The sequence below is a fragment of the Talpa europaea genome, assembly GCF_964194135.1.
Source record: "Talpa europaea genome assembly, chromosome: 4".
Lineage (NCBI taxonomy): Eukaryota > Metazoa > Chordata > Mammalia > Eulipotyphla > Talpidae > Talpa > Talpa europaea.
Window position 1 is genome coordinate 84,943,377 of NC_140070.1, and position 135,212 is coordinate 85,078,588.

General features: G+C 36.4%; 8 protein-coding genes across 8 annotated transcripts; all 8 read left to right on the plus strand.

The window, feature by feature from the left end:
• Positions 1-6,088: 6,088 nt before the first annotated feature.
• On the plus strand, positions 6,089-7,009 carry LOC311169252 (olfactory receptor 5AC1-like; the record flags this gene model as incomplete). The annotated part of the gene is made up of 1 exon (XM_084231059.1): positions 6,089-7,009. One exon carries the CDS (start codon positions 6,089-6,091, stop codon positions 7,007-7,009), a length of 921 nt encoding a protein of 306 aa, XP_084087185.1.
• Positions 7,010-16,849: 9,840 nt separating this feature from the next.
• Positions 16,850-59,793, plus strand: LOC311169849 (olfactory receptor 5H2-like). Its single transcript, XM_084232098.1, has 2 exons — positions 16,850-18,095; positions 58,797-59,793. Exons 1-2 carry the CDS (start codon positions 17,186-17,188, stop codon positions 59,726-59,728), a joined length of 1,842 nt encoding a protein of 613 aa, XP_084088224.1. The 5' UTR covers positions 16,850-17,185; the 3' UTR covers positions 59,729-59,793.
• Positions 25,177-26,100, plus strand: LOC311169989 (olfactory receptor 5AC1; the record flags this gene model as incomplete). Its single annotated transcript, XM_084232297.1, has 1 exon — positions 25,177-26,100. One exon carries the CDS (start codon positions 25,177-25,179, stop codon positions 26,098-26,100), a length of 924 nt encoding a protein of 307 aa, XP_084088423.1.
• LOC311169990 (olfactory receptor 5AC1-like) lies at positions 44,319-45,241 on the plus strand (the record flags this gene model as incomplete). Its single annotated transcript, XM_084232298.1, is given in 2 exon segments — positions 44,319-44,547; positions 44,550-45,241. Coding segments are annotated over 2 exon segments (921 nt in total).
• A 10,338-nt stretch (positions 59,794-70,131) lies between the features above and the next one.
• Positions 70,132-71,061, plus strand: LOC311169729 (olfactory receptor 5H2-like; the record flags this gene model as incomplete). The annotated part of the gene is made up of 1 exon (XM_084231901.1): positions 70,132-71,061. One exon carries the CDS (start codon positions 70,132-70,134, stop codon positions 71,059-71,061), a length of 930 nt encoding a protein of 309 aa, XP_084088027.1.
• Positions 71,062-81,427: 10,366 nt separating this feature from the next.
• On the plus strand, positions 81,428-82,357 carry LOC311169610 (olfactory receptor 5H2-like; the record flags this gene model as incomplete). The annotated part of the gene is made up of 1 exon (XM_084231704.1): positions 81,428-82,357. One exon carries the CDS (start codon positions 81,428-81,430, stop codon positions 82,355-82,357), a length of 930 nt encoding a protein of 309 aa, XP_084087830.1.
• A 29,593-nt stretch (positions 82,358-111,950) lies between these two features.
• Positions 111,951-112,880, plus strand: LOC311170015 (olfactory receptor 5H2-like; the record flags this gene model as incomplete). The annotated part of the gene is made up of 1 exon (XM_084232330.1): positions 111,951-112,880. One exon carries the CDS (start codon positions 111,951-111,953, stop codon positions 112,878-112,880), a length of 930 nt encoding a protein of 309 aa, XP_084088456.1.
• Positions 112,881-124,020: 11,140 nt separating this feature from the next.
• On the plus strand, positions 124,021-124,950 carry LOC311169253 (olfactory receptor 5H2-like; the record flags this gene model as incomplete). The annotated part of the gene is made up of 1 exon (XM_084231060.1): positions 124,021-124,950. The coding sequence occupies one exon, from the start codon at positions 124,021-124,023 to the stop codon at positions 124,948-124,950; it is 930 nt and encodes a 309-aa protein (XP_084087186.1).
• Positions 124,951-135,212: the final 10,262 nt, after the last annotated feature.

Here is a 135,212-nt window from a genome sequence, read left to right on the forward strand (position 1 = left end):
AATGACTGAGTTATTCCAAATAGACCTTTCATGAATCATTAAGTTTGTTTCCCAGAAGAAAGTTGAGTTTGAGAGGAAACGTGGAGAAGCAACTGTGACTTGTGCAGTGCCACATAAATCTAAACAATGTTTAGACATTTGCTTAAAATTTCTTTCTTTTTATATGATACATTCAAAAAGTTTTTGTCCTATTTTCCCTTTTTTAAAAATTTGTGTTAAAGCATACCAGCTTAAAAATATAGACAAAAATAGAATTTTTTAAATATCATTTTAAAAGCCATAATATCATTTTTAAAGCCATAATTGGTTCTGGGAAAGATCATCAAAATAGCAAAAATCTTAATTAAAAAAATGGGTAAGGACCTAGATATCTGCAAGGTTTTAAGAATCATTTCATTAATTACTTGCTAGATATAAGGAAAAACAGAGAACTTTATACTGGAGAAATGTGGCTGCTGGCCCTTAACCCCAAGATCACATGGGGCCTCAGAAGCAGTGAGAGAAACAGACTTTGTGATTGCTGGTGTGACACAATATGAAGTCCATAGCATCATCTGTGAAGTGTTCTTGCCAAAAATGCTTCATTAAGTCTTCAGATGTAATTTCCATTAAGAATAGAAAAATAGAGGGAACAAAAAAACAAGTCAAGCAAAGCCAATTAGACAAATTCAGAATGAGGAACATTCCACAAGACAATTGAAAAATTGGCCCCGTTCATCCAACTAGTTATACCCATTAGAAAAAAGAAAAAAGCAAGAAACTGTTGAGATTAACAAAAGTAAGTGAAGGGGGGAAAAATGAAGCCATTTTGCACTAAAAGAGTCTTGATGAATATAGAAACAAATGCAATACAATGCATTTGGGAATATCTGGAAAATCTGGGAGTAGTTGGAGAAATTTAAATCAGGATTAGTTATTTGATGGCACTGAGAATAAATATTCATTTTATCTAATGTCAAAATGGTATTATGATTGGAATGAAAATGTCCTACTTGTGAAAGATGTAATCTAAAGGGGGTAGCTGTGAAATATGTTGTTTATAATATTCATTAAAATATTTAAAAGTTTCTCTTTAAAACAGGTACACCTAGGCCTCCCCTGGTGGTGCAGGTGGTTGGGAGCAGCGCTGTGAAGCTGTCCACAGCCTCTGCAGTGCCAGTTCAATGCCGGCCGGCCGGTGAGGGTACCACATGGCGCGGCAAACCTCTCCTGTCTGCCCACTGCTCCCCTCAGCAGTGTACTTTGTCAGTCTGCCTGTTCTGTTCCCTGCTCTGTTTCTGGTGAATCCTCTCACACATCTGGTCTGTACCCCAGTTCTTGTATAAATAAATAAATAAATCTTAAAAAAAAAAAAAAAACAACAGGTACACCTATTTTTTTTTTCCTTATAGAAGTTATATCACATTTAGACACATACATCACTATTTTCTCATCTCTGTTCCTACTTGCAAATGGCTTGAGCTAATTGTAAAAGTTGTTTTATCTATAAAGTTAGACTGGCATTGTCACAAACCCAGCAACATGATGATACAGATTTAAATTTTGTGTATACAAACACATTCCCTAACAGAAGAACTTAGTCGATTTAGTTCATCAGAACTAAAAATAACTTACACAAATAGTTAAAAGTTACTATTTAATGATGCCTCCTATCTAGTACAGTGTCAAGGGCTTGACACTCATCCTCTCATTTGATTTTGTAACAACCTTGTAAGTGCAGAATATTAATGTTATTTCAAAAGAAGGGAATCAAGTTTCAGAGAATTTATTGACCAGTATTAGAGGTAAAGTCAGATTTAAACCAAAGTCTGCCTTTCAAAAGTCTATGCTCTTAATCAACTTTGTATTCATTCTCACCCATGTAGATTTTCAAATTCTAGTGATTTTGTGCCCATAGTGAACCTTGATGACATCAAGCATATCTTTCATTGCTACAGATAACTTTATGACATTGCGAAACTTGATATGGAATATCTCCATTATTTATTTCAAAAAAGTTCTTTTTTTAAAGATTTATTTATTTATGCATACAAGAACTGGAGTACAGGCCAGAGGTGCAGGGGGTGAGAGGATGCACTAGAGATAGAGTGGGGCGCAGAACAGGAGAATTGAATGAAACACACTGCTGAGGGGAGCAGCAGGCGAGGCAGGAGAGGACTACTGCGCCATGTGGGTAGCTCCCTGGCTGGGGATTGAACTTGGGCTTCAGTGACTGTGGATAGCTTCATAGGTTGCGTCTTAACCCCTTGCGCCACCAGGGAGGCCCCCCAAAAATTCTTTTGACTTTCAAAGAAAATCTATTTGTTTTTCCAGGTGAACTGGAATTACTAGTGAACTACTATCTACAAATTATTGTTTGAAATTGCATAAAATTTATACATTGATTTGGGAAAATTAACACCTTTCTACAACAAGTCTTCCTACTTTGATAAAATGATGATTTTCATACATGAAACTTTGTAACTCCTAGTTTTATATTTTTGCAAAACACATACAAATCAGGCATGATAGTCATCAAATTACTCACATAAATTAATATGACTGCAAATATATACATATATTTAATTTCTTTTGGGTAGTGTGAAGTTTGGCAAATGAGTTGTGTCAAATTTTGTGGTGTAAACTGGTATATGATTTTTCCAGGGGGCTTATGGCAAATTCATAAAAAAATACTTAAGAGAAGACATACATGGAAAAATTAGCTTCAATTCTAGGACCTTATAATTACAGGAATTTATGAAAAATTACGCAAGCAAGTGAAAAAAAACATGTTTTTCAAACTAGAAAAACACTAGCATTCAATTAAAATTATTTATGAAAAATTGTGAAGCAGTACCATAATTGTATTTTATTTTATTATTTTTTTTTTTTTTTAATGGGAAGGAACTTTAATAAAACTAGGAAACAATACAGGTAAGGCAAAGAGTCTATTTTTTAAATGAAGCACCCAAAGTTACCCGTCCCCTCGTGGGTAAAACTCCATCCATATGGGATCGGCCCAGAACAAGGCCCCAAAGCCTGCTACAAGTCTAAAGCATCTTCCAGTGGTATATATATGTATTTGTATATACATGATTTATATAAATATTTTATATATACATATAAAATACAATTATGATTATTAGTCATAATTGTATTTTATATGTATATATAAAATATTTATATAAATCATGTATATACAAATACATATAAACTATGTATATAAATACACATACATATATCTGCATACATGGGTAAATATGTGAGAAAACTAAATACAAATGTTAAATTAAGTACTATCAGCAATAAGTAAAATACACAAATTTGGCTTCCTTGTGTTTTTCTACATTTTCATTTTTTTCCCTAATCACCCTGTAATTTTTTTGTTTTGGAAAGAAGACACGATAATAGTAATATTACGAAAAGGCATTTTAGAAATGACTTGTTGATTAGTCTTTAATGCCCAGTAGATTGATACCACTCTACAGGGAACCTTTTGTGGCATTGAGGGAGTTTCAATGTGATCTTCGTGAAAAGATTGGAAGATGGGAAGATATAAATATCTTTTCCTCCAAACCACATTTCTCAAAGAAAATTAATATGAGATGAATAATTGTCTTTGACAATTTTGCTCTTATGACTTAAGAGTTCTTCACGGAAATTTATATTTTAAAGCTTCTCAACATCTTCTTATATGAATTGGGTGAGAATGTAGTGCTTTATTTTGTCATTATTCTATCCAAGAAAAGCTACAGAACATGTCATTTTAGAACCAAGAGTTTCTCATGAGTTGTCAAAATATCTGAAAATTTTTTTCAGGTGCTTTTCCTACCTGAAATGGAACAGAAAGCAATCTGGAACCGAATAATTAAAGATGCATTGTGTTCAACTCCTTAGAACGCTGGATACAAAGCTGTATATTTGTAGAACAAAGATTTGAACTTATACTATTATAGAGTCTGATTGTTTGAACATGATGCTCCTCATACTTACTAAGTTGCAGAATGGAATCATATAGACTATGGGCAGAAATGTACCTAATAAAATTCAGTTCTTTACAGATGAGAATTCTTTAAAACAAGAGTCATAACATGGATTTGACATATCACTTAGTAATTGAGAGCTGGAATTGAGATTCAAAGCTTCTGAAGTTTTGTTACATTTTTATTAGTGTTATTTTGTATTGCTATGAGTTATAGAAATAATCGATTTAAAATTTTGTATTTTTAAAACTAAACATTCATTCTGGCCTTTATGTTGGAAAATCAACAGAATCAGGGAAAATTTTCTGACATTTAAGAAGCATAAAGTTATTAGGATTTTAAGGGCAGTCTATATTTTTTCCTAATACCTGGTTCTTTTTAAAGATGACACTTCTTCGGAAATATGTAGAAAAATGAAGTATGTCATATCTGCTGACAGCCATACCTCATTGTCCTGTTCTCTGAGGTTGTAAATAAGGACAATCTGATTCTGGTAGTCTTTCAACAGTATTATGTTTACACAATTATCACTGGGAATGTTACCAGTGTGTCAGTTCATGCATTTTTTAAAGTTTAATATGAATGACACACGAAAATTTCTCTTTGCCTATTACAATAAAAATGGAGAACAACTTTTTCCTTACAATAGTCTCTCTTTTTAAAGGTGAAAAAACTGTAGTTACCTTTATATATAAAATAGCCCATTTTTAAAAAAATATACTTTTACTGTTTAGATTATTCTCATTAGAACTGAATATTTCACAAACCCTATCTTTCTTATTTTATCCACAGGCTTCCTTTTTGAATTACCAAGTGGCCACTTTGAGAAAATGTTTCAGATCAGTAGAGACTCAGAAGAAAAGCCTTCAGCTGTGTCTGTACAGAACTGGTGACTAGGATATAGAGTAAAAACATGTGTTGGTGAGACACACACTTGGGTGGCCTTGTCTTGAAAACTGGGAGCTGTGAATCCAAGTCTGGTAAGTATTTCCTTAAATGGTTATATACTTAGTCATTTCTGAATGGGTAGGATGTGCTTTTGCTCATTAAGGCAAGGATTCAAAAATGCAAAACACATTTTATACTCAGAATTAGGCATAACTTGCCATTTAAGGCATTGAGATCATGTGGACTTAGGTTTTATCTCCTAGGTTTTCACAGGATCTCACTTTTTCACTTACTTCTCAGTGTTATAAAACTCAAAATGATTCATTTTTAGTCTGGTACTCTGACTTGCCTTATTTAGGTTAATCATTGCCTATTCATGTATTCCCTCTTTTCTCTTTATTTGATTTGCATTTGAAAAAAATTTATTATTTTTACTATTTACATTAAATCTAGATTTTCAACAAACTGGCTATTCATTCTACTGTGGTGTCTATTATAAAGTTTCATTCCACCTTAATTTTGGCAGCCTTACTTGCAGTCTCAAAAAGAGCAGAAAAAATCTTTTGATTATTTTAAAATTTGTGCCTCTGAAATATGAAAAGATATTCTCAGTTAACTAGAAAATGATTGCTTACTTTGAAATATCTAACATAGCTCTTAGATCTCTCCAAATAGGCAAATAAGCTGACTAGTTTCTTTAATTTCCCTCTGTCATCTGGAATCTTAAAAAAAGGGTTATTTTAGCATCACATGTGTAACAATAGAGTTAGGATTCTATGTGTGACTGAGCTAAGATGATAGTGCTCCAACTTATAAGGCACTAAATATGTGTTAACTGAATTATTCTGATGCCATATTAGAATTTATAGAGAAAATTTATGAGTCTCCTGGAAATCTTGAGTGGTTTTAAGGTGGTACAATAAAAAATTCCCAAAAGAATTTTGGGATGATTTTGATGAAAATATAAAAGAGAATGGTAATGTATAAAAAGCAGCAGAAATGGGATTTTCACTTTATGTCTTTTTACTTTACCCATTAATGTCTTAAATGAAGGGAATATAAAAATATACTTAAAATATACTTAATATTTCTAAGTGTCTTTAAATCAAAAGGGAAAATCTTTTCCCTTATATTTCTTGAGGAAGCATATGATGCTACCATCCACACTAGTTCCACCATCCTTCATTCAGTTTCCTTTACCTCTTTTCTCGTGGCAGCGATCACCCAAAGTGAATACAATGGAAGCAAACAAGACACAGGTGACTCAGTTTGTTCTCACAGGACTCACAGATCGTCCTGGGCTGCAGGTCCCTCTGTTCCTGGTGTTCTTGGCCATCTACCTCATCACCATGGTGGGCAACCTTGGACTGATTCTTCTCATCTGGAAGGACCCCCAACTTCACACCCCCATGTACTTCTTCCTTGGAGGTTTAGCCTTTGCAGATGCTTGGTCTTCATCCTCTGTGACTCCCAAAATGCTTGTGATTCTTTTATCTAAGAATCACATAATATCGTTGGTTGAATGCTTTACCCAATTTTATGTTTTTGCTTCCAGTGCCAGCACAGAATGCTTTCTCTTGGTAGTCATGGCCTATGATCGCTATGTAGCCATATGTAACCCCTTGCTTTATCCAATCGTGATGTCCAACAGAGTCTGCACTCATTTGATAAGTATATCATATGTAATTGGGTTTCTGCATCCCATAATTCATGTCGGATTACTATTAAGATTAACTTTTTGCAGGTCCAACATAATACATCATTTTTACTGTGAAATTTTGCCACTATATACAATTTCTTGTACTGACCCATCTATTAACTCATCAGTGCTTTTCATTTTCTCAGCTTTAATACAAGCTTTCACTTTTATGACCATCATAGTTTCCTATACTCGTGTCCTCTTTGCCATCCTGAAAAAGAAGTCTGAAAAGGGCAGGAGCAAAGCCTTCTCCACATGCAGTGCCCATCTGCTCTCTGTTTCCTTATTCTATGGCACCCTCTTCTTCATGTATGTGCGCCCTGGCTCTGGACCAGATCAATATCAAGATAAAATGTATTCACTGTTCTACACGATAATAATTCCCCTGTTAAACCCCTTCATTTACAGCCTAAGAAACAAGGAAGTTTTAGGGGCACTGAGAAAAGTGATAAAGAAATAAATATTTTAGGATACCTTTTATAATTCTATTCATCCTACTTCTGTTTAAATAAAACTTAATATCTGACCTGAGTTTTGTACATAGTAGAAACTTAATAAATAGTTGTTACATGAATGAGTAATAAGGCTTAGACTATATAAGTTTATCTCTGTCATATGTGATTGTGATCCTCAATCACTCCACTTACCTTGTTATTTTTTTTTTGCTGTAGATGTTTACATGTGTCCTCGAGGATGAAAGTGATCTGAAATCCCCAAATTACTAAATGTCTATAACAAAGAACCTCTTTTGTTTACCAATGAAAATTTTTTAGAAACTCTTTTGAACTGATTTTCTTGTCAAGGAAGACTCAGCTATGTAAAAAAAAAAAGTACTTATGCACTTCTAAACAAATCTAGAGGAAATAATTTTTTTTAAACCTTCCCTCAAGTAGATTTTTATAATGACACAATCAACATGTACCCCAAAGTAATATTGTTAGACTAAAAATAGAACATATGTTCCTCTTCAGGCTTAAAAAATGAACATACTCTGAGGATTTAAAATGAATTTTGAAAATTAAACTTGTAATGTATTCATTAAAATGTATAAAAATCATCATTAAATACCTAAAATATTTTCTTACAATATAATTATAAAAGTTTGTGTTTTTAGAAACATCCACTTTTTAATTTACTCAGTAATTAAATTGAGTGAACAATTTGTTGTGGACACACATATACCAATTTAATACATTTTTTCTGGAGTTGACAATGTGAAATAGAAGATTAGTTAAGCAACATATTAATAGCTTAAGTTTATTTTTTCCTTAAAAATTTATAGCTGGGCCTTTTGTGTCTTTGGCCTCTTGAGTATTAATTACAGGTTGTGAATATTCTAGTGGAAAGTAAAGGACAGGAATATCTCCATATACAAGTCACATTCCCTTTACCCCTAATTTACTACTTTTATTTGAGGATATTAACACTTTTTTGAGCCATACGACCCAAAAACCCATGGTGGGCAGACGTTCAGCACAATGGATTGGGGCTTAATTTCCTTTTACCTTGGATCCTCTCTTTGCATTTGAGCTCTGCCTTCTGCTTTGTGGGCTCATTTTAAGCAGGTAGATCTCTATGGTACAGAATCTCTGTAAAAGTTCTTGTCTCCATCTTTCTACAGCCATGGTCATTGGCAAAGTTTTCTCATTTTTCTTTTTTTTTTATTTCTTTTTTTATTTTTTTCTCTATTTTTAATTTTTTTTATTTTTTACATCATTGTTCTTTTGTAAACAATATTTGTTTCCCCCACCCCCTCAGGTGTAGTCCCCATAGAGTTTCCTTCACCAATGCACCCGGGCACCATCACCTCAGTCCCCGGTGCTCCTCCCTCCCTCCCTCCCTCCCTCTCCCTCCTCCTCCCCTGCAGTATGTCTCTGATTTATAATGGTCCGTGTTTGCTTTGTTGTATTTCGTACTGTTATTATTTTTTTACACTGATGTCATATTGGGTTCCCCCATATTCCTGCTATAAGTGAAACCATCCGATATTTTTCTTTTTCCTTCTGGCTTATTTCACTGAGCATAATTCCTTCTAGTTCTATCCACATTGCTGCAAATGGCATGAGTTTATCATTTTTGATTAATGAATAACATTCCATCCTGTATATATGCCACATCTTCTTGATGCAGTCATCTATTTTTGGGTATTTGGGTTGTTTTCAGGTTTTACCCATGGTAAATAGTGCTGCAATAAGCATAGGTGTACAGGTGTTCTTTTGACAATGTTTTTATGTCCTTTGGGTAGATCCCTAGGAGTGGAATTGCTGGGTCGTAAGGTAGCTCCATTTTTAGTAGACTGAGGAACCTCCAGACAGCTTTCCATAGTGGTTGGACCAGTTTGCACTCCCACCAGCAATGCAGGAGAGTTCCTTTTTCACCACATCCTCACCAACATTTGTTGTTGCTTGTTTTTTTGATATGTGCCATTCTTACTGGTGTAAGGTGGTATCTCAATGTGGTTTTAATTTGCATTTCCCTGATGATAAGGGATGTTGAATATTTTTCATATGCCTGTTGGCCATTTGCATTTCCTCTTTGGAGAAATGTCTTTTAAGTTCTTCTGCCCATTTCTTGACTGGATTGTTTATTTTGTTTTTGTTGAGCCGTGTGAGTTCTTTGTATATCTTTGTGATCAGTCCCTTATAAGTTGACTGGAGTGCAAAGATTTTTTCCCAATCAGTGGGGTGTCTCTCTGTTTTGGTTAATGTCTCTTTCGCTGTGCAGAAGCTTTTCAATTTGATGTAATCCCAGCTGTTTATGTTTTCCTTGACTTTCTTTGCTTTGGGTAATGAGTCGTTAAAGATGTTATTGCGATGTATGTCTTGTAGTTTTTTAGTCATTTTCATTTCTTCAGTGACATACAAAGAAAACATACAAAGAAAAAAACCCTAATACTTTGGGGTGTAACCCACAGAGCAAACTATTACATCTCTATGCCTCTCTGCTATAATTCACACAGATTAGGACTGCCATCCTCATTGACACCCCAAGAAAAACAATCACAGAAGGTTCTATAGCCAATGGGGATGAGACTTTTGCAAGAATTAAGATTTTAATTACTTATTTAAAGCTTTTCTAAATTTCCTTGTGACTATCCCTTATAAATTTTGCTTTTAATCATTCTCAGTCTATAATAACGTACATCCACATAAACTTTCTTTCCCTCTCCTTTATTCTTCCTTCTCCAACTCTTCCTTTTAATTTTTAAATAAAGTATTAACTTTCTGTATTTTAGGATAATTAGCCATTCACAGAGACATTACTCTATTCTTAGGTTAGTCAAGTTGGTCCCCCCCCCCCACAATATGGTTAGTGTCCTCAAAGCACAGTGGTATTTGTGGAGGCAGTGACTGTGGATACACCTATGGCCACAGTTGACAATGGGGGATGTGACCTGCTCTGGCATCTGGCTCTGCCTTCCAGAGTCAGCTGAGTCCCAGACCTTGAGCCCTGTGAACAGGCCTAGCCCTCCTTGCCAGGAGACACAAGTTTGGTAGATCAGGACCCATAAGCAGCAGGGAAGCAGGGTGGGAAGTGAAGAGAACTGAAGCACTTAACATAGCTTGCTGTGGAGAGAGAGGAAAGGAGGCATAGAAGACCAATCTTAACTCTACAACAAAACTGAAATCAAATATTTAACTTCCACATGCCTCAAAACCACCTACCTTAAATCAAAGGTAAAAAAGATGAGAAACAAAACTAAACCTTCAATGCTCCAATCACACACATAGAAAAAAATAAATAAGGCAACACACACACCTAGGAAGCAAGGAACATCTGAACCCAAGATGGATAAGTGAAAATAGAGAAGTTCTGGCACATATATAAAGGATACTGAAAAAACAAACCTATTAGACAAAGATTTTAAAACAATATTGAAAATGCTATATGGTAAAATCTTTCAACCAAAGACAAATAGGCAAGGGCATGACACTAGAAAGCAGATCCACGAACAAAAAGTCTTTGATACTGAAAATATTAAAGGATGATGAAAAACAGACTCTGAATGAAATGAAGCACTTTAAATTAGAATTTATAAAGAATTAAAACTTGCAGAAGAGAGGATTTCAGAAATAGAAGCCTCATGTACAAGTTATGCAATTAGAAAAAGAGAGAGAAACAATACACAAAAATGAGAAAATCTGGGCCTCCCTGGTGGTGCAGCGGTTGAGCGCTGGGTTGCGAAGCTGCCCGCAGCCTCTGCAGCGCCAATTCGATCCCCTGCCACAGGCGAGGGTCCCACATGGCACGCAGACCTCTCCTGGCGCCCGCTGGTCCCCTCAGCAGTGTATTTTGTCAGTCTGCCTGCTCTGCTCTCCCCTCTGGCTCTGGTGAATTCTCTCACCCTCCCATGCTTCTGACTGTACCCAGTGCTTGTATAAATAAATCTTTAAAAAAAATTGAGGAAATCTATAAGAAACATCAATTAGAAGAGAGACATAAGGATAATGGGTATTCAGAAGGTGAAGAGAGAAAGTAGGGAGCAGAGACCATAGCCAAAGAAAGTACAGCAGAAAATTTCCCAAACCTAAGGAATAAAATAAAGACATATCCAGGAAAAAGAACATCCAAATTTTTATTTATTTTATTTTATTTTTTTGTATGTAAACTTTTTATTTTAACATCCAAATTTTTAAATGCAAAATGACCTAAACCAAGATACACCATTATTAAATGTTCAAAAAGCAAAGATAAAGAAACATTTTTGTAGGAATCCAGGAAAAAGGTAATTTACAATGCCATCCAAATTATCCTTTCTTCAGAGTTCATCCCAGCCATCCTCCAGACAAGAAAAGAATAGAGTGAGATGTTCACAATCCTAAAAAAACAAGGCTTGGCAGCCAAATCCTGCAAAATTATCATTCCAATATGAAGGCAAAATAAAGGCTTTCCCAGACTAACAGGAGCTAATGAATTTTATCACCACTATGAGACCTGCCCTCCAAGAAAAACTGAAATTTCTTCAGTAAAAAAATGAAACACAAAACCCTGAGCAAAGCAACAACAGGAATACAAAATCAGAAGCATGAACAAGAATATTATGAACAATACACTAAAGAAGAGGAAGAAAAGGTCAGAACCTGTATAAGTGTTGAAGAATTGACACTAGTTCATAAAGGACTTTTTTAAACTTAGAAATTTAGGTATAATTCTATATTTCATAACTTTGTATTCCACATGTATCAATAAATTACAACATCAGTATTTGTCTTTCTCCTTCTGATATTTAGCTTAGTGTAATCTCTTCCAATTCCATCCATGTTGTTGCAAATGACAATAGTTTATCTTTTTTGATAGCTGAGTAATACAGTATTCCATTATGTATACACACCACATCTTCCTGATCCACTCATCCATATTTTGCACATAGTTATTTCCAAAGTTTGGTTAGTGTAAATAGTGCTGCAGTGAACACAGGAGGGCATGTTTCCCTTCAGAATTGTGTTTTTGCATTCTTTGAATAGATATCCAGACACTATTTGTAATATTATTTGTTTTCTTTTTATTGAATTGTATGAGTTCTCTCTAGAACTAGGACTGATCTTGAACATCAGTCTCTTGAAGGTTAATCAAAGACAGTTAGGCAAGTACATATTCGAAAGGAGATCCTGGAACAAAAAGAGTTCTTCACCAAAGAGACTGAAAATATTAAAGAAACATGGAAAAGAAGGTTTATAATTTAAACATATTTTATACCTCTCAGTGGTTTTACATTATTGCCAAATATGAAAGGTCAGCTATATTTCTTGACAAGTTTCATCACACATGTAGATATAGCTAAATGATGGCATGTATGTGTACATTTATATATATTTAATTTATTTTTGGTAGTTTAAAGTTTGAAAAAAATTGTTTTAAAATTTGTATTGTAAAATATAAATTGAAATAATTTTCCAAGAGGACTATTGAATAGTTGTGGGCAAAAAAAAAATCCTTAGCAGTGTATTCCTACTAGGGAATATTAGCTTCAAATTTAGGACTTTGTAACTACAGATATTCATGAAAAGATATGTAACCAAGGGAAAGAAACCCACATGTTCTTCAAACAAATGATACCAAAATGCACAATATTAAATTTAAAAGTTCATGAATAATTCTGTATACCAGTGACATAATTTTATCTTAAAATATATGTGTTAACAACAAGACAATAGATCCTAATGTCTCAGCATAGTCAGTTAAACTATGTGCACATCACCAGAAACATAATTATAGATTTGACTGTCCCAGCACAGGAAAATCTTAAACCAGAGACTCAGGAATTGCCTACTCAGCACCACATGGGCAAAAATAACCCTTACAGAGTAACCTTGAAATAACCAATCAAATTTTTGCTTAGTAGAACTTCCTTATTCCCTTCTTTCTGTCTATAAAAGTGTTTCATTTGCACAAGTCCTCCAATCTCAATTTCCTTTCTGTCTGCTGTATTGGTTGCTACCTTATTTAAACCTCTTTTTGGTCAAAAAATCTTTTAGAGTATTTAATATGCCTCAGTTTATCTTGTAACAATATACATTATATATGTATATATAGCTACATGTATGTGTAAAAAGTTAACTATATCAGTGTTTACTAAGATTACAATTCATTTTTCCTTATGCTCTCTACATTTTAATATTTTTCTATAATTAGTCCCTTATTCTCAGAAATTAAAAAAAAAACAAAGCTTTAAGAGTAATAGTTACCATACGTATGTTAGAAAAGATTTGCTGATTAGTCAATAATGCCCAGTAGACATATCACCTACAGGGAATCTTTGGGTGGCATTGAGGGAGTTTCAATATTATCTTCACAAACAGGTTGGAGGATGGGAGGATATAAGTATCTTTCCCTCCAAACTGCTTTTGCAAATAAAAATAGTATGAGACAAATAATTGTCTTTGACATTTTTATCCTTCTATCTTAAGACATCTTCATGAAAATTTATATTTTATGACACCTCTGCATCTTGTATGAATTGGGTGAGAATTCAGTGCTCTATTTTAATTATTCTTTGCATGAAAAGAGACAGAACATATCCTTTGAGTTTCGTATAGGTTGTCAAATACTTAAAAAAATTTTCAGGTTATTTATCTACCAGATGAACAGAAGCAATCTCAAAGTGAATAGCTAAATAAGTTCAATACCTCTGAACCCTTATGGATACAAAGTTAAAATCTGTAGAATGAAATGAACTGATGCTATTATAGAACTCTGTGTTTGAGGACTATGCTATGCTACCTAATGGAAAGCAAAGGGGAGTCACAGTCTATTCATAGCCTGTAGGCTGGAATATTGCTTGTAAAACACAATGTGTTACACTGGAAACCTTAAAATATGAATTCTAAGTGACTTTGGCTGTCACTTAGTAATTTAGAGGTAGACCTACGACTCAAATCTTCTGAAATTTTGTTATATTTTTGTTAGCATTTTCTTTGCCAGAATAAAAGGTTACTGATTTAATCTGTTTAATATTTTGTGTCATTAAAACTAAGAATCTTTCTGGCTTTACTTAACTCTGAAAACTCAGAATCAGGAAGATTTTTCAACAGTTAAGAAATCTACAGCTATGTTGATTTTAAGGGCATTGTATGACTTCTGCTTCAACCTAGTTCTTATTTAGATAGTGCTTGAATGAACTTGCAGGAAAAAAAGAGTCAACCCATCTGCAGAGAGCCACACCTCATTATTGAATTTTAGGGAGAGGGTAAAATGTTAGTGATTTGACAGCTGTGTGCTTACTCAGGCATTACTGCCAATGTCACCAGCCTCTTTGCTCATGCTTTTTAATGCCTAATATAAATCTCAAACAAATTTTCTTTTCACATTTCTATGAAAAAAGAGTACTGTTTTCCTCAAACTAGCCTGCATTTAAGGGGAAAAACTCTAGGTGCCTTTCTATATTCAATACTCCAATTCTTCAATATATTTTTAGAGTTCAAAGATTATTCTCATAAGGACCGGTTTCTCACAAACCCTATTGTCCATGAATTTTCCATCATCTGCCTTTTTTATTACCAAGTGGGTAATTATGAACTTGGAGAGTGTGGTCTTCAGCTAGGTCTGTACAAAATCAGTAGCTAGGTTGTAGGAGTAAAGAAAAATCCTTACAATCATTTTGGAATTTTGCCTCTGAAATATTAAAAGACATTCCCAGTTAACTGTATGATAATTACCTACATTTGGCATGCCTAACATGGCTCTTAGATTTATCCCCAATATGCAGTAAACTGGATAGTTTGTTTCTTCTGTAATTTTAAAAAAAGGGGATTATTTTAGTATCATGGTGTCATGGCAGAATTTGGATTCTATGTGTGACTGACATAAGAATGACATTGCTTCAATTTAGGAAGTACTAAATAAATATTTGTGATTGAATGAATGTATTTCCATATGAGAGTTTATTGAGAAAATAAAAAAGAAATTATAAGAACTTTGCAGTAGATTGCAGAAAATTTTTTTTTGAAAAAAATATTGTTATTTATTAAACCCTTTAATTAGTGATAACAATAACTTTAAGTTGCACAATAAAAATGTTTTAACAGGGATTCACATTCACTATTTGATTAGATATTTATATTATTAATATTGATAATAGCTATCTTTGTTCAAATATTTACTGCTGTGGCCAGATCTGAACCCATAATTATGGCATAACCTCTTCCTTAGAAGGCAGTGTACCACTTTCTTCAGGGTCATGATGCTGGGTACCTACTGCTTCACAAAATGTTTCTGTTCCTCCTGAGGAAGTTAATGATATCAATGCCTGAAGAGCATCCGTGTCCAATTTTGATTAATAACACCAGAGAGAGTAACTGCACCAGAAATATCATAGTTTTGAGATTGACTGTCTGTAGACTCCCTTGCACCCAACCCAACATGAGAATGAAGAAATTCTCCCCACAAAAGCACCAGGGATAGAAAAGAATAGTAACATCAAAAGACAAATAAGTCTACTTTCAGATGTGAAAGTCCCATGGAAAAGCCTCTCTTTATTCAACTATTAATTTATTAATAGAGAAATTTGGGTAAACAGGAACATGTTGATTAATTGCACTCATATTTTTCTTCCTAATTGATATTTCTTTTCTCAAACTTTTAAGGCATGTCACCTAAGAAACATAAGTTTTGTTTCTTAAACTTCTTTAAACATTTCCTTTCCAGTATAAACCTCAACTAATTTTACAGCTGCTTTAAAAGAACTTGGGGCAAGCAAACAAAATCCACTAACTTTCCACTTGCTCCTAATGGCTTATAATATAGTGTAATGGTATTGTATCCATGTTCTTTCGTTTTCTCTTTTTTTTTTTTATAAATTTTATTGTTATATTCCCCATACAATTGCAGCCCCCCCCATTCTGACCCCAATCCCTCCCCTCCCGCCCCCGCCCCCCTAAAAGTGTCTCTGGTTCATAGTTTTTTGTTGATTTTGATTTTCACTTTCTTATAGTTATTCATTTTCCTGGTCCCTTATTTAAGTTTTCTAGATTCCTGCTATGAGTGAGACCATCCGGTATTTTTCTTTTTCTTTTTGGCTTATTTCGCTGAGCATGATCCCTTCCAGCACCATCCATGTTGCTGCAAATTGCATGTGTTTATCTTTTTTGAATGCTGAGTAATATTCCATGGTATATATGTACCACATCTTCTTGATCCAGTCATCTATTTTTGGGCATTTGGGTTGTTTCCAAAGCTTAGCTATTGTAAACAGTGCTGCTATAAACATAGGTGTGCAGGTGTTCTTTGGAATTGATGTTTCAGATTGCAGAAAATTTAATGAAGTCACTATTATGAATTTTGGGTGGCTTGGCAACAATGTAGTCAAGTAACAATGGTAATGGAGAGAACTGCAGTAATAGGATCTCACTTAATGTCTTATTATTCAACTGATTAATGTCTAAGAGTAAGGAATATACATATATTTAATACCAACGAGGGAGGTAATTTTTGTTCAATAGAATATTACAGTATTCCTGAGAAAGTGTCTAGCTTTAAAAAGTTTTAAAATAAAATGTATTATGTATTTCTAGTCTTAAATCTGTAACATTTTATATTAATTCATTCAATTTTAATGTATTTATGAAAGACAAGTAATTGGACCAAGTCAATTGATGTCTGCAACCCTCTCATTAATCCTTCAAGTAATTACTTATTTTTAGATTAAATCCTTTTTTTAAGAGTTATTTATTTATGCATACAAGAACTGGGGTATAGGCCAGAGTTGTGGGGGGTGAGAGAACTCACCAGAGACAGAGCGGAGAACAGAACAGGCAGATCGACCAAAACACACTGCTGAGGGGAGCAGCAGGCGAGGCAGGAAAGATCTACTGTGCCATGTGGGTAGCTCCCTGGCTGGAAATCGAACTCGTGCTGCAGTGGCTGCAGACAGCTTCATAGGCTGTGTCTTAACCCTGTGCACCACCAGGGAGGCCCCAGATTAAATCCTTTTAAAAGAAGCTTTAATTTTTAAAATTATTTATAATATACTCATTTTTTGGTGTATTTTTTTTAAAGGAACACTGTACTACCATATTTCTTGAGGAAAGGTCTCTGTAATAGAGAAATATTTCATTGCAACCCTATACCAGCTCTATGATCCTTATTTCATTTTTCTTTACCTCTTCTCTCATGGCAGTGATCACCCCAAGTGAATACAATGGAAGCAAACAAGACACAGGTGACTCAGTTTGTTCTCACAGGACTCACAGATCGTCCTGGGCTGCAGGTCCCTCTGTTCCTGGTGTTCTTGGCCATCTACCTCATCACCATGGTGGGCAACCTTGGACTGATTCTTCTCATCTGGAAGGACCCCCAACTTCACACCCCCATGTACTTCTTCCTTGGAGGTTTAGCCTTTGCAGATGCTTGTACTTCATCCTCTGTGACCCCCAGAATGCTTGTCAACCTCTTAGACAAGAGTCGAATGATATCCCTCTTTGAGTGCATGGCCCAATATTACTTTTTTGGTTCCACTGCCACCACAGAATGTTTTCTCTTGGTAGTCATGGCCTATGACCGTTATGTAGCCATATGTAACCCCTTGCTTTATCCAGTGGTGATGTCCAACAGACTCTGCATCTGGTTGATAAGTATATCATATGTAATAGGTTTTCTGCATCTCACAATTCACATAGGATTACTATTTAGATTAACCTTCTGCAGGTCTAACATAATACATCATTTCTACTGTGAAATCTTGCCACTATATACAATTTCTTGCACCGATCCATCTATTAATGCATTGGTGGTTTTTATTTTCTCAACATTTATACAAGCTTTTACTTTTATGACCATCATAGTTTCCTATACTCGTGTCCTCTTTGCCATCCTGAAAAAGAAGTCTGAAAAGGGCAGGAGCAAAGCCTTCTCCACATGCAGTGCCCATCTGCTATCTGTTCTCTTATTCTATGGTACTCTTTTCTTCATGTATGTGCTTCCTGGGTCTGGACCAGATCAATATCAAGATAAAATGTATTCACTGTTCTATACAATTATAATTCCCCTGTTAAATCCTTTTATTTACAGTCTGCGAAACAAGGAAGTTTTAGGGGCACTGAGAAAAGTGATAAAGAAATAAATATTTTTTTGGAAAACTCCCATTTTCTTTTCTATTTAAATAAAACACAATATCTGATTTGGGTTTTTTTCACATAGTGGGGTCATAAATTGCTATTTAAATGAATGAATAAAAAAACTCAGACTAGATATTGTCTTAAGTTATTGAAATCATCAAAATAATTAATTAAGAAAAGACTACACTTAGTATTTTTCTGTTGTGGTTGTTATTTTAAATTCATCCTCAAGGGTGAACGTGAAGTGAAATTCTCAAATTTCTAAATTTTTGAAAAATGAATAAATTGTATTTTTACTTATATACACCTCAAATATTTTTACGGTTAAATTTTAGATCACTTATTAATTTCAAATTTTTATTTCTTGAAATAATATTTCATTATAACTTTACACAAGTTTCAGGTGTGCATCTTTGAGAATCTATGTGTATATCCTACACTAATTTCACCACTAAAAGTCCAATTCTCTTCTTTATCATAGCTTTGTTCCTTCTTCCCAATTTATCCACCCTATCCCGTTCATTCTGGTAATCATGAATAGGTCTTATAATCCAACAGTTTTTGTTTTATTTAGTGCATCTGTTTATTTTCTCTATATAACAGATGAGTGAAGTCATATGGTGTTTGTCTTTCTCTGTGTGGCTTATTTCAATCCTGTCATTTGCAGCAACACAGATGGACCTAGGGAATTATGCTTAATTATACTCTTTTCAAGAGAAGAGAGACTCAAACCAAGCAAATCCTCTGTATAAAGGTTTATATTTGTTTTATTTTAGTTCTTTCATTTTGTTTAGTTTCTTTATATACCACAGATGAGTGAAATCATATGATGTTTGTCTTTTTCCATCAGATTGATTTCATTAAGTGTAATAACCTCTGGGGTTATCCATGTTGTTACAAGTAGTAGGATTTTATTTTATTTACTCTAGAGTTGAGAAGTATTCCATTTCTTTTATTTTATATATTTTTACATCATTTTTCATTTTTGTATAATGTATGCATTTTCATCTTAATTATAGTCCCTGTAAAATTCCCACCACCCTAATTTTGATCCTACTCCCTTCTACCCCTCTGTAGAGTGTCTCTGGTTTATAGTTGCCTGTTGAGTTTAATTTTCACTTTATTATAATTAGTCTTTTTCCTGATCCCTTATTTGGATCTTGTAAATTCCTGCTATGAGTGAGACCATCCGGTATTTTTCTTTTTCTTCTGGCTTATTTTGCTGAGCATAATCCCTTCCAGCTCCATCCATGTTGCTGCAAATGGCATGAGTTTCTCTTTTTTAAGTTCAAGTTTTATTGATTTTTATGATATATTTTCTTTTATTGAGGTAACAAATAGCAACTGGTGTCACTTATATAATGGAATGTAGGGAAACAAAACAGTCAGATAAAAATCAAACCAAAAACAAACCCTAGAGATCTGACTACAGATTTGAAGTAACCAGAGTGGGGAGGAGGGAGAGAGAGCAAAGTGGAGAGGGGGTCCAATTGTCTATGGTCAAGGATTTTGGTGTGTTGGTGTTGGATGTGCTGTATTATATACATCACCATATGCAGTGTTGTATTACATTCTTAAGAGTTGACTTTCTAATTTATCTCCTCTCTTTGGTATGTCTTTCACCAAAGATATTCCAGGTTTGGTGAATATAACTCTGCTTGTGTTTTATGCCAATGACTAGAGTGTCTTAAACTTGCTACTCTGTTAGGAGGAGGAGAAAAGATGGCAGATAAAATGGTAGGGAAAGAATTATACATATAAGTTTTAGTTTACCCTCATAAAAGAATGGGGTTTATAATTGCGAGGTAGATAAAATAGATATAAGGTGATATATCTTCAATTGCTGTTGTAACAAATTACCACAAATTTAGTGGCTCAAAACATAAATATATCACATTACAGATCTGTAGTTCAGAAATGAGACATAAATTGTACAGAACTAGTGTCAATGTGTCAGCAGGGCTGAATTCCCTAAATTCTTTTCCATCAAATCTGGAAAGAAATTGCTTCCTTTTCTTTTCCATCTTTTATAGGCTACCCACATTCTTTAGTTCATGGGCCCCTTCTTCCATCTTCAAAGCCAGCACTGTGGCATCTCTCTGTGCCTATCTTTTATAGTCACCTCTTTCTTTGCCTTTGACTCTTCTTTCTCCCTCTTCCATTTTCAGAACCCTCATGGTTACATTGGTATCACCCTGACCTAATTGAGGATAATCTCCTTATTTTAAGATCAGATAAAGACTAGCAACTATAATTCAATCTGCAGTATTAATTCCCCATTTCCATGTAACCTAACATATACACAGGTTCACACTCAGGGGGTGAGGGGGGCATTATGTTGCCTATAACAGGTAGTTTTACAAAATAGGGACTTTTGCCTGGATTTCAATTTAGTGCACTAGAAAGGATTCATTTCTAGCTCTGTTCCCTTTTTATGGCTACATCAATATACACTTCATCTTGCATAGTGTGTGGACCAGAGTCTTGAAGTTTAGTTTTAGAAGTTACTTCTCTCACTATATTTTCATGGCATGGGTCCAGAAATTCCTGGAGTCTGAGCATATACAGGAGACCTACTCTGCTAAGAATGAGGTAAACGCAGAGGATGGGCAAGAGCACGACGATGGAAAGTATAATAATGATTCAAAAGCAGTACTAGATCATCTCTGCTGAAAGAGGCCGAGAGGACACCCAGACTCTGTTACATTCAAGAAAGACCAGAACATGACTTCCAATAAGAATATACTTTGACCTCAAAATCTGGTAAAACGACCCATTCAAGCATATTAACAGGATATTGGAATAGAATAGTTTTTCAATTAGGAGCATGTGCTTTATATTTGTTGATGAAGGAGAACTACACTTCCATTATATCGATCCACTAAGATATGGAGAATTATTTGCAAGTTCAGTTAGTGTTACTGTAAACAATATTCATATAAATTGTAAAAAAAATACCCCCTCAACTTGCACAGTTAATTAGTGGGTCTATTTCTCAATATAGAGATTTGGACAACTAGGTTTAAGGATTTTTGCAGGTTTTTTTTTTTTTTTTTTTTTACAAAAAGAAATCATTTATAAATTGTAAGTGCAGAGTGTTTGTGTTTGGGATGGTGGTGAAATGGTATACAATTTATAAAAATCAGTGTAGTGGCAGTGTGGAAAATATATTGGATCACTGTATTAGGTTATTAAATAAACTTAGGCAAAGATGAATATATATTGGACTTCAGGGCTAAGTGTAGAACTAGAGATTTGGATTTAAGGTATCTTTAGCAGATAAAAACCATGAAATTAAGGGAGGAGTTTAGAGTCCTTGATGTGTCTCTGGATTATGGTTTGCATAAAAGCTTGTTATTAACTAAGCCAGGGTCCACTAGAAAAATAGCAGATTTATAGGAGCAATGGGTCCAATTGGACATGTTGGTTCTAAGGTAAATTTTGGTGTTTCCAAATGTGTAAGTTAAGTAGGTAGTTGGGTAGTGCATCATTAAGAGAAATAAGAGGGGCCTACTCTGGTGGCGCAGCGGTTGAGCGCTGGGCTGCGAAGCTGCCCTCAGGCTCTGCAGCGCTGGTTAGATCCCTGGCCACGGGCCAGGGTCCCACATGGCACGCAGACCTCTCCTGCTGCCCGCTGCTCCCCCCAGCAGTGTACTTCGTCAGTCTGGCTGTTCTGTTCCCCACTGTGGCTCTGGTGAATTCTCTCACCCTCCCCCGCTTCTGACTGTACCCAGTGCTTGTATAAATAAATAAATAAAACTTAAAAAAAAAAAAAGAGAAATAAGAGGAAAGAAAATAAGTTTATTCTAAACTCCATCCAGTGATAATTTGTAAACTCACACCTGCAATGAACGCTGAGGACACAATATGTCATTTTAATTATTATAACTAGCTGTGTAGGGATGATTAGATAATTAGCTCACAATGCCCAGTAGAAAAACTGTGACTTTATCCTACTGGGGAACCTTTGAAAGCATTAAGGGAATTTCAAATTTTTTTAAAGAATGGGGCTACAAATAAGAAGGAAAAAAAGCCATCTCCCTCTGTTTGGCATTCCCAAAGAAAACCAATGTACAAGTAATACTACTTCATTTCTGTACTTTTTACTTTATTTCAAGAAAACGAGCACATTTCCAGTTACCCAGAGTATTACAGAAACCGGATGAGAATCCAGAGGTTTTATAATTTTTATTATGGTACTTTGTAATTTATTTGCATGGTAAAATATCTAAGTAAGAAATTGAAATCCTAGATAGGATTTTTTTCTTTCTAAACTCAGCAACCAAAATCTGGACAGACAGAAGGAAATGTCTGTCTTAACATGTATTTTTCAAAGTTTTAAAATAATTAACTGAGTAAGAGAATGAAATCTAGAAAAATTGAATAGTGATAAGAATTATTAAACATTCATAGTTTATATTATGATGTGAAGTTTTTATAATTAAAACAGAATTTCTGAAGTTCAAATCTAACTTATTTCTAATTGTTTAGAATGCGAGATTTTTAATTTAAATTTATGGCCGAGTACATTCTTTAATAGTGGCAAAAACATAAGAGTAATGGCTAAAGTTACTCAAGATAACTTTAAAAGACTCCTAATATTATCTACCATATAACCCTTGAGAAAATTTCAGAAAGCTTACTTATTATTGGCTAAATATATACTATAGGAAATAAAACTATGAAGGGATAGTAATAACTGGTTATTTGAGGTTATAAAGAAAGTTGGAACAGGGCAAAAAATCTCTTAAGATTCTCAGTTTTCAGTTAATGTTTTCGCCTGTTTCCATGTACTAGAGCTCCCTATGGGTATAAATTTCAAAATAAAAATTCTAAAACTCTTCTACAATTATTTTTAGTGAAGCTAGAATATTTAGGTCATGGACCTCCTTTAAGTTAAACATTGATTCTTAGAAAACAAGCCTTTATTCATATTTTTAAAGTAGACAAACCCAAATTTTCTAATATGTTCTCATAATACATTTTTTTGTTCTATAAGTATGAAGAACTCCTTTTTGGAGTTCATTCAGAGACTATAAATGATGAAAAAAATCAATGTCTTCATGCAAACACTGAATGTTTTATTTACAACAGTGATAAAGCAAAATATGAAGATAAATGTAATAAGGAAATATTGCACTTATATAAAACTTCTAAAAAATTATTACTCTATTTGAATTCACACCTTAAACAATTATAGGTATTTCTGGGATTTAAGAAAAGATCACATGTACTCTATATAATAAAATGTTTGCTCCCAATGATGACATCCAATATAATACATTAATTTCCCTGAAGGCTATTTCTGCACTGAACTGACAATTATGCACAAAACTTTAGAGATGATTATATCCTAATTTTATGTTGGAATTTACAGTGTCAAAACATCTAAAAAGGGCGATAGGATTTCATTGTTCTCTGTGTTTTCTCATTATTTACATGATGGAATGATTCTTTTATTTCTATCTTTAAATCAACTGCATAATTTTAAGTGAAAGGGACCATAACATATGTGCTGATATTCTTTTCAACTCTGATTTTGACTTATCCCTCTTCCCCGCTCCACTACTTATTTCATTTCTACCATTATTCCCATTCCATAAAATAGTGTTATAAACTTAGTCTCTATCATCCACATTTTTCTGTTAAAGAAAGATTTAAAACTTCATTGCTTGTTTTACAATAATGAGATATTATTTATACTTCTCTATCTTACTCTTCTCTGATAAATATAAGTTGTGAAGATTCCCAATTCAAGTGAAAGAGCTTGTTTTTTGTGACTGAATTATATTTATAATACAAATATACTGTGATTTATTTAACTATCTCAGTGTTTATGCATCTGGTCTTGGTCACCTTGACAATAATGTATTGGACATTCTTGCGATATTTATCTTTTTGTAGCATGCTTTTATTTCTATGGTAGATAGGAAAGAGAATAGCAGATAAAAGGGTATGTGTATATTTATTAATTAAACGAGATCATACAAATTGCTATTCAAAGGGTTGCTGCAATTCATATTTCCACAAGTGACATGAGAGTGTGTCACACCTCAGTCACAGAGTATTTTTATTCATTTTCATTTCCGCCAGTCTAATATATGAGAAAGAAGCATTCTCCTCTCTCTCTCTCTCTCTCTCTCTCTCTCTCTCTCTCTCTCTCTCCCTCTCTCTCGTATCTGTAACTGAAGTAATTTGGGTATCATTTTTTTTATTGCTCAGTTTTACTTGTTCATCAGTAAACATGCTTGTTTATATTCTTTATTAATTCTTCTTACAGACTGTTTTACTTACTGTTTCTTATTTTTTGTGACATAACAAAATTTATTTTGTCTTACCTATTTTCATTATTTAAAAACTATATAGACATGGTAATCTGTATTTCCGAACTATTATACACTCTTAACTCTGTTACACACTCTTTTGCTATGCATTAAAATTATACAGCTTATACTTTCTTCCCTTGGATAAATATTTCTCTAACCCTAATGTTACATTTTCTCCTAAATTTTTTAGAGGCTGTCCATGGTATGAGGCAGCAGACTAACCTTATTTAATTCCAGATAGCCACATTTCAGCACAATTCATGAAATTAATCAGCCTTTTCCTATTGAATTACCATATTTGTCTTATACCACATTCCCATATATATTGAAATCTATTTCTAAGCTCTCTCATCTTTTGTCCTTTTGTCAATTTTTATGCCACTATCTTTATGTTTGATTTGAGAAAGGAGCATTCTTTACCTTTCAATATCTGCTAAGGTACTCAACTTTTTGTTATTTAGACTTTTATTGGATAAATTAGGAAATTATTTTATATATAAGAAGATGAAGATGAGCATATACAGTTCAAAAAAATCCTATTAGATTGAAAAGGTTTTGCATTAAATTTGTTATTTTAAAACTCCATTTACGAAAAATTTTGAATGTTTATAAGAGTAGACAAAGGCAATGTTAAGAGCCGCTAACTGAAAAGCATCCTTCAGAAATATGCTAGTCATACAAAAAAAAATCCAGTGTTTTGATTTTCTGGTGACTGTTTCCCTTCTTATTCTTTCATTGACCAGGCTGGTATGGCAGAAGAAAATAAGACACAAGTAACTGAATTTGTTCTCACAGGACTTACAGATAGTCCAGAGCTCCATGTGCCCCTGTTCCTGGTGTTCCTGGTCATTTACCTCATCACCATGGTGGGCAACCTTGTACTGATTTATCTCATCTGGAAGGACCCCCATCTTCACACCCCCATGTACTTATTCCTTGGCAGTTTAGCCCTTGCAGATGCTTGTTCGTCCTCCTCTGTGACTCCCAAGATGCTTATGAATTTTCTATCTAAGAATCATATGATATCTCTCTATGACTGTATGGCCCAGTTTTATTTTTTTGGATCCAGTGCAACCACAGAATGTTTCCTCTTGGTGGTGATGGCCTATGATCGCTACGTAGCCATATGTAATCCTTTGCTTTATCCAGTGGTAATGTCCCATAAACTTTGTACTCAGTTTATAGGTGTCTCATATTTCATTGGTTTTTTACATTCAGCGATTCATGTGGGTATGTTATTTAGATTAACTTTCTGCAAGTCCAATGTAATACATTACTTCTATTGTGAAATTTTACAACTGTTCAAAATTTCTTGCACAGATCCTACACTTAATACACTTTTGGTTTTTATCTTTTCGGCTTTTATTCAAGTCTTAACATTTATGACCATCATGATCTCTTACACCTGTGTTCTCTTTGCCATCCTGAAAAAGAAGTCTGAAAAGGGCAGAAGCAAAGCCTTCTCCACTTGCAGTGCCCATCTGCTCTCTGTTTCCTTATTCTACGGCACTCTCTTCTTCATGTATGTGCGTCCTGGTTCAGGTCCTGCTAAAGATCACGACAAAATGTATTCTTTATTTTACACAATAATAATACCTTTGCTAAATCCTTTTATTTACAGCCTGAGGAACAAAGAGGTTATAGGTGCCTTGAGAAGAATAATGAAGAAATAAATAGTTGCCATATAGTTCCCAAACTGTTTCTTCTTTACTTTCTGCTGATAAAGAAAACCCCAAATCCCATGGATTAGTCATAGCTTTGACATTTTTCCCAGAAGGCTCATGGTCAGAGTGGTCCCTGAGATCTTGGCAAAGAATCCAGCTTCCTGTTAGGGTTATCTGGATATGGGTCTGGTGTAAATTTGGTAACATCATCCAAATTTGGTAACATCATCTAAGTCATTTGGAAACACTGTGCAGAGCATTTTGCTTTTGCAAATTCATTATTTTTCCAGGAACTTCCAAAATTCTAGGTAGTAATTGATAATTTTACTGAGAAATAGCTATAACTGAGGCTAGACATTCATTTAGGACTAGACATTCATTTTATGAATGAGTACAACCTACCACTGTGGAGTTACAAGTCAATAAGGCATTGTAGAGCTCTGTGATACCAGTAACTTTGGCAGATTGATGAAAATAAAATTCTGCTTCTTGTCAGAATATATTCCTGAGAAGAAATGTATTCTTTAATGACAAAAAATAGTCATAAAAAGTGAAATGTCCTAAAAAATGGTCAGTCTTTAGAAAAAAAATGGAAGCTGGCATGAATTAAAGAAGGAACATCAAAATTAGCAGCTCATATTTCTAACTGCGCATACTATTTTTATCAAGGATAGTGCATGTAGATTGAAATTCAATAATTTATACATTTAGGAATATTTGAGTGTAATAAAAAGCAATTTCAGAGTTCATCCTTTTGCTTGCTTTACTATGCCTATCAATGTTAGTAGGAGCTGTGTGGGCAGAGGCAGAGAGCCTGGATCAGAGACAAAAACCTGTTTTAGTATATAAAGATATGGGTGAAATTTTGTGGCAATGAATTCACTACCACTAATTAATTTCCCATTCATGGATGTGATCATTTAACATATATTCAAATATTTTAATATTTTATTTTATGTAATTCTTACATCATTTTTCATTTTTGCACAATGTATGCATTTTCATTTAGGTTATATTCCTCATACAATTGCACCTCCCTTTATTTTAACCCTAATTCCTCCTCTCCCCACCCCCCATAGTGTGTCTCTGGTTTATAGTTGCTTGTTGATTTTGATTTTTACTTTGTATTAATTAGTCTTTTTCCTGGTCCCTTATTTAGGTTTTCTAAATTCCTGCTATGAGTGAGACCATGGATGGAGCTAGAAGGGATCATGCTCAGCGAAATAAGTCAGAAAGAAAAAGAAAAATACCAGATGGTCTCACTCTTATTCAAATTTATTTTAGAATTATTGTATATAGATGGATGACTAAATTCCTTTCTTAAAAACAATGTGTAGAGCTCTCTCCTCCCACCCCCAGCATATTCACATACGAAAACTATTATACAGAATGAGAACTAAAGTTAAGTTGTTGAAGAATGAAAACATACCTGTTTTCCAGTATTTTAAAAAATACTTTGGTCAAGTGAATAGGTCCAACAGATATGCTAAAAGTATTATCTGCAAATTTAGGCATATAATAAATCTATTTTATAATAAATTTACTTATCATGTAAAGATATTAGAAAAAGTCAACGTGTTTGTTTGAAAGATTAATTCCAATTGGCCAACAATAATAAATTTTCTTTAAAAATATCCTACATGACCAAATTTATTTGTATCTTATTTATTTGCTTTTGAAAACTATCCTATACATGTAAGTGATTTTCAATCATTTCAGAGTCTTTGCAAATCATTTTGCAAATACTGTGAACTAAATCTGTTTTGTTAATATTTTAATTTTTTTTGAGTTAAACCCTTTATCGATAATTCACAACTGGTCTTTTTAAAGTAATCCCTTAGGTAGTTCTTGTTATTTATGTAAATGCAAATTCATTTATTTTTTTTTAATTTTATATATTTTTTACATCATTTTTCATTTTTTGCACAATGTATGCATGTTCATCTTGGTTATAGTCCCCATAAAATTCCCACCCCCCCTTGTTTTGTTCCTACTCCCTCTCTGCCCCCCATAGTGTCTCTGGTTTATAGTTGCTTGTTGATTTTGATTTTTACTTTATTATAATTAGTCTTAATACATGTGGTACAACATAGTTTATTTGGAGTATATTCAAAGATGTGTTATGATTTTTACTACCTTTATAGTTGCACAGGGATTATAAAATTATATAGGATTATTTTCAGTAAATCCAGGCTATTATCTATCACATTGAAAAAAAAGTCTTAAGAATTGAACTCTAGGGCCTCCCTGGTGGCGCAGGCGGTGGAGTGCAGCGCTGTGAAGCTGTCCACAGCCTCGGCAGTGCCGGTTCGATCCGTGCTGGCCGCGGAGCAATCCACATGGCCAGCAGACCTCTCCTGTCCCAGCCGCTGCTCCCCTCAGCAGTGTATTACCTCAGCGTGCCTGTGCTGTTCCCCACTCTGTCTCTGGTGAATCCTCTCAACCTCCCGCGCAATCTGGCCTGAAACCGGGTTCTTGTATAAATAAAATAAATCTTTTAAAAAAAAAGTAAATTAAAATAAAAAAAAAAGAATTGAACTGTAGTCTTTTTCTGAAGTTTGAGGGTGTCTGGAGGAATTAACATTTAGACAATCTTGCGAAGTCAACACAAGATATATAATAACTTAGGATAAATTAGATTCTTGTTGGAATTAGTATAAACTGACTGTCAATCCAAAATGTTATAAAGCATGTTGTATGTCAAGGGTTTTTATTGTATAGACTATATTTTATGGGAAACAGCTGCACTTAAAAAAAGGTCTTGAAGTGAACTTCTGTCTGGGTGCTATGTGATAAGCAAGTTACTTAACCTGTGATATCCTAGACCCTATAACTTCTCTGTGCTCAGTGATCAGTACTTACTTCAGTCTGAATTCAGTAACTGAGACTCTGGAGGCTGCACCTGGGTATCCAAGGCCTCTGTAATGCTGCTGCTATGCCAGCTGCTGCTTTACCTGTTTAGTATTCTTGCTTAAAATTTACCGAACTCAGATAATTAACTTGGGTAAATAGACACAGGATAAGCCTACTGCACTTTCTGATTGATTGTCTTTATACACTTGAAATCTACTATAATGACCTTATAAAATAGCCCTCATGCAGAAGGATGGGTAGGGAGGATCTTTTGAGACTTTGGTGGTTTCACAGGTGCATGTTAATCTTTGGTTTCAGATAGTGAATTTTTTAAGGCAAATTATGGCGGGCAAATTTTATCAATGGAATTTAAATTATATAGCTTTAAACATCTGGAATTTAGCAAAATGGGTTAATGAACAAAGGGAGATGGAAAGTGACTAGAAACATCGCTTGTTACTAATAACAGAGAAAACATTAATAAGCAAAAAAAATATGGATATTCTATCAGGGGAACACAAAGAAATAAACTCACTTAGAAGAAATGTGGAAAATTTATAAACTAGAAGATGAGTCAAGATATTTTGTGCAGGGCCTCCCCGGGGGCGCAGTGATTGAGCGCTGGGTTGCAAAGCTGCCCGCGGCCTCTGCGGCGCCAGTTCGATCCCCAGCCGCTCCCGGGCCACCAGAGGAGGGTCCCACATGGCGCGCAGACCTCTCCTGCAGCCCGCTGCTGCCCTCAGCAGTGTACTTCGGTCCTTCTGCCTGCTCTGCTCCCCGTTCTGGCTCTGGTGAATTCTCTCACCCTCCCACGCTTCTGACTGTACCCAGTGCTTGTATAAACAAACAAACAAACAAACAAACAAACAAATAAATAAATAAAACATGCCTCTATTAAAAAAAAAACATATTTTGTGCAGACCTTTCTGATAATACCTAATCAACACCATACTCACTATCTAAGAGGTAGGAAGGCAAGGCCAGGTAACCATATAAATGAGAGGATACTGTTAAATAATAGTGAAAAAAATAGACACACTAAAACTATAACACACACTAGGATCCGTAATATCCTTTCCCACATCATTCACAATTACTTGAAACTTTTATAGATGTTGAGAACAAGCATTCAACTGATGTGTAATTTTTCCAAAGATAAATTTACATTTTCCTATGGTCACTCCATTTCCCTCGGTATTACATGAATTAGGGAGTTTAAGAAAATTTTCCCAAAGAATCTTTTTAATTTAGTTCCTTAAGTGAACCAATGAATCCTTTATTTCAGCATCAACATAGAAATCATCATACCAAGCTTCTTTTCTGATCATAGAGGTATAGAACTAGAAATCAGTCAAAAGAGGAAATTGTGGAAACCATAAATAAGTGGTAACTAAACAACAATATAATAACTATTGGGCCAGTGAAGAGATCATATGAGAATTCAAAAAATATCTGAAGAGAAATGAAAATAAATTCATGACTTCTCAAAATTTAAGGGATGCTACAAAAAAGGTTTTAAGAAGTAAGTTTATTAGCAATACTTGCCTACCATAAAAAAAAAATCCCAAGTAAAAATGAAATTTACAACTGAAGAAAAATGAAAGCAAAAAATCATTAGAAAAAAACAATAAATATTAGAGGAGAAATAAATAAAACAGGTATCAAAAACTTAATTCCAAAGATCAAGGAAACCAAGAGATAATTCTTTAAAATGATAAGCAAAATAGACAATAAATAAATAAATAAATAAATAAATAAATAAATAAATAAATAAATAAGACCTCCCTGGTGGCACAGGGGTTAAAGTCAGTGCTATCAGGCTATCACCAGCCATTGCAGCATGAGTTCCATCCCTGGCCAGGGAGCTAACCCACATGGTGCCACAGACCTCTCCTGTCTCTCCCACTGCTCCTCTTAGCAGTGTATTTCAGTAAATCCACCTGTTCTGTTACCCACTTTGTCTCTGGTGAATCCTTTCACTTCCCATACCGCTGGCTTACACCCCAGTTCTTGTATGCATACATAAAAATAAATCTTTAAAAAAAAATATTTGCCATACTCACAAAGAAGATAGTGGTGAACTAAATGTACTATAAACAAATAATGACTTGTAATGATGCACATATGAAACTTATATAATGCTATAATGCATTGTTACCTTAATAAAAAAAATTTAAGTAAATGATTCCAGGAATGTTGGAGCAAGTGCTTTTATGAGTTAGTTAATCTCTGAAGAGTCAAAGTTAGTTAAATATGGAAGATGGGTAATTGAATGAGAAGAGGGAAACACCAGGAAAAGATCATTTGTTTCTTGACCTGAGGAGATACCGGCAAAGGGAATTTTTCATTCAACATAAAACTTGCTGGGTACTTTTGGAGACCCAGCATGAAGGTGACTATGTTTGCTAAAACACAGCCTGTGTTCAAGATCACTGCAACACTGGCCTTGAGAGTGATCATCTTTGCTATTATAGAAAAAAAAAAAAAAGACAGAACTTAACAAGGTACCAAGAGAATGGTAATCATGTGAAATAATGAGAAACCACCCAAGGGAAATTTGCAAAAGTTTGGTGACAGGAAATTAGGTAACAGTTCACTAAACAACTTTCCAATTCTCAAGTGAGGAGCAATGAGCATTATTAGTAGACATTTCCATCAGTTTCTAGATCATCTCCTCTAAATGAGCTCTAGGCTGATAATGAGAAACTCTGAGATTCAAATTTCAGGCATTAATTAATTAAACCCTTATTATTTTCAACCCTTATTAATCTTGACTCAAGTCTGGTCTTTCTCAGCTAGCAATTCTGATTTCCTTCTTCCTTCCTGAGTTCCATCAATGCCAGGATCTCTGGCTGTTTAAACTCAATTATGGTATGACAGGATGGCCTTATCGACTGGCTCTCAAAATATACTTGGAATGACCAATTTTCAATCTCCAATATGTACATATTGTTGAACCTTTATTGACTTCAGAAACTTTCTCATTCCTTTGACAAACCAGTGGGCTTTAGAAGTTACTTAAGGAAACAAACAAACAAAAAAAAACAAAACAGTTACTTTTCAGTTCAAGCATCTTACTTTATTTTTTTATTAAGGCAACATTGGTTTACAATATGTATATTATTTAGAGGTATAGAGGTGATCCACACCACATCCATCACCAAAACACTCATGGTTCACCACCATAGTCTATTGTGCCCCCATTCCACTCTATTCTCCTCCCCCTCTCTCCTCCTCTCATAGCCTCAATTCTACAGTCATATTTCTAGGGTTTGTTATTGGCTTGATTTTATCTGACCCTATGTTTTGTTTTTCTGTATTCCGCATTAAGTGAAACTATCCAGTATTTATTTCTACTTTGATTTATTTCACTTAGCATAATCTCCTCCAGTTCCATCCATGTCATCATAATGGCAAGAGTTTATATCATGTTTTCTTTTTCTTTATAACTGAGAAGTATTTCTTTGTGTATATATACCACATATTCCTAACCTACTCATCTGTCTTTGGACAATTAGGTTGTTTACAAAGTTTGGCTAGTGCAAATAGTGTTGAAGTAAACACAGGAGTGCACATACCCTTTGAATTTGTGTTTTTGTATTGTTCAGGTAGATACCTGGGAATAGAATTGCTGGAAATTTTGGTAGATATTTTTAATATTTTGATAAATCTCCATATTGTTTTCCATAGAGATCAGGCCAATATATAGAATATGAGGATTCCTATCTCTCTACATCTTTGCCAACAGTTGTTCTTTCTGGTTTTTTGATATGAGCCATTGCCACAGGTGTGAGGTGATATCTCATTGTCATTATGATCTGCATTTCCCAGAAGATGATGAGCATGTTTCCGTTGGCCATCATTATGTCTTCTTTGGAGAAGTGCCTTTATAACTCCTCTATCCATTTTTTGATTGGGTCATTTGTTTATTTTCTGTTGAGTTCTTTGCAGATCTTGGCTATCAGCTCCTTCTTGGATGTATGGTGTGCAAACAAATTCTCCCATTCAGTAGAGCGTCCTTCTGTTTTAGTGATAGTGTTTTAATTTAGTGTTTAAAAAGTTTCTTTCACTCTGCAGAAGATTTTTAGTTGATATAGTCCCAATTGTTTATATTCTCTTTTGTTTTTCTTGCTGTTGGAAATAAATCACAAAGATATCACTGAAGCCTATATCATGGAGTATTTTGCCCATGTTTTCTTCCATGTATTTTATGGCTTCAGGTCTTATATCCAGGTCACATCCATTTTGAGTTGATTTTTGTGTGTGGTATGAGACAGTAGTCTAGTTTCATTACTTTGCATTTGGCTTATGCTTTGGGAAGGGAGAAAGTGGACAAGGAAAAAGAAGGACAGTATATATAAAGGTCTAACTGTTGTAGAAGAAAGTAGGATGAAATAATCAAGAAAAAAAGAAGCATATGGATGGAGATAAGGTCAGCCATATTAACCCCTTTCCCCCCTGTTTTTCTTTCCAACAAGGTGCGAGCTAAAGGGGTAAAGGTCTTTTATCTAAAGGAAAGAGAAAGCCTTCAAATGGTTGTTGACAAAAAAAATTTACACAAGGGGCCTCCCTGGTGGCGCAGGCAGTTGAGCACCACACTGTGAAGCTGTCCATAGCCTGCAGTCGGATTTGATCCCTGCCAGCCGGTGAGAATCCCACATGGCGCAGCAGACCTCTCCTGCCGCCTTCTGCGCCCCTCAGCAGTGTATTTCATCAGTCTGCCTGTTCTGTTCCCCGCTCTGTCTCTGGTGAATCCTCTCACCCTCCCGCACATCCGGCCTGTACCCCGGTACTTGTATAAATAAATCTTTTTTTTTTTTAAAAAAAGAAAATTTACACAAAATTTGGTGTTCGGAAAGAACTCCATCCATTAAAAAAGCTGACATTAATTTCTGTTAAACAATCCTAAAATAGTCACTGACTGCTCATACAAAGTAAGATTAGTTTTTTCTGGAATGATTATTTCTTAGACCTTCTCAGATTACATATGTGGTAGGTGTTTCATTTAAGTGAGATAATTTTTCATTTTTTATTTATATTATAGTGTAGCTTAATTCATTGAGTGTCAGTTGAGTTCTTAAAATGTGCCTAGTAGCTACTCAGTTAATATGTTTCATGCATATATGATACATATTTATCATTTGTAATTATTTTATGTAACATTAGAAACCATCAATTTAAAGGAGATAATTACAAATGGTAAGAGTACATTCATCTAAGGTGAGTTGTTTTCACATTTTAGTATGCACATACTTAGAATTATTTGATTTGTCAAATTTTTGATAGGGTCAGAAGTTATATATTGTAACAAACATCTAAGTGATTATGATTTTCATGAGAAAATCAAGCTTTGAGAAATACTGTACTGAAAATTATTTAAGTAATGCTGAGGATAGCTTTTTTTAAAAGATTTATTTTTATTTTTATACAAGAGTTGGGGTACAGGCCAGAGGCATCGGGCAGTGAGAGGATTCACCACAGACAGAGCGGGAAACAGAACAGGCAGACGGACTGAAATACACTGCTGAGGGGAGCAGCGGGCACGAAAGGAGAGGTCTGCCATGCCATGTGGGATTCTCCCTGGCCAGCCGGGAATCAAACAGGTGCTACAGAGGCTGAGGACAGCTTCACAGCGCTGCGCTCAACCCACAGCGCCATCAGGGAGGCCCCAAGGATAACTTTAATAATGAAATTTTCTTCCTTAAATTATATTTAAATAATATTAATGCCATTTAAATTGATCCATTCATCAGTCTTCAGAATATAGGAAAGTAACTTGTGTGTATTCCATTTGTAGAAAAGACAGTATGCTGGAGTAGTATGAATAACAGATTTAATTTATAAAATCTCTTATTTTTCTGAGGTTCAGAAGATGGTGGGCATAAAAGTCTAAGATTTTGTAGAATACACTAGTCACAGCTAAGTCTTTATACACATAGATATAAGAAATAAAAGCAGCATTTGATATCAATTCGCTTGGGCAATTGCTTATTTTCTTTATGAGATATTAATTAAATGATAAATGTGAATGATAAAAAATCATCTTTCTTAGAGTGAGACTTATAGAATACTGTGAGAAAGGGTCAAATTAGCAGGGCAATCATTCAGAGTCACTGGAGATGACTGAAGGACTTAGAATAAATTAGGAAGCATTTATTTTTTTAAAAAATGTGGGACCTCCCTTGTGGCCTAGGGGTTGTCTCACCATTATCACTGCAACAGCCTGAGTTCAATACCCAGCCAGGGAGCTAACCCACATGATGTAGCACACCTCTCCTGCCTTGCCCACTGCTTCCCTTAGTGTATTTCAGTACATCTGCCTGTTCTGTTCTCTGCTCTGCCTCTGGTGAATCCTCTCATTCCCCCACCTCTGGCCTACATCCCAGTTCTTGTACACACACTAAAAAGAAGTATATATGAAATACATAACACTTATTATGCATCATTGTACATTAAAAAAGATCGTTGTAGCATTGGGATGTCATATCATTTGAGCTAGATATTGCATCCTATACTAGTCTCATGTGCAGAAGAACTATATCAGTAGGCTCAACAGCTGAATGGCAACTCCAATTTACCCTAGACCCCTGAAGTGAAAGAGCTTTTCTGAGTGTGTCTGGTAGTCAGGGTGTATTGTACTGAAAGCTTCAATCTCCCCCAGCAACATGCTCTAGAAGATTACATAGGGGCAGTGGTGGCAGCCAAATGGCAGCACCAGCTCTTTACTTCCCCTATTACTCCCTCCAGGGATGATATGAGAGAAAACTGGTGAAGAGTGACTTCTCTATCCTACCCTACTCCAAATTTAGTTCCACAGCACAGAGATTCTGCAAATAGGAGATGGGCACAATATTTCAAATTTGATGAAAAACATTAGTATACATAGAGGGATGATCAAACTCCAAGTAGGATAAAAACAAAGATCTATCCCTAGACACATCATAGCCAAAATATTCAGTCATAAATTAAATAATATTGAAAGTAGTGAGAGAAAATTACCTGATTATGTACAAAAGAATCACAATCAGATTAACAGCTGACTTCTCCTCAGAAGCAGTGGAGGCCAGACTGCAGTAGGATGATATATTCCAAGTGCTGAAAGAAAAAGATACATAATTCTCAACCAAGGATCCTATAAACAACAAAACAATCTTGTAAAAATCCACAGTTATATAGTGCAGTCAACAACAGATCACACATATGGTGATAGTTTCACCAGGCAATACCATATTGCCTAGGTGTGTAAAAGGCTATACCATTTATGATGCTTATATGACAAGATCACTTCATGATTTATTTCTCAGAATGTATATCTTTAGTTAAATGACACATGACTGTAAAGTTAAAAAAAATCCATAATAAAAAAATCTGAGAGAATTCACGGTTAATAGACCTGTCTTAATAAAGGAAATTATTTAAGCTGAAAAGAAATAAACCACACAGTAACTGAAAACCACACAATGTAACAAAGAAACAGTAAACATAATTATTTTTCTAATTATAAAAGAGTATAATTACATTTTCCTTTTCCTTTCTTCTGTGAGCTGATTTACAAAGCAATTGTATAAAATGGTATGTATAAAATTGAATTCTTGGGATATAACAGAGAAATGCAATGCATTTGAAATAAGAACACAAATGAAGCCTGTAAAGATAAAGCTGAACAGTTTTATTAAATTTTGCTAACTGTACTTCAGATATTAAGTCCTAGGGCAAGTTAGGGTTAAGCAGGTAACATCAGGGACAGTACAGGCAGGGAACTTCGGGAGAGTTAAAGAGTCTTCTGAGATGAGAACAGTAAATTCTAAGAAGTGCTAATCAAAACATACTCCAGAGATGAGGTCCGGAAGTCCAGGAGGACTAAATAAACAAGGGCAGTAAAACTTGAGAGAATAAGACTTTGGACAGGGGAGGTATAAGGAGAAACTCTAAGATAAGAACTGGGAAAATGGGCACATCTGCCTGGGGGAGTATAGTCATTGGGTGAGAGAGCCAATCACAAAGTAGGATGATGAGATTTTATTCATAGAATAGAGAAAAAATATTTAAATATCCTGTAGACACAGGTCCATGGCAGCATCTTTTGCTGTTCCTTGGCATCGCTACCTTGGTCTTTATGCGTTTGTTCTTTTTCCTCTAAATAAACTTCTCTATTGTTCTCTAAATAAAATTTGCTTCTCTCAGGTTATTTATCTGAGAGTCCATCTGCAAATTCCTTTCTACAATTTTGTGGGAGAAGAACCCGTGGTGGTTCATGGGCTAAATTCCTGGCTTTTCACAGTGAGACCAGGGTGAAAAGCAGCATCAGCAGCTGTACTCATGGTAACAGTGCACACTGGCTTCAATATTACATTTTTACAAATTGAATGTTTGTGGCAACTTTGCACTGAGTAAATCTATTGGTGACGTTTTCTAACAGCAATTGCTCTAACAGCTTATGTCTCTATATAATATTTAATTAAGGTACATAAATTCCCCCAGTAAATTTTTTATTGAAGTAATATTTAAAATATTGTAAATTTTTATATAATATACTTTATAGGCTACATTATAGTATACACATAACCTTATGTGCACTGGAAACAAAAAAAATACATGTGACTTGACTTACTGTAATATTTGCTTTATTACAGTGTAGAAACAAATCTGTAGTATATCTGAGGTATGCCATGTTAGAATAAGGAAATTATAGCATCTGTTACTGAAGATAACCAGAGATGGTAATTAAGGTCAATAAAACAAATTCTATAAATGATCCCCTTTTTATATTTCAATTAATTTAAGCATCTTGCCTCCTCTCTCTGTTTTCATGATAAGAGGCTAGCAGAGAGGAAGCAAGCTACAGAGAGCGAGCGAGCGAGCGAGAGAGAGGGAGGGAGAGAGAGAGAGAGAGAGAGAGAGAGAGAGGAAGGGTGAGGGAGAGAAGGAAAAAAGAGAGACTGCATTATTGCTAATCAAGGGAAAATAATGGATATTTTCCTCCCCTTCCTTTTCTATTTCCATGGTCTTCTTAAATGCATCTAAATTCCAATAAGCAAAAATTATTTAGAATTCCAGGACCAATGGAGAGTAGACTTATAAGGAGTTAGGATCATCTAGTAAAACATCTTTAGTTACAAGTGAGGAGTATTAATGTTTCACCACACAGAATAAACAGACATTTCCTATCACTCTAATGTTCATTTCAATAAGACAGGATTCTTCTTTCTTTATTCAACAAGTTGTCACCTGGGAAGAGACACCATCAATTATGATAGACTGTGCTGTAGTCACGAGGTTAAGGATTTGGGTTGTGAAAAATGGTGAGACAAGTCAAGCGCAGCAAAAGACTGACATTGAAACAAAGACTTGAGTACTTGTTGAGAAAAAAAGTATTTTGAAGAGAGAAAGGCTGCTCTGAGGGTGGGGAGAATGAAGCTTCTAGTTGAATTGGATAAAAAGCATCTATGCCTAAGATAAAATATAATGCAATATATAATAGTTACTGCTCAGACAAAGGAAGCACAAAGTTTTTAGTGTTGGACCTTTCTGGTGGTGCAGGGGTTAAAGTCTCAGCACTATCAAGTTATCACCAGCCACTGCAGCATGAGTTTGATCCCCAGCCAGGGAGCTACCCACATGGTGCAGCAGACCTGTGCTGTCTCACCCGCTGCTCCCCTCAGCAGTGCATTTCAGTAGATCTTCTGTTCTGCTCCCCATTCTGTCTCTGGTGAATCCTCTCACCACCTGCACCTCTGACCACCCCAGTTTTTGTATGCATAAATAAATATAAATAAATCTTTAAAAAAAGTCTTTAGTATTAAATTTGCACAAATCACAGAGCTATTGACCAACAGCATAATTTTCCTTTTTACTCAGTGAATCTCACTCACAGTTACTAGCTATCCTCAGGTAAATTCTGAATTATTTATTCCTCACCAACATCATATACAGAAATTACAAATGAAATTCTTAATTTTAACTTCAACTCCTGGTTGGATTTGATTGTCAAAGAAATATCAGGATCAACTGCCTGAAAAATGAACTAAGTACACTGGACAAGAATTTTGTATAGAGGATTACTGAATATGTTTCAGGATGAGGGAAGGTTTAAGGATTTCAGTATCTCTTCTAAGAGCCATTGTAGATTACTTAAGGGTTTTAAGCAAAGATGCATCTATGGGTGTGAAAAGGAGGTGACCTCAAAGTATGACATTTTAAAAAGATGACATTGACTAAAATGTAGAGACTGTTAAGAGAAAATGTTAGAAAATATACATAAATTAATAATATATAGTTATGTCAGTAGAAGAACTGTTAAGAACTATTAATGGGTAGAACAACTATTAAGACACTTTTCCAAAGAAGATATATAGATGGCCAACAGACACATTTAAAAAATCAGAAAATGATTTTGCGTCAGGAAAATGCAAATCAAAACTACAAGATATCATCTCTCTCCTGTGAGAATGGTTTATATCAAAAAGACTAGAAAAAAAAAACAAGTGTTGGCAAAGGGGTTAGAAAAGACCTTAAATTTGGATTTGAGCATGTTGAATTTGATGATTCTTAAAACTTTTGAAGACTCAAAAAAGTGGTTGGAATATGAAAATATCAAGAGAAATAAAAGAATATAAAACTGCTCAGGGGCAGGCTGTCAAGTTGCCTTACAGTGAATGCTAACAACACAAAGTGTGGTTCTAATTGTTACACCAGGGTATGTCTGGGGAAGGACTCACTGATTAGTTCACAATGCCCAGTAGAACAACGTTGCCTTCATCCTATAGGGAATCCACTGGTAACTTTCACTGAGGGAATTCCAAGGTTCTTTTTTGTAGCATTTTCAGGAATGCATACAATTAAAAAAATCACAAATATGTAGATATATGTGCATATATATATATATATATATATATATATACACACACACACACTTGAAGTTCCCAATGAGAACCTTTGCACAAGTGATCACTGCTTTATTCTACAGCTTCCACTGTTTTTGTTTTAGGTTTTAAATGGAAATGCAGGCATGGACATGGAGACAGACCTAGCCTTATTAGTTTGGCAATTTATGTTGATGACTCTGGCCCTAATGCAGAATATGGCACAGGGAAAAATAAGTCTGTTATATTTTTTGGGGGGGAAACAACTGATCTTTCTTTAAGAAAATACCACTTTTTCAATCTCCTCAGGACTTGCTGGTGAGGACACTGACCTAATTTAATTATTTATAATTTTTTGATTTGCCTATCTGATGATGAAATACACAGCTAAGATATGAAAGTTCTGGTAATCTTAAAATATTTTCTCTTTCTTTTCAGGATTGAAAATTCTAAATCACTATCATAGGTAGTAATTGTTTTACTGTTTAGAAGACAAGTATATTAAGATTTCTTAGTAAACTTAGAATAATAGAAAAATAAGACAAGAAGGAAAAATCAGAGGCTATCTCATGCTATAAAATTTTTAGTATGGACAACTAAACTCTTTGCTCAAACATCCTTAATACAGTCATGGAATCATGAGAAGATGGGTGAAGATCATCAAGGATAACTTTCTTAGTCTCCTTAATTCCAAATAGATAGGGATATATGTGTTTTATCCATATCTATTATCCGTATGGATACAGACATCTGTGTGTTTAAATCTTATGAAAAAAGATTTCAAATATCTAATAGCTCTTTGCTTAATTATAAATGTCATAATATCAATTATGAGTTCATGGTGCAAGAAATTGGGCAGGCTCATTTAGAGCAAAACCTCCACTTTGGGCACTAAATGATTGTTCTGGGTGTTCAATTTTCAGCAGAGACATATGTCAGTGTTCTTGCTGGTTGTGTTAATGAATAAGAGAAATAATGTTTTTGGACCTATTGTAAAGTTAAGTAAACCCAATATGGATAAATAGGGAAAATTTTAATGTATTTTAATCAACAACAATTTATGTGTTAAAATTGTGTTACTAATTTTAGTTTGAGAAACAATTGAATGTACATCCCAAATCACAAGTGAGTTTTCTCCTCAAGGTATTCTAAGTGTGTCTGCATGCCACTCTAAATAGCTTGGAATTGTTTATGGGTAGAACAACTATGTTACTTAAATTGATATGTCTTAGAACAAAACCAAAGTATTTGAAGATCATATCAAATATTCCATCTGTAATAGTTATGAAAATTATAAGATATTTAGCATATAACAACAAAGGAAAGTAGATGTAAAGAAAACTAGAGAGATAATTTACTGTACTTGTTTTTTATACTTTGTTTAAAAAATATTTTTCAACTATTCAAAAAATAGAAATAAAAAAGGAAAAAGTGAGAATAAAGATGACTCTCAGTAGCTGAAATCATGTATCACTGAAAATATTCAAAAATATGTTATATAATCTAAAATAATCTGATTTTAAGATACATTGTTATAAAACACTTACATGGCTAATTCCTATTTTTTTTTCATTAAAATGCAATACTACTAAATGCAATACTAGAACATTGTTCCTGTTTCTTTTTGTTCTCTTCCCCTCTTATTAACAAGTTATGACTATCATTCAATATGTCATTGTACACATATAAATATGTGCAGTTGTATAAACAGAGTAATAATGTATCATTTTTATCACAAAAACTTTCAGGAGGAGTGGTTTTTCCCTCTTCCCTCTCCTTTATTCTTTCCTTGCACCTACACCAAGACAATAAACATCAACAACCTGATGTCATTTCATACAATCTTTGTTCATATTGTTACAAGCTAATATATGTGTGTTCATAGATGTATATGTAGCAAGAATCATAAGACCTTATAGTCTGTTTAATGTGATTGTATTACGTATGTTCCCATTTCTCTATCAGTGTGGTGTTGCCAATGCAACATCTTTTCATCTTATTTTACTTAGTTTCCTAACACATGTGGAAATTTCCTTGAGTTAATGAGTAGAACAATAGCTTATTTTTAAACAATTGCCATAATACTGACTAGTAAGAATAAACCAGGATTTGTAAAACCACTGCTTCATCTGATTGGTTTTCATAATATTTCCAGTCTTCTGCCACCATGAACAATGCTGCAGTGAACTTCCCTCCATATGAACTGATACATTATTACTATGGATTGAATTGTAGGTCTGCATCACTTGGTTGAAGAGTAAGTATATTTTTATTTTTAAAAGATGTTGTCAAATTGCACTTAAAAGACTTAATAATTTCATTGTGATTAGAAAGTGAGAGTGACCCTTTCCAAATTTCCAGAAGCAATAATTTTGCTAGTCTCAGTAGTCTTATTTTTATATTTGCACATCCTGAATACTGAGGAAGATAAGCATCTTTTCCTAAATTAAATATGATGATACAATTTTCAGTAACTTGCTTATTCAGTTGCATTTTCATTGTTCTATTTTTGTAAAATTTCTTTGTATGTGATTGGTACTCATTTTACTTTCAGTATTAGTTATACATATGTCTTCTAAAATTCAAATCATCCTTCACTTTATTGTAGGTTTGACACATACACCATTTTCACGCAACTAAAAATTATATCTTTATAATTTGGGGGTTTTTAAATCTTAGTCAAAGATTTTTTATAACATTTAAATTGTATTTATTTCATGATTATTTTTAAGTCCATAGAACAGACTTACTTTCTGTTCACACTTTTTGCTTTAATTTGAATTTAAAGTTTATGCTGTTACATCAAAAAGTGATTAGCAAAAGTTTTTTCCAAATCAGCGGGGTGTCTGTTTTGGTTAATGTCTCTTTTGCTGTACAGAAGCTTTTCAGTTTGATGTAATCCCAGGTGTTTATCTTTTCCTTGACTTTCTTTGCTTTGGGTGACAAGTCTTTAAAGAGGTTACCGAAATGTATGTCTTCTAGTATATTTTATGGTTTCAGGTCTTATGTCCAGTTATTTTATCCATTGTGAATTGATTTTTGTGCATGGTGAGAGATAGTGGTCTAGTTTCATTTTTTTGCATGTGGTGATCCACGGTTGTTGCTGATAAAAGGAATTATGCTCAGTGAAATAAGCCAGAAGGAAAAAGAAAAATATCGGATGGTTTCACTTATAGCAGGAATATAGGGGAACCCAATAAGACATCAGTGTAAAAAAATAATAACAGTACAAAACACAACAAAGCAAAACCAGACAATTATAAATCAGAGACATCCTGCAGGGGAGGAGGAGGGAGAGGGATCAGAGGGAGGGAGGGAGGAGCACAGGAGACTGAGGTGATGGTGCCAGGGTGCATTGGTGAAGGAAACTCTATGGGGGACTACACCTGAGGGGGAGGGGGGAAGCAAATACTGTTTAAAAATGAACGGTGATGTAAAAAAACGTTAAAAAATTTTTCAAATGATGAGCATTCTAATCTTAATTAAGATTCTAAATGAATTTAATTTCAATTCTAATGACATATTTATAATATTAATTCACCTTACTAAGAACAATTTTAACTGTCTGTTTCTCCAGAAAATATATAATACCATTTGGTAATTTTCTTTACATAGGTCATATATTTGGCTGCTAGAGGGGGAAGAAGAGTAGAAGGGAATAAAGAGCCCAGAGGCATAAAGGACTGTGAGTGCTTTGAGTGGTGGTGGTGTTGTAACAGATATCTTTCGGGGTGTGAACTTACTCCCCTAAATCAAGGACAGTGGTATAAACCAATGTTACCACAATAAAGAAAAAAAAAGGAAAAAAATATTATTTCAATGTACTTTAAGGTTTTATCGCATTATAACTGAAATATTTCTCTTACTTCCTTCTGGTAATCATTGTTCAGAAAAAAACCTAGTCGTTATTTATGTATTCATTCAGCATGCAGTGCTTATTGAAACCATGATATTTAATTATAATAATATAACATCAGCATAAGATATTAATTGATCTATATTTTTGTATTTTATTATTCCTTTATTATTTATTTTTGTATTTTAAATACATTAGAATTTTCAAGAAAATACTGCATAATAATGGTAAGTGAACATTTCAATCTTTTAATTTGGAGATGCTGTATTATATAAAATGTACATTGTTAGTTTTGATCACTAATATTTAGCATATTAAATAGCTGAATTATGTTATTTTAAAATATTCTTAAGTTAGAAAGTAATTATTAAACTGCAGCCAATTTTTCCAAGTGAAATATATACCCACATCTCTTGTTCATGGAATGAAATCTTTACATATTCTCTTTATATATTTTTCTAATTTTTAGGACCTGTTTCCCAAGTTCTTGTTGTTTATAAAGAACACTTGCTCCAGGATCAAAATGCATATCTTCTGAACAAAAGAGATACATAAGCAGGGAAGATGGATTTTTTAAAAATAAAATGTGATTATTTTCATGGTCTTTTGTGAGAGTATTATTTACTTTTTCATTGCAGTGATCACCGCAAGTGAATATGATGGACAAAAACAAGACACAGGTGACTCAGTTTGTTCTCACAGGACTCACAGATAGTCCTGGACTGCAGGTTCCTCTGTTCCTGGTGTTCTTGGGCATCTACCTCATCACCATGGTGGGCAACCTTGGACTGATTTTTCTCATCTGGAAGGACCCCCAACTTCACACCCCCATGTACTTCTTCCTTGGAAGTTTAGCCTTTGCAGATGCTTGTTCTTCATCATCTGTGCTCCAAAAATGCTAGTTAATTTTTTATCAAAGAATCACATAATATCACTTGCAGAGTGCATCACCCAATTTTATTTTTTTGCCTCCAGTGCAAACACAGAATGCTTCCTTTTGGTAGTGATGGCCTATGACCGCTATGTGGCCATATGTAACCCCCTGCTTTATCCAGCAGTAATGTCTAATATCGTCAGTATTCAATTATTAGGTGTTTCATATATCATTGGGTTTCTTCATCCCATGATGCATGTGGGTTTGTTATTTAGATTAACTTTCTGCAAGTCCAATGTAATACATTATTTCTATTGTGAAGTTTTACAACTGTTTAAGATTTCCTGTACTGACCCTACAATTAACATGCTCCTGATTTTTATATTTTCAGTCTTTATCCAGTCTTTCACCTTTGTGACTATCATCATTTCTTATTCTTATGTCCTCTTTGCCATCTTGAAAAAGAAGTCTGAAAAGGGCAGAAGCAAAGCTTTCTCCACTTGCAGTGCCCATCTACTGTCTGTCTCTTTGTTCTATGGTACTCTCTTCATCATGTATGTGCGTCCTGGGTCTGGACCAGCTGAAAATCAGGATAAAATGTATTCTCTATTTTACACAATCATAATCCCCCTACTAAATCCTTTTATTTATAGTCTGAGGAACAAAGAAGTTATAGGTGCCTTGAGAAGAATAATAAGTAAGTAAAGATTTCTTAAGGCAAATTTTAAACTTGTTCTTTTCAAACACTGCAAAACACAAGGGGCCTGGAGTTAAGCAAGTAGCTTAATTTTAAGGGTGCTAGCATCTAGGGCAGTTTCTGAGTGCTGTGTAATAAACTCAGTGAAATGGTTATTTTGTTTCAGTGGAAGGAAATTCTTCATATGACATAAAATTTTATTCTCTATGAAAAACAGAACATTCTTTTAAAAATTGAATATTTTGATTTGCAATTTTTGACTCTGTAATCTCCTCTAAAATAAATACAGTAGTTTGTAACTTTACTGTGACAGACATGTGCATGTTAATTTGAGGTTGCTGTGACTGAGCCAAGCATATGAGAGACTTGTTGCTTCACACCAGTTCATAGATGCAGATGAAGTCATTTCTTGAAAGAAACTATACCTGAAGAAAAATCTTTCTTTGTAGTGAAGAAAAATCTTTCTTTGTAGTGAAGAAAATGTTTTAAAAGCATAGGCTATAAGTGATTAGTGGATTTTAATGAGAATAATAAAAATACACTATAGAAATATGATTAAAATATATCAAAATACATAGTATATTCTATCAGGGAAATTATAGGCAATATTGATATTCAAGAATTTGTGGATTTTGCAAGATTCCAGATATATTTCCTCAGATATTAGGAGTCTACTGCATTTATCTTCATGTGTTTAACAAAGCAGAAACTCATAAAATTGCATAGCTACCATTCTTCTTAAATTGATAATAGCAATAATAATGTTTATTGTTATTATTTAGTAAAAGTAAAAGTAAAAGTAATTTACTTCTGCAATTGCATGCTGCAACATTTCTTAATTTGGGAAGTGCCACTGGAATGTTTCTCAATTCTTAAATGTTGCAAAAATCTTAAATATGATTATTTTCCTTCATTGACTGCTTTGTAAAGAATGTGTTATGAATGTTATCCCTAAATTTAAAGGAATGCTAAAGTGGTAAATGTATAATTTGTTTTAATCTGCAATATCTTTGGATATTCATTGCTGCAAAATCTCCAGGTGATGGCCTCATACTGCTGAGCAATAAGTAAGAATTAAGAAGAAGAATCATGTATACAGAAGACTATCTATGGACCTAATGGATATGCAAAATGGACAGTAAGAGGGGGAGGACATGAAGGAAGGAGTGGTATATGGTAGAGGGATATGGGTGCACTGGTGTTGGGAATGAGGGTGATGATATGCATCTGAAGAGGTGTGAATCTATTATTCTGAATCATATACAGCTATAAATCATGTACCTCAAAAAAAAAGGAAACACAATAAACAAATGGTGGTGGAACAACTGGATATCTGAGTGTAAAACAGAAAGTGAACTTGATCCAGATAATATAAAATTATTCAAAATTGGTCACAGATCTACATATTCAGCCAAGTAACATAACACCAAAGGTACAACACATAAAAGAAAAAAAAGATAAATTAACATCGCCAAAATAAAAGAATTGCTATTCACAAAACATGGCTAAAACGAAAAGACAAACCATGGAATTTCATAAAACATGTATAAATCATATATTTAATGAAGGATCAAAACCAGGATATAAGAACTATCAGCTCATCAATTCAGGTCATGAAAGTGCAAATCAAAACCACAATAGAAACCATCTCAAACTTATGACAATGGCCCATATCAAAAAGACCAGAAACAAGTGCTGGCAAGGATATGGAGAAAAAAGAACCCTGTACACTTTTGGTGGGAATGTAGACTGCTCCAGCCCCTTGGAAAACAATATGGAGTGTTTTCAAATAATTAAAAATAGATCTACCATAGGATCCACCGATTCCACTCCTAGGTATCAAACTAAAGAATGCAATAGTGTTAATTTGAAGAGATAGATTCTCTCATATGTTCACTGCAGCACTATCTATAATAACCAAACTATGGAAACAACCTAAGTGGCCAAAGGCTGAAGAGTGAATTAAGAAGAAGTGGTATATATACACAATAGAATACTACTCAGTTATAAAAAAATGATAAATTCTTGCCATTTGCAACAACATGTATAGAACTGGGGAACATAATACTAAGTGAAATAAGTAAGAAGGAGAAAGACAGATACTGAATGGTGTCAATTATATGTGGAATATAGAGAAACAACACAAACAGAACCAAACCAGTAATAAACCCTGAAGTCTGACTACAGAATTGAGGCTAACAGAGAGGGAGATTGGAGAGCAGGATGTGGAAGGGGCCCACTGGACTATGGTGGAGAACTATGGTTGCCTTGGTGGGGGGTTGTGTTGTGCTAACATACATACATCTGAAGAGGTGTGATCCTAAATCATATATAGTGTTGTAAATCAAAGTTACCTCCATTTAAAAAAATCAAAATTTAGCAAACAAATAATCCTATTTAAAAAATGTGCAAAATATTTGAACAAGTGTTTCACTTTAAATCATCAGGGAAATGCAAATTAAAATCACAATGAGATAACAGAACCCACCTAATAACTGAACTTGAAAAGACAATCCATACTTGAAGCAGTAATATAGGCCTATTATACTTACTGAAAGGCAACAAAATGAATTGAAAGATAATTACACAAAATCTAAGGGAGCAGTAAATTTAAGTAAAATTTTGGTTATACTAAAAGCTACCTCTGCACATCATATTGCCTACTCAATCTTTTTAGCAAATCATCTTTTATTTATTTTTTTCCCTCTATTTAAAAATCTTTCAAAACAAACTTCAAGGGAGGAAGTAAAATTGAATAATGAGTCTATGAAAAATATGTGCTCTGTTTCTTCCTACATAGCCATGATTCAAGTGGGGTTAAGCTTTTTTTGTATTTATATATCAGATCAAAATGATACAATAAGTAATTTTTATGTTTTAACGTAACCTTTTTTTATTTTATAAATTTTATTTTTATATTCCCCATAAATTGCAACCCCCTTATTTTGATCCCAATCCCTTCCCTCCCAGCCCTCCACCCCCCATAGAGTGTCTGTGGTTCATAGATGTTTGTTGATTTTGATTTTTACTTTCTTATAGTTATTCATTTTCCTGGTCCCTTATTTAAGTTTTCTAGATTCCTGCTATGAGTGAGACCATCTGGTATTTTTCTTTTCCTTTCTGGCTTATTTTGCTGAGCATGACTCCCTTCCAGCATCATCCATGTTGCTGCAAATTGCATGTGTTTATCTTTTTTGAATGCTGAGTAACATTCCATGGTGTATATATACCACATCTTCTTGATCCAGTCATCTATTTTTGGGCATTTGGGTTGTTTCCAAAGCTTAGCTATTGTAAACAGTGCTGCTATAAACATAGGGGTCAGGTGCTCTTTGACACTGATGTTTCTGTGTCCTTTGGGTAAATACCTAGGAGTGAAATTGCTGGATTATATGGAAGCTCTATGTTTGGTAGGTCCAGAAATCTCCACACAGCTCTCCATAGTGTTGGACCAGTTTGCACTCCCACAAAAGTGCAGAGAGTTCCTTTTTCTCCACAACCTCGCCAACATTTGTTGTTGCTAGTTTTTTTAATATGTGCCATTCTCACTGGTGTAAGATGGTATCTCATAGTAGTTTTGATTTGCATTTCCCTGATTACAAGTGATGTTGAACATTTTTTCATATGTCTGTTGGCCATTTTCATTTCTTCTTCAGAGAAGTTTCTTTTTAGCTCTTCTGCCCATTTTTTGACTGGATTATTTTCTTTGTTGTTGTTGAGTCTCATCAGCTCTTTGCAGATTTTTGTGATCAGTCCTTTATCATTAGGGTTGTGTGCAAAACTGTTCTCCCAGTCAGTGGGGTTTCTCTTTGTTTTGGTTATTGTCTCTTTTGCTATGCAGAAGCTCTTCAATTTGATGTATTCCCAGCTGTTGATCTTTGCCTTCACTATCACTGCTTTGGGTGATGTGTCTGCAAAGATGTCTTTGATGTGCATATCACGTCGTGTTTTGCCTATATTTCCTTCTATGTGTTTTATGGTTTCAGGTCTTATGTCTAGCTCTTCAATCCATTTTGAGGTGGTTTTTGTGTATGGTGTGAGGTAGTAGTCAAGCTTCATTCTTTTGCATGTAGTGACCCAGTTTTCCCAGCACCATCTATTGAACCAACTTTCTTTGCTCCAATGCATATCCTTTGCTCCTTTGTCAAAGATTAGTTGACCATAAATCTGTGGGTTTATTTCTGGATTTTCTATTCGATTCCATTAGTCTATGTGTCTGTTCTTGTTCCAATACCATGCAGTTTTGATGATTATGGCTTTGTAGTATAGTTTGAAGTCTGGGACTGTGATGCCTCCATTCCCTTCTTTTTTTTTCAAGAGAGTTTTGGCTATTCGGGGTTTTTGGTGATTCCATAGGAATTTCATCAGCAATTGTTCTATTTCTTTGAAGAATGACATTGAAATTTTTATTGGAATAGTATTGAATCTGTATATTGCTTTTGGCAGGATGGACATTTTAATAATGTTTATTCTTCCAGTCCATGAGCAGGGGATGACTTTCCATTTCTTTGTGTCTTCTTCTATTTCTTTAAACAGTGTGTTATAGTTTTCTTTGTATAGGTCCTTTACTGCTTTTGTTGGATTTATTCCCAAGTATTTGATTTTTTTTTGTTTCGATGATAAAAGGGATTTTTCTTTATTTCTTCTTCTTCAGATTTATTGTTTGTGTATAGGAAGGCTACTGATTTTTGCATGTTGATTTTGTATCCTGCCACTTTACTGAACTGATTGATGAGTTTTATTAGTTTTTCTGTGGAGTTTTTGGGGTTCTCTGTGTATATTATCATATCATCTGCAAATAGTGATAGTTTGACTTCTTCTTTTCCTATTTGGATTCCTTGTATGTCTTTCTCTTGTCTTATTGCTCTGGTTAGGACTTCCAGTATTATATTGAAAAGCAGTGGTGAGAGTGGACATCCTTGTCTTGTTCCAGATCTTAATGGGAATGCTTTCAGCTTTTCGCCATTGAGAATGATACTGGCTGTTGGCTTGTTATATATTGCCTTTATGATGTTGAGGTATGTTCCTTGTATCCCAAGAATTTCAAGGGCTTTTATCAAGAATGGGTGTTGCACTTTGTCGAAAGCTTTCTCAGATCTATTGATATTATCATATGGTTTTTTATATTTCTTTTTGTTGATGTGTTGGATAACGATTGATTTTCGGATGTTGAACCATCCTTGTGTCTCTGGAATGAATCCTACTTGGTTGTGGTGAATTATCTTATGGATACATTGTTGGATTCTGATAGCTAAAATTTTATTGAGGATTTTTGCATCAGTGTTCATTAGGGAGATTGGCCTGTAGTTTTCTTTTTTTGTGTTGTCCTTGTTTGGTTTTGGTATTAGTGTAATGTTGGCTTCATAGAATGTTTTTGGTATTATCCTTTCCTTCTCAATTTTTTGGAAGAGTTTGTGAAGGATAGGCACTACTTCATCTCTGAATATTTGGTAGAATTCATTTGTAAATCCATCAGGTCCTGGGCTTTTGTTTTTGGGGAGGTTTTTGATTACCATTTCAATTTCGCTGCTTGTAATTGGTCTGTTTAGGTGTTCTATTTCTTCTTTATCTAGCTTTGGGTGATTGTAGAGTTGTAGGAATTTGTCCATCTCTCTAGATTGTTGAACTTGTTTCCATATAATGTTCATAGTAGTTACTGATTATCCTTTTGATTTCTGCTGTGTCCATTGTGATTTCTCCTCTTTCATTAATGATCCTGTTTATTTGTGCTTTCTCCCTTTTTTCCTTTGTGAGCCTGGCTAGGGGTTTGTCTATTTTATTGATTTTTTCGAAGAACCAGCTCTTGGTTTCATTGATCTTTTGGATTGTTTTTTCTGTTTCGATTTCATTTATTTCTGCTTTGGTTTTTATTATTTCTTTTCTTCTACTGGCTTTGGGATTTTTTTTGTTGTTCTTTTGCTAGATCTTTGAGCTTCGAGATTAGGTTGGTTCTTTGAGTTCTTTCTTGTTTCTTGATGTGAGCCTCTATTGCTATATATTTTCCTCTTATTACTGCTTTTGCTGCATCCCATACATTTAGGAAATTGGTGTCCTCCTTGTCATTCAATTCAAAGAATTTTTTAATTTCTTTGTTAGTCCATTGGTCTTCCAGAAGTGTGGTTTTCAATCTCCATGAGGTACGAGAGTTTCTTGCCTTCTTTTTATGGTTTATTTCTAGTTTGATGCCTTCATGGTCAGAAAAGATGGTTGGTATGATTTCAATCTTGGTGTATCTGTTGATGTTTGTCTTGGGTCCCAGTATGTGATCGATCCTGGAGAATGATCCGTGTGCGCTTGAGAAAAATGTGTACTCAGATTTTTTTTTTGGGTTTAGTGTTCTATAGATGTCTGTTAAGCCCAAGCTCTCTAGATCCTTATTTAGAGCTTTAGTGTCTTTACTTATTTTTTGTCTCATTGATCTATCCATTGTTGATAGTGGTGTGTTGAAGTCTCCCACTACGTATGTGTTTTCTCTGATGTCTGTTTTCAAAGATGACAGTAGTTGTCTGATATACTTTGGTGCTCCTTCATTGGTGAGTATATGTTAATGAGTCTTATTTCTTCTTGAAGTACTGTCCCCTTGATGATAATGTAGTAACCATTGGGGTCTCTTTTTATCTTTTTGAGTTTGAAATCGGTTTTATCTGATATAAGTATAGCTGTTCCTGCTTTCATTTTTGGTCCATTTGCTTTTAGGATTGTTTTCCATCCTTTAACTTTGAGTCTATTTTTATCTTTTGTAGCTAAATGTGTTTCCTGGAGACAGCAAAAGGTAGGGTTTTATTTCTTAATCCAGCCTGCGACTCTGTGTCTTTTTATTGAAGAGTTTAGTCCATTTACATTTAGAGTTAATATTGATTTGTTAGCATCTGTATTTGACATTGTGTTTGTCTTTCCTTTGATTTTATTTATTTATTCTTTTAATAACTTTTTTTTTGGCCTTCTTTCATTGTTATTCGTCCCTCTGAGGTTCTGGCTTTAGGATTCCTTGTAGTATTTTTTGGAGTGGGGGTTTAGTCGTAATGAAATTCCAGAGTTTTTGTTTTGTCTGGGAAGTTCCTTATTCTTTCTTCATAGAGGAAGGAGCTTTGCGGGATAGAGTATTCTTGGTTGGCATCTGTTTTATTGGAGTCTGTTGACTATGTCCCTCCGCTCTCTCCTTGCCCGTAGTGTTTCTTCGGAGAAGTCTGATGTCAGTCTGATTGGTTTTCCTTTGAATGTTATGTGTTTCTTCCCTCTTGTCAGCTTCATTATTTTTTCCTTGTCTTGGATTCTTGGGAACTTTACTATTATGTGTCTTGCTATATTTTTCCTTTCGTCATGAAAGTTTGGTGTTCTTCTTGCTTCTTGTATATCAATTTTCAGCTCCTTCTTCATGTTTGGGAAGTTCTCTTCAATTATTTCCTAGATATTTTCTCTGTTCCTACATCTCTCTACTCTTCTTCTGGGATTCCTATAACTCTTATATTTCCTTTCCTCATGGAGTCAGATAGATCCTGAAGTCTTTCTTTGTTTGGTCTATTTCCTTTGTACTTCTCTTTCCTTTTCTGTTTTAGTTCTTTTTATTTCTGTGTCTTCAAGAGTATTTATTCGTTCTTCCATTTCATCTATTCTGCTTTCATTGCTTTTCCCAGATTTCTTTAGCACCTCCATTAATTCTTTGATCTCCTGCATTTCTTTTACTTCCCTCTTTAGGGACTCAATTTCATTCTTCTGTTCATTTATTATTTTTCCCTTATAATTTTTTTCCTTTATTACTTCTGTTAGTTTTTTAATCATGGCAATTTTAAATTCTCTTTCTGGACGGCTCAGAAGTTCTTCCAAGTTACTGTCGTTGCAATCTGGTAGGTGGTTTTTTTCTTGTGGTGTGCTTTTTTCCTGAGGAGTTGCTGGGTTGCATGTGGTTTTAATATTCCCTACTGCCTGTTTTCTAATTTGCTGTATTCCTTGGGACACTGTGTTGCTGGTACTGGCCGGCATCTTGGGCAAACTTCCCAGCTCACTTCTGGCTCCTCTGGGAGCTTTCTGCCGGTTTCAAGCAGTCTTTATTGAGAAAGGTCCCTCTTCTACAATGCCAATGTGGGGATACGCTCCCCTGTGCACCCAGTCTGCCCTGGGGGTGGGTGCCACTCCCCTGTGGGCTTGGACTGCAGGCCAGAAGGGGCCTGGTGTGGGTGAACTTCCCAGCTCACCTCTGGATCCTCCGGGATCCTTCTGCCCATTTCAAGCAGTCTTTACTGAAGAAAGTTCCCTGTTCTAAAATGCTGATGCAGGGACGCGCTCCCCTGCATGCCCGGTCTGCCCCAGCAGTGGGTGCTGCTACCCTCTGGGCTCAGACTGCAGGCCAGAAGGGGCCTGGTGTGGGCTAGCCTCCCAGCTCACCTCTGGCTCCTCCGGGAGCCTTCTGCTGGTTTCAAGCAGTCTCTACTGAAGAAAGGTCTGTGTTCAAAAATGGCGATGTGGGGAACATGCTCCCCTGCGCACCTGGTCTGCCCCAGCGGTGCTTGCCGCTCTCTAAAATTTATTTTTTTGAATGAATGTTCATTGTGATGTTAATGCATTACAGGCAAATCTAAACCACTACTACCTTTTTCAAAATTGCTCAGTAGTTTTCTTTCAAGTGGAGGCAAAGAACAAATTCCTTGATCTAGCTTCCAGTGCCCCGTGTGATCCCACCCTTGCTGGCCTCCCCGACTTCATCCATATCCTCCCTACTCTAAGTATCAGCTAAATTTACTATACTGGATTTCTCCAATGATCTAGGCTCTCTGATAACCTACAGCATCCAAAGATAGAAGGCTGTGAAGATGGTTAAGGGTCCACAGGGCATCACATGCCTAGATATGAAGATGTTGGTCCTAACCCAGACCTACAGAAACAAAATCTGCAAGAGATTCATAGGCAAAAAGTTTTGAAAGTACTGATCTAGGCCACCACCCACTGTAGTGCTTTGTTTTGTTTTCCCTTTGTTTCTGTCCATGACATTTGTCTAGCAAGATTTCTCAACATATTTCAGTTTAAAGGGGCAAGTTAGTATAGGTCTTCAGCTTGCATGAGGAGGATAACTTTATCAGGCTTGGCTCTAAGGAAGTCTAGAACTTGGATGTCATTAAAATAATGTATGGTCAGCTCAGACAAGACCATGCTAATTTCAATACTCAAAATAATATACATAACTGAAGTTGTCTGTAAATATGTCAGAAGTGTCATCTCTACTAGTAAAAAGTAACTTCAAGTGCAGTTTCAATTGTTAAAACTAGAACTGTATATAATGACTTGATGTATATGATTTCATTTACTATATTGCCCTAGCGGACAACCTGAATTTCTCATACAATGACCAGTAGAAAAGTTTAGCTTTATCCTAAAGGGAGTACTTGGGTGCTATCAGGGGAATGTTAGTTTTTCACTCCTTCCTGTTTTGGCAAAAGCACACATTTCTGCAATTGGTTAATGCTTTACTCAAATATAAGCATTTACTCATATAAGCAACATTTTCCTGATCTTGGGAAATGAAGCCTCCGTGAATCAGTACTCAAAGAATTACCTATGCTCTTGTCATTCCAGTGCGACTGCATTTTTACCACTTAAGCCTAAAATATTGAAAGAATAGCTACCATTTCTCATAAGATATGGGTAAGAGAGCAATGATTTATACAGTATTCATTATTCTTTACATAGAAAAATTTGAATACTTTAAATTTATAAGCATTTTAGATTAGGTTTATAATTTGTCTAATTTTTCATGTGGAAACAGAAAAAATAGTGAATTAATTGTATATTTTATTTTCATGAGTAGACTCTAGATATGCAAAATACCTGTAAGGCTGAATTGTTCCTTCCCTTAAAATGATATTTGATTATTCTATTAATCTAACTATGATTTTATAAGATAAATTTTGATGAAGTAGAAAGTTAATTAATCTAAAAGGGTGCTGAAAGTTTCAGGTAACAGTATTGTTATGTAAGAATCATTCTGATGATTCTGATAAAAAAATTTTTTTTAATTAGCCTTTGATTCAGACTTTTAAAGTAAATCAATGAAATATTAATTCTCCTATTTCTTCACAGACTTATGATAATTATTTTATCAAGCATTTTATAAAAAGTACTTGCATTACCTAGATGGAGATATATATTACTAAGTATTTTATCTATAGTTGTGTATATGTTTTATTAATATATATACCTAGCTTATATGTATAACTATATATAAACATATTTGAAGGAATATATAGAAAATGTGCCTTCATTATGATTTCCAGCTTTTATGAATTAAAAGAACAAACACACATGCTGAATTAAATATTTTCAATTATGTAGTGATTGGGATTACAGAGAGAGAAGGTCATTCCATATAAAAATAGTTAACTGTTATTACTGACTTTCATTATTTATATTGCCTGTATTCAGGGTTAAGTCACTGGCTCAATTTCATTTTGCTAAAAAATCAAACAAAAACCCTATCAACAGTATAAAGGTGCAGAAAGTCCTCTCAAGTAAAACCAGCAGGATTTCTAGAGAAAGTCAATTCTTTAGTAACATAGAGAAAGTGACTTTTAAAAATGAAAAGAACTTTAGGCAGTACCAATATATTTATGATGAAGACATAATTTGTAAAATAAAAATTAAAATTGAAGATTCACTTTCAGAGAAAAATTTCATAGGAAAATAAACTGAATTTTAAAATAAACAAAGTCTCGGGACCGTCAGCTTTTAACAAACACCAGACTTAAAACATATCTGTACTACCAAGGCTGTGAGCTGTTCCTTGATTTCCTCTTCAGCCTTTGTTGAATGCTTGCTGTCTTTGTCTCCTGCAGCTTGTCTTTCCTACACTTACCAGTCTATGTGTCTGTTATATGCCTTCTGTTACCCACACTCCAGCTGTTTTCCTTTCAACAACACACATTTCCTTCCCATTTCTGTAAACTCTCACCTCTCAAATCCTTCTTATATTCTCTGTTTCCTCTGTCTTGGAAACTTTTAGTAAACTGTTCTAAAGGGGAGAAAAACCTACACATGTCTAAGAATTTTTTTTAAAGGCTAAATGATCTCCACATTTCTGGAAATACCCTCTGCTCTCTACTTATTTGTTTCCTGTGTACTGCTCATTATTTGGGGGCCTCATTTTCAGCTTCTATTACATAATGGAAACTGCCCTCACTACAGTCACTAAAAATCTCCACACAAATGAAAAATTATCACTGTTTGTCCTACAATAGCATTTATTTTGGCATCTGACATATATTTTGAATATCAGCCTGTGTGCTTTCCCTGACTTTCAATTCATGCTACACAGTTCTCCAGGTTCACACCTACTTCTTTTTTCTTTTCTTTCTTTTCTTTTTTTAAAGATTTATTTATTTATGCAAGAATTGGGGTACAGTCAGAGGTGCGGGAGGGTGAGAGAATTCACCAGACACAGAGTAGGGAGCAGAACAGGCAGATGGACCGAAGACACTGCTGAGGGGAGCAGCAGGTGAGACAGGAGAGATCTGCCACACCAATTGGGTTTCTCCCTGGCCAGCTGGGAATCTCACCCGTACTGTAGAGGCTGTGGACAGCCTCACAGTGAGGCACTCAACCCGCTGCGTGACCAGGGAGGCCCACACACCTACTTCTTGATCACTGTTGAGTCCTTTCTCGTTTATTCCCTAGTTTTTCTTTGGTGTAATCTGGACTTCTTGTTTGAGAAAAGATACGGATTAATTGAAAGGAAACTGTTTTGAACATAAAATAAAAATAGTGCAGGAATCAGCTCAAGAAAAATAATGAACAATAACAGAAGAAAATAGAGCATCCAATCAACAGCCAACATCAAGTCTCCACACCAGCTCCATGAAAGCTGGTGAATTTGGACTCCATCCGGCTCACACTGACAATAACACTGTTGTCAGGACACATTGCTGGATACAGGCACACAAATGCAAGACACATTTGCTGTCCTTAATATCGCTGCCTTTGAAACTAATATTTTCTTTTGTCCCTGTACCTTTTCTTCCTCTTCCCATACTCCAGATGTAGGTAAGGTGCATTTTATTTGCCAAATCCAGGCAAGCCCTCTCACTCTAGGATCACAGGAGGATAAGAAAGTGATTTTCTAGCTCTTTGAGCTTCTTGACTAGGTGGTTACATCTACAGGCCATAAAGACTATGGTGGTAGAAAAGATATCCTCAGATGTTGGCCATCTAATACAGGCTGTGCATCCACTTTGTAATCTCTTTAATATAACTTTCACAAGTATATCTTCATGCCCTCCCTCTCTTTACTTTCCAAACAATTTCCAGTGGGTAGTTTGCCTTCAATTTCCCACAACTGGGCCTCCCTGGTGGCACATGGGTTAAAGACAGCACTGTCAAGTTATTGCCAGCCACTGTAGCACAAGTTTGATCTCTGGCCAGCAAGGGAGCAACACACATGGCGCAGCAGACCTCTCCTGCTTTGCCTGCTGCTCCCCTCAGCAGTGTATCTCAGTATATCTGCCTATTCTGCTCCCCACTGTCTCTGGTAAATCCTCTCACACACCCACACCTCTGGCCTACACCCTAGTTCTCGTATGCAAAAATAAATAAATCTTTTAAAAAAGAACTTCCCCCAACTATTTAGATGTTATTTCTATTAGATCTAGTAGATTCATACTTATAATCTCATCTTGCATAGTACAAAGGACATTCTCTCCACAAATTGACTTCACTAAGAGTCAATTTGTTGGATAAGCATTTATCTAGTCATGAAGTGACACCTCTCTCCTTCACAAATATGCCCTCCACAAAATATGTCACAAGACAGAATTATTCTACAAGTTAAATTCTTCTACATCTATCTGTTTATCCTTATTACTACCATGTCATAGCCCAATAGACTAGGCAATTCACATGCATTTGAGAAACATGGGAAGCATTTTGTTAAAACTTAGATTCCTAGAACCCATTCTGATGCAAAAATTAATTTCTACAGTAATACTGCACAGTCTATATTTTGAAAAAGTATATTTAAAAGAAAAAAAGCTCCAGAGACAATTTGATATATATTATGGGTTGGCAACATTGGACAATAATTACACTTCCTAAATAATACTCCTTTCTGCAGTCTCCTCTCCATTTACCTAGTTTCAGCACTACCAAAATATAATTTCAGTAAACTTCCAAAAATTTTCTTCCAAAAATTTATATACCTATTACCTGAGGAAAAACTTCCAGATGCTTCAGATCCATTCATATATTTTATTATCCAGATCCTTTAATATCCATTCTTGTGACTCAGAATCAATGTCCTACACAGAATTTCTCTACACAAATTTTAACTCATTTAGAATTTTCCCCCTTTAAGAAAATTGATTATACCGTAAATTGTTGATTTCAAATTATCACAACAATTTCACTCTATTCAACCCTTCCGCAATTAGTCAACCCATTATTATAATATTCCACAAAATTCAAATGGCATTATGATAGCAGTAGGATTAGATTCAAATCCACTATTCCAGTTTGAATGTATAAACCAACTGTGAATGATCTTTTTATATTTATTGCATTTAATTACAGGGAATATCCAGTGAGACATGGAAAAGGAAAATGCATCCTTGCTGACAGAGTTTGTTCTCACAGGACTTACATATCAACAGGAATGGGAAATCCCCCTGTTCCTGATGTTCTTGGTGATATACCTCATCACCATCGTGGGGAACCTTGGTCTTATTGCTCTCATCTGGAATGACTCTCAACTTCACATCCCCATGTACTTTTTCCTTGGGAGTTTAGCTTTTGTGGATGCTTCAATATCATCCACAGTGACACCCAAGATGCTGCTACAGTTTTTCACCAAAAGTAAGAACATATCTTTTTCTGAATGCATGATACAATTTTTTTCCTTTGCTATTGGAGTTACCACGGAATGTTTTCTCTTGGCAGCTATGGCATATGATCGCTATGTAGCCATATACAACCCTTTACGTTATCCAGTGATTATGACCAACAGACTATGCACCCAGCTACTAATCTCCTCATTTGTAGGTGGCATCATTCATGCTTTTATACATACAGGTTTTTTACTTAGATTAACCTTTTGCAATTACAACATAATACATCACTTTTACTGTGATATTGAACCTCTGTTTAAGATTTCCTGTACTGACCCTTCTCTTAACATCCTAATAGTTTATATTTTCTCTGGATCAATTCAGGTATTCACCATTACAATTGTTCTTGTCTCTTATACACTGGTTCTCTTCACAATCTTAAAAAAGAAGTCTCTAGAAGGCATAAAGAAGGCCTTCTCCACCTGTGGAGCCCACCTTTTATCTGTGTCTTTATACTATGGCCCTCTTCTCTTCATGTATGTGCGCCCTGGATCTGTACAGTCAGATGATCAAGATATGATGGACTCACTATTTTACACTATCATAATTCCTTTCTTAAATCCAATTATCTATAGCCTGAGAAATAAGAAAGTCATAGATTCACTGACAAAATTGATAAAGAGAAATGTTTAGACCTCATACTAATAGCTGTTCTCCAGTAAAGCAGTCACAAAATTGTGCATATTAGGTATTGTTTGTTATTTGCTGATTACAGTTCAAAGCTTATTGCAATAATAATTTTAATATTACCTTAATGACTTAATGTGTGAATATCTAATAAACTCCTTAAAGCTTTGTGTAGGTTATTCAAAAACAAACAAGGAATTTTAATCAAGTGCTCATAATATACTAAAATAACTAAAAGAAAAATGGAAGATGTTATATGCTTGTGTGTTTTAACATTATAAATACACTAATTAAGTGATAAAATAGCCTATGCCTCTGAAGCACTTGATTATGATGTCATTGGTAATATAAGTGAGCAGCTTGGAGACTCGTATCACATTGAAATGCACAGTGTTGGCAGGTTTGTGCTTGAGTAACTTGGGCCAATCGCAGGAATACTGTTAGCTTCAAAATGTCTTTTATTCCATTTTATGGAGACCTGGTGAATTTTACCTCTGTGTTGAAATCAAAACTTGTGTTACAAAACAGGGACATAATGCAGAAAACATGCAGAGAGTGAAGGCAGGGCAGACTAAACAGGGTGCCCCTCCTCAGACTACATCCATAAATAGCAGGATATAGGGAGGGGGGCCTGACTGTCTTTGTTACCTTCTCAGGAAATTTCTGGCTCTGTGTATTCTGTTATTGGGTCATCTGAGGAGATTTATTAAGTCAGAAACCTAAGTGATTACATTGAAGGATTAACTGAGGATGGCTTAGAGGAGAAGTGAGATGAGTAGACTAGGAAGGAAATGGTCTCAATCTTCAGAATGAAAACAAAGATGCAATAGATATAAATCTTTGGTATGTAAAGGTTACTGGAAGCCCCTTGAGGGGCTTTAGATGCCTCTTACCAAACTTCAAATAATATTAAGATGGTATGCAGGCATGCTGTTCAGGTGCTGTCTGGAAAGGCATTAAAATGAGCAAGAATCTAATTGTTTTGTGCTTAAAAGTCACTGGTGGGTAGTTTTCCTCACATTCCATACTATTAAAATATAATAAGGTCCTATTTTTAGGCCCATCTCTATCATTTGTCTCTCAACATTCAAATTGCACACACATTCTTACTAAAACCATTGATACCCTTATCCTCAAATACTTGCCTCTGTGTTCTGAGAAGTTTTAGTTACTCATCCCTTTGAGCTCACTGATGTTCACTTTCTTTCTGAACATAGCTGCCTGATTATTCTTTGCAAATATAACTCTGATGAAATCATATTGCTCTCAATTATTTTGAATGGTCACTGCTCCAGCTTATACATGAATAAAGTAAATATCTTGAATAGTATAGCCACATTGGCTTGGTATTATTTCTTTATTTGCATGTCAAAATCCATATACCTATGCATGTATGTATATACCCATGCATATATACAGGTATGTATACTTCACCCTGCATTTGTCACTCCACTAGCTGAGGTGCCTTCAAATAAAATATGGCTTTATCTAAAAAGTTTCATTCTTCACAAAATTCTATTGGACTCTGGGTTAAACCACAAAAGAGTTATTGAACACTTTGTAGACAAACCTCGTTCTTTCCAAGTTCATCCTGGAGTTCAAGTAGGTCTCCCTACAGAGACTCATCCCTACTCTACTGCCCCACTATCATTTAAAATTAAAATGGTTTATTTCCTCCAGGTCTGTTCCAAGTGTTACTACTTCCATGATGCCTTTATAGATCTTTTAAAGAGATATGAAATCCATTTCAGCTTGGAAGAGGTTATTTACTCTTCTTATTTTTGGCCTACAAACCCTTTTAATTATAATTTAGAAATCTTTATACATTTTGTAACAGGTAGTAGAATGGTTACACTCCTGTTATTAATAAATACTCATGAAATTAAAATAATCTGATACACCAATAGATAAAATTCAGTAAGAGGGCATGACTCTTTCATGTTTGTAGTAACCCAGTTGTTTACTGGGTCTGGGATGGCTGCTCATGCCACCTTATCTTTCAAGTTTCTCTCATGACAATCTCTCCTGACACAAAAGTGATTATTCTTGTTTTTATTACTAGGATAGCTCCTGAAATAGAGTATGAAATAATATCTGAGGGAAGTCTCATAATAAGAAATTTGGTGAAAGATACAAAATATAGATGAATTTAAAACAAATACCATTGGCTTTACTTATTCTACCAAATCAATACCAACAACCTCTGAAAACATCCTCAAAGACATCCAGACATAATGTTAAACTAGTATCTGGACATTCTGTGGGCCAGGGAAGATGATATATAAAATTAACCATCACATGGTGCATGGTGCATAGGTGAAGGAAACTCTATGGGGATTACAATTGAAGGGGTGGGGGAAAGCAATATTGTTTAAAAATGAACAATGATGTAAAAAACAATATTAAAAAAATTTGCAGACAACTATAAAACAGAAACATTCTGCAAGAGAGAGGGAAGTAGAGGAATCAAAACAGGGTACAGAAGAGCACAAGGAACTAAGATGGTGGTGCATGGGTGAACTGGTGGTGGGAATTTTATGGAGACTACACTTAGGAGGAAAAAGCAAACACTGTACAAAAATGAACAATGATGTAAAATATATATAAATTAGAAAAAAAAATCAAATGCCAAAAAAAAAACCAAACCCATCACAGAAAATCTACAGCAGAGAAAAAAAGCTACACATACAAAGAAACTAGACAAGGATGCAGTGCTCATTGGGGCTATAATCCCTCCACTTTGGCATCCCCCCATAAGGATGTTAGGCTTTGAAGGAAATTGGAAGCCCAACCATAGACCTGAAGCCCTTAAGAAGGGAGCAATGATGAAGACAGTGCATTCTAAAAGATGCAGTCTGATCACAGGGAAAGGGACACATTGGTAATGTCTGTCCAGTTCCCCCACTATAAAAGGACAGCAAGAGCAAGAACAGGTCTACTTTGCACTTCCAACCTTCCATACTTGGCCCTGATCTAGAAAGAGAAACCTAAAACTAAAACCATAGCTCCACCTACCAGGCAAAAAGAAAAGCACCCATGAAATAACCAAATGTACAAGGAGAGCACATTTCTAACCACATCAAATATCCTAGTAGTACGGAATCTCATAAAAGAATAATAAACTAGGGGCCTCCCCGGTGGCGCAGCGGTTGGCGCTGGGTTGCAAAGCTGCCCGCAGCCTCTGCAGCACCGGTTCGATCCCCGGCTGCTCCCCGGCCACCGGAGGGTCCCACATGGTGTGCAGACCTCTCCTGCCACCCGCTGCTTCCCTCAGCAGTGTACTTCGGTCCTTCTGCCTGCTCTGCTCCCCGCTCCGGTGAGCGCTTCTGACTGTACTCAGTGCTTGTATAAATAAATAAACAAATAATAAAAAAAAGAATAATAAACTACCTAAAATCAAACTTAAACACAGATGTAATAATAAAAACTGGTGCCCAGAGAACTGGACAACCACATGGAAAAGAATGAAACAGACCACCCCTGACAGTGTCTAACAGTATACACAAAAATTAGCTCAATATGAACTAAGGACTGAAATGTAAGACTTGAAATAATAAAATACATAGAAGAAAACATAAGTAACAAGCTCCTCAACTAATAGCCTTAGTAATATTTTTGTGGATGTCTCCAGAAGCAAGACTAGCAAGCAAAAACTAACAAGTGAGAATACATCAAACTTAAATTAACTATGCAAGAGAAAGAACCATTGTTAAAAGGAAAAGGCGACCAATAAAATGAAAACATATTTGTCTATATCAGAGTTGATATTTAATATATATGTATAAAGAACTCATGAACTCCAACAACAAAAAGATAAGCAGCCTGATTAAAAGTGAGTAGAGGATCTGAATAGACACTTTTCCAAAGAAGTCATAGAAATGGTAGCCTAACGCACAGAACAATTTTCAAAATGTCTTATCAGGAAAATGCAAATCAAGGTAAAAATAAGGTATCATATCACACCATAAGAATGGCTATTATCATAAAGACAAGAAACAACTAACTATGTGAGGGAGGATGTGGAGAGAAGGGAACTCTCATTACCACTGGTGGTAACCTAAGTTGGTGCAGCCATTATGAGAATCAATATGGACACTCTTCAAAAGATAAGAATACAAATGCCCTTTCCTAACTCTGGGAATTTACCTAAGAATATGAAAACTACAAACGGAGAGATACATGCACACTCAAGCCATTACATCATTACTTGCAATAGCCTAGCACTGGAAACCTAATTCCCGTGGACAGGTGATGGGATAATGAAGTGGTGTTTATATACAATGGGGTGCTACTCAGCTACAATAATCCATGCAGTTCCCACTTGCAGCTATATGGGTGGACCTAGAATGTATTATGCTCAGTGATAAATGTCAGATGGAAAAAAAGCAAAGAATGTATGCCTTCTCTCATATATGATACACATATAGAGAAACAAAATGAATGATGTAAATAAAGGGAAGGAACTTGTAGACTCTAAGAACACAATAGTCATGGCAGAAGGGAAGGGGGAAGAAGGATGGGGAAATGGAAACAAATGGTTTACTGTATTTTGATGAATGGAAAATGAATTCTGGTGGTAAACATAAGGCAGCAGATGCAGAATTTTATTTTATTTTATTAGATTTTTTTAAAGATTTATTTATTGGGTCTCCCCGGTGGCACAGCAGTTGAGCGCTGGGTTGCGAAGCTGCCTGCAGCCTCTTCAGCGCTGGTTTGATCCCCGGCTGCTCCCTGGCCACTGGAGGAGGGTCCTGCATGGCGCGCAGACCTCTCCTGCCACCCACTGCTCCCCTCAGCAGTGTACTTTGGTCCTTCTGCCTGCTCTGCTCCCCTCCCGTGCTTCTGACTGTACCCAGTGCTTGTATAAGGGTGAGAGAATTCACCAGAGTCAGAGCGGAGAGCAGAGCAGGCAGACTGACGAAGTACACTGCTGAGGGGAGCAGTGGGCACAGCAGGAGAGGTCTGCCCGCCATGTGGGACACTCACCCAGTGGCCAGGAATCAAACCAGCACTGCAAAGGCTGTAGGCAGCTTCACAGCCCAGTGATCAACCGCTGTGCCACCAGGGAGGCCCCAGAATTTGATTTTAAAGGCTGTACTATAATATATGATCGCATTAACCAAATTTCAGTAAAAGAAAGAACTCTCTGGTTTGGTATTCTGAAATAGTCTACAGATTTTTCCACAGGACAGGAATACAGAGAGATTTTGTAAGGGATCTTCCTCAACTCCATTGAGGACTTCAAGTCCAGTGTTCCATTGTCAGTCAGGATCAGTCACAATTTCAGCATAATAATCCCCTTACTTGTCAGGAAAATCAAAGAAATATGGAACCCAAAGAGACCTAGTAGCGGTCTTAACTTCCCAGTCCCACAGTCCAGCAGAATGATCCCTCCCTCTGAAACAGAAAGAAAGTATCGGATGGTTTCATTTACAGGAGGAATGTAGAGGAACCAAACAAGGGATCAGGAAAAAAATAACTATAATAAAGCAAAAGTCAAAATCAACAGGCAACCAGAGACCAGAGACATTCTGTAATGGAGGAGGAAGGTGAGGGATCAGGACAGAGGTAGGACGAGAACAAGGGACTATAATGATGATGCACAGGTGAATTGGTGGTGGAAATTTCATGGGAAATGATACATTGTACAAAAATGAAGGATGGTGTAATAAAAATATTATATGAAGGAATGTCATAATATGAAGGAAGCACAGGAACACAGACAGAAACTCCTCCACAGCCTCTTCTGAGAATAAACTAATCAACAAAGCAAAAATATTTGTATTCAAAGATATGGAGCAAAATTAGGAGATAATTTCACCTGATACACCTTGCTTCTACCTTTGCATAACAGCCATATATATCTTTTCTGTTGCTTCTAAATCAGTCTAAACTAGCCAATGATAATCCAGGGTGGCCAACACTGAGGGCCCTGTGGATGACAAGAGTCCAGAGGCATACATTGTCAGAAATGAAGATTCTAAGGTGACTCTCAGATCTCCTGAAATAGAATCTATATTTTAACAGGCTCCGCAGGAGATAGATAAGTACTAAAGTTTGGGAAGCACTGGTCTAGGACACCTCTCACTGTGCACATTTGGTTTTTTGTTTGCTTCCCCAAACTACTTTACTGCCCATCCAATCCTTTGAAATCTATTAGTATTTATCATTGGATTTCAGCTTCAAGGGGTATGGGGGTGTTAGCACATGTGTGGAATGTAATAACCTTCTCTGATACAACTAAGTGACTAAGGTAAGTCACTTTAATATTAACTCCTCCCTCCTTTCATGCATTTGACATTAAATTCATTGAGTGTTGCCCCGCTGCTCTATCCCTATTTAGTATGTATCCACAATCCAGTTTGTATGTTGATAACTTTTTGTGGGATAGATCCCTATGAGAATATAGAACTCTGTCCTCTTTAAAATAATGTATGGTTAGCTCAGAAAAGACCACACTGATAAGCACACTCAGAGTAATATACACAACTGAAGTTTTCTAAAAACATGTCAGAAATATCATCTGTATTGGAAAATACTGTATAAAATGCAGTTTCACTGAGATAACGAAAACAGTCTGGACTGACCTGATATTTATGGACTGTAATACCCTGTGGGGCAACTTGGACTTCTTACACATGTTCAAATCCACAATGCCCAGAACAACTTAGCTTTGTCCTTAAGGGAATTCTTGGACACTAATGTGGAAATTTTACGTCTTTACCCCATCTTCTGGCAAAGGCATACATTTATACAATTGGTTGACTCTGGTGTTCAAAACAAACATATATGTGACATTTTTCTGAGTTTGACAAAAAGAAGTCTCTATAATGAAGCAGCATGCAAATAACTGTGACCTATATTTTCGTTCCAGTGCTACTGTATTTTTATTCACTCTAGAAAACTAACACTTTGAAAGGATCTTCTCAATTTTGCACAAGCATGGGTAAGTTAGAAATAATTTTGCTAATATTCATCATCCATTACAGAAAAAGTTAAACTACTACATTAATTCAAAATAATTTAGGTTGGATTCAAGATGCAAAAGTTGCCAGAGGAAAAAAATTACTTAGATTAATTAGATTACTTAGATTATTTATTTAATCAATGTATTTTATTTTTGTGTTGTCAGGATTAGCAAACACCTGAAAGACTAAACCATTCCCCTTCAAACATTTATTCACCTGTTATCATAATGATAATGATTTAATAAGGCAGTTATTGGTAAATGGTAACTTTAAACAAGTTTCATTTGAACTGGTTTAAAGATTCAAGTGATAATGTTTCCTATGTAAGAAATCTTCATAGTTATTCTCATAAAGAGTTACATTCTCTTTAACAATCACCTTCTCTGAATAAAACTAGTGACTAAGGTAAGTAACTTTAAGATTAACTCCTCTCTCCCTTCATGCATTCTCACATTTAATTCATTTCGCATTGCTCTATCTTTTACATAGAGAGTACCCACACTCTATGTGACTTAGGTAATTTTTAATTATTTTATTACCTGGAAGGCAAAGAAGAAACCTGATGCAAAATAAACATATTTAACAGCAGTAATTATAGATCCTGCTATTTATATCACTAGCTTAGGTTCCAGTCTTTGGCATAATGTATTCTGCTAATAAAACAGGTGATCTTAAGTAAAACCAAAGATATCTAGAGAAAATTCTAATAACTGTTAACAACAAAAAGTTAAGTAATTTAAATATGGCAAAAACTTTCAAGCAGTGAACACTTAAGTATACATGAATATACAATGTAAAATTAAAATGAAAGTCTCCATTTACACAAACACCACAGGAAAATAAAGTTGGGATTACAGATAACAGAATTAAAGGATTCCCTGAGCTGACAACTTTTAATGAGAACCAGTTAAGACAAATATTTACTGCTTCATCTGAACCATTCTCCTCTTTCATCTGCAGTCTTTCTCTTACATATCACACTACTTCATTGCCTTCTCTTTCCACATTGCCTTGTCTCCATTATTTTCTGCTTCCTGTGTTAGCTCCCTCTGGTTTTTATTTCACCTACGTAATTACTTATTCAAGTCCCTCCGCCCTTCTTCTCTCAATGTCCTCCTCTGGCTTTTGAAAACTTTCATGACAGTATTCTGCAGGACAAAAATTCACATCTGTCTATGGGCATAGATAAAAGCCAAATGAAATAAATGTCCTCCACAGTTGTCAGAGCAGTTTCATTTTCCTCACTTGTACAACTTAATTCCCATTCACTATTATCCTCTGACCTCAACTCCACAACAAACCCCAAAGTGCTTTTTAAAAAGCCACTCTATAAACAAGGCTGTTTAAAAACAAAATGAAAAACATAAAAAGCCACAATGAATCTCTCAGTTTCCATACTAATTGATCTGCTTTGTTTGTTTGTTCGTTTTCTATCCAAGCAGAGCATTCATTTTGGATTTTTGCACTGTATTTCAATTTGTCCTTCTCTAGTGTTTTAGTGTTCTCAGCATTAATTATATAATTCACACCTTCTCTCAGTTCATGCTGCTTAATATACTTTTCTGGTCTCTCACTCAGCCCTTTTGGGTGAACCAAGTCTCCTGGATGCAAGAGGAAGTGAGAAAACTGAGTAGAAACTGGCTCTAAAAGAGAAATGAAAGGGAGGTTGGAGAATCCATTGAAAAGTGTGCAGGGACATAGGAAACAAAGGAGCCCATCAATAGCCAATGTCATGTCCCAACACTAGCTCAATGAGAGTTGTCACTCTCCCTGAATTTGGACTACCATAAACTCACACCGACAATACCACTGTTGTGGATACGGGACACAATTGCTGGCCTTCATAGAATTGCCTTTGAATCTAATATTCTTTTTTGTACCTGCTCCTTTTTCTTCCTCTCCCATATTCCAGATAGAGGTTCGGTGATTTGATTTGTCAAATCCAGGCATCCCTCTCACTCTAGGATAAAGGGGAATGGGAAAGTGAGTTTCTAGCTCTTTGGGCTTCTTGACTGAGTGGTTACCTCTGCAAGCCACAAAGATTAGGTGGTAGAAAAGGGGATCAGAGTTGGCCATCTAATACATGCTGTGCATTCTCTTTGTAATCTCTTTTCGATACCTTCAAGTATTTTTCTCTACCCTCCCTCTTGTTCTGAACACAAGCCAATGGACAGTCCTTTTTCAGTCTCCTCCATGAGTCCAGATATTATTTCTATTAAGATCTAGTAGACTCATGCTACTAATCTCATCTTGCTTGGATGTTCAGAGCCACTCTCCACAATAGCACTGCCGCTGAATTCTTGATTCAACTTTGATGACCATCAGCTCAATCACCAGGTGAGTTCTCTCTGCTTCACTGACATGCCCTGCAGCTATTGTCACCAAGTCTTCATGCCTGTACTGACTAAAATCCTTTGCTTCTATTTGTCTTCCTTGTCACTCCCAAGGTCCTATCACCCTAGGGCTAGGAATGTTATCTCAACTTGAGCACTTCACATTTTATTCATGTGGAGAGGATTGGTTTTTAAATGTTGATTCTTATATCCTTCTGACAAACTGAACTAATTTCTACATTAAAACTTCACAATGGTACTGCAAAATACAAGACGCTGTAACACAATTCTGATATGTAGGCTGCTCTGAAAACCACTAGACACCAATTACATTGTCCTGAACAGTGGTATGACTGTAATTTCCTATCCATGATGCGTATGTTTACTAACATTAACCTCAAAAATTAACTATTAACCTCCAACATTAACCTGAAAAATACATTGTATTGGGCCTCCCGGCTTTAGCAGGTTGAGCAATGTGCTCGGTTCCCAGCTGGCCAGGGAGACACCCTCTCCTGTCTCCCCTGCTGCACCCTTCAGCAGTGTTTACAGTCTGCCTGTTCCGCTCCCCGCTCTGTCTCTGCTGAATTCTCTCACCCTCCTGCACCTCTGGCCTGTATCACAGTTCTTGCATAAATAAATTAATATTAAAAAAATAAAAATAATATAAAAAATGGCTCTGAATTATTTCAGTGTATGTTTCTTACCTGACAAAAGAAGATCAAAATCCTTCACATGACATTCAATTTTATTATCATCCAGATTTTGAAAGTTTATTTGACTGCTTCAGATTCCATGTTTTGGACTCAAAATTTCCCTAAAATTCTCACATCCCTCACTATTTTTGAGCATGGTCCAATAGTTCCTTTTAATAACGTATTAGTTCCTGTATATTTTTGAGCTGAACATATTGTACTTATATTAATTGCTTGAAATCCCCAAAGTAGCTACCTCCTATATAGTAATATTATTTGAAACTGAAAGGGCATTCTGATAGGAATATCATTTATTTTAAATTAATTGCCTCTGCCAATTTATAATTTACAAATCCACTATGAATGCCTTTTGATATTTACTGCATTTCATTTCAGGGAACATCCAATGAGACATGGAAAAGGAAAATGCATCCTTGGTGACAGAGTTTGTTCTCACAGGACTTACATATCAACAGGAGTGGGGAATCCCCTTGTTCCTGGTGTTCTTGGTGATATACCTCTTTACCATGGTGGGGAACCTTGGTCTTATTGCTCTCATCTGGAATGACTCTCAACTTCACATCCCCATGTACTTGTTCCTTGGAAGCTTAGCCTTTGTGGATGCTTTAATATCCTCCACAGTGACACCCAACATGTTGGTCAAATTCTTTGCCAGGAGTAATGTAATGAATCTTTCGGAATGCGTGATGCAATTTTTTCCTTTTGCTATTGGGGTTACCGCAGAATGTTTTCTCTTGGCTGCTATGGCATATGATCGCTATGTAGCCATATGCAACCCTTTACTTTACCCAGTGATGATGACCAACAGACTATGCACCCAGCTAATAGTCTCCTCATTTGTTTGTGGCATCATTCATTCCACGATTCATACAGGTTTAGTATTCAGATTAACCTTCTGCAATGACAACATATTACATCACTTTTTCTGTGATATTGAACCTTTGTTTAAGATTTCCTGTACTGATCCTTTCATTAACATTCTAATGGTTTATATTTTCGCTGCATCAATTCAGATATTCACTATTACAACTGTTCTTGTCTCTTATACAATGGTTCTCTTTACAATCTTAAAAAAGAAGTCTCTAGAGGGCATAAAGAAGGCCTTCTCCACCTGCGGAGCCCACCTTTTATCAGTGTCTTTATACTATGGCCCTCTTATCTTCATATACGTGCGCCCTTCTTCAGTACAGTCAGAAGATCAAGATATGACGGACTCGCTATTTTACACTGTCATAATTCCTTTCTTAAATCCAATTATCTACAGCCTGAGAAATAAGAAAGTCATAGATTCACTAACAAAATTGATAAAGAGAAATGTTTAGACCTCATACTAATAGCTGTTCTCCAGTAAAGCAGTTATAAAATTGTGAATATTAGGTGATGTTTCTTAAGTGCTGATTAGAGTTCAAAGCTTATTGCAATGATAATTTTCCTATTACTTTAATGACCTAAAGTTGAATACGTAATGAATTCCTTAAAGTTTGTTAGGTAATTCAAAAGCATACAGTCAATTTTAACCAAGTGCTCATAACATGCTAAAATAACTAAAGGAAGAAACAAATGGAACATTTGACATGCTTGTGGTGTTCTTCAACGTGACTTTATAAATATATTAATCAAGTGCTAAAATAGGCTGTGTCTCTGTGATGCACCTGAATATGGTGATATAAGTGAGCAGCCTGGAGACTGGTATTGTTAGGGGGAAGTGATGTCCTGAGTTAATCCCATACAGGCTTTGTGGACTCCACCCCCACTCCAGACTAAAGCCATCAAGACTCTGGGAAAGACAAATCCCATCACCACCAAGGGAGGGTGGCTGGGACCTGAGGGTGGAGTTGGGCAGCCAGGTTGGATATAAAAAACCAAACACGTGGGCCTTGGGCTCTCTCTGGCTCGCGATCGATCGCCTCCTGGCTTCACCGCTCCTGGCTGGCGGCCAGCTCTGAGAGCGCAATTTTGGGATTCCTGATCGGCGGATCGGGTAGGACTCATTTAAAACTTTGTCTCCCACTTTTCTCCCAGAGATGTACATTTCCTCATTTCTCCTTCCCTTGTAAATAAACCTTTTATTAACCTTTCACGTGTGCCTGCAGTAGAGCATTGATAAGTCCTTTTAAGCGCGCGGGTGAGGACCCACAGTCAGGCACCCCGTTTTGTATCGGGGTTGCTCTACAACAGTATCATATTGAAATGCAGTGTTGGCAGGTTTGTGCTTGAGTAATTCAGGCCAAATTGCAGAAATACTGCTAGCATCAAAATGTCTTTAATTCCATTTTATGGAGACTTGGTGAAATTTACCTCTGTGGTGAAATCAAAACTTGTGTCTCTGAGAAATGAAACAAAACAGGGACATAGTGCAGAAAACATGCAGAGAGTGAAGGCAGGGCCAAACTCAAGAAGGTGCCCCTCCTCAGATTACATCCATGAATAGCAGGATATAGGGAGGGGCCTCACTTTCTTTGTTATCTTCTCAGGAAATTTCTATCTCTGTGTATTACGTTCTGGGGTAATCTTACTAAATCAGAAACCTAAGTGATTGCATTGAAGGATTAAATGAGGATGGCTTAGATGAGAAGAGAGATGAGGCAGATTAGGAAGGAAATGGTCTCAATCTTCAGAATGAAAACAAAGATCTAGTAGATATAAATCTTTGGTATGTAAAGGTTACTGGAATGTGTATTGACCTTGAGGGGCTTTAGATGCCTCTTACCAAACTTCAAATAATATTAAAATGGTATGTAGGCATGCTGTTCAGGTACTATCTGGAAAGGCATTAAAATGAGCAAGAATTTGATTGCTTTGTGCTTAACTCATTGCTGGGTAATTTTCCTCACATTCCATATTATTAAAATATAGTAAGTGTTCTTTTTTTAAAGATTTATTTATTTATACCTACAAGAACTGGAGTAGGCCAGAGTTTTTTGGCGGTTTGAGAATTCACCAGAGACAGAGTGGGGAACAGAACAGGCAGATCGTCTGAAACACACTGCTGAGGGGAGCAGTGGGCGAGTCAGGAGAGGTCTGCTGTCCCATATGGGTCACCTCCCTTCCCAGGGAGGCTGTAGTGGTTGTGGTGAGCTTCAGAGGTTGGATCTTAACCCCTTGTGCCATGAGGGAGGCCCCCAATAAGTGTCCTATTTTTAGGCCCTTCTCTAGTATTTCTATCTCAACATTAAAATTGCACACACATTCTTACCAATACCATTGCTACCCTTATCCTCAAATCCTTGCCTCTGTGTTCTGAGAAGTTTTAGTTACTCATCCCTTTGAGCTCACTGATGTTCACTTTCTGAACATAGCTGCCTGATCATTCTTTGCAAAATATCTCTGATTAAATCGTATCCCTCTCAATAATTTTGAATGGTCACTGCTGCCAGATTATACATGAATAAATATCACCCCACATAGCTGAGATGCCTTCAAATAAAATCTGGCTTTAACTATAAAGTTTAATTCTGCACAGTTTTCTATTGGACTCTGGGTTAAACCACAAGAGAGTTATTGAACACTTTGTAGAAAAACCTCATTGTTTTAGTTTATCCTGGCATTCAAGTAGGTCTCCTCACAGAGAATCCCCCCTACCCTACCGCCTCATTATCATTAAAATTGAAATGGTTTATTTCTTCCAGGTCTGTTCCAAATGTTACTACTTCCATGACGTACTTACTGATCCTTTCAAAGAGATAGGAACCCCATTTCAAGCTTGTAAGAGGTTATTTACTCTTCTCATATTTGGCCTACAAACCGTTTTAGTTATAATTAGAAATCTTTATACATTTTGTAACAGGTAGTAGAATGGCTACACTCCTGTTTATTAATAAATATTCATAAAATATTTGTGAAATTAAAATGATCTTACAAGCCTATAGAGAAAATTCAAAACAGGGCATTACCCTTTTATATTTGTAGTAACCCAACCGTTTACTGGGTTTGGGATGGCTGCTGCATGCTTCCTTATCTCTCAAGTTTCTCTCATGACATTCTCTCCTGAGCAAAATATTCTTGTTCTTATTACTAGCATAGCTCCTGGAATACAGTATGACATAATATCTGAGGGAAGTCTCATAATTAGAAATTTGGTGAAAGATACAAAATATAGACGAATTTAAAACAAATACCATTGGCTTTACTTATTCTACCAAATCAATACCAACAACCTCTGGAAACACCCTCAAACACAGCCAGACATACATGGCATTCCTGTTTGCCAGAATACGTCTGACCAATTCCAATATGGGATAGACAGGAAGGAAGGGGGAGCCAGGTGAAAGAAAATTAGGGCTATTAATTTTTAACATACCTAGGAATGGTATTGAATTTGAAATCACAGAAGGGACTTGTTTTGTTTTGGGATTTAGTTGTTGGTTGTTTTCTGAATCGAGACATTATATTTTTAAATAAGAATATTGTTTAAATATTATACCATTTGAAGCAATTTTCATATATTGTATTACCATTAATGCCTTTTTAAGTTATTATTGACCTCTGTTTGACTTCAAACCAGAGTAAAATGATAAGATATATATATTGTCTACACTTGTCTTTATTAAGAGTTCTATGAGATGTTTACTAATAAAAATTTCTAATATAAAAAAAAACTACATCCAGACATAATTTTAAACTAGTATCTGGACATTTTGTGTGCCAGGGAAGATAACATAAAATTAACCAAATCCATAGTAGAAGAAAAAAGCTATACAGACCAACAAACCAGAAAATGATGCAGTGCTTCTTGGGACTGTAATCCCTCCTCTATGTCCTCCCCCCATAAGGATGTCGGGACTTTAAAGGATATTGGAGGTCCAACCATAGACCTGAAGTCTTAAAGAAGGGAGCACACAGAAGTGCACATAGAAAGATGCAGTCTGATCACAAGAAAGGGAACACCGTGGTAATGTCTGTTTAGTTTTCCCCCATGATACCATGACAGCAATAGCAACAACAGGTCTATTTTGCACTTTCCACATTCCATACTTGGCCCTGATCTAGAAAGAAAAACCTAAAACTAAAACCATAGCTCCACCTCCCAAGCAAAAAGAAAAGCACCCATGAAGTAAACAAATGTACAAGGAGAGCACATTTTGTAACCAGATCAAATATCCTAGCAATATGGAATCCATTAAAAGAATAATAAACTACCTAAAATCAAACTTAAACACAGATGTAATAATAAAAACTGGTGCCCAGAGAACTGGACAACCACATGGAAAAGAATGAAACAGACCACCCATGACAGTGTCTAACAGTATACACAAAAATTAGCTCAATATGAACTAAAGACTGAAATGCAAGACTTGAAATAATAAAATATATAGAAGAAAACATGTGTAACAACTCCTCAACTAATAGCCTTAGTAATATTTTTGTGGATGTCTCCAGAAGCAAGACTAAGAAGCAAAAATTAACAAGTGAGAATACATCAAACTTAAATTAACTATGCAAGAGAAAAGAACCATTGTTAAAAGGAAAAGGCGACCCATAAAATGAGAACATATTTGTCTATATCAGAGTTGATATTTAATATATATGTATAAAGAACTCATGAACTCCAACAACAAAAAGATAAGCAGCTTGATTAAAAGTGAGTAGAGGATCTGAATAGACACTTTTCCAAAGAAGTCATAGAAATGGTAGCCTAACGCACAGAACAATTTTCAAAATGTCTTATCAGGAAAATGCAAATCAAGGTAAAAATAAGGTATCATATCACACCATAAGAATGGCTATTATCATAAAGACAAGAAACAACTATGTGAGGAGGTGGAGAGAAGGGAACTCTCATTACCACTGGTGGTAACGTAAGCTGGTGCAGCCATTATGAGAATCAATAGGGACACTCTTCAAAAGATAAGAATACAAATGCCCTTTCCTAACTCTGGGAATTTACCTAAGAATATGAAAACTACAAATGGAGAAATATATGCACACTCAAGCCATTACATCATTACTTGCAATAGCCTAGCACTGGAAACCTAATTCCCATGGACAAGTGATGGGGTAATGAAGTGGTGTTTATACACAATGGGGTGCTACTCAGCTACAAAAATCCATGCAGTTTCCACTTGCAACTATATGGGTGGACCTAGAAGATATTATGCTCAGTGATAAAAGTCAGATGGGAGAAAAGCAAAGAATTTATGACTTCTCTCATATATGATAAACACATAGAGAAACAAAATGAATGATGTAAATAAAGGAAAGGAACATGCAGAGTGTAAGAACACAGTAGTCATGGCAGAAGAGAAGAGGGAAGAAGGATGGAGAAATGGAAACAAATGGTTTACTGTATTTTGATGAATGGAAAATGAATTCTGGTGGTAAACATAAGGCAGCAGATGCAGAATTTGATTTTAAAGGCTGTACTACAATATATGATCTTATTAACCAAAATTCAGTAAAAGAAAGAACTCTCTGGGTTGGTATTTTGAAATAGTCCACAGACCTTTCCACTGGACAGGACTACAGAGAGATTCTGTAAAGGATCTTCCTCAACTCCATTGAGGACTTCGACTCTAATATCCATTGTTAGTCAGGATCAGTCACCCATCCATCATAGTAATCCCCTTGCTTGTCTCGAAATTCAAAGAAATATGGAACCCAAAGAGACCTAGTAGTGGTCTTAACTTCCCACTCCCACAGTCCAGTAGAACGATCCCACCCTGTGAAAGAGAAAGAAAAATATCGGATGGTTTCATTTATAGGAGGAATGTAGAGGAACCAAACAAGGGATCAGGAAAATAATAACTATAATAAAGTGAAAATCAAAATCAACAGGCAACCAGGGACATTCTGTAATGGTGGAGGAGGGCGAGGGATCAGGACAGAGGTGGGACGAGAACAAGGGACTATAATGATGATGCACAGGTGAATTGGTGGTGGAAATTTCATGGGAAATGATATATTGTACAAAAATGAAGGATGGTGTAATAAAAATATTATATGAAGGAATGTCATAATATGAAGGAAGCACAGGAACACAGACAGAAACTCCTCCACAGCCTCTTCTGAGAATAAACTAATCAACAAAGAAAAAATATTTGTATTCAAAGATATGGAGCAAAATTAGGAGATAATTTCACCTGATACACCTTGCTTCTACCTTTGCATAACAGCCATATATATCTTTTCTGTTGCTTCTAAATCAGTCTAAACTAGCCAATGATAATCCAGGGTGGCCAACATTGAGGGCCCTGTGCATGACAAGAGTCCAAAGGCATACATTGTTACAAATGAAGATTCTAAGGTGACACTCAGATCTCCTGAAACAGAATCTATATTTTAACAAGGTCTCCAGGAGATAGAAAAGTACTAAAGTTTGGGAAGCACTGGTCTAGGACACCTCTCACTGTGCTCATTTGGTTTTTTGGGTTTTTTTTTTTTTTTGCTCCCCCAAACTACTTTACTGTCCTCCAATCTTTGAAATCTATTAGCATTTCTCATTGGATTTCAGCTTCAAGGGGTATAGGGGTATTAGCATATGTGTGGAATGTAATAACCTTCTCTGATACAACTAAGTGACTAAGGTAAGTCACTTTAATATGAACTCCTGCCTCCTTTCATGCATTCTGACATTAAATTCATTGATTGTTGCCCCACTGCTCTATCCCAATTTAGTAAGTATCCACAATCCAGTTTGTATGTTGATGATAACTTTGGTGGGGTAGGCTCCTATGAGAATATAGAACTCTGTCCTCTTTAAAATACTGTATGGTTAGTTCAGAAAAGACCACACTGATCAGAGCACTCAGAGTAATATACACAAGTGAAGTTTTCAAAAAACATGTCAGAAATATCTGTATTAGAAAATACTCTATAACTGAGATAACGAAAACAGTCTGGACTGACCTGATGTTTACGGACTGTAATACCCTGTGGGACAACTTGGACTTCTTACACATGTTCAAATCCACAATGCCCAGAACAACTTAGCTTTGTCCTTAAGGGAATTCTTGGGCACTAATGTGGAAATTTTACGTCTTTACTCCTTCACCTTCTGGCAAAAGCATACATTTATACAATTGGTTGACTCTGGTGTTCAAAACAAACTTATATGTGACATTTTTCTGAGCTTGACAAAAAAGAAGTCTCCATAATGAAGCAGCAAGCAAGGAATTGTGATGTATGTTTTCATTCCAGGGCTACTGTATTTTTATTCACTCTAGAAAACTAACACTTTGATAGGATCTTCTCAATTTTGCACAAGCATGGGTAAGTTAGAAATAATTTTTCTAATATTCATCATCCATTACAGAAAAAGTTAAACTACTATATTAATTCAAAATTATTTAGGTTGGATTCAAGATGCAAAAGTAGCCAGAGGAAAAAAATTACTTAGTTAAATTAAATTACTTAGATTAATTACTAAACCAATGTATTTTATTTTTGTGCTGTCAGGATGAGCAAAACACCTGAAACACTAAACCATTCTCCTTCAAAATTTTATTCACCTGTTATCATAATGATAATGACTTAATAAGGCAGTTATTGGTAAATAGTAACTTTAAACAATTTTCATTTGAACTGGGTAAAATATTCAAGTGATAATGTTTCCTATGTAAGAAATCTTTGTGGTTTTTCTCATAAAAAGTTACATTCATTTAACAATCACATTCTCTGAATAAAACTAGTGACTAATTAAGTCACTTAAGATTAACTCCTCTCTCCCTTCATCCATTCTCACATTAAATACATTCCCACTACTCTATCTCTTACATAGAGAGTACCCACACTCTGTGTGACTTAGGTAATTTTTAATTATTAGGTTATCTGGAAGGCAAAGAAGAAACCCGATGCAAAATAAACATATTGAACAGCTGTAAATACAGATCCTGCTATTTATATCACTAGCTTAGGTTCCAGTCTTTGGCATAATGTATTCTGCTAATAAAACAGGTGATCTTAAGTAAAACCAAAGAATATCTAGAGAAAATTCTAATAACTGTTCTTAACAAAAGATTAAGTAATTTAAATATGGCAAAAACTTTCAAGCAGTGAAAAATTCATGTATACTTAAGTTTCATGTATACTTAAGTATAAATGAATATACAATGTTAAATTAAAATGAAAGTCTCTGGTTACACAAACACCACAGGACAATAAATTTGGAATTATAGATGACAGAAATAAAGGATTCCCTGAGCTGACAACTTTTAATGAGAACCAGTTAAGACAACTATTTACTGCTCACATCTGAACCATTCTCCTATTTCATCTGCAGTCTTTCTCTTACATATCACACTACTTCATTGCCTTGTCTTTCCACATTGCCTTGTCTCCATTATTTTCTGCTTCCTGTGTTAGCTCCCTCTGGTTTTCATTTCACCTACGTAATTACTTATTCAAGTCCCCCCGCCCTTCTTCTCTCAATGTCCTCCTCTGGCTTTGAAAACTTTCATGACAGTATTCTGCAGGACAAAAATTCACATCTGTCTATGGGCATAGATAAAAGCCAAATGAAATAAATGTCCTCCACAGTTGTCAGAGCAGTTTCATTTTCCTCAGTGTTGTACCACTTGCTTCCCATTCACTATTATCCTCTGACCTCAACTCCACAACAAACCCCAAAGTGCTCTTTAAAAAGCCACTCTATAAACAAGGCTGTTTAAAAACAAAAATGAAAAACATAAAAAGCCACAATGAATCTCTCAGTTTCCATACTAATTGATCTGCTGTTTGGTAGGTTTTTTTCTATCCAAGCAGAGCATTCATTTTGGATTTTTGCACTGAATTTCAATTTGTCCTTCTCTAGTGTTTTAGTGTTCACAACATTAATTATATAATTCAGAACTTCTCTCAGTTCATGTTGCTTAATATCCTTTCCTGGTCTCTCACTCCGCCTTTTGGGTGAACCAAGGTTCCAGGATGCAAGAGGAAGTGAGAAAACTGAGTAGAAACTGGCTCTAAAAGAGAAATGAAAGGGAGGTTGGAGAATCCATTGAAAAGTATGCAGGGACATAGGAAACAAAGGAGCCCATCAATAGCCAATGTCATGTCCCAACACTAGCTCAATGAGAGTTGTCACTCTCCCTGAATTTGGACCACCAGAAACTCACACCGACAATGCCACTGTTGTGGAATTGGGACACAACTGCTGGCCTTCATAGGATTGCCTTTGAATCTAATACTCTTTTTTGAACCTGCACCTTTTTCTTCCTCTTCCCATATTCCAGATACAGGTTTGGTGATTCGATTTGCCAAATCCAGGCATCCCTCTCACTCTAGGACAAAGGGGAATGGGAAAGTGAGTTTCTAGCTCTTTGGGCTTCTTGACTGGGTGGTTACCTCTGCAGCCACAAAGATTAGGTGGTAGAAAAGGGGATCAGAGTTGGCCATCTAATACATGCTGTGCATTCTCTTTGTAATCTCTTTTCGATACCTTCAAGTTTTTTCTATTCCCTCCCTCTCGTTCTGCACACAAGCCAATGGACAGTCAGTCCTTTTTCAATCTCCCCCATGACTCCAGATATTATTTCTATTAAGATCTAGTAGACTCATGCTACTAATCTCATCCTGCTTGGATGTTCAGAGCCACTCTCCACAATAGCACTGCCGCAGAATTCTTGATTCAACTTTGATGACCATCACCTCAATCACCAGGTGAGTTCTCTCTCTTCACTGACATGCCCTGCAGCTAATGTCACCGAGTCTTCATGCCTGTACTGTCTAAAATCCTTTGCTTCTTCCTTGTCACTCCCAAGGTCCTATCACCCAAGGGCTAGGAATGTTATCTCAACTTGAGCACTTCACATTTTATTCATGTGGAGAGGATTGGTTTTTAAATGTTGATTCTTATATCCTTCTGACAAAGTGAACTAATTTCTACATTAAAACTTCACAATGGTACTGCAAAATACAAGACGCTGTAACACAATTCTGATATGTAGGCTGCTCTGAAAACCACTAGACACCAATTACATTGTCCTGAACAGTGCAATGACTGTAATTTCCTATCCATGATGCGTATGTTTATTAACATTAACCTCAAAAATTAACTATTAACCTCCAACATTAACCTGAAAAATACATTGTATTGGGCCTCCCGGCTTTAGCAGGTTGAGCAATGTGCTCGGTTCCCAGCTGGCCAGGGAGACACCCTCTCCTGTCTCCTCTGCAGCAACCCTAGCAGTGTTTTCAGTCTGCCTGTTCCGCTCTCCTCTTGTCTCTGCTGAATTCTCTCTCCCTCCTGCACCTCTGGCCTGTACCATAGTTCTTGCATAAATAAATTAATATTAAAAAATAAAAATAAAAATAAAAAATGGCTCTGAATTATTTCAGTGTATGTGTCTTACCTGACAAAAGAAGATCAAAATCCTTCACATGACGTTCAATTTTATTATCATCCAGATTTTGAAAGTTTATTTAACTGCCTCAGATTCCATGTTTTGGTCTCAAAATTTCCCTAAAATTCTCACATCCCTCCCAATTTTTGAGCATGGTCCAATAGTTCCTTTTTGTAACGTATTAGTTCCTGTATATTTTTGAGCTGAACATATTGTACTTATATTGATTGCTTGAAATCCCCAAAGTAGCTCCTCCAATATAGTAATATTATTTGAAACTGAAAGGGCATTCTGATAGGAATATCATTTATTTTAAATTGATTGCCTCTGCCAATTTATAATTTACAAATTCACTATGAATGCCTTTTGATATTTATTGCATTTCATTTCAGGGAACATCCAATGAGACATGGAAAAGGAAAATGCATCCTTGCTGACAGAGTTTGTTCTCACAGGACTTTCATATCAACAGGAGTGGGGAATCCCCTTGTTCCTGGTGTTCTTGGTGATATACCTCTTCACCATCGTGGGGAACCTTGGTCTTATTGCTCTCATCTGGAATGACTCTCAACTTCACATCCCCATGTACTTGTTCCTTGGAAGCTTAGCCTTTGTGGATGCTTTAATATCCTCCTCAGTGACACCCAACATGTTGGTCAAATTCTTTGCCAGGAATAATGTAATGCATCTTTCGGAATGCGTGATGCAATTTTTTCCTTTTGCTATTGGGGTTACCGCAGAATGTTTTCTCTTGGCTGCTATGGCATATGATCGCTATGTAGCCATATGCAACCCTTTACTTTACCCAGTGATGATGACCAACAGACTATGCACCCAGCTAATAGTCTCCTCATTTGTTTGTGGCATCATTCATTCCACGATTCATACAGGTTTAGTATTCAGATTAACCTTCTGCAATGACAACATATTACATCACTTTTTCTGTGATATTGAACCTTTGTTTAAGATTTCCTGTACTGATCCTTTCATTAACGTTCTAATGGTTTATATTTTCGCTGCTACAATTCAGATATTCACTATTACAACTGTTCTTATCTCTTATACAATGGTTCTCTTTACAATCTTAAAAAAGAAGTCTCTAGAGGGCATAAAGAAGGCCTTCTCCACCTGTGGAGCCCACCTTTTATCCGTGTCTTTATACTATGGCCCGCTTATCTTCATGTACGTGCGCCCTACTTCCGTACAGTCAGAAGATCAAGATATGACGGACTCGCTATTTTACACTGTCATAATTCCTTTCTTAAATCCAATTATCTACAGCCTGAGAAATAAGAAAGTCATAGATTCACTAACAAAATTAATAAAGAGAAATGTTTAGACCTCATACTGATAGCTGTTCTCCAGTAAAGCAGTTACAAAATTGTGCATATTAGGTGATGTTTCTTATGTGCTATTAGAGTTCAAAGCTTATTGCAATGATAATTTTCCTATTATTTTAATGAACTAAAGTTGAATACGTAATGAATTCCTTAAAGTTTTTTAGGTTATTCATAAGCATTCAAGTAATTTTAACCAAGTGCTCATAACATACTAAAATAACTAAAGGAAGAAACAAATGGAACATTTTACATGCTTGTGGTGTTCTTCAAAATGACTTTATAAATACATTAATTAAGTGCTAAAATAGGCTGTGTCTCTGTGATGCACCTGAATATGAACATTGGTGATATATGTGTAGCCTGGAGACTGGTATCATATTGAAATGCAGTGATGGCAGGTTTGTGCTTGAGTAATTCGGGCCCAATTGCAGACATACTGCTAGCATCAAAATGTCTTTAATTCCATTTATGGAGACTTGGTGAATTTTACCTCTGTGGTGAAATCAAAACTTGTGTCTCTGAGAAATGAAACAAAACAGGGACATAGTGCAGAAAACATGCAGAGAGTGAAGGCAGGGCCAAACTCAAGAAGGTGCCCCTCCTCAGATTACATCCATGAATAGCAGGATATAGGGAGGGGCCTCACTTTCTTTGTTATCTTCTCAGGAAATTTCTATCTCTGTGTATTACGTTCTGGGGTAATCTTACTAAATCAGAAACCTAAGTGATTGCATTGAAGGATTAAATGAGGATGGCTTAGATCAGAAAAGAGATGAGGCAGATTAGGAAGGAAATGGTCTCAATCTTCAGAATGAAAACAAAGATCTAGTAGATATAAATCTTTGGTATGTAAAGGTTACTGGAATGTGTATTGACCTTGAGGGGCTTTAGATGCCTCTTACCAAACTTCCAATAATATTAAGAGGGTATGCATGCATGCTGTTCAGGTGCTTTCCGGAAAGGCATTAAAATGAGCAAGAATTTGATTGCTTTGTGCTTAAAACTCATTGCTGGGTAATTTTCCTCACATTCCATATTATTAAAATATAATAAGTGTTATTTTTTAAAGATTTATTTATTTATACATACAAGAACTGAGCTACAGGCCAGAGTTTTTTTGGGGGGTGAGATGATTGCCCAGAGACAGTGGGGAACAGAACAGGCAGATGGTCTGAAACACACTGCTGAGAGGAGCAGTGGGCGAGTCAGGAGAGGTCTGCTGTGCCATATGGGTCATCTCCCTGACCAGGGATCAAACTTGTGCTGTAGTGCCTGTGGTGAGCTTCACAGGTTGCATCTTAACCCCTTGTGCCACGAGGGAGGCCCCCAATAAGTGTCCTATTTTTAGGCCCTTCTCTACCATTCCTCTCTCAACATTAAAATTGCACACACATTCTTACCAATACCATTGCTACCCTTATCCTCAAATCCTTGCTCTGTGTTCTGAGAAGTTTTAGTTACTCATCCCTTTTAGCTCACTGATGTTCACTTTCTTTCTGAACATAGCTGCCTGATCATTCTTTGCAAAATATCTATGTAAATGGTATCCCTCTCAATTATTTTGAATGGTCACTGCTGCCAGATTATACATGAATAAATATCACCCCACATAGCTGAGATGCCTTCAAATAAAATCTGGCTTTAACTATAAAGTTTAATTCTGCACAGTTTTCTATTGGACTCTGGGTTAAACCACAAGAGAGTTATTGAACACTTTGTAGAAAAACCTCATTGTTTTAGTTTATCCTGGCATTCAAGTAGTTCTCCTCACAGAGAATCCCCCCTACCCTATCGCCTCATTATCATTAAAATTGAAATGGTTTATTTCTTCCAGGTCTGTTCCTAATGTTACTACTTCCATGACGTACTTACTGATCCTTTCAAAGAGATAGGAACCCCATTTCAAGCTTGTAAGAGGTTATTTACTCTTCTCATATTTGGCCTACAAACCGTTTTAGTTATAATTAGAAATCTTTATACATTTTGTAACAGGTAGTAGAATGGCTACACTCCTGCTTATTAATAAATATTTATAAAATATTTGTGAAATTAAAATGATCTTACACACCTACAGAGAAAATTCCAAATAGGGTATTACTTTTTATATTTGTAGTAACCCAATGGTTTACTGGGTCTGGGATGGCTGCTGCATGCCACCTTATCCCTCAAGTTTCTGTCATGACAATCTCTCCTGTCACAAGAGCAAAATAATCTCTTTTTTAATAATTTTTTTTATTATTTAAATTTTATTTTTATATTCCCCTTACAATTTTAACCCCCTTATTTTGAACCCAAGCCCTCCTTTCCCCGCCTCCCATCCCCCATAGAGTGTCTCTGATTCATATTTGTTTGATGATTTTGATATTTTCTTTCGTATAGTTATTCTTTTTCCTGGTGCCTTATTTAAGTTTTCTAGATTCCTGCTATGAGTGAGACCATCCAGTATTTTTCTTTTTCTTTCTGGCTTATTTTGCTGAGCATGTTCCCTTCTTTCTCCATCCATGTTGCTGCAAATTGCATGTGTTTATGTTTTTTGAACGCTGAGTAATATTCCATGGTGTACATGTACCACATCTTCTTGATCCAGTCATCTATTTTTGGCCATTTGGGTTGTTTCCAAAGCTTAGCTATTGTAAATAGTGCTACTATAAACATAGGGATGCAGGTGCTCTTTGGAATTGAAGTTTCTGTGTCCTTTGGGTAAATACCTAGGAGAGGAATTGGTGGATCATATATATGGAAGCTCTATGTTCAGTAGGTTAAGAAATCCTCACACAGCTCACCATATTGGTTGGACCAGTTTGCATTCCCACCAGCAGTGCAGGAGAGTTCATTTTTCTCCACAACCTCGCCAACATTTGTTGTTGCTAGTTTTTTTAATATGTGCCATTCTCACTGGTGTAAGATGGTATCTCATGGTAGTTTTGATTTGCATTTCGTTGATTAAAGTGATGTTGAACATTTTTTCATATGCCTGTTGGCCATCTGCATTTCCTCTTCAGAGAGGTTTATTTTTAGCTCTTCTGCCCATTTTTTGACTGGATTATTTTCTTTGTTTTTGTTGAGTCTCATCAGCTCTCTGTAGATTTTTGTGATCAGTGTTGTGTGCAAAAATGTTCTCCCAGTCGGTGGGGTTTCTCTTTGTTTTGGTTATTGTCTCTTTTGCTATGCAGAAGCTCTTTAATTTGATGTAGTCCCAGCTGTTTATCTTTGCCTTCCCTATCACTGCTTTGGGTGATGTGTCTGTAAAGATGTCTTTGATGTGCATATCACATAGTGTTTCGCCTATATTTCCTTCTATGTATTTTACGGTTTCAGTCTTATGTCTAGTTCTTTAATCCATTTTTTTTATTTTAATTTTTTTATTTTTATATTCCCCAAACAATTGCAACCCCTTTATTTTGACCCCAATCCCTCTCTCCCGCCCCCCTCCCCTCATAAAGTGTCTCTGGTTCATAGTTGTTTGTTGATTATGATTTTCACTTTCTTATAGATATTCATTTTCCTGGTCCCTTATTTAAGTCTTAAATCCATTTTGTGTTGGTTTTTGTGCATAGTGTGCAGGAGTAGGCAAGCTTCATTCTTTTGCATGTAGTGACCCAGTTTTCCCAGCACCATCTATTGAACCAACTTTCTTAGCTCCAATGCATATTCTTTGCTCTTTTATCAAAGATTAGTTGACCATAAATCTGTGGGTTTATTTCTGGATTTTCTATTCGATTCCATTGGTCTGTATGTCTGTTCTTGTTCCAATACCATGCAGTTTTCATGATTATGGTTTTGTAGTATAGTTTGAAGTCTGGGAGTGTGATGCCTCAATTCCCTTCTTTTTTTTCAGGAGAGCCTTGGCTATTCGGGGTTTTGGTGATTCCATATGAATTTCATCAATAATTGTTCTATTTCTTTGAAGAATGACATTGAGATTTTGATTGGAATAGCATTGAATCTGTATATTGCTTTTGGCAGGATGGCCATTTTAATAATGTTTATTCTTCCAATCCATGAGCAGGGGATGTCTCTCCATTTCTTTGTGTCTTCTTCTATTTCTTTTAATAGTGTTTTATAGTTTTCTTTGTATAGGTCCTTTACCTCTTTTATTAGATTTATTCCCAAGTATTTGATTTTTTTTGTTTTGATAATAAAAGGGATGGTTTTTTTGATTTCTTCTTCTTCCGATTTATTGTTTGTGTATAGGAAGGCTACTGACTTTTGCGTGTTGATTTGTATGATGCCACTTTATTGAACTGATTTGTTAGTTGAATTAGTTTTTCTGTGGAATTTTTGGGGTTCTCTGTGTATATTATCATATCATCTGCAAAAAGTGATAGTCTGACTTCTTTTCATTTTTGGATTCCTTGTATGTCTCTCTCTTGTCTTATAGCTCTGGCTAGGACTTCCAGTACTATATCGAAAAGCAGTGGTGAGAGTGGACATCCTTGTCTTGTTCCAGATCTTAATGGAAATGCTTTCAGCTTTTCACCATTGAGAATGATACTGGCTATTGGCTTGTCATATATGGCCTTTATGATGTTGAGGTATGTTCCTTGTATCCCAAGAATTTCAAGGGCTTTTATCATGAATGTGTGTTGCATTTTGTCAAAAGCTTTCTTGGCATCTATTGATATTATCTTATGGTTTTTATATTTCCTTTTGTTGATGTGATGGAGAACGATGATTGATTTTCAGATGTTGAACCATCCTTGTGTCCCTGGAATGAAAACTACTTGGTCGTGGTGAATTATCTTATGGATACATTGTTGGATTCTGATAGCTAAATTTTTATTGAGGTTTTTTGCATCAGTGTTCATTAGGGAGATTGGCCTGTAGTTTTCTGTTTTTGTGTTGTCCTTGTTTGGTTTTGGTATTAGTGTAATGTTGGCTTCATAGAGCGTGTTTGGTACTATCCCTTCCTTCTCAATATTTTGGAAGAGTTTGTGAAGGACAGGCACTAATTCCTTTCTGAACAATTGGTAGAATTCATTTGTAAATCCATCAGGTCCCAGGCTTTTGTTTTTGGGGAGGTTTCTGATTACCATTTCAATTTCACTGCTTGGAATTGGTCTGTCAGTTGTTCTATTTCTTCTTTATCTAGCTTTGGGTGATTGTAGAGTTGTAGGAATTTGTCCATCCCCTCCAGATTGTTGAACTTTTTTCCATATAACTGTTCATAGTAGTTTCTGATTATTCTTTTGATTTCTGCTGCATCTGCTGTGATTTCCCCTCTTTCATTTATGATCCACTTTAATTGTGCTTTCTTTGTGAGCCTGGCTTTTTTTTTTTTTTTTTTCCTTTGTGAGCCTGGCTAGGGATTTGTCTATTTTATTTATTTTTTCGAAGAACCAGCTCTTGGTTTCATTGATCTTTTGGATTGTTTTTTCAGTTTCAATTTCATTTATTTCTGCTTTGGTTTTTATTATTTCTTTTCTTCTACTGGTTTTGGTTTTTTTGTTGTTGTTGTTGTTCTTTTTCTAGATTTTTGAGCTTCGAGATTAGGTTGTTTCTTTGAGTTCTTTCTTGTTTCTTGATGTGAGCCTCTATTGCTATATATTTTCCTCTTATTACTGCTTTTGCTGCATCCCATTCATTTAGAAAATTGGTGTCCTTCTTATCATTCAATTCAAAGAATTTTTTAATTTCTTCTTTGCTCTCCTCATTAGTCCTGTGGTCTTCCAGTAGTGTGGTTTTCTATCTCCATGAGGTAGGAGAGTTCCTTGTCTTCTTTTTATGGTTTATTTCTAGTCTGATGCCTTCATGGTCAGAAAAGATCATTGGTATGATTTCAATCTTGGCTTATCTGTTGATGTTTGTCTAGGATCCCAGTATGTGATCGATCCTTGAGAATGATCTGTGTGCACATGAGAAAAATGAGTACTCAGATTTTTTTGGTTTTAGTGTTCTATAAATGTCTGTTAAGCCCAAGCTCTCTAGATCCTTATTTAGAGCTTTAGTGTCTTTACTTTTTTTTTTTTTAATATTTATTTATTTATTTACACAAGCATTGGGTATAGTGAGAAGCACGGGAGGGTGAGAGAATTCACCAGGGCCAGAGCGGGTTGCAGAGCAGGCAGAAGGACCTAAGTACACTGCTGAGGGGAGCAGTGGGCTGCAGGAGAGGTTTGCATGCCATGTGGGACCCTCCTCCCGTGGCCGCGGAGCAGCCGGGATTCTAACCAGCGCTGCAGAGCATGCAAGCAGCTTGGCAACCCAGCCCTCAAGTGCTGCACGACCGGGGAGGCCCTCTTTACTTATTTTTTGTCTGGTTGATCTATCCATTGTTAATAGTGGTGTGTTGAAGTCTCCCACTATGTATGTGTTTTCTCTGATGTCTGTTTTCAAAGATGATAATAGTTGTCTTATATCAAAGATGATAATAGTTGTCTTATATTAATAGTTGTTCAAAGATGATAATAGTTGTCCTTCGTTTGGTGAATATATGTTAATGAGTGTTATTTCTTGTTGAAGTATTGTCCCCTTGATCATAATATAGTGACTGTTGGGGTCTCTTTTTACCTTTTTGAGTTTGAAATCTGTTTTATCTAATAAAAGTATAGCTGTTCCTGCTTTCTTTTTTGGTCCATTTGCTTGTAGGATTTTTTTCCATCCTTTAACTTTGAGTGTATTTTTATCTTTTGTAGCTAAATATGTTTCCCGGAGACAGAAAAAAGTTGGGTTTTGTTTCTTAATCCAGCCAGCGACTCTGTGTCTCTTTATTGAAGAGTTTAGTCCATACATTTAGAGTTAATATTGATATGTTAGCATATGTATTAGCCATTGTGTTTGTCTTTCCTTTGACTTTATTTATTGATTCTTTTAATAACTTTTTATCTTTTTTTATTTATGTATTTTTTTTTTGTTATGCTTGGCTGTTTCAGAAAGTGTACCAGCAGATACTAAAAGTACTAAGAATCATATAGGATTTTATGTGTGGTGCTTGAATGAGAACTATATTTATGAGTGTATCATTCCTTTCTGCACCTGTTTTAAACCTTCAAGGAGCTCAAAATCCTACTCAATAATTTAAATGCTTCAGTACAGTCACCTTCATCACCCTCAGAAGCACTTGCAAAAACTTTGAGAGGTTCAAATAGTTATATAAAAAGCTCTGAAATGCTCAGGGATGATCCCATCCAAGAACTATTGAGTTGAAAAAAATTTGAAGAAAACATTTTACCAGAATGTTGAAAAAATTCTCTACTGAGTTTCAATTTTATCCATAATTATTCAGATACATGTGGTTATATATTTTAAAATTTGGAGAGAAAAGAGGCACTAAATAACTATTAACTTTTGAGCAAATACTGTATAGCATATATTTTATCTTTCTTTTTTTTTAAATAAATTTTATTGTTATATTCCCCATACAATTGCAGCCCCCCCATTCTAACCCCAATTCCTCCCCTCCCGCCCCCGCCCCCCTAAAAGTGTCTCTGGTTCATAGTTTTTTGTTGATTTTGATTTTCACTTTCTTATATTCATTTTCCTGGTCCCTTATTTAAGTTTTCTAGATTCCTGCTATGAGTGAGACCATCCGGTATTTTTCTTTTTCTTTTTGGCTTATTTCGCTGAGCATGATCCCTTCCAGCGCCATCCATGTTGCTGCAAATTGCATGTGTTTACCTTTTTTGAATGCTGAGTAATATTCCATGGTATATATGTACCACATCTTCTTGATCCAGTCATCTATTTTTGGGCATTTGGGTTGTTTCCAAAGCTTAGCTATTGTAAACAGTGCTGCTATAAACATAGGGGTGCAGGTGTTCTTTGGAATTGATGTTTCTGTGTCCTTTGGGTAAATACCTAGGAGTGGAATTGCTGGATCATATGGAAGCTCTATGTTTAGTAGGTCCAGAAATCTCCGCACAGCTTTCCACAGTGGTTGGACCAGTTTGCACTCCCACCGACAGTGCAGAAGAGTTCCTTTTTCTCCACACCCTCGCCAACATTTGTTGTTGCTAGTTTTTTTAATATGTGCCATTCTCACTGGTGTAAGATGGTATCTCATGGTAGTTTTGATTTGCATTTCCCTGATGACAAGTGATGTTGAACATTTTTTCATATGCCTGTTGGCCATTTGCATTTCCTCTTCAGAGAAGTTTCTTTTTAGCTCTTCTGCCCATTTTTTGACTGGATTATTTTCTTTGTTGTGGTTGAGTCTCATCAGCTCTTTGCAGATTTTTGTGATCAGTCCTTTATCATTAGTGTTGGGTGCAAAAATGTTCTCCCAGTCGGTGGGGTTTCTCTTTGTTTTTGTTATTGTCTCTTTTGCTGTGCAAAAGCTCTTTAATTTGATGTAGTCCCAGCTGTTTATCTTTGCCTTCACTATCACTGCTTTGGGTGATGTGTCTGTAAAGATGTCTTTGATGTGCAAATCACGTAGTGTTTTGCCTATATTTCCTTCTATATATTTTATGGTTTCAGGTCTTATGTCCAGTTCTTTCATCCATTTTGAGTTGATTTTTGTGTATGGTGTGAGGTAGTGGTCAAGCTTCATTCTTTTGCATGTAGCGACCCAGTTTTCCCAGCACCATTTATTGAACAAACTTTCTTTGCTCCAATGCATATTCTTTGCTCCTTTGTCAAAGATTAGTTGACCATAAATCTGTGGGTTTATTTCTGGATTTTCTATTCGATTCCATTGGTCTGTATGTCTGTTCTTGTTCCAATACCATGCAGTTTTCATGATTATGGCTTTGTAGTATAGTTTGAAGTTGGGAGTGTGATGCCTCCATTCCCTTCTTTTTTTTTTCAGGAGAGCTTTGGCTATTCGGGGTTTTTTGTGATTCCATATGAATTTCATCAATAATTGTTCTATTTCTTTGAAGAATGACATTGAAATTTTGATTGGAATAGCATTGAATCTGTATATTGCTTTTGGAAGGATGGCCATTTTAATAATGTTTATTCTTCCAATCCATGAGCAGGGGATGTCTCTCCATTTCTTTGTGTCTTCTTCTATTTCTTTTAATAGTGTTTTATAGTTTTCTTTGTATAGGTCCTTTACCTCTTTTGTTAGATTTATTCCCAAATATTTGATTTTTTTTGTTTCAATAACAAAAGGGATGGTTTTTTTGATTTCTTCTTCTTCAGATTTATTGTTTGTGTATAGGAAGGCTACTGACTTTTGCGTGTTGATTTTGTATCCTGCCACTTTACTGAACTGATTGATGAGTTGAATTAGCTTTTCTATGGAGTTTTTGTGGTTCTCTATGTATAATATCATATCGTCTGCAAATAGTGATAGTTTGACTTCTTCTTTTCCTATTTGGATTCCTTGGATGTCTTTCTCTTGTCTTATTGCCCTGGCTAGGACTTCCAGTATTATATTGAAAAGCAGTGGTGAGAGTGGACATCTTTGTCTTGTTCCTGATCTTAATGGAATTGCTTTCAGCTTTTCACCATTGAGAATGATACTGGCTGTTGGCTTGTCATAGATGGCCTTTATGATGTTGAGGTATGTTCCTTGTATCCCAAGAATTTCAAGGGCTTTTATCATGAATGGGTGTTGCACTTTGTCGAAGGCTTTCTCAGCATCTATTGATATTATCATATGGTTTTTATATTTCTTTTTGTTGATGTGTTGGATAACGTTGATTGATTTTCGGATGTTAAACCATCCTTGTGTCCCTGGAATGAATCCTACTTGGTCGTGGTGAATTATCTTATGGATACATTGTTGGATTCTGATAGCTAAAATTTTATTGAGGATTTTTGCATCAGTGTTCATTAAGGATATTGGCCTGTAGTTTTCCTTTTTTGTGTTGTCCTTGTTCGGTTTTGGTATTAGTGTAATGTTGGCTTCATAAAACGTGTTTGGTATTGTCCCTTCCTTCTCAATTTTTTGGAATAGTTTGTGAAGGATGGGCACTAATTCGTCTCTGAATATTTGGTAGAATTCATTTGTAAATCCATCAGGTCCTGGGCTTTTGTTTTTGGGGAGGTTTTTGATTACCATTTCAGTTTCGCTAATTGTAATTGGTCTGTTTAGGTGTTCTATTTCTTCTTTATCTAGCTTTGGGTGATTGTAGAGTTGTAGGAATTTGTCCATCTCCTCTAGATTGTTAAACTTGTTTCCATATAACTGTTCATAGTAGTTACTGATTATTCTTTTGATTTCTGCTGTGTCTGTTGTGATTTCTCCTCTTTCATTGATGATCCTGTTTATTTGTGCTTTCTCCCTTTTTTCCTTTGTGAGCCTGGCTAGGGGTTTGTCTATTTTATTGATTTTTCAAAGAACCAGCTCTTGGTTTCATTGATCTTTTGGATTGTTTTTTTAGTTTCAATTTCATTTATTTCTGCTTTGGTTTTTATTATTTCTTTTCTTCTACTGGTTTTGGGGTTTTTTTGTTGTTCTTTTTCTAGATCTTTGAGCTTCGAGATTAGGTTGTTTCTTTGCGTTCTTTCTTGTTTCTTGATGTGAGCTTCTATTGCTATATATTTTCCTCTTATTACTGCTTTTGCTGCATCCCATACATTTAGGATATTGGTGTCCTCCTTGTCGTTCAATTCAAAAAATTTTTTAATTTCTTCTTTGATCTCCTCATTAGTCCAGTGGTCTTCCAGTAGTGTGGTTTTTAATCTCCATGAGGTAGGAAAGTTCCATGCCTTCTTTTTATGGTTTATTTCTAGTTTGATGCCTTCATGGTCAGAAAAGATGGTTGATATGATTTCAATCTTGGTGTATCTGTTGATGTTTGTCTTGTGCCCCAGTATGTGATCGATCCTGGAGAATGATCCGTGTGCGCTTGAGAAAAATGTGTACTCCATTTTTTTGGGGTTTCGTGTTCTATAGATGTCTGTTAAGCCCAATTGCTCTAGGTCCTTATTTAAAGCTTTGGTTTCTTTACTTATTTTTTGTCTTGTTGATCTATCCATTGTTGATAGTGGTGTGTTGAAGTCTCCCACTACGTATGTGTTTTCTCTGATGTCTGTTTTCAGAGAGGACAACAGTTGTCTGATATATTTTGGTGCTCCTTCGTTTGGTGAGTATATGTTAATGAGTGTTATTTCTTCTTGAAGTATTGTCCCCTTGATCATAATGTAGTGACCATTGGGGTCTCTTTTTATCTTTTTGAGTTTGAAATCTGTTTTATCTGATATAAGTATAGCTGTTCCTGCTTTCTTTTTTGGTCCATTTGCTTGTAGGATTGTTTTCCATCCTTTAACTTTGAGCCTATTTTTATCTTTTGTCGCTAAATGTATTTCCTGGAGACAGCAAAAGGTTGGGTTTTGTTTCTTAATCCAGGCTGCAACTCTGTGTCTTTTTTTTGAAGAGTTTAGTCCATTTACATTTAGAGTTAATATTGATATGTTAACATCTGTATTTGCCATTGTGTTTGTCTTTCCTTTGATTTTATTTATTTATTCTTTTAATAACTTTTTTTTTTGGCCTTCTTTCATTGTTATTCGTCCCTCTGAGGTTCTGGCTTTAGGACTCCTTGTAGTATTTTTTGGAGTGGGGGTTTAGTTGCAATGAAATTCCGGAGTTTCTGTTTGTCTGGGAAGGTCCATATTCTTTCTTCAAAGAGGAAGGAGAGCTTTGCGGGATAGAGTATTCTTGGTTGGCATCTGTTTTCTTGGAGTCTGTTGACTATGTCCCTCCACTCTCTCCTTGCCCGTAGTGTTTCTTTGGAGAAGTCTGATGTCAGCCTGATTGGTTTTCCTTTGAATGTTATCTGTTTCTTCCCTCTTGCCAGCTTCATTATTTTTTCCTTGTCCTGGATTCTTGGGAGCTTTACTATTATGTGTCTTGCGGTATTTCTCCTTTCGTCGTGGAAGTTTGGTGTTCTTCTTGCTTCTTGTATATCAATTTTCAGCTCCTTCTTCACATTTGGGAAGTTCTCTTCAATTATCTCTTTGAATATTTTCTCTGTTCCTACATCTCTCTCCTCTCCTTCTGGTATTCCTATAACTCTTATATTTCCTTTCCTCATGGAGTCAGATAGTTCCCGAAGTCTTTCCTCGTTCTTTTTCCTTCGTACTTCTCTTTCCTTTTCTGTTTTGGTTCTTTTTATTTCTGTGTCTTCAAGATTACTTATTCGTTCTTCCATTTCATCTATTCTGCTTTCATTGCTTTTACCAGAATTCTTTAGTTCTTCCATTAATTCTTTGATCTCCTGCATTTCTTTTACTTCCCTCTTTAGGGACTCAATTTCTTTCTTCTGACCATTGTTTTCCCTCTCTAGGGACTCAATTGCATTCTTCTGATCGTTGATTATTTTTCCCTTATCATTGTTTTCCTTTATGACTTCTGTCAGTTTTTTAATCACGGCAATTTTAAATTCTCTTTCTGGAAGGCTCAGAAATTCTTCCAAGTTATTGTCGTTGCAATCTGGGGGCTGGTTTTCTTTTTGTGGTGTGCTTTTTCTCTGGAGAGTTGCTAGGTTGCGTGTGGTTCTTCTCCTCCCTACTGTCTGTTTTCTAATTTGCCGTATGCGTTGGGACACTGTGTTGTTGGGACTGGCTGGCATCTTGGGTGGGCTTCTCTGCTCCCCTCTGGTTCCTCCAGGAGTCATCTGTCAGTTTCAAGCAGTCTTTACTGGAGAAAGGCCCCTGTTCTAAAATGCCGATGTGGGGACACACTCCCCTGTGCGCCTGGTCTGCCCCGGCGGTGGGTTCCTGCTCCCCCTCTGGGCTTGGACTGCAGGCCAGAGGGGGTCTGGCGTGGGCGAACTTCCCCCGCTCACCTCTGGCTCCTGAGGAAGCCTTCTGCAGGTAGTCTTTACTGAAGAAATGTCCCTGTTCTAAAATGGTGATGTGGGACACACTCCCTGTGCGTCTGGTCTCAGGCACACTCTTCTGCGCGCCTGGTCTGCCCCGGCTGTGGTTGCTCGCTCTCCCTGTGGGCTCAGACTACTTGTTTGGAAGGGGGCCCGATGTGGGCTAACTCCCCAGCTGGCCACTAGCTCCTTCAGGAGCCTCTGCTGGCTTCAAGTCGCTAGGTGGCGCCAGAGATCTCTCCTAGAGCCCTTGGGGAGCTGATTTTCCACCCCGTGGGACAGGGAGAAGAGCGGAGATGGTAGGGTACACCTCAACGGCTTTGGGGTGCTGTGTCTGCCTTGTGCCCCACCGTCGTGGGGAACCCACGCCCCTAATTTCGTGCCCCGGGTCTCAGTTCCAAAGCCCTCAGTTCCAGGACGCGGGCTGTAGCCCAGATCAGTGGCGCGGGAATGGCACCTTTTGAATCCCTTTTCCCTGCCTGGGCACCTGGTTCCTGCTCACTCAGGGAGGGCCTCCACGGTCTCCCCGCAAGCCTAGGTCGCAGGCGCGGGGACCTGGGCAGCTGCGATCGATCTGGATCAGCGCGCTGCTTTCTGCGCAAGCTTACCGGCGGCTGGGGCTGTGTGCTGGTGCTGGTCTCCTCCTGGGGGGCGGGGCTCTCTTTAATGGCGCCTGGAGCTCACCTCCGCGGCGGATCCTGCAGGGTTCTCCACAGCTCCCGTTCACGGGGTGTGGTGGCTGAAATAGTTCCTTTCCACTCACAGTCCCACTTGCTGCGTCCGTTTTTCTTGTTGGCCGTTTTGGTTTGTTGTTTCCCTCCTCTCTGCCGGTTGGAGAGTGCCGACTTTGTGGGCGGGGAGGGGAGCAGGGTTCTGCGCTTCCCTCCCTTCTGGTCCTCTTTTATGGCAACTTTCTTCTTCGGGCAGTTTGCTGGAGTCACCGGTTTATCTTCCGTGTCCCAGTTCTCACTGGGACCTGCCACATTTCCTCCCTATTAACTTTTTTAATGGGAGATCTTACTCGCAGCATCTCCTCGCCGCCATGTTGCTTATCTTTTTTTTTTAAATAATAGATTTTATTTTTATATTCCCCATACAATTGCAATGCCCGCATTCTGACCCCGATCCCTCCCCTCCCGCACCGCACCTCCCAAAAAGTGTCTCTGGTTCATAGTTTTTTGTTGATTTTGATTTTCACTTTCTTATAGTTATTAATTTTCCTGGACCCTTATTAAAATTTTCTAGATTCCTGCTACTAGTGAGACCATCGGTATTTTTCTTTTTCTTTCTGGCTTATTTCGCTGAGCATGATCCCTTCCAGCGCCATGCATGTTGCTGCAAATTGCATGTGTTTATCTTTTTTGAATGCTGAGTAATATTCCATGGTATATATGTACCACATCTTCTTGATCCAGTCATCTATTTTTGGGCATTTAGGCTGTTTCCAAAGCTTAGCTATTGTAAACAGTGCTGCTATAAACATAGGGGTGCAGGTGCTCTTTGGAATTGATGTTTCTGTGTCCTTTGGGTAAATACCTAGGAGTGGAATTGCTGGATCATATGGAAGCTCTATGTTTAGTAGGTCCAGAAATCTCCACACAGCTTTCCACAGTGGTTGGACCAGTTTGCACTCCCACCAACAATGCAGAAGAGTTCCTTTTTCTCCACACCCTCGCCAACATTTGTTGTTGCTAGTTTTTTTAATATGTGCCATTCTCACTGGTGTAAGATGGTATCTCATTGTAGTTTTGATTTGCATTTCCCTGATTACAAGTGATGTTGAACATTTTTTCATATACCTGTTGGCCATTTGCATTTCCTCTTCAGAGAAGTTTCTTTTTAGCTCTTCTGCCCATTTTTTTTCACTGTATTATTTTCTTTGTTGTTGTTGAGTCTCATCAGCTCTTTGCAGATTTTTGTGATCAGTCCTTTATCATCAGTGTTGTGTGCAAAAATGTTCTCCGAGTTGGTGGGGTTTCTCTTTGTTTTTGTTATTGTCTCTTTTGCTGTGCAGAAGCTCTTTAATTTGATGTAGTCCCAGCTGTTGATCTTTGCCTTCACTATCACGGCTTTGGCTGATGTGTCTGCAAAGATGTCTTTGATGTGAATATCACGTAGTGTTTCGCCTATATTTCCTTCTATGTATTTTATGGTATCAGGTCTTATGTCTAGTTCTTTAATCCATTTTGAGTTCATTTTTGTGTATGGTGTGAGGTAGTGGACAAGCTTCATTCTTTGCATGTAGCGACCCAGTTTTCCCAGCACCATGTATTGAACCAACTTTCTTTGCTCCAATGCATATTCTTTGCTCTTTTGTCAAAGATTAGTTGATCATAAATCTGTGGGTTTATTTATGGATTTTCTATTCGATTCCATTGGTCTGTATGTCTGTTCTTGTTCCAATACCATGCAATTTTGATGATTATGGCTTTGTAGTATAGTTTGAAGTCTGGCAGTGTGATGCCTCCATTCCCTTCTTTTTTTTTCAGGAGAGCTTTGGCTATTCGGGGTTTTTGGTGACTCCATATGAATTTCATCAATAATTGTTCTATTTCTTTGAAGAATGTCATTGAGATTTTGATTGGAATAGCTTTGAATCTGTATATTGCTTTTGGTAGGATGGCCATTTTAATAATGTTTATTCTTCCAATCCATGAGCAGGGGATGTCTTTCCATTTCTTTGTGTCTTCTTCTATTTCTTTTAACAGTGTTTTATAGTTTTATTGTATAGGTCCTTTACCTCTTTTGTAAGATTTATTCCCAAGTATTTGATTTTTTTTTGTTTCAATAATAAAAGGGATTTTTTTTTGATTTCTTCTTCTTCAGATTTATTGTTTGTGTATAGGAAGGCTACTGACTTTTGCGTGTTGATTTTGTATCCTGCCACATTACTGAACTGATTGATGAGTTGAATTAGTTTCTCTGTGGAGTTTTTGGGGTTCTCTATGTATATTATCATATCATCTGCAAATAGTGATAGTTTGACTTCTTCTTTTCCTATTTGGATTCCTTGTATGACTTTCTCTTGTCTTATTGCTCTGGCTAGGACTTCCAGTATTATATTGAAAAGCAGTGGTGAGAGTGGACATCCTTGTCTTGTTCCTGATCTTAATGGAATTGCTTTCAGCTTTTCACCATTGAGAATGATATTGGCTGTTGGCTTGTCATATATGGCTTGTCATATATGGCCTTTATGATGTTCCTTGTATCCCAAGAATTTCTAGGGCTTTTATCATGAATAGATGTTGCACTTTGTCGAAAGCTTTCTCAGCATCTATTGATATTATCATATGGTTTTTATATTTCTTTTTGTTGATGTGTTGGATAACGTTGATTGATTTTTGGATGTTAAACCATGCTTGTGTCCCTGGAATGAATCCTACTTGGTCGTGGTGAATTATCTTATGGATACATTGTTGGATTCTGCTAGCTAAAATTTTATTGAGGAAATTTGCATCAGTGTTCATTAGGGAGATTGGCCTGTAGTCTTCCTTTTTTGTGTTGTCCTTATTCGGTTTTGGTATTAGTGTAATGTTGGCTTCATAGAACATGTTTGGTATTGTCCCTTCCTTCTCAATTTTTTGGAAGATTTTGTGAAGGATAGGCACTAATTCATCACAGAATCCATTTGTAAATCCATCAGGTCCTGGGCTTTTGTTTTTGGGGAGGTTTTTGATTACCATTTCAATTTCGCTGCTTGTAATTGGTCTGTTTAGGTGTTCTATTTCTTCTTTATCTATCTTTCAGTGACTGTAGAGCTGTAGAAATTTGTCCATCTCCTCTAGATTGTTGAACTTGTTTCCATATAACTGTTCATAGTAGTGTCTGATTATTCTTTTGATTTCTGCTGTGTCCGTTGTGATTTCTCCTCTTTCATTTATGAGCCTGTTTATTTGTGCTTTCTCCCTTTTTTCCTTTGTGAGCCTGGCTAGGGGTTTGTCTATTTTATTTATTTTTTCAAAGAACCAGCTCTTGGTTTCATTGATCTTTTGTATTTTTTTTTTTTAGTTTCAATTTCATTTATTTATGCTTTGTTTTTTATTATTTCTTTTCTTCTACTGGTTTTGGTGTTTTTTTGTTGTTGTTTTTCTAGATTTTTGAGCTTTGAGATTAGGTTGTTTCTTTGAGTTCTTTCTTGTTTCTTGATATGAGCCTCTATTGCTCTATATTTTCCTCTTATTACTGCTTTTGCTGCATCCCATACATTTAGGATATTGGTGTCCTCCTTGTCATTCAATTCAAAGAATTTTTTTATTTCCTCTTTGATCTCCTCATTAGTCCAGTGGTCTTCCATTAGTGTGGTTTTTAGTCTCCATGAGGTAGGAAAGTTCCTTGACTTCTTTTTATGGTTTATTTCTAGTTTGATGCCTTCATGGTCAGAAAAGATGGTTGGTATGATTTCAATCTTGGTGTATCTGTTGATGTTTGTCTTGTGCCCCAGTATGTGATCGATCCTGGAGAATGATCCGTGTGTGCTTGAGAAAAATGTGTACTCTGTTTTTTTGGGGTTTAGTGTTCTATAGATGTCTGTTAAGCCCAAATGCTTTAGGTCCTTATTTAGAGCTTTAGTGTCTTTACTTATTTTTTGTCTTGTTGATCTATCCATTGTTGATAGTGGTATGTTGAAGTCTCCCACTACGTATGTGTTTTCTCTGATGTCTGTTTTCAGAGATGCCAATAGTTGTCTGATATATTTTGGTGCTCCTTCATTTGGTGAGTACATGTTAATAAGTGTTATTTCTTCTTGAAGTATTGTCCCCTTGATCATAATGTAGTGACCATTGGGGTCTCTTTTCATTTTTTTGAGTTTGAAATCTGTTTTATCTAATAAAAGTATAGCTGTTCCTGCTTTCTTTTTTGGTCCATTTGCTTGTAGGATTGTTTTCCATCCTTTAACTTTGAGTCTATTTTTATCTTTTGTAGCTATATGTGTTTCCTTGAGACAGCAAAAGATTGCGTTTTGTTTCTTAATCCAGGCTACAACTCTTTGTCTTTTTATTGAAGAGTTTAGTCCATTTACATTTAGAGTTAATATTGATATGTTAGCATCTGTATTTGACATTGTGTTTGTCTTTCCTTTGATTTTATTTATTTATTCTTTTAATAACTTTTTTTTTTTTTTGGCCTTTTTTCGTTGTAATTCGTCCCTCTGAGGTTCTGGCTTTAGGATTCCTTGTAGTATTTTTTGGAGTGGAGGTTTAGTCGTAATGAAATTCCAGAGTTTCTGTTTGTCTGGGTAGGTCCTTATTCTTTTTTCATAGAGGAAGGAGAGCTTTGCAGGATAGAGTATTCTTGGTTGGCATCTGTTTTCTTGGAGTCTGTTGACTATGTCCCTCCACTCTCTACTTGCCTGTAGTGTTTCTTCGGAGAAGTCTGATGTCAGCCTGATTGGTTTTCCTTTGAATGTTATCTGTTTCTTCCCTCTTGTCAGCTTCATTATTTTTTCCTTGTCCTGGATTCTTGGGAGCTTTACTATTATGTGTCTTGCTGTATTTTTCCTTTCGTCGTGGATGTTTTTTGTTCTTCTTGCTTCTTGTATATCAATTTTCAGCTCCTTCTTCATGTTTGGAAAGTTCTCTTCAATTATATCCTTGAATATTGTCTCTGTTCCTACATCTCTCTCCTCTCCGTCTAGTATTCCTAGAACTCTTATATTTCCTTTCCTCATGGAGTCAGAAAGTTCCCGAAGCCTTTCTTCGTTCTTTTTCCTTAGTACTTGTCTTTCCTTTTCTTTTTTTGTTCTTTTTATTTCTGTCTTCAAGAGTACTTATTCGTTCTTCCATTTCATCTATTCTGCTTTCATTGCTTTTCTCAGAGTTCTTTAGTTTCTTCATTAATTCTTTGATCTCCTGCTTTTCTTTTGCTTCCCTCTTTAAGGACTCAATTTCATTCTTCTGACCATTGTTTTCCCTCTTTAGGAACTCAATTTCCTTCTTCTGATCATTGTTTTCCTTTATGAGTTCTGTCATTTTTTTAATCACGGCAATTTTAAATTCGCTTTCTTGAAGGCTCAGAAGTTCTTCCAATTTACTGTCGTTGCAATCTGGGGGGTGATTTTCTTTTTGTGGTGTGCTTTTTTCCTGAGGGGTTGTTAGGTTGCGTGTGTTTCTTCTACTCCCTACTGTCTGTTTTCTAATTTGTCGTATGCATTGGGACACTGTGTTTCTGGGACTGGCCAGCATCTTGGGCGAGCTTCTCCGCTCCCCTCTGGCTCCTCCAGGAGCCATCTGTCAGTTTCAATCAGTCTTTACTATAGAAAGGTCGCTGTTCTAAAATGCCGATGTGGGTACACACTCCCCTGTGCGCCTGGTCTGCCCCGGTGGTGGGTTCCCGCTCCCCCTCTGGGTTTGGACTGCAGGCCTGAAGGGGCCTGGCATGGGCAAGCTTCCCCACTCACCTCTGGCTCCTGAGCGAGCCTTCTGCAGGCAGTCTTTACTGAAGAAATGTCCCTGTTCTAAAATGGCGATGCGGGAAGCACTCCCTACGCGTCTGGTCTCAGGCACACTCTTCTGCGTGCCCAGTCTGCCCCCGCTGTGGGTGCCCGCTCCCCCTGTGGGCAGACTGCTGGTCTGAAGGGGCCTGGGTTGGGCTAACTTCCCAGCTGGCCACGGACTCCTCCAGGAGCCTTCTGCAGGTCAAGCAGTCTTTTCCGAAGAAAGGTGTTAGTGACTTTTTTTTCTGGTCGCTAGGTGGCGCCAGAGATCTCTCCTAGAGCCCTTGGGGAGCTGTGTTTTTCACCCCGTGGGAGAGGGAACAGAGTGGGAATGGTAGGGAAAACCTTAACAGCTTTGGGGTGCTGTGTCTGCCTTGTGCCCCACCAACGTGGAGGGCCCATGTCCCGAATTTCATGCCCCGGGTCTCAGTTCCAAAGCCCTCAGGTCCAGGACGTGGGCTGTAGCCCAGATCAGTGGCCCCAGGAATGGTGCCTTTTGCACCCCGCTCCCGTGTCCAGGCGCCTGGTTTCTGATTACTCAGTGAGGGACTTCTACCTCAGTGAGGACCCAAGTGCGTCTCCCCGCAAGCCTAGGTCGCAGGCGCAGGGACCTGGGCAGCCGCAATCCCGATCCACGTTTGCTTTTTAAGTGCACAGCTTTTCCACACCAAGCTTACCGGCGGGCCCGGGGCTGTGTGCAGGTCTCCAGAGTCTCTGCTGTTCTCTAATGGAGCCTGGAGCCGTTCGCTCACTGCTGAGGCGAATCCTGCAGGGTTATCCACACAGCTCCCGTTCACGGGGTATGGTGGCTGCAATAGTTCCTTTCCACTCATAGTCCCGCTTGATGCGTGGTTTGTTCTTGTTGGTCGTTTTAGTTTGTTTTTTCCTCCTTTTTGTTGGTCGGAGAGTGCCGACTCTGTGGGTGGGGGAGGGGAGCAGGGTTCTGCGCTTTCCTCCCTTCTAGTCCTCTTTTATGGCCACTTTCTTCTTCAGGTAGTTTGCTGGAGTCGTCCATTTATCTTCCGTGTCGCAGTTCTCACTGGGAGCTGCTGCTTTTCCTCCCTATTAACTTTTTTTTAATGGGAGATCTTACTCGCAGCGTCTCCTCGCTGCCATGTTGCTCCGCCTCTCCCCTCTTTTAATAACTTTTTTTGGCCCTCTTTCATTGTTATTCGTCCCTCTGAAGTTCTGGCTTTAGGACTCCTTGTAGTATTTTTTGCAGCAGGGGTTTAGTTGTAATGAAATTCCAGAGTTTATGTTTGTCTGGGAAGGTCCTTATTCTTTCTTCATAGAGGAAGGAGAGCTTTGTGGGATAGAGTATTCTTCGTTGGCATCTGTTTTCTTGGAGACTGTTGACTATATCCCTCCACTCTCTCCCTGCCCACAGTGTTTCTTTGGAGAAGTCTGATGTCAGTCTGATTGGTTTTCCTTTGAATGTTATGTGTTTCTTCCCTCTTCAGCTTCATTATTATTTCCTTGTCTTGGATTCGTGGGAGAAAAGCAAAATATTCTTATTCTTATTACTAACATAGCTCCTGGACTACAGTATGACACAATATCTGAGGGAAGTCTCGTAATTAGAAATTTGGTGAAAGATACAAAATATAGACGAATTTGAAAAAAATAACACTGGCTTTACTTATTCTACCAAATCAATACCAACAACCTCTGGAAACACCATCAAACACAGCCAGACATACATGGCATTCCTGTTTGCCAGAATACGTCTGACCAATTCCAATATGTGATAGGCAGGAAGTAAGGGGGAGCCAGGTGAAAGAAAATTAGGGCTATTATCTTTTTAACGTACCTAGGAATAGTATTGAATTTCAAATCACAGAAGGGACATGTTTTGTATTGGGATTTAGCTGTTGTTTGTTTTCTAAATCAAGCCATATTATATCTTTAAATAAGGATATTATTTAAATATTATACCATTTGAAGCAATTTTCAGCATATTGTAATACATCTAATGCCTTTGTAAGCATATTATTGACCTCTGTTTGATTTCTAATTAGAGTAAAATGATAGGACACATATATTGTCTACACTTGTCTTTATTAAAAGTTCTATGAAATATTTACTAATAAAAGTTTCTAACCCCCCAAAAAAAATCTACATCCAGACATAATTTTACACTAGTATCTGGACATTCTGTGGGCCAGGGAAGATAAAATTAACCAAATCCATAGCAGAGGAGAAAAGCTATACAGACCAACAAACCAGAAAATGATGCAGTGCTGCTTGGGACTATAATCCCTCCTCTCTGTCCTCCCGCCATTACGATGTCGGGACTTTAAAGGAAATTGGAGGCCCAACCATAGACCTGAAGTCTTAAAGAAGGGAGCACACAGAAGTGCACACAGAAAAATGCAGTCTGATCACAAGAAAAGGAACACCATGGTAATGTCTGTTCAGTTTTCCCCCACGATACCAAGACAGCAATAGCAACAACAGGTCTACTTTGCACTTCCCGCCTTCCATACTTGGCCCTGATCTAGAAAGAAAAACCTAAAACTAAAACCATAGCTCCACCTCCCAAGCAGAAAGAAAAGCACCCATGAAGTAACCAAATGTACAAGGAGAGCACATTTTGTAACCAGATCAAATATCCTAGCAATATGGAATCCATTAAAAGAATAATAAACTACCTAAAATCAAACTTAAACACAGATGTAATAATAAAATCTGGTGCCCAGAGAACTGGACAGCCACATGGAAAAGAATGAAACAGACCACCCCTGACAGTGTCTAACAGTATACACAAAAATTAGCTCAATATGAAATAAGGACTGAAATGTAAGACTTGAAATAATAAAATACATAGAAGAAAGCATAAGGAACAAACTCCTCAACTAATAGCCTTAGTAATATTTTTATGGATGTCTCTAGAAGCAAGACTAAAAGCAAAAATTAACAAGTCAGACTACATTAAACTTAAATAATTATGCGAGAAAGAACCATTGATAAAAGGAAAAGGCGATCCATAAAATGAGAACATATTTGTCTATATCAGAGTTGATAATTAATATATATATATAAAGAACTCATGAACTCCAACAACAAAAAGATAAGCAGCCTGATTTAAAGTGAATAGAGGATCCGAACAGACACTTTTCCAAAGAAGTCATAGAAATGGTAGCCTAATGCACAGAACAGTTTTCAACATGCCTTATCAGGAAAATGCAAATCAAGGTAAAAATAAGGTATCATATCACACCACAGGAATGGCTATTATCATGAAAACAAGAAAAAACTACCTATGTGAGGATGTGGAGAGAAGGGAACTCTCATTACCACTGGTGGTAACGTAAGCTGGTGCAGGCATTATGAGAATCAATATGGACACTCTTCAAAAGATAAGAATACAAATGCCCTTTCCTAACTCTGGGAATTTACCTAAGAATATGAAAACTACATATGGAGAGACATATGCACACTCAAGCCATTACATCATTACTTGCAATAGCCTAGCAATGGAAACCTAATTCCCATGGACAGGTGATGGGGTAATGAAATGGTGTTTATACACAATGGGGTGCTACTCAGCTACAATAATCCATTCAGTTTCCACTTGCAACTATATGGGTGGACCTAGAAGGTATTATGCTCAGTGATAAAAGTCAGATGGGAGAAAAGCAAAGAATTTATGACTTCTGTCATATATGATAAACAAATAGAGAAACAAAATGAATGATGTAAATAAAGGAAAGGAACATGCAGAGTGTAAGAACACAGTAGTCATGGCAGAAGAGAAGAGGGAAGAAGGATGGGGAAATGGAAACAAATGGTTTACTGTATTTTGATCAATGGAAAATGAATTCTGGTGGTAAACATAAGGCAGCAGAGCAGAATTTGATTTTAAAGGCTGTACTACAATATATGATCTTACTAACCAAAATTCAGTAAAAGAAAGAACTCTCTGTGTTGGTATTTTGAAATAGTCCACAGACCTTTCATGGGACAGGACTACAGAGAGATTCTGTAAGGAATCTCCCTGAACTCCATTGTGGACTTCCAGTCCATGTTCCATTGTTAGTCAGGATTAGTCACTCATCCATCATAGTAATCCCCTTACTTGTCTGGAAACTCAAAGAAATATGGAACCCAAAGAGACCTAGTAGTGGTCTTAACGTCCCATTCCCACAGTCCAGCAGAACGATCCCTTCCTATGAAACAGAAAGAAAAATATAAGATGGTTTCATTTATAGGAGGAATGTAGAGGAACCAAACAAGGGATCAGGAAAAAAAAATTATAATAAGGTAAAAATCAAATTCAACAGGCAACTAGAATCCAGAGACATTCTGTAATGGAGGAGGAGGGGGAGGGATCAGGACAGGGGTGGGACGAGAACAAGGGACTATGATGATGATAAACAGGTGAATTGGTGGTGGAAACTTCATGGGAAATGATACATTGTAAAAAAATGAAGGATGATGTAATATATATATATCTGAAGGAATGTCATATATATGAAGGAAGCACTGGAACACAGACAGAAACCCCTCCACTTATCTTCTGAGAATAAACTAATCAACAAGAAAAAATATTTGTATTCAAAGATATGGAGTAAAATTAGGAGATAATTTCACCTGATACACCTTGCTTCTACCTTTGCATAACAGCCATATATATCTTTTCTGTTGCTTCTTAATCAATCTAAACTACCCAGTGATAATCCAGGGTGGCCAACATTGAGGGCCCTGTGCATGACAAGAGTCCAGAGGCATACATTGTTAGAAATGAAGATTCTAAGGTGACTCTCAGAGCTCCTGAAATAGAATCTACATTTGAACAAGGTCTCCAGGAGATAGAAAAGTACTAAAGTTTGGGAAGCACTGATCTAGGACACCTCTCACTGTGCTCATTTGGTTTTTCGGTTTTTTGGTTTTTTTGTTTTTGCTTCCCCAAACTACTTTACTGCCCATCCAATCCTTTGAAATCTATTAGTATTTCTCATTGTATTTCAGCCTCAAGGGATATGGGGGATTAGCACATGTGTGGATGTAATCACCTTCTCTGATACAACTAAGTGACCAAGGTAAGTCACTTTAATATTAACTCCTCCCTCCTTTCATGCATTCTGACATTAAATTCATTGAGTGTTGCCCTGCTGCTCTATCCCTAATTTACTAAGTATCCACAATCCGTTTGCATGTTGACGATAACTTTTGAGGCGTAGGCTCCTATGAAAATATAGAACCCTGTCCTCTTTAAAATAATGTATGGTTAGCTCAGAAAAGACCATACTGGTCAGAGCACACACAGTAACATACACAACTGATTTTTCTATAAACATGTCAAAAATATCGTCTGTATTGGGAAATACTGTATAAAATGCAGTTCACTGAAAACAGTCTGGACTGACCTGATGTTTATGGACTGTAATACCCTGTGGGGCAACTTGGACTTCTTACAGATGTTCAAATCCACAATGCCCAGAACAACTTAGCTTTGTCCTTAAGGGAATTCTTGGGCACTAATGTGGAAATTTTACGTCTTTACTCCTTCATCTGCTGGCAAAGGCATACATTTATACAATTGGTTGACTCTGGTGTTCAAAACAAACATATATTTGATGTTTTTCTGAGCTTGAAAAAAAGAAGTCTCCATAATGAAGCAGCATGCAAGGAACTGTGACCTATGTTTTCATTCCAGTGCTACTGTATTTTTATTCACTCTAGAAAACTAACACTTTGAAAGGATCTTCTCAATTTTGCACAAGCATGGGTAAGTTAGAAATAATTTTTCTAATATTTCTCATCCATTACAGAAAAAGTTAAACTACTATATTAATTCAAAATAATTTAGGTTGGGTTCAAGATGCAAAAGTAGCCAGAAGAAAAATATCACTTAGATTAATTAGATTATTTAATTACTTAATCAATGTATTTTATTTTTGTGCTGTCAGGATAAACAAAACACCAATGACTAAACCATCCCCCTTCAATGTTTGATTCACCTGTTATCATAATGATAATGACTTTATAAGGCAGTTATTGGTAAATAGTAACTTGAAACAATTTTCATTTGAACTGAGTTAAAGATTCAAGTGATGTTTCCTATGTAAGAAATATTTGTGGTTATTCTCGTAAAGAGTTACATTCTCTTTAACAATCACCTTCTCTGAGTAAAACTAGTGACTAAGGTAAGTCACTTTAAGATTAACTCCTCTCTCCCTTCATCCATTCTCATATTATATGCATTTCCCTCTGCTCTATGTCTTACTTAGAGAGTACCCACACTCTATGTGACTTAGGTAATTTTTAATTATTAGGTTATCTGGAAGGCAAAGAAGAAACTCGATGCAAAACAAATATATTTAACAGCTGTAATTACAGATCCTGCTATTTATATCACCAGCTTTAGGTTCCAGTCTTTGGCATAATGTATTCTGCTAATAAAACAGGTGATCTTAAGTAAAACCAAAGAATATCTAGAGAAAATTCTAATAACTGTTAGTAACAATAATTTAAATATGGCAAAAACTTTGAAGCAGTGAACACTTAAGTATACATGAATATACAATGTAAAATTAAAATGAAAGTCTCTGTTTAAACAAACACCACAGGAAAATAAAGTTGGAATTACAGATAACAGAAATAAAGGATTCCCTGAGCTGACAACTTTTAATGAGAACCAGTTAAGTATTTACTGCTTCATCTGAACCATTCCCCTCTTTCATCTGCAGTCTTTCTCTTATATATCACACTACTTCATTGCCTTCTCTTTCCACATTGCCTTGTCTCCATTATTTTCTGCTTCCTGTGTTAGCTCCCTCTGGTTTTCATTTCAACTACGTAATTACTTATTCAAGTCCCTCCGCCCTTCTTCTCTCAATGTCCTCCTCTGGCTTTTGAAAACTTTCATGACAGTATTCTGCAGGACAAAAATTCACATCTGTCTATGGGCATAGATAAAAGCCAAATGAAATAAATGTCCTCCACAGTTGTCAGAGCAGTTTCATTTTCCTCAGTGTTGTACCACTTGCTTCCCATTCACTTATTATCCTCTGACCTCAACTCCACGCAAACCCCAAAGTGCTCTTTAAAAATCCACTACATAAACAAGGCTGTTTAAACACAAAAATGAAAAACATAAAAAGCCACTATGAGTCTCTCAGTTTCCATACTAAATGATCTGCTTTGTTTGTTTGTTTTCTGTCCAAGCAGAGCATTCATACTGGATTTTTGCACTGTATTTCAATTTGCCCTTTTTTAGTGTTTTAGTGTTCACAACATTAATTATATAATTCACACCTGCTTCTCAGTTCATGCTGCTTAATATCCTTTCTGGTCTCTCACGAAGCCCTTTGGGGTGAACCAAGGTTCCTGGATGCAAGAGGATGGGAGATAACTGAGTAGAAACTGGCTCTAAAAGAGAAATGAAGGGAGGTTGGAGAATCCACTGAAAAGTGCGCAGGGACATAGGAAACAAAGGCCCATCAATAGTCAATGTCATGTCCCAACACTAGCTCAATGAGAGTTGTCACTCTCCCTGAATTTGGACCACCAGAAACTCACACCGACAATGCCACTGTTGTGGATATGGGACACAACTGCTGGCCTTCATAGGATTGCCTTTGAATCTAATACTCTCTTTTGTACCTGCACCTCTTTCTTCCTCTCCCCATATTCCAGATGCAGGTTCAGTGATTCGACTTGCCAAATCCAGGCATCCCTCTCACTCTAGGACAAAGGGGAATGGGAAAGTGAGTTTCTAGCTCTTTGGCTTTTTTGACTGTGTGGTTACCTCTGCAAGCCACAAATATTAGGTGGTAGAAAAGGGGATCAGAGTTGGCCATGTAATACATGCTGTGCATTCTCTTTGTAATCTCTTTCCTATACCTTCAAGTTTTTTTCTATTCCCTCCCTCTCGTTCTGCACACATTCCAATGGACAGTTCTTTTTCAGTCTCCCCCATGACTCCAGATATTATTTCTATTAAGATCTAGTAGACTCATGCCACTAATCTCATTTTGCCTGGATGTTCAGAGGACACTCTCCACAATAGCACTGCCGCTGAATTCTAGATTCAATTTTTGATGACCCTCAGCTCAATCAGGTGAGTCCTTCTGCTTCACTGACATGCCCTGCATGTCTAAAGTCACCGAGTCCTCATGCCTCTACTGTCTAAAACCCTTTGCCTCTATTTGTCTTCCTCGTCACTCCCAAGGGCTAGGAATGTTATCTCAACTTGAGCACTTCACATTTTATTTTTTTTAATATTTTATTTTATCTAATTCTTACATCATTTTTCATCTTTGCACAATGTATGCATTATCATTTTGGTTATATTCCCCATACAATTGCACCACCCCGTTATTTCCACCCTAGTCCTTTCTCTCCCCTTCCCTCCCCCGCCCCATAGTGTGTCTCTGGTTTATAGTTGCTTGTTGATTTTGATTTTTACTTTGTATCAATTGGTCTTTTTCCTGGTCCCCTATTTAGGTGTTCTAAATTCCTGCTATGAGTGAGGCCATCTGGTATTTTTCTTTTTATTTCTGACTTATTTCGCTGAGCATGATCCCTTCCAGCTCCATCCATGTTGCTGCAAAAGGCATGAGTTTATCTTTTTTTAATTGCTGAGTAATATTCCATTGTGTATATGTACCACATCTTCTTGATCCAGTCATCTATTTTTGGGCATTTGGGTTGTTTCCATAGCTTAGCTTTTGTAAATAGTGCTGCTATAAACAAAGGGATGCAGGTGCCCTTTAGAACTAAAGTTTCTGTGTCATTTGAGTAAATAGCTTGGAGTGGAATTGCTGGATCATATGGAAGCTCTAGCTTTAGTAGGTCATGAAATCTCCACACAGCTCTCCATAGTGGTTGGACCAGTTTGCACTCCCACCAAAGGTGCAGAAGAGTTCCTTTTTCTCCACAACCTCACCAACATATGTTGTTGCTAGTTTTTTTAATATGTGCCATTCTCACTGGTGTAAGATGGTATCTCATGGTAGTTTTGATTTGCATTTCCCCGATTTCAAGTGATGTTGAACATTTTTTCATATGTCTGTTGGCCATTTGCATTTCCTCTTTGTGGAAGTTTCTTTTTAGTTCTTCTGCCCATTTTTTGACTGCATTATTTTCTTTATTTTTGTTGAATCTCATCAGCTCTTTGTAGAATTTAGTGATGGGTCCTTTATCATTAGTGTTGGAGCACTTCACATTTTTAATAATGTGGAGGGTATTGGTTTTTAAATGTTGATTCTTATATCCTTCTGACAAACTGAGTAAATTTCTACATTAAAACTTCAAAATGGGGCCTCCCCTGGTGGTGCAGCAGTTGAGCGCTAGGTTGCAAATCTGCCTGCAGTCTCTGCACACGTTCCATCACGGGCTGCCAGCCAGTGTCCCACATGGTGCACAGACCTCTCCTGCCAAGTCCGCTGTCCCCTCAGCAGTGTATTTCATCAGTTTGTCTGTTCTGTTCCCCGCTCTGGCTCTGGCTCTGGCTCATTCTCTCACCTTCCCGCCCTTCTGACTGTACCCAGTGCTTGCATAAATAAATAAATAAATAAATCTTTAAAAAAAAAAAAAAACAAAAAAAAAAACTTTACAATGGTACTACACAAAACAAGACGATGATATGTAGGTTGCTTTGAAAACCACTACACACCAATTACATTGTCCTGAACAGTGCTTTGACTGTAGCTTCCTATACATGATGTCTATATTTACTAACATTAACCTAAAAAATTAACTATTAACCTCAAACATTAACCTGAAAAATACACTGTATTGGGCCTCCTGGCTTGCAGCCGGTAGAGCACAGAGCTCTGAAGATGTCCGCACCTCTGCAGCTGGGTTCAATTCCCAGTGGCCTGGGAGACACACTCTCCTGTCTCACCTGCTGCACCCTTCAGCAGTGTTTAAAGTCTGCCTGCTCCACTCCCTGATCTGTCTCTGATGAATTCTCTCACTCTCCCCCACCTCTGGCCTGTACCACACTTCTTGCATAAACAAATAAATCTTAAAAAAATAAAATAAAAATAAAATAAAAAAATTGCTCTGCAGTATTTCAGTGTATGAGTCCTACCTGAAAAAAGAAGTTCAATATACTTCACATGACATTCAATTTTCTTATCATCCAGATTTTGAAAGTTTATTCAATTACCTCAGATTCCATATTTTGCTCTCAAAATTTCCCTAAAATTCTCACATCCCTCCCAATTTTTGAGCATGGTCCAGTAGTTCCTTTTTATAACATATTAGTTCCTGTATATTTTTGAGCTGAACATATTGTACTTATATTAATTGCTTGAAATCCCCAAAGTAGCTACCTCCTATGTAGTAATATTATTTGAAACTGAAAGGGCATTCTGATAGGAATATAATTTATTTTAAATTGATTGCCTCTGCCAATTTATAATTTACAAATCCACTATGAATGCCTTTTGATATTTATTGCATTTCATTTCAGGGAACATCCAATGAGACATGGAAAAGGAAAATGCATCCTTGGTGACAGAGTTTGTTCTCACAGGACTTACATATCAACAGGAGTGGGGAATCCCCTTGTTCCTGGTGTTCTTGGTGATATACCTCTTTACCATGGTGGGGAACCTTGGTCTTATTTCTCTCATCTGGAATGACTCTCAACTTCACATCCCCATGTACTTGTTCCTTGGAAGCCTAGCCTCTGTGGATGCTTTAATATCCTCCTCAGTGACACCCAACATGTTGGTCAAATTCTTTGCCAGGAGAAATGTAATGAATCTTTCGGAATGCGTGATGCAATTTTTTTTTTTTGCTATTGGGGTTTCCACAGAATGTTTTCTCTTGGCAGCTATGGCATTTGATCGCTATGTAGCCATATGCAACCCTTTACGTTACCCAGTGATGATGACCAACAGATTATGCACCCAGCTAATAGTCTCCTCATTTGTATGTGGCATCATTCATTCCATGATTCATACAGGTTTCATATTCAGATTAACCTTCTGCAATGACAACATATTACATCACATTTTCTGTGATATTAAACCTTTGTTTAAGATTTCCTGTACTGACCCTTCCATTAATATTCTAATAGTTTATATTTTCTCTGGGTTAGTTCAGGTAGTCACTATTACAACTGTTCTTATCTCTTATACACTGGTTCTCTTTACAATCTTAAAAAGGAAGTCTCTAGAGGGTATAAAGAAGGCATTCTCTACCTGCGGAGCCCACCTTTTATCCGTGTCTTTATACTATGGCCCTCTTCTCTTCATGTATGTGCGCCCTAGATCTGCACAGTCAGAAGATCAAGATATGAAAGACTCACTATTTTACATTGTCATAATTCCTTTCTTAAATCCAATTATCTACAGCCTGAGAAATAAGAAAGTCATAGATTCACTGACAAAATTGATAAAGAGAAATGTTTAGAACTCATACTAATAGCTGTTCTCCAGGAAAGCAGTCACAAAATTGTGCATATTAGGTGTTGTTTGTTATGTGCTGATTAGAGTTCAAACCTTATTGCTATAATAATTTTCCTATTACTTTATTGACTTAATGTGTGAATATGTAATGAACTCCTTACAGTTTGTTAGGTTATTCAAAAACATACAAGTAATTTTAATCAAGTGCTCATAACATTCTAAATTAACTAAAGGAAGAAACAAATGGAACATTTTACATGCTTGTAGTGTTCTTCAAAGTGACTTTATAAATACATTAATTAATTGCTAAAATAGGCTGTGACTCTGTGATGCACCTGAATATGAACATTGGCAATATAAGTGAGCAGCCTGGAGACTCGTATCATATTGAAATGCACAGTGTTGGACCATTTGTGCTTGAGTAATTCAGGCCAAATTTCAGGAATACTGCTAGCATCAAAATGTCTTTAATTCCATTTTATGGAGACTTGGTGAATTTTACCTCTGCGGTGAAAACAAAACTTGTGTCTCTGAGAAATAAAACAAAACAGTGACATGATGAAGAAAATTTTAAGAGAGTGAAGGCAGGGCCAAACTAAAGATACACCCCTCCTCAGACTACATCCATGAATAGCAGGATATAGGGAGGAGCCTCAATTTCTTTGTTATCTTCTCATGAAATTTCTATCTTTGTGTATTATGTTCTGGGGTCATCTTACTAAGTCAGAAACCTAAGTGATTGCATTGAAGGATTAAATGAGGATGGCTTAGAGGAGAGAGATGAGGCAGATTAGGAAGGAAATGGTCTCAATCTTCAGAATGAAAACAAAGATCTAGTAGATAGAAAACTTTGGTATGTAAAGGTTACTGGAATGTGTATTGACCTTGAGGGGCTTTAGATGCCTCTTACCAAACTTCCAATAATATTAAGAGGGTATGCAGGCATGCTGTTCAGGGGCTGTCTGGAAAGGCATTAAAATGTGCAAGAATTTGATTGCTTTGTGCTTAAAACTCATTGCTGGGTAGTTTTCCTCACATTCCATATTATTGAAATATAATAAGTGTCCTTTTTTTTAAAGATTTATTTATTTATACATACAAGAACTGGGGCACAGGCCAGAGTTTTTGGGGGGTGAGAGGATTGCCCAGAGACATTGGAGAACACAACAGGCAGATCGTCTGAAAAACACTGCTGAGGGGAGCAGTGGGCAAATCAGGAGAGGTCTCCTATGCAGAATATATGGTGACCATATGAGTCACCTCCCTGACCAGGGATCGAACTTGTGCTGTAGTGCCTGTGGTGAGCTTCACAGGTTGCATCTTAACCCCTTGTGCCACAAGGGAGGTCCCCAATAAGTGTCCTATTGTAGCCCCTTCTCTACCATTCCTCTCTCAACATTAAAATTGCACACACATTCTTACTAATACCATTGCTACCCTTATCCTCAAATCCTTGCTCTGTGTTCTGAGAAGTTTTAGTTACTCATCCCTTTTAGCTCATCGATGCTCACTTTCTTTCTGAACATAGCTGCCTGATCATTCTTTGCAAAATATCTTTGATTAAATCGTATCCCTCTCAATAATTTTGAATGGTCACTGTGCCAGATTATACATGAATAAATATCACCCCACATGCTGAGATGCCTTCAAATAAAATCTGGCTTTAATTTTTTTAATTTAATACTTCACAGTTTTCTATTGGACTCTGGGTTAAACCACAAGAGAGTTTTTGAACACTTTGTAGAAAAACCTCATTGTTTTAGTTCATCCTGGCATTCAAGTAGGTCTCCCCAGAGAGAATCCCCCCTACCCTACTGCCTCATCATTAAAATTGAAATGGTTTATTTCTTCCAGGTCTGTTCCAAATGTTACTACTTCCATGACGTATTTACTGATCCTTTCAAAGAGATAGGAACCCCATTTCAAGCTTTTAAGAGGTTATTTACTCTTCTTATTTTTGGCCTACAAACCATTTTAGATATAATTTAGAAATCTTTATATATTTTGTAACAGGTATAGAATGGCTACACTCCTGCTTATTAATAAATATTTATAAAATATTGTGAAATTAAAATGATCTTACACGCCTATAGAGAAAAATTCAAAGTAGGGTATTACTTGTAGTAACCCAATGGCTTACAGGGTCTGGGCTGGCTGCTGCATGCCACCTTATCCCTCAAGTTTCTCTCATGACAATCTCTCCTGTCACAAAAGCAAAATATTCTTGTTCTTATTACTAGCATAGCTCCTGGAATACAGTATGACATAATATCTGAGGGAAGTCTTATAATTAGAAATTTGGTGAAAGATACAAAATATTGATGAATTTAAAACAAATATCAATAGCTTTACTTATTCTACCAAATCAATACCAACAACTACTGGAAACACAGTCAAACACAGCCAGATATACATGGCATTCCTGTTTGCTAGAATATGTCTGTCCAATTCCAATATGGGATAGGCAGGAAGGAAGGGGGAGCCAGGTAAAATAAAATTATGGCTATTATCTTTTTAACGTACCTAGGAATAGTATTGAATTTGAAATCACAGAAGGGATTTGTTTTGTTTTGGGATTTAGCTGATGGTTGTTTTCTGAATCGAGCCTTATTATATCTTTAAATAAGAATATTATTTAAATATTATACTATTGAAGCAATTTTCAGCATATTGTAATACATATAATGCCTTTTTAAGCATATTATTGACCTCTGTTTGACTTCTAATTAAAGTAAAATGATAGGACATATATATTGTCTACACTTGTCTTTATTAAGAGTTCTATGAGATGTTTACTAATAAAAGTTTCTAACCCTCCAAAAAATCTACATCCAGACATAATTTTAAACTAGTATCAGGACATTCTGTGGGCCAGGGAAGATAAAATTAACCAAATCCATAGCAGAGGAGAAAAGCTATACAGACCAACAAACCAGAAAATGATGCAGTGCTTCTTGGGACTATAATCCCTACTCTCTGTCCTCCCGCCATAAGGATGTTAGGACTTTAAAGGAAATTGGAGGCCCAACCATAGACCTGAAGTCTTAAAGAAGGGAGCACACAGAAGTGCACACAGAAAAATGCAGTCTGATCACAAGAAAAGGAACACCATGGTAATGTCTGTTCAGTTTTCCCCCACGATACCAAGACAGCAATAGCAACAACAGGTCTACTTCGCATTCCCGCCTTCCAAACTTGGCCTTGATCTAGAACGAAAAACCTAAAACTAAAACCATAGCTCCACCTCCCAGGCAAAAAAGAAAAGCACCCATGAAGTAACCAAATGTACAAGGAGAGCACATTTTGTAACCAGATCAAATATCCTAGCAATATGGAATCCATTAAAAGAATAATAAACTACCTAAAATCAAACTTAAACACAGATGTAATAATAAAAACTGGTACCCAGAGAATTGGACAACCACGTGGAAAAGAATGAAACAGACCACCCCTGACAGTGTCTAACAGTATACACAAAAATTAGCTCAATATGAACTAAGGGCTGAAATGTAAGACTTAAAATAATAAAATACATAGATGAAAACATAAGTAACAAGTTCCTCATCTAATAGCCTTAGTAATATTTTTGTAGATGTCTCTAGAAGCAAGACTAACAAGCAAAAATTAACAAGTGAGACTACATTAAACTTAAAAAATTATGCGAGAAAGAACCATTGATAAAAGGAAAAGGCGACCCATAAAATGAAAACATATTTCTCTATATCAGAGTTGATATTTAATATATATGTATAAAGAGCTCATGAATTCCAACAACAAAAAGATAAGCAGCCTTATTAAAAGTGAGTAGAGGATCTGAATAGACACTTTCCAAAGAAGACTTAGAAATGGTAGCCTAACGCACAGAAAAATTTTCAACATGTCTTATCAGGAAAATGAAAATCAAGGAAAAATAAGGTATCATATCACAGCATAAGAATGGCTATTATCATAAAGACAAAAAACAACTAACTATGTGAGGGAGGATGTGGAGAGAAGGGAACTCTCATTACCACTGGTGGTAAGGTAAGTTGGTGCAGCCATTGTGAAAATCAATATGGACACCCTCAAAAGATAAGAATACAAATGCCCTTTCCTAACTCTGGGAATTTACCTAAGAATATAAAAATTACAACTGGAGAGATATATGCACACTCAAGCCATTACATCATTACTTGCAATAGCCTAGCACTGGAAACCTAATTTCCATGGACAGGTGATGGGGTAATGAAGTGGTGTTTATACACAATGGGGTGCTACTCAGCTACAATAATCCATGCAGTTTCCACTTGCAACTATATGGGTGGACCTAGAAGGTATTATGCTCAGTGATAAAAGTCAGATGGAAGAAAAGCAAAGAATGTATGACTTCTCTCATATATGATAAACACATAGAGAATCAATATGAATGATGTAAATAAAGGAAAGGAACGTGTAGACTGTAAGAAACAGCAGTCATGGCAGAACAGAAGAGGGAAGAAGGATGGGGAAATGGAAACAAATGGTTTACTGTATTTTGATCAATGGAAACTTGAATTCTGGTGGTAAACATAAGGCAGCAGATGCAGAATTTGATTTTAAAGGCTGTACTACAATATATGATCTTATTAACCAAAATTCAGTAAAAGAAAGAACTCTCTGGGTTGGTATTTTGAAATAGTCCACAGACGTTTCCATGGGACAGGACTACAGAGAGATTCTGTAAGAGAGCTTCCTGAACTCCATTGTGGACTTCGAGTCTATTATCCATGTTAGTCAGGATCAGTCACCCATCCATCATAGTAATCCCCTTGCTTGTCTCGATATTCAAAGAAATATGGAACCCAAAGAGACCTAGTAGTGGTCTTAACGTCCCACTCCCACAGTCCAGCAGAACGATCCCTCCCTCTGAAACAGAAAGAAAAATATAAGATGGTTTCATTTATAGGAGTAATGTAGAGGAACCAAACAAGGGATCAGGAAAAAAAATAACTATAATAAGGTAAAAATCAAAATCAACAGGCAACTAGAATCCAGAGACATTCTGTATGGAGGAGGAGGGGGAGGGATCAGGACAGAGGTGGGACGAGAACAAGGGACTATGATGATGATGCACAGGTGAATTGGTGGTGGAAATTTCATGGGAAATGATACATTGTACAAAAATGAAGGATGACGTAATATATATATATTATATGAAGGAATGTCATATATATGAAGGAAGCACTGGAACACAGACAGAATCTCCTCATAGCTCTTCTGAGAATAAAGTAATCAACAAAGAAAAAATATTTGTATTCAAAGACATGGAGTAAAATTAGGAGATAATTTCACCTGATACACCTTGCTTCTACCTTTGCGTAACAGCCATATATATCTTTTCTGTTGCTTCTAAATCAATCAAAATTAGGCGATGATAATCCAGGGTGGCCAACATTGAGGGCCCTGTGCATGACAAGAGTCCAGAGGCATACATTGTCAGAAATGAAGATTCTAAGGTGACTCACAGATCTCCTGAAATAGAATCTACATTTGAACAAGGTCTCCAGGAGATAGAAAAGTACTAAAGTTTGGGAAGCACTGATCTAGGACACCTCTCACTGTGCTCATTTGGTTTTTCGGTTTTTTGGTTTTTTTGTTTTTGCTTCCCCAAACTACTTTACTGCCCATCCAATCCTTTGAAATCTATTAGTATTTCTCATTGTATTTCAGCTTCAAGGGATATGGGGGATTAGCACATGTGTGGATGTAATCACCTTCTCTGATACAACTAAGTGACTAAGGTAAGTCACTTTAATATTAACTCCTCCCTCCTTTCATGCATTCTGACATTAAATTCATTGAGTGTTGCCCTGCTGCTCTATCCCTTATTTAGTAAGTATACACAATCTTTTGCATGTTGACGATAACTTTTGTGGCATAGGCTCCATGAGTATATAGAACTCTGTCATCTTTAAAATATTGTATGGTTAGCTCAGAAAAGACCATACGATTCAGAGCACTCACAGTAACAAACACAACTGAAGTTTTCTATAAACATGTCAAAAATATCATCTGTATTGGAAAATACTGTATAAAACTCAGTTCACTGAAAACAGTCTGGACTGACCTGATGTTTATGGACTGTAATACCCTGTGGGGCAACTTGGACTTCTTACACATGTTCAAATCCACAATGCCCAGAACAACTTAGCTTTGTCCTTAAGGGAATTCTTGGGCACTAACGTGGAAATTTTACGTCTTTACTCCTTCATCTGCTGGCAAAGGCATACATTTATACAATTGGTTGACTCTGGTGTTCAAAAAATATATATATTTAACGTTTTTCTGAGCTTGAAAAAAAGAAGTCTCCATAACGAAGCAGCATGCAAGGAACTGTGACCTATGTTTTCATTCCAGTGCTACTGTATTTTTATTCACTCTAGAAAACTAACACTTTGAAAAGATCTTCTCAATTTTGCACAAGCATGGGTAAGTTAGAAATATTTTTTCTAATATTCATCATCCATTACAGAAAAAGTTAAACTACTATATTAATACAAAATAATTTAGGTTGGGTTCAAGATGCAAAAGTAACCAGAAGAAAAATTTTACTTAGATTAATTAGATTATTTAATTACTTAATCAATGTATTTTATATTTGTGCAGTCAGGATAAGCAAAACACCAGACTAAACCATTCCCCTTCAATGTTTTATTCACCTGTGATCATAATGATAATGACTTTACAAGGCAGTTATTGGTAAATAGTAACTTTAAACAATTTTCATTTGAACTGGGTTAAAGATTCAAGTGACAATGTTTCCTATGTAAGAAATCTTTGTTGTTATTCTGATAAAGAGTTACATTCTCTTTAACAATCACCCTCTCTGAATAAAACCAGTGACTAAGGTAAGTCACTTTAAGATTAACTCCTCTCTCCCTTCATCCATTCTCACATTAAATTCATTTCCCACTGCTTTATCTCTTACATAGAGAGTACCCACACTCTATGTGACTTAGGTAATTTTTAATTATTAGGTTATCTGGAAGGCAAAGAAGAAACTTGATGCAAAACAAACATATTTAACAGCTGTAATTACAGATCCTGCTATTTATATCACTAGCTTATGTTCCAGTCTTTGGCATAATGTATTCTGCTAATAAAACAGGTGATCTTAAGTAAAACCAAAGAATATCTAGAGAAAATTCTAATAAATGTTAAAAACTAAAAGTTAAGTAATTTAAATACGGCAAAAACTTTCAAGCAGTGAACACTTAAGTATACATGAATATACAGCATAAAATTAAAATCAAAGTCTCTGTTTACAGAAACACCAAAGGAAAAATTAAGTTGGAATTATAGATGACAGAAATAAAGGATTCCCAGAGCTGACAACTTTTAATGAGAACCAGTTAAGACAACTATTTACTGCTCACATCTGAACCATTCTCTTATTTCATCTGCAGTCTTTCTCTTATATATCACACTACTTCATTGCCGTGTCTTTCCACATTTCCTTGTCTCCAATATTTTCTGCTTACTGTTTCAGCTCCCTCTGGTTTTCATTTCACCTACATAATTACTTATTCAAGTCTCTCCACCCTTCTTCTCTCATTGTCCTCCTCTTGCTTTTGAAAACTTTCATGACAGTATTCTGCAGGACAAAAATTCACATCTGTCTATGGGCATAGATAAAAGCCAAATGAAATAAATGTCCTGCACAGTTGTCAGAGCAGTTTCATTTTCCTCACTGTTGTACCACTTACTTCCCATTCACTTATTATCCTCCACAACAAACCCCAAAGTGCTCTTTAAAAACAAACATGAAAAACATAAAAAGCTACTATGAATCTCTCAGTTTCCAAACTAAATAATCTGCTTTGTATGGTTGTTTGTTTTGTTTTCTATCCAAGCAGAGCATTCATTTTGGATTTTTGCACTGTATTTCAATTTGTCTTTCTCTGGTGTTTTAGTGTTCTCAGCATTTATTATATAATTCACACCTTCTCTCAGTTCATGTTGCTTAATATCCTTTCCTGGTCTCACACTCAGCCCTTTTGGGTGAACCAAGGCTCCTGGATGCAAAGGAAGTGAGATAACTGAGTAGAAACTGGCTCTAAAAGAGAAATGAAGGGAGGTTGGAGAATCCACTGAAAAGTGTGCAGGGACAAAGGAAACAAAGGAGCCCATCAATAGCCAATGTCATGTCCCAGCACTAGCTCAATGAGAGTTGTTGTCACTCTCCCTGAATTTGAACCACCAGAAACTCACACCGACAATGTCACTGTTGTGGATACGGGACTCAACTGCTGGCCTTCATAGAATTGCCTTTGAATCTAATACTCTCTTTTGTACCTGCACCTCTTTATTCCTCTCCCCATATTCCAGATGTAGGTTCAGTGATTCGACTTGCCAAATCCAGGCATCCCTCTCACTCCAGGACAAAGGGGAATGGGAAAGTGAGTTTCTAGCTCTTTTGGCTTCTTGACTGGGTGGTTACCTCTGCAAGCCACAAAGATTAGGTGGTAGAAAAGGGGATCAGATATTGGCCATCTAATAAATGCTGTGCATTCCCTTTGTAATCTCTATTGTATACCTTCAAGTTTTTTTCTATTCCCTCCCACTCGTTAAGCACACATTTCAACGGACATCCTATTTCAGTCTCCCCCATGACTCCTGATATTATTTCCGTTAAGATCTAGTAGACTCATGCTACTAATCTCATTTTGCCTGGATGTTCAGAGGACACTCTCCTAATAGCACTGCCACTGAATTCTTGATTCAATTTTTGATGACCCTCAGCTCAATCAGGTGAGTCCTCTCTGCTTCATTGACATGCCCTGCATGTCTAATGTCACCGAGTCCTCATACCTCTACTGTCTAAAACCCTTTGCCACTACTTGTCTTCCTTGTCACTCCCAAGGTCCTATCACCCAAAGGCTAGGAATGTTATCTCAACTTGAGCATTTCACATTTTATGTTTTTTAATATTTTATTTTATATAATTCTTACATCATTTTTCATTTTTGCACAATGTATGCATTATCATTTTGGTTATATTCCCCATACAATTGCACCACCCCCTTATTTCGACTCTAGTCTTCCTCTCCCTTTCCCTCCCCCGCCCCATAGTGTGTCTCTGGTTTATAGTTGCTTGTTGATTTTCATTTTTACTTTGTATTAATTAGTCTTTTTCCTGGTCCCTATTTTAGGTGTTCTAAATTCCTGCTATGAATAAGACCATCTGATATTTTTCTTTTTATTTCTGACTTATTTCGCTGAGCATGATCCCTTCCAGCTCCATCCATGTTGCTCCAAACTGCATGTGTTTATCTTTTTGATTGCTGAGTAATATTCCATTGTGTATATGTACCACATCTTCTTGATCCAGTCATCTATTTTTGGCCATTTGGGTTGTTTCCATAGCTTAGCTATTGTAAATAGTGCTGCTATAAACATAGGGATGCAGGTGCCCTTTAGAATTAATGTTTCTGTGCCATTTGGGTAAATAGCTTGGAGTGGAAATGCTGGATCATATGGAAGCTCTAGCTTTAGTAGGTCATGAAATCTCCACTCAGCTCTCCATAGTAGTTGGACCAGTTTGCGCCCCCACCAAAGGTGCAGGAGAGTTCCTTTTTCTCCACAACCTCGCCAACATTTGTTGTTGTTAGTTTTTCATGTGCCATTCTCACTGGTGTAAGATGGTATCTCATTGTAGTTTTGATTTGCATTTCCCTGATTACAAGTGATGTTGAACATTTTTTCATATGACTGTTGGCCATTTGCATTTTCTCTCTGTGGAAATTTCTTTTTAGTTCTTCTGCCCATTTTTTGACTGCATCATTTTCTTTATTTTTGTTGAATCTCATCAGCACTTTGTAGATTTTTGTGATGGGTCCTTTATCATTAGTGTTGGAGCACTTCACATTTTAATCATGTGGAGGGTATTGGTTTTTAAGTGTTGATTCTTATATCCTTCTGACAAACTGAATTAATTTCTACCTTAAAACTTCAAAATGGGGGCCTCCCCTGATGGCACAGAGGTTGAGTGCTGGGTTGCAAATCTGCCTGCAGTCTCTGCATGCCATTCCATCCTGGGCTGCCAGCGAGTGTCCCACATGGTGCGCCGACCTCCCCTGCCAAGTCCAATGCTCCCCTCAGCAGTGTATTTCCTCAGTTTGTCTGTTCTGTTCCCTGCTCTGGCTCTGGCTCATTCTCTCACTCTCCCGCGCTTCTGACTGTACCCAGTGCTTGCACAAATAAATAAATAAATCTTTAAAAAACAAAAAAACAAAAAACAAAAAAAAACTTCACAATGGTACTGCTCAAAACAAGACACTGACATGTAATCTGCTTTGAAATCCACTACACACCAATTACATTGTCCTGAACAGTGCTTTGACTGTAGTTTCCTATCCATGATGTCTATATTTAGTAACATTAACCTCAAAAATTAACTATTAACCTCAAACATTGACCTGGAAAATACACTCTATTGGGCCTCCTTGTAGCAGGTTGAGCGAAGTGCTATAAAGCTGTCTGCACCTCTGCAGCCAGGTTCATTTCCCAGCTGGTCAGGGAGACACCCTCTCCTGTCTCACCTGCTGCACCACTCAGCAGTGTTTTCAGTGTGCCTGCTCCACTCCCTGCTCTGTCTCTGATGAATTATCTCACTCTCCCCGGCCTCTGGCCTGTACCACACTTCTTGCGTAAACAAATAAATCTTAAAAATAAAATAAATAAAATTTAAAAATGGCTTTGCAGTATTTCAGTGTATGTGTCTTACCTGACAAAAGAAGCTCAAAATCCTTCACATGACATTCAATTTTATTATCATCCAGATTTTTAAAGTTTATTCAACTGCCTCAGATTCCATATTTTGGTCTCAAAATTTCCCTAAAATTCTCACATCCCTCCTAATTTTTGAGCATGGTCCAGTAGTTCCTTTTTATAACGTATTAGTTCCTGTATATTTTTAAGCTGAACATATTGTACTTATACTGATTGTTGAAATCCCCAAAGTAGCTACCTCCTATATAGTAATATTATTTCAAACTGAAAGGGCATTCTGATAGGGATATCATTTATTTTAAATTGATTGCCTCTGCCAATTTATAATTTACAAATCCACTATGAATGCCTTTTGATATTTATTGCATTTCATTTCAGGGAACATCCAATGAGACATGGAAAAGGAAAATGCATCCTTGCTGACAGAGTTTGTTCTCACAGGACTTACATATCAACAGGAGTGGGGAATCCCCTTGTTCCTGGTGTTCTTGGTGATATACCTCTTCACCATCGTGGGGAACCTTGGTCTTATTGCTCTCATCTGGAATGACTCTCAACTTCACATCCCCATGTACTTGTTCCTTGGAAGCCTAGCCTTTGTGGATGCTTTAATATCCTCCTCAGTGACACCCAACATGTTGGTCAAATTCTTTGCCAGGAGAAATGTAATGTCTCTTTCGGATTGCGTGATGCAATTTTTTCCTTTTGCTATTGGGATTACCGCAGAATGTTTTCTCTTGGCGGCTATGGCATATGATCGCTATGTAGCCATATGCAACCCTTTACGTTACCCAGTGATGATGACCAACAGATTATGCACCCAGCTAATAGTCTCCTCATTTCTAAGTGGCATCATTCATTCCACGATTCATACAGGTTTCATATTCAGATTAACCTTCTGCAATGACAACATATTACATCACTTTTTCTGTGATGTTAAACCTTTGTTTATGATTTCCTGTACTGACCCTTCCATTAATATTCTAATAGTTTATATTTTCTCTGGGTCCATTCAGGTATTCACTATTACAACTGTTCTTGTCTCTTATACACTGGTTCTCTTTACAATCTTAAAAAAGAAGTCTCTAGAGGGTATAAAGAAGGCCTTCTCCACCTGCGGAGCCCATCTTTTATCCGTGTCTTTATACTATGGCCCTCTTCTTTTCATGTATGTGCGCCCTACTTCTGTAAAGTCAGATGATCAAGATATGACGGACTCGCTATTTTACATTGTCATAATTCCTTTCTTAAATCCAATTATCTACAGCCTGAGAAATAAGAAAGTTATAGATTCAGTGACAAAATTGATAAAGAGAAATGTTTAGACCTCATACTAATAGCTGTTCTCCAGTAAAGCAATCACAAAATTGGGCATATTAGGTATTGTTTGTTATGTGCTGATTAGAGTTCAAACCTTATTGCTATAATTTTCCTTACTTTAATGACTTAATTTGTAAATGCGTAATGAACTCCTTACAGATTGTTAGGTTATTCTAAACATACAAGTAATTTTAATCAAGTGCTCATAACATACTAAAATAAGTAAAGAAAGAAACAAGTGGAACATTTTACATGCTTGTGGTGGTCTTCAAAGTGACTTTATAAATACATTAATTAAGTGCTAAAATAGGCTGTGTCTCTGTGATGCACCTGAATATGAACATTGGTAATATAAGTGAGCAGCCTGGAGACTGGTATCATATTGAAATTCACAATGTTGGCAGGATTGTTCTTGAGTAATTCAGGCCAAATTGCAGAAATAATGCTAGCATCAAAATGTCTTTAATTCCATTTTATGGAGACTTGGTGAAATTTACCTCTGTGGTAAAATCAAAACTTGTGTCTCTGAGAAATGAAACAAAACAGGGACATAGTGCAGAAAACATGCAGAGAGTGAAGGCAGGGCCAAACTCAAGAGGAGCCCCTCTTCAGATTACATCCATGAGTAGCAAGATATAGGGAGGCGCCTCACACTCTTTGTTATCTTCTCAGGAAATTTCTATCTCTGTGTATTATGTTCTGGGGTCATCATACTAAGTCAGAAACCTAAGTGATTGCATTGAAGGATTAAATGAGGATGGCTTAGAGAAGAGAGATGAGGCAGATTAGGAAGGAATTGGTCTCAATCTTCAGAATGAAAACAAAGATGCAGTAGATATAAATCTTTGGTATGTAAATGTTGCTGGAATGTGTATTGACCTTGAGGGGCTTTAGATGCCTCTTACCAAAGTTCAAATAATAGTAAGAGGGTATGCAGGCATGCTGTTCAGGGGCTGTCTGGAAAGGCATTAAAATGAGCAAGAATTTGATTGCTTTGTGCTTAAAACTCATTGCTGGGTAGTTTTCCTCACATTCCATATTATTAAAATATAATAAGTGTCCTTTCTTTTTAAGGATTCATTTATTTATACATACAAGAACTGGGGTACAGGCCAGAGTTTTGGGGGGTGAGAGGATTGCCCAGAGACAGAGTGGGGAACAGAACAGGCAGATCGTCTGAAACACTGCTGAGCGGAGCAGTGGCAGGTCAGGAGAGGTCTGCTGTGCCATATGGGTCACCTCCCTGACCAGGGATCGAACTTGTGCTGCAGTGGCTGTGGTAGCTTCACAGGTTGCATCTTAACTCCTTGTGCCAAGAGGGAGGTCCCCAATAAATGTCCTATTTTTAGGCCCCTTTCTACCATTCCACTCTCAACATTAAAATTGCACACACATTCTTACTAATACCATTGCTACCCTTATCCTCAAATCCTTGCCTCTGTGTTCTGAGAAGTTTTAGTTACTCATCCCTTTGAGCTCACTGATGTTCACTTTCTTTCTGAACATTGCTGCCTGATCATTCTTTGCAAAATAACTCTGATTAAATCATATCCCTCTCAATTATTTTGAATGGTTACTGCTGCCAGATTATACATGAATAAATATCACCCCACATAGCTGAGATGCCTTCAAATAAAATCTGGCTTTAACTATACAGTTTAATTCTTCACAATTTCTATTGAACTCTGGGTTAAACCACAAGAGAATTATTTAACACTTTGTAGAAAAACCTCATTGATTAGTTCATCCTGGCATTCAAGTAGGTCTCCCCACAGAGAATCGCCCCTGCCCTACTGCCTCATTATCATTAAAATTGAAATGGTATATTTCTTCCAGGTCTGTTCCAAATATTACTACTTCCATGATGTATTTAGTGATCCGTTCAAAGAGATAGGAACCCCATTTCAAGCTTGTAGGAGGTTATTTACTCTTCTTATTTTGGCCTACAAACCATTTAGTTATAATTTAGAAATCTTTATACATTTTGAAACAGGTAGTAGAATGGCTACACTCCTGCTTATTAATAAATATTTATAAAATTTTGTAAAATTAAAATGATCTTACACGCCTATAGAGAAAATTCAAAATAGGGTATTACTCCTTTATATTTGTAGTAACGCAACGGTTCACTGGGTCTGGGATGGCTGCTGCACGCCACCTTATCCCTCAAGTTTCTCTCATGACAATCTCTCCTGCCATAAAAGCAAAATATTCTTGTTCTTTTACTAGCATAGCTCCTGGAATACAGTATGACATAAGGAAAACCTATCAGGCTGACATCAGACTTCTCCAAAGAAACACTACGGGCAAGAAGAGAGTGGAGGAACATAGTCAACAGACTCCAAGAAAACAGATGCCAACCAAGAATACTCTATCCCGCAAAGCTATCCTTCCTCTATAGAAAGAATAAGGACCTTCCCAGACAAACAGAAACTCTGGAATTTCATTACGACTAAACCCCCACTCCAAAAAAAACTACAAGGAGTCCTAAACCCAGAACCTCAGAGGAACGAATAACAATGAAATAAGGCAAAAAAAAAAGTTATTAAAAGAATAAATAAATTAAATCAAAGGAAAGACAAACACAATGGCAAACACAGATGCTAACATATCAATATTAACTCTAAATTTAAATGGACTAAACTCTTCAATAAAAAGACACAGAGTCGCAAGCTGGATAAAGAAACAAAACCCAACCTTTTGCTGTCTCCAGCAAACACATTTACCTACAAAAGATAAAAATAGACTCAAAGTTAAAGGATGGAAAACAATCCTATAAGCAAATGGACCAAAAAAGAAAGCAGGAACAGCTATATTTAGATCAGATAAAACAGATTTCAAACTCAAAAAGATAAAAAGAGACCCCAAAAGTCACTACATTATGATCAAGGGGACAATACTTCAAGAAAAAATAACACTCATTAACATATATTCACCAAAAGAAGAAGCACCAAAATATATGAGACAACTATTGTCATCTCTGAAAACAGACATCAGAGAAAACACATACATAGTGGGAGATTTCAACACACCACTATCAAAAATGGATAGATCAACAAGACAAAAAATAAGTAAAGACACTAAAGCTCTAAATAAGGATCTAGAGCACTTGGGCTTAACAGACATCTATAGAACACTAAACTCAGAAAAAAAGGAGTACACATTTTTCTCAAGCGCACACGAATCATTCTCCAGGATGGATCACATACTGAGACACAAGACAAACATCAACAGATACACCAAGATTGAAATCATACCAACCATCTTTTCTGACCATGAAGGCATCAAACTAGAAATAAACCATAAAGAGAAGGCAAGGAACTCTCATATCTCATGGTGATCGAAACCACACTACTGGAAGACCTCTGGACTAATGAGGAGATCAAAAGAAGAAATTAAAAAGATTCTTTGAACTGAATGACAAGGAGGACACCAATTTCCTAAATGTATGGGCTGCAGCAAAAGCAGTAATAAGAGGAAAATATATAACAATAGAGGCTCACATCAAGAAACAAGAAAGAACTCAAAGAACCAACCTAATCTCGAAGCTCAAAGAACTAGAAAAAGAACAACAAAAGAAACCCCAAAACCAGTAGAAGAAAAGAAATAGTAAAAACCAAAGCCAAAATATGAAATTGAAACTAAAAAAACAATCCAAAAGATCAATGAAACCAAGAGCTGGCTCTTCGAAAAAATAAATAAAATAGATAAACCCCGAGCCAGACTCACAAAGGAAATAAAGGGAGAAAGCACAAATAAACTGGATCATAAATGAAAGAGGAGAAATCACAACGACACAGCAGAAATCAAAAGAATAATCAGAAACTACTATGAACAGTTATATGGAAACGAGTTCAACAATCTAGACTAGATGGACAAATTCCTACAACTCTACAATCACCCAAACCTAGATAAAGAAGAAATAGAACACCTAAACAGACCAATTACAAGCAGCGAAATTGAAATGGTAATCAAAAACCTCCCCAAAAACAAAAGCCCAGGACCTGATGGATTTACTAATGAATTCTACCAAACATTCAGAGACGAATTAGTGCCTATCCTTCACAAACTCTTCCAAAAAATTGAGAAGGAAGGAATAATACCAAACATGCTCTATAAAGCCAACATTACACTAATAAAAACTGAACATGGAAAACACAAAAAGAAAACTACAGGCCAATCTCCCTAATGAACACTGATGCAAAAATCCTCAATAAAATTTTAGCTAGCAGAATCCAACAATGTATCCATAAGATAATTCACCACCACCAAGTAGGATTCATTCCAGGGACACAAGGATGGTTCTACATCTGAAAATCAATCAATGTTATCCAACACATCAACAAAAAGAAATATAAAAACCATAAGATAATATCAATAGATGCCGAGAAAGCTTTTGACAAAGTGCAACACACATTCATGATAAAAGCACTTGAAATTCTTGGGATACAAGGAACATACCTCAAAATCATAAAGGCCATATATGACAAGCCAACAGCCAGTATCATTCTCAATGGTAAAAAGCTGAAAGCATTCCCATTAAGATCTGGAACAAGACAAGGATGTCCACTTTCACCACTGCTTTTCAATATAAGACTTGAAGTCCTAGCCAGGGAAATAAGACAAGAGAAAGTCATACAAGGAATCCAAATAGGAAAAGAAGTCGTCAAGCTATCACTATTTGCAGATGATATGAAAATATACACAGAGAAACCCAAAAACTCCACAGAAAAACTAATTCAACTCATCAATCAGTTCAGTAAAGTGGCAGGATACAAAATCAACACGCAAAAATCAGTAGCCTTCCTATACACAAACAATAAATCTGAAGAAGAAGAAATAAAAAAAAATCCCTTTTATTATTGAAACAAAAAAAATCAAATACTTGGGAATAAATCCAACAAAAGAGGTAAAGGACCTATACAAAGAAAACTATAAAACACTGTTTAAAGAAATAGAAGACACACAGAAGTGGAAAGTCATCCCCTGCTCATGGATTAGAAGAATAAACATTATTAAATGGCCATCCTACCAAAAGCAATATACAGATTCAATGCTATTTCAATAAAAATTTCAATGTCAATGTCATTCTTCAAAGAAATAGAACAATTATTGATGAAATTCCTATGGAATCACCAAAAACCCTGAATAGCCAAAGCTCTCCTGAAAAAAAAAAAAAAAAGGGAATGGAAGCATAACAATCCCAGACTTCAAACTATACTACAAAGTCATAATCATCAAAACTGCATGGTATTGGAACAAGAACAGACACACAGACCAATGGAATTGAATAAAAAATCCAGAAATAAACCCACAGATTCATGGTCAACTAATCTATGACAAAAGAGCAAAAATATGCATTGGAACAAAGAAAGTTGGTTCAATAAATGGTGCTGGGAACACTGGGTCGCTACATGCAAAGAATGAAGGTTGACTACTACCTCACACCATACACAAAAACCAACTCAAAATGGATTAAAGAACTAGACATAAGACCTGAAACCATAAAATACATAGAAGGAAATATAGGCGAAACACTATGTGATATGCACATCAAAGACATCTTTACAGACACTTCACCCAAAGCAGTGATAGGTGAAGGCAAAGATCAACAGCTGGGACTATATCAAATTAAAGAGCTTCTGCATAGCAAAAGAGACAATAACCAAAACAAAGAGAAACCCCACTGACTGGGAGAACATTTTTGCACACAACACTAATATAAAGGACTGATCATAAAAATCTACAAAGAGCTGACAAGACTCAACAAAAACAAAGAAAATTATCCAGTCAAAAAATGGGCAGAAGAGCTAAAAAGAAACTTCTCTGAAGAGGAAATGCAGATGGCCAACAGGAATATGAAAAAATGTTCAATATCATTTGCAATCTGGGAAATGCAAATCAAAACTACCATGAGATACCATCTTACACCAGTGAGAATGGCACATATTAAAAAATCTAGCAACAACAAATGTTGGCGAGGATGTGAAGAAAAAGGAACTCTCCTGCACTGTTGGTGGGAGTGCAAACTGGTCCAACCACTATGGAGAGCTGTGTGGAGATCTTGACCTACTAAACATAGAGCTTCCATATGATCCAGCAATTCCACTCCAAGCTATTTACCAAAGGACACAGAAACATCAATTCCAAAGAGCACCTGACCCCTATGTTTATAGCAGCACTATTTACAATAGCTAAGCTTTGGAAATAACCACAAAGCCCAAAAATAGATGACTGGATCAAGACGATGTAGTACAGGGCCTCCCTGGTGGCGCAGCTGTTGAGCGCTGGGTTGCGAAGCTGTCCGCATCCTCTGCAGCACCGGTTCGATCCCCAGCTGCTCCCTGGCCATGGGAGGATAGTCCCACATGGTGCGCAGACCTCTCCTGCCACCAATTGCTCCCCTCAGCAGTGTACTTCGGTCCTTCGGCCTGCTCTGCTCCCTGCTCTGGCTCTGGTGAATTCTCTCACCCTCCCGTGCTTCTGACTGTATCCAGTGCTTGTATAGATAGATAGATAGATAGATAGATAGATAGATAGATAGATAGATAGATAGATAGATAGATAGATCTTTAAAAAAAAAAAAGGATGTGGTACATATACACCATGGAATATTATTCAGCATTCAAAAAAGATAAACACATGCAATTTGCAGCAACATGGATGGAGCTGGAAGGGATCATGCTCAGCGAAATAAGCCAGAAAGAAAAAGAAAAATACCGGATAGTCTCAGTCATAGTAGGAATCTAGAAAACTTAAATAAGGGACTGGGAAAAAAATAACTATAAGAAAGAAAATATCAAAATCAACAAACAACTATGAACCAGAGACACTCTATGGGGGGTGTGGGGCAGGGAAGGGAGGGATGGGATCAAAATAAGGGGGTGCAATTGTATAGGGAATATAAAAATAAAATTTAAATAAAAAATAAAAAATAAATAAATCACAAAAAAAAAAAAGTTGCACCGATATCCCACAGGGAAAGGCTGGGCCTGTTGCTAGTGGTTTTGACAAGTGGGAAAAAAAAAAAAGGACATATCCAAAAGGACATAAAAAGATGCTTATAACAATTAGTCATCAGAGAAATGAAATTCACATAACAATGAACTAGTATATACATTAAACATAAGTAAATTTAAGGTATATAATTAAAACTGAACAGACTAACAATATTGGAAACAGAAATTCAAAGATAGGGAGAAAAATTTGTATTCAAAGATAGGGAGGAAAATTAGTTAGGAGATATTTTCACCGGATAATCCTTGCTTTTACCTTTGCATGACAGCCATACATATCTTTTTTGATACTTCTAAATCAATATAGACTAGCCAATGATAATCTAGGCTGGCCAACATTCAGGGCCCTGTGATGACAGGAGTCCACAGGCACATACTGTTAGAAATGAAAATCCTAAGGTGACTCTCAGATCTCCTGAAACAGAATCTACATTTTAACAAGGTCTCTAGGAGATAGATAGATACTAATGTTTGGTCTAGGCCACCTCACTCTGTGCTCATTTGTTTTTCTTTTGCTTCCCCAAGCCACCTTACTGCCCAGCCATCCTTTGAATCTATTAGTATTTCTCACTGGATTTCAGCTTAAAACGAAGGAGGGGGGAATTAGCATAGGTGTGGAATGTAATCACCTTCTCTGATATAATTGTGACTAAGGTAAGTCACTTTAATGTTAACTCCTCCCTCCTTTCATGAATTCTGACATTAAATTCATTGAGTGTTGCCCCACTGTTCTATCCCTTATTTAGTAAGTAGCCACACTCCAGTTTGTATGATGAGGATAACTTTTGTGGGGTGGCCTCCTACAAGAATGTAGAACTCTGTCCTCTTTAAAATAATGTACAGTAAGCCCAGACAAGACCATACGATTCAGAGCACTCAGAGTAACATACACAACTGAAGTTTTCTATAAACATGTCAGTAATATATTCTGTGTTGGAAAATACTGTATAAAATACAGTTTCACTGAGACAATGAAAACTGGACTGACTTGATGTTTATGGACTGTAATACCCTGTGGGGCAACTTGGACTTCTTACACATGTTCAAATCCACAATGCCCAGAACAACTTAGCTTTTTCCTTAAGGGAATTCTTGGACACTAATGTGGAAATTTTACGTCTTTACACCTTCGTCTTCTGGCAAAAGCATACATTTATACAATTGGTTGACTCTGGTCTTCAAAACAAACATATATGTGACATTTTTCTCAGCTTGATAAAAAGAAGTCTCCATAATGATGCAGCATGCAAAGAATTGTGACCTATGTTTTCATTCCAATGCTACTGTATTTTTATCCACTCTAGAAAACTAACACTTTGAAAGGATCTTCTCAATTTTGCACAAGCATGGGTAAGTTAGAAATAATTTTTCTAATATTCATCATCCCATTACAGAAAAAGTTAAACTACTGTATTAATTCAAAATAATTTAGGTTGGGTTCAAGATGCAAAAGTAGCCAGAAGAAAAAAATTACTTAGATTAATTAGATTACTTAGATTATTTATTTAATCAATGTATTTTATTTTTGTGCTGTCAGGATAAATAAAACACCAAAGACTAAACCATTCCCCTTCAATGTTTGATTCACCTGTTATCATAATGACTTTATAAGGCAGTTATTGGTAAATAGTAACTTTAAACAATTTTCATTTGAACTGGGTTAAAGATTCAAGGGATAATGTTTCCTATGTAAGAAATCTTTGTGGTTGTTCTCATAAAGAGTTACATTCTCTTTAACAATCACCTTCTCTGAATAAAACTAGTGACTAAGGTAAGACACTTTAAGATTATTTCCTCTCTCCTTTCATGCATTGTGACATTAAATTCATTTACCACTACTCTATCTCTTACATAGTGTGTACCCACACTCTATGTGACTTAGGTAATTTTTAATTATTAAGTTATCTGGAAGGCAAAGAAGAAACCCGATGCAAAACAAACTTATTTAACAGCAGTAATTACATATCCTGCTATTTAGATCACCAGCTTTAGGTTCCAGTCTTTGGTATGATGTATTCTGCTAATAAAACAGGTGATCTTAAGTAAAACCAAAAAATATCTAGGGAAAATTCTAATAACTGTTAATAACAAAAAGTAATTTAAATATGGCAAAAACTTTCAAGCAGTGAACACTTAAGTTTACATGAATATATAATGTAAAATTAAAATCAAAGTCTCTGTTTACACAAAACCACAGAAAATAAAGTTGGAATTATAGGTGACAGAAATAAAGGATTCCCAGAGCTGACAACTTTTAATGAGAACCAGTTAAGACAACTATTTACTGCTCACATCTGAACATTTCTCCTATTTCATCTGCAGTCTTTCTCTTACATATCACACTACTTCATTGCTTTGTCTTTCCACATTGCCTTGTCTCCATTATTTTCTGCTTCCTGTGTTAGCTCCCTCTGGTTTTCATTTCACCTACGTAATTACTTATTCAAGTCCCCCCGCCCTTCTTCTCTCAATGTCCTCCTCTGGCTTTTGAAAACTTTCATGAGAGTATTCTGCAGCACAAAAATTCACATCTGTCTATGGGCATAGATAAAAGCCAAATAAAATAAATGTCCTCCACAGTTGTCAGAGCAGTTTCATTTTCCTCAGTGTTGTACCACTTGCTTCCCATTCACTTATTATCCTCTGACCTCAACTCCACAACAAACCCCATAGTGCTCTTTAAAAGCCACTCTATAAACAAGCCTGTTTAAAAACAAAAATGAAAAATATAAAAAGACACTATGAGTCTCTCAGTTTCCATACTAAATGATCTGCTTTGCTTGTTTGTTTTCTATCCAAGCAGAGCATTCATTCTGGATTTTTGCACTGTATTTCAATTTTCCCTTCTTTAGTGTTTTAGTGTTCACAACATAATTATATAATTCACACCTGCTTCTCAGGTCATGCTGCTTAATATCCTTTTCTGGTCTCTCACTAAGCCCTTTTGGGTGAACCAAGGTTCCTGGATGCAAGAGGAAGTGAGATAACTGAGTAGAAACTGGCTCTAAAAGAGACATGAAAGGGAGGTTGGAGAATCCACTGAAAAGTGTGCAGGGACATAGGAAAAAAAGGAGCCCATCAATAGCCAATGTCATGTCCCAACACTAGCTCAATGAGAGTTGTTGTCACTATCCCTGAATTTGGACCCCCAGAAACTCATACCGACAATGTCACTATTGTGGATACGGAACACAACTGCTGGCCTTCATAGAATTGCCTTTGAATCTAATACTCTCTTTTGTACCTGCACC

What these genes read in the sequence shown, in the direction of transcription:
- LOC311169849 (XM_084232098.1), top strand. Translation starts at nt 17,186, where the DNA reads ATGGAAGCAAACAAGACACAGGTGACTCAGTTTGTTCTCACAGGACTC. An exon ending in AGGGGCACTGAGAAAAGTGA is followed by an intron (nt 18,096 to 58,796) that starts TAAAGAAATAAA and finishes ATATCCAGTGAG; the next exon opens with ACATGGAAAAGGAAAATGCA.